This window comes from Dreissena polymorpha, chromosome 1 (assembly GCF_020536995.1).
Source record: "Dreissena polymorpha isolate Duluth1 chromosome 1, UMN_Dpol_1.0, whole genome shotgun sequence".
Lineage (NCBI taxonomy): Eukaryota > Metazoa > Mollusca > Bivalvia > Myida > Dreissenidae > Dreissena > Dreissena polymorpha.
Genome location: NC_068355.1, coordinates 104,462,896 through 104,607,074, shown reverse-complemented (window position 1 = coordinate 104,607,074; position 144,179 = coordinate 104,462,896). Strand labels below are relative to the sequence as shown.

General features: G+C 35.4%; 2 protein-coding genes across 2 annotated transcripts; one reads left to right on the top strand and one right to left on the bottom strand.

The window, feature by feature from the left end:
* Positions 1–40,881: 40,881 nt before the first annotated feature.
* LOC127865231 (ER membrane protein complex subunit 10-like) lies at positions 40,882–76,313 on the bottom strand. The gene is made up of 7 exons (XM_052405247.1): positions 76,206–76,313; positions 70,450–70,507; positions 69,796–69,911; positions 60,032–60,124; positions 56,359–56,537; positions 55,366–55,462; positions 40,882–42,248 (listed from the first exon to the last, which is right to left on the bottom strand). Exons 1-7 carry the CDS (start codon positions 76,269–76,271, stop codon positions 42,165–42,167), a joined length of 693 nt encoding a protein of 230 aa, XP_052261207.1. The 5' UTR covers positions 76,272–76,313; the 3' UTR covers positions 40,882–42,164.
* Positions 76,314–79,783: 3,470 nt separating this feature from the next.
* Positions 79,784–122,608, top strand: LOC127865204 (retinol dehydrogenase 7-like). The gene is made up of 6 exons (XM_052405196.1): positions 79,784–80,181; positions 99,491–99,617; positions 110,162–110,247; positions 111,883–112,065; positions 113,669–113,806; positions 114,135–122,608. The coding sequence occupies exons 1-6, from the start codon at positions 79,878–79,880 to the stop codon at positions 114,473–114,475; spliced, it is 1,179 nt and encodes a 392-aa protein (XP_052261156.1). The 5' UTR covers positions 79,784–79,877; the 3' UTR covers positions 114,476–122,608.
* Positions 122,609–144,179: the final 21,571 nt, after the last annotated feature.

Sequence of the window (144,179 nt, the reverse complement as noted above, 5' to 3'; positions counted from 1 at the left end):
ACCGTCGTGCAAGAGATTGTGCCGAAGCAGGTATTTTTCGTCGTTTTATACCCTGTATTACTTGTATTTTTTTTTTTATTCCGCTCACTTTCCAGCCAAATTTGGAAGAAAGTTACTGGCTTTTATTTGATAGTAATATTCGCTCTATATCTCGACTTTACTCGGTGCGAAATTTCTTAGCTCGATGACATAATTAGCGCTCCACTAAGAATATTTGCGGGGAGTAAAGTCGAGATATAAAGCGAATTTAAATACGGAATAAACGCTTATCACTTTTTTACTGATATGACTGGAAAGTGAACGTCATTTAAAAAATAAACAGAAGTGATAAAGGGTATAAACGGCGAAAAATAACCGTCTCAGTATGGACGTCGCCATCTTGACTATCACGTGATTACCCCCTCTGAAAGAAAAACTTCCCAAACTTTAAATATAATAGTCATTAAGGCCAACAACTGTCAAAATATAGACGAAATAGTGATGGTTCTTGCACTGCGCTTCGAATAAATAACACCTGTCATTCTAAAAAGTTTTAACTGTATACCTCTTAAAGATCTCCAGATATGCTCTGAAGCTAAAGCACTTTACGGATGTGAACTATGTAATACATACACGAAAACGGACATTAAAAGACTTGAAGTAGCACACAGGTTTTGCGTTAAACACATACAGTCATTAAAATTGTCTACCAGCACTGACTTTTCACTCGCAGTTTTAGATATTCAATCGCTCGAAATACGTGGTGACGCAAGAAAACTTATATTTTTGGACAGTTATGCGGTCTTCCGTGTAGATACTTAGCAAATAATGTGTTCCTGAATAGACTGGCGCGATTTCTTCAAAATGATCTTCAAAGCCAAGGATTTATCCCAGATATACTTTAGTATTTAGGTTACTTCGTAAGTACAATCTAAATGAATATCTAAATATGTACTTAAGCAATGGGACCTTTGTGTCAAAAATGCAGTGGAAGAGCATTCTCCGGTGACATGTGACAAACCCATCCAGAGAAGCAAGGTATTCGGAAATATGCACTTAAATACCTGGCTTGTCCGCCATAATGCCGAAGTACGGTAACCCATATGTGCCTTATGCAATCTCGAAATCCCATCCAGAGTTGCTGCCCATAGTGAACTTAGTGAATAAAGCGACAGGGGGCATGTTATCGAGATTACACGCGGAACAGTGTAACAAGTCAGGGACCTATACAAACAAAGTTGTTTGTATAGGTCCCTGAACAAGTGCTCAAGATGGTGTGTTTTTTCTGCCCTTATAATAATCCCCACATAACACACATGATGGCACTCGTCATTCGATCCACGGAGCGTATATTGACAGGGGTTGAATCGAGTATTTGACCCTTACTATAGTAAATTCAATTTTATGCAAAAATTAATCATCCGATGTTATTGGTTTATACGTTATCTTGTTGCTTATTAATTCCTCTTTTAAAAAAAACACAACTTTTAGTGGTATTTCCGTTGTTATTAATGGATTTAAAGCGCGTCAAACACAAAAAATAAACATTTTATGTTTTACCCCGCGCGTTTAACCGTGTCGTAACTTAGTCACGTGACCAGTGGCTATCGAATAGCGTACATCGAAGCGCCGAGGTTATACATTTTGATGTACCCACTGACTAACGTCTTTTTTTAAATTACACTTTCATTTCTCGGCCTATTTTGACAAATAATATATCATTAGAAATCCTACGTTTTGTAGTGTTCAGATTTATAAATATATATAAAGTTTTTTTCTTCTGATTTGGGCAGCCCGGCGAGTTATAACTTTAACTTTTGCAAATATCATACCGTTTTAGAATCTAGATTTACGGTTAACATGTTTGTACTTTATACCGATTTGTAGCGTTTATATTTCGAGTTCAGTTTTTAAAACTACATCTTGCTTTGGAGAATAGAATTCTGTATACGATAGAAAAAAGGTTTTAAAAATGAAAATAAATAAGGAATAAAGGCGTACGAAAGTAGCGCGCGATCATAATGCCCCGAACGTTTCGAGTTTTAGAATCTAGGTTGACATGTTCGTACTTTATACCGATTTGTAGCGTTTATATTTGGAGTTCAGTTTTTAAAATATCATCTTGATAAGGAGAATAGAATTATGTATACGATAGAAAAAATGGTTTAAAAATGAAAGTAAGTAAGGAATGGAGACGGAAGAAAGTAGTGCGCGGTCTTAACGCACCGAACTGATGCTACGGTCTTGGCGCGTATGCTTTTGCTTAGATTATTATATTTTTTATGGAATAAATTGAAATATTTTGTTCTAGAAACATATCAATTAAGCTAATTATTATTGAAGCATAATAAATTAACGATTACAGCTCTTGTTTATAACACAGACAAGGTGTTAATTTTATGATGAGACAGCGTATACATAGCGGACCCTCTTGGTATTTATGTATTTTGAAAAATAATTGATATTCTTAGTAAATTTTGTGATTAAATTAAATTTGAGCTCAAATTGGTATACCGGTTGACGTGCATTAGTGTACAATAGAGTGAAAAACCTTAACTGCATTATTACCTACAGTGAATCTGATATATTGAACTATTAAAATTGATCAAACTGATTATTGGTTTTGAAACAGTTGAATGAACAATATATTGAAGGGATTAGTAATTGGATAGAATACTGCTCTGAATAAAGAGAAGTTGGGTTGATATAATTGATGAGGTATATTGAAGATAAGAGATTTGATTGATTGTGTATTGTGAACTGAATTTGAAACTGAAAGTATAACTTGAATTAACCAGTACTTGTGAACTTAGAGTGAGTTTACATGCATTTCCTGAAGTAATTGTATGTATATGTGTCATATAGTTAAGGTGCCACTTGAGAGAAAGGTATATTTTACCTATATTGATATGATATAAATAAGAGATGTATATTATACAGCATATAAGTATAAGGTATGCGTATACATGTATCAATTATGTCTATTACATGATTGTAAGGATTGTTCATCTTGCGTGCTTATTGTAAACCGTATTTAATAGTAACAGCAATTGTAACCGTGTTGCTCCATATATCACTAAGGACTAACCAAGAACCCACCCCAACCGATAGGATTTCTTTCCTGACTTATTATAAAAGGACATAATAGAGTAATTACTATCCCGGTTACAAATGTGACCTTGTGAATTGAAATGTGAAACTAAAATGACAACATCCTGAAGGGATTTCTTCAAGCAAAAAACAGCAATCCAATAAAAATATTAATAAAACTGTCTGGAGGAGAAACAACATTTTCAAATACTCGCAAGCCATCACAAAAAGCAGCTGCACCGAAACAGGCTAGCAATAAAATTCCTATTGAAAATACAATTTTGATGATCCAGATAGCCAATTTCGTATACGAAACTAACATTTACAGTGCCTTTACATTAGATATGTATCGCTACATGTACCAGAACATGCCAATTCGAGGTTGTTTAAGACTTATTGGGCGTATAAAACGCTATTCCTTTTCCCGTGCGTGCTCAATATCAGGTTGTTCAACAAATTGTCGGTGTGGACATGTGCGTGCTCAATATCAATCGTCAAAACCAATCGAAACTCAACTTAACCTTGAAAATAACGCCATGAGCAATCGAGCTATCCATTTTCTGTCAACCAAAATGCGTGCACATGAACAACTGGAACTAAAACAGTGCTAATTAGTGTGACAACAGTGATATTATTTTAGCCCGTGTTCAATGTCAATTGACGGTTCAGGAAATCGCGAAATATTCCATGACTTATCTCCATACTGAGACCAACCAGAGGAAAACGGTTGATACTCGCCGAAACCGCTTCCAGCTGGTCCTATGAGAATGTCAGACGTTTCCACCCCAAACCGTTTCCTCTCAAAACGTTTCCCAACGATAATAACTAGTTATTTTGAAAAGCACCCGTAACCTATTCAGCCCCTAGTGTCGTATAAAGTAAGTAAGTAAGTGAGTAAGTTGTTTATTATCGTGACATGTGCAATATAACAAAACATCATATTAATATATATACAAATATGCTTTGCACCCGAACCGATGGGCTTATAAGTCACCAAAACAGAAAAAGTAAGTAAGAATATTTCAAAATATGTACAATAGCACCACATACATTGGTGCATGTGAATAATATATAACAAATATGAATATGAAAGAAAAATTGTGTACAGGAATTAATGACTCATTAGGGACTATTCATAGATAACAGTTCGTCGTTTTAAATATGCTTTTACAATAAATTTAGCCAGTTTTCGTAGAGACATAAGTAAATTAAGTTAACTAGTAGAATTGTGGTTCGTCAGCTCAGGTGCTATATCTGCCAAGTGTATGTGCCGTAAATCATTGTAAGTATCACATTCAAACAGAAAGTGTACTTCATCTTCTATACTATCAGCGTGGCACAATCTACATGTCCTCTGTTCTAAAGGTTCTCCTGCAAATCGTCCAGTTTCAACTCGTAATGGCAGTATACCCATTCTTAATTGGCACAACATTAATCGTTCATTTTTTTTAGGTTGAGTTCAATGTATTCCTCTGTCTTGAATGTACTCTTAAAAAGTCGGTAAGTCCTTAATTTAGGAACATGCTGAATATCCTGGCTTCATTTATTGGCATAATAAAGATGAGTCTGATCTTTTGCTTGTGAGAGATTTACCACTGTTTTATTTTCGAAATTGTTTGCGAGACCGATCGTACTGAGTACCATTTTCAAATCTTTTGTCCAGTTATTTTTTTCCGTGTGACTATTATAGTCAGCAATCAACACTTTCTTGGTTATTCTGTGATCGTCCATTTGTACGAGCTTGTTCCAGTACCGTATCATGGTAAGCCAACGTCGGTATACACTTGGAATCCATCCGGTGTCTCCGATTATTCCGAGAACTGGCGTGAAACGGTGAACACCGAGAAAATACCACATGGCTCTGTACGTGTTGGACGTTGTCAATTGGTTGATACTGTTTATATCCCCAAACTGAAGAGCAGTAATCAAGAATTGGTATGACACAAGAGCTGTATAGTTTATCAAACGTTTTGAAACCTGCAGATGATGCACTTTATTAATAATTCCACCTAATGCGCGTCCAGCTGCTTTACCTATAGTGTCACAATTATGGGTATAGTCATTTTTCTCGTGGAACAGTATACAAAGGTACATGTATCTGTATTTGTCGACTGTTTCAAGAATAGTGTCTCCTATTTTGAAGGTAAACGAAGTTCTTTGTGTTCTACCTTGACGAAAATGCATGCATTTGGATTTGTTGCTGTTTATTAACACTCTCCAACGCTTATACCAATTATGCACTGTGTCAAGCATAGTTTGAAGTTTTTCTTCCGAGTCGCTCATCAGCACTATATCATCTGCATACATCAGAATTGACAGTTTAAGTTCTTCAACCTTCATACATTTGTCAAGGTCATTTACCTCTTTCACAAGGTCGTTCGCGAAAATTGCAAACAAGGTCGGCGACAGGTTGCAGCCTAGTTTTACGCCAGTTGCACAATCAAACCAGTCGGTAAGTTTATTGTTGATGCGTATAGTTGATACGGTGCTTGAGTATATATTCTTTATAGAGTTGTATAGCTTTCCGTCGATTTTGTTCAAAAGAAGTTTATTAAGTAACATATCCCGATCTATGTAATCAAAACAACGGCGGAGATCTATATAGGCTGTGAACACTTGTTTATTGTTCTTTATTATACTGTTCAACGTAAACACATGATCCTCACATGACGTATATATGCGACCAAATAATCTACAGTGGAGTTCCTAGCGTCGTATATTTGCGTTCAATAATCTACAGTGTGAACTCCTATATATAGCGTCGTAAATATACGACAACTTAGATATACCTCTGAATGCCTAATGACTTAAAAATACATCTGTTCAAATTGGTATTTAAACAAGAGCTGTCAGAGGACAGCGCGCTCGACTATTCGAGTGCTTGACAGTATAACGTAAGCCATCATGGGGAAATTGTTAATATTCAATAATATATTAGACGATTTTTCAAAAATAAAAAAAGGGATTTTTGTTTTATTTTTATTTTTTTTTGGGGGGGGGGAAGTTGGGGGTAGGGGGTTATTTAGGGGGTATAATGTAGGGTGTGGTCATTTATTAGACGGTCTTTCAAAAATAAAAAAAGGGGAAAAATTGGGGGGGGGAGGTGGGGGGGGGGGCAGGGATTCTGGGTTGGGGCGTGGGGTATTGTTTGGGTGGAATCCATTGTGGTAATCAGGTAAGTGTTGTTTTGTCAAAGTATTAATAAAATCTGATCATAAATAAAGAAGTTATGGCAATTTAAGCAAAATGTTCAATTATCTAAGTATAAAAGGGCCATAATTCTGTCAAAATCTTTGAAAATGTCTGCTCTTGTTTATAGGTTGGGGTCATGTTGGTTAACAAGTATGCAAAATATGAAAGCAATATGTGAAAGGACATTGAAAATATTTGGGGTAGTACGCAAACTTTAACAATTGCTGCATATTCTATGTGGAAAAGGGACCATAATTATTACAAAATGCTTCATATAGTTGTCTGCTCTTGTTTATAGGTTGGGGTCATGTTGGTAAACAAGTATGCAAAATATGAAAGCAATATGTCAAAGGACATTAAACATATTTGGGGTAGTACGCAAACTGTAACATTTGCACGCAAACGCCAACGGGAACGGGAACGGCAACGCCGACGCCGGGGTGAGTAGGATAGCTCCACTATATATATTTCATATATAATAGTCGAGCTAAAAAGAGCTATTCATTTACAGTAAGTTTTCCAACCTTAGAAAATTATTGTCGTAAATATATTGTACCTCTGAATGCCGAATGACTTAAAAATACGTTTGTTCAAATTGTTATTTAAAAAAGAGCTATTTATTTACAGTAAGTTTTCCAACCTTAGAAAATTGTTGTCGTAAATATAGGACAACTTAGATGTACCTCTGAATGCCGAATGACTTAAAAAAAACGGCTGTATAAATTGGTATTTAAACAAGAGCTATTTATTAACAGTATGTTTTCCAACCTTAGAAAGTTCTTGTAACAAATCCTTTCTGTCTGTCTGTTTGAAAAGTATGATTGAAAAAGTTTTAAATTGCAATAGATACGTATTTTTTTGGTTAAAAGTCCAGTATTGTTTTGGGTTTTTGTCATGCATTTTTCTCAATTCTTGGCATGATTGTGTTTAAATTTCTTAATATAATAATTCATTACACGTTTATACTTTTTACTCTAATTTTGTCCGTGCAATTAATTATCAACGGTTCGCTGGCTACGGTACACATTTTTTTGCGTCATGACAATTTTAATTAAAAGAACATTTAGAAATGCTTTGAATATTGTCTCTTTTATATTTTCATTGTGCCTATTCTTGCGGTTGCCAGATATAAACCCATGTCGTTTTTTGGCATTATATAGATTGACCCTTCCTCTACTGTTTTGGACAAAAATTTGGCATATAGAAACCCATATATCTTACTGAATTCTGCTACACAATATACAAAAATCCAAATAACGTCAACACAACTTTCAATTATACAGAATTAGTTATGACGGTTTGGAGAAGAAACTGCCAATGGTGTTCATCCTAACACGGACTCTAGTTGACACGGATAAGAAACGGGACCGTATCGGCAAATATAGTGTCAAACTAAGTCACGTGACCGTAACTATCGATCTTTTATAATTATTAGCTTACATTGAAGCGCCGGGGTTATACCTTTTGATGTACCCACTAACGTCTTTTTTTAATTATACTTTCATTTCTCGGCCTATTTTGACAAATTATATATCATCAGAAAGCCTACGTTACGTAGTTTTCAGATATATAAATATGTATTAAGTTTTTCTTCTGATTTTGGCAGCCCGGCGAGTTATAACTTTAACTTTTGCAAATATCCAGGGACCTATACAAACAAAAGTTTGAAGTTCAGTTTTAAAAATTACATCTTGCTTTGGAGAATATAATTCTGTATACGATTGAAAAAAAAAACGGTTCAAAAATGAAAGTAAGTAAGGAATGAAGGCGGAAGTAGGGCGCGGTCCTAACGCACCGTACTGATACTACGGTCTTGGCGATTATGCTTTTGTTTAGATACCGGCCATTCAATTTCCTTTGCCATGATTATTATATTCTTTATGGAATATATTGAAATATTTTGTTCCCGAAACATATCAATAAAGCTAATTAGTAATGAGGCTTAATAAATTAACGATTTCAGCTCTTGTTTATAACACAGAAAGGGTATTAATTTTACGATGAGACAGCGTATATAGCGGACCCTCTTGATATTTTTCGGCCGTGATTTTCAAGAATCTTTAAATAATTTTTATTAATTGATAATTTAAGGTAAATAACCTTTCATATAATTATACATAATAATATCTTTGAAAATAAACAACAAACGATGAATGTTTTTGACACCCATTTTATTTGAAGTGTGCAAAGCCGAAAAATATCAAGAGGGTCCGCTATATATGTCATATCCGCCATCTGTCCTAAAACGGGATGCCAGACTACAGAATACCGAGACTAGGAAATCGAGACTGGAGCCTTGTTGGCTGAGTGTGCCAAGTTCTTTGACCCTGTGATTGACACTGTTGCTCCACCTCAGCCAGCAGTTCAAGTCACACGGTTGTAGAGAATCACGGTGCCTAACCAATACGGATAATATCGGAAACATTTGAACGTTTCCGGATAATACCCGAAACGGTACCGGATCATATCAGAAATATATTGACTTTTTTGAGGTAAGTGTGTCATTTTATTTCAATATTTTTTACGTTATCATTTTTCACCAAACCAATATTCCACGGAACAACTAAGACATTCATTCAGTAAAGTGTATACTCGTGCTCAGTAACAAAAACGTCATTATGCAGTGGGAACCTATTTTGTCAACAGTTTATGCACAAAACCTGTGGAAACGGAAGTAAAATGCAGATATTGGTCCATATTAACAACGAAATTCAAATTTAGGAGCTAGTTTCCTGATGAATACGGCAGCATAATTATTGTTAAATCATTGCCATGATGAGTGACAGTTTCGTTTGAAGAAAAACATCTATTTTATGTGTCGATTGCTGGCACCGGATAATGCATGAAGTAGGCACCGCATAATAGCCAAGACTAATGCATTTAAGTACATGTATAGCACGTTGAAAGAATGTATTGGATTCTGCTGATATGGTAATCATTTTAAGAATTTCTTGATTTTATATTGTTAAATAAAATGGGTTTGTTACTTCTCGTCCCTCAGCCCTGACCACTGTCTTAACGCATGAAAGATGTCTTGACTCTACACTGAAAAAGGTTATTAAAACTAGGCATTTAAAGTTACACATGGTATTGGTTCTTAAAAAATCTGATGTAGAATGCGTGCTATTGTTGAACGACCGATTCAGGTATAATATTTATAAGATATAAGAACCCGTTGATTGTTTAAATATAAAATTTATTTACACGATGCGATAACAATTTGAAAAAGAAAGTTTTAAGACCAGTTCAGTAGTGTTAATTGTAAAATATGATTGTTGTATAATTAGTCTTTTTTAACCATTTTTGTTTACTTTTGTGGGATTATAATTATAATTGATTATTACATTTAATATTAGGGGAAATGAGTTGTGTGTAACCTACGGTTTAGATTTAGAGATACTTCCCCAATCGTGATACTTCCCTTGTTTACAATTGCGCTCTTCAAACGCACACAAAGTTAGGTATTTGTCGTTTTTGGATTAATTCATTATCAACATTTATAGCAAGTATGTCTTTTATTTGTCACGATGTATGTTTAACATACACAAGTTTTCATTTCATAATTCAATCATTACTGTTTTTTGTTTGTTTCAGACTTCAGTGCCCTAACATCTTACTTTGAAGTTCGAGATAGAATATGGTAAGTATAGTCTTAGTTGATAAGTTAATTAATGGACTTATGGTTACTGTTCGATATTTCTTGGATTGGATATAGCAGTGGACTGAGTAATTGTACAATTATCTTTAACTTTAAACTTTACTTGAACAATTTATCCTGCTTTGATTAACTGCTATGCCCATGGCAAGTGTAAAGTAACCACGGGGGAAAAGTGTTCCAGTTGATAGGCTCAAACCCATGACGTCGGAACACTAGCACATGTCAATTGCTATAATTATGATAATTTATTTCAGAATGTCAAGACCGACCAATGTTTTTTGGGGTTTGAAACTGCAGAGACTGAAGAGAAGCAAGAGAGTTGTGTATTTTTATCTGTAACTGTTCCCCCTAGTAATGAAGACAGATACAATGTTGAGTCTGGAGTGGATAATTTATTGTTTGAGGTGGACTGCAACAATCATGAAGATGAAAAAGCCACCGAGCAACCATTAGATAGCTGTTAACATGTAGAATGTTCAGTTGAAATTGTTGTCGACAATAATAATTATATGAGTGCAAAATATGTGACAACAAATATAGGACAAAAACTGACTACAAACGATATTTAGTAAGCCACATATTTGGAAGATATTTGTTTTAGCTTGTAAAAACATTTTTTGCATCAAAATTTAAGGTTTGTTGTAGATACCCAAAACATAATTATAATTTGTGTTGTGTATTGTTATTGTCTATAGATTTTGTTGAAGTCTGTGAAGGCCAATGTTACTAAAATTATAGAGATTTACCGGTAGTTCAATAATGTTTGGAAATATGTTATTGATTATGTGCATTTGGGTAGACCGAATCATTTATCACTCTTATGAAAATAGTGAAGCTGTGCCGACAGTGGTATACAGTGAACTACTTATTGGAATCCTGTATTTGTCGAGTTCCATAATTATTTGCTTAAAGCGGGTATATACGATTTAGTCAAATATTTATGAATTCATATAAACTTTGTAAAAGACTTATTATATATATATTTCAATATAAATTAAAATAAAAGTTAAGAAGAACATGTGTCGAAAAATGCGAAATAAGCCAGATATTTAATTCTGAAATTGAAAACGGCTGTACAGCCGAATTCGCCAGCATGTATGCCATACATGTACGATGTGCATCTAAACTTAGTTTAACGGTTTATTTGAAATTCTGCAACGATATCTATTCATACGACACACGAACACTATCTCCGATCCTTATACAAAGACGAATGCTTCGGTTATTGTAGGAAAATATGTACGTCACTATCGGCTCGGGGCGCTAATTTGTCTTTGCTGCATTTTATGAAATTCGGCTTTAATGTATAATTTTTCTGGCCTATTTTGTGTTATTGTAACATATTTTATCAATATATTACAATTAAACACATATAAAAAATCGTATATACCCGCTTTAATACTGTTAGTAGACATTGTTCATATCAATAAAAAATATATCAACATAAATAGATGATATCCCTTATCTTGTCATGTTTACAATGTACATAATTGTTACCATTTCAGACATCTGTTAATGTTAAATTTCATAATTTTAAGATGAATGTTATGAACTCTGAAATATTTTAATAAAAGTGTATTCATTTCTCTATAGATTTAATTAATTTAAGAAAATATTTGAAACAAAGATTTGATTTGATTAAAAAAAAGAGTTTCACTTCGTGGCAAAAGTCTATGATTTGATGTACAGTTTAACATTATGGAATTTGATTTGTACAAAATATATTGAAATTTTGTAGTCATACGTTTAAAACGTGTCTGTCTATTACTTTAAAAGACACATTCTTGAAGTGTTTGTAAAGTAATGAACTTTTGATATAAACCATGCAAGCATGAATGAACCAAAAACATTGTACTGAATACAATTTTTAATTACAGTGTCAAACATAGTTCGTTCTATTCCGTGTTGAACAGTTTGGTCTCCTAATGTGGTAGTTGCAGGTTTGAACACTGACTCAACCTACTTAAGTTAGCTTCAATATCTTTTTAGGTTGACAGAATAAAATTTACACTTTCCTATTGTCATGCAATGTTATGCCTAGACGAGTGGTTGGCGGCAGAATCGTCGATTCATCACATTTGTGATGGCGGCGTATTGGAAAACAGCCCCTTGCGAATTCATTGGGTTTACTTATATCGGACCGTTTATATTTTCGTTGCCGCTTTCCACGCTTCGATGGTGAATCAAATGCATGATTTCTGTAAACAAAGAAATACAGACCCATAGATAGATAGATAGATTTATTTCGGCATAGGAAGCATATACACAGTTCACAACATAACATAGAATAAAATAATAAGCAATTATTAAAAACTATATCATGTACAATAAACTATGACATGCTCACCAAACCAAGGATAACACAAAAAAAGAGCAAGCCCTTATTTCCATCGTGGTCCTTATTATTGGTGGCATGACAAAAAGAGGCAGACCTTAAACATATCTATGTTGACCTTAAACATAACTATGTTCATAGTAAAATAATTATTTAATGAATTAAAAAATATATATCACCGTTCAAAAGAGATCAAACTAATTATCACAGTAGTGCTCAGAAAATATGACAGGAGCTGGAAACTAAGATCAATTGATAATGTTATCAATTATTGCAACACATAGATATTTTGACAGTTGTAATTTGATGATATGAGGTATCATGAATTATCTTAATTAAATATATTGCTAAAATGTATGTTATGAAGTATGAACTAATAATTATTAAAAATAAAAACCTAAGCCGAAGTTAATATCTGCTTATTAAAAGTGAAAAGATACACATATACAAATTTAAATATTATTCATTTAATGACTTTTAATGGCAACCTTAAAGCCTTCTAACCTGTTGACCTCTGTGAGTGACTCAGGTAAAGAGTTCCAGAGTTTAATGCTATTAAAAGAAAAGGATTTGGAACCATGACATTTGACCTTGGGTAAACAATACCCACCCTTTTTACTAAGCCTAGTGCTGTAATTATGCATAGAATCTTGGGAAACAAAGTGTTCACTCAAGTAATCTGGAGAAAGGCCATTTCTTATTTTGAAGACATGACATAACATTATTTGATTTACTCTCATGTGAACTGGTAACCAGTTGTGGGACTTAAAGTGAGATTGGTCAATATGAACTCTAGAATCAAGGTCAAGAACAAACCTAATTAACTTATTTTGACAGGTTTGTAACTTTTTTCTTAAAGACTGAGTTATACTATTATACCAAACAGAACAAGCATAATCATAATGACACTGAATCAGTGACATTACAAGAAGTTTCTTCGTATGCAAAGTAAGGCAATCTTTCTTACGATAAAGGAATTTTAACCTAGAATTGGCCTTTTTCAAAAGAGACTCAGCCATTGAGCAGAAAGAAAGGTTTTGGTCAAGGGTAATTCCAAGATACTTACCCAAACAAATTACATTAATGCAGCCATCTCCTAAAAATCAAAGTAAAATGTAAATAAATCTAGCGGTTATTGGAATTTAAATATACGACAGGTGGTACTAGTGAAATGACATCTCATGGGTGCTTTAATGTCTATTGCGCATTACCTGGAAGTTAAGATCATAAGCATGACTTACAAGAAATAATACGCGTAACAAATATCTGCGTTTCATGATTACGGTACGATTTTTGTCTCTCATAATCTAGAAACCTATATACGCATGTCGTTATGAATATATTTCAGTTACAAGCACATGGCTGGAAATTGCAGCCATACCGGTAATTCAAAATTCGTCATCAACCAGAGCTCCAGATAAGGATTTGTGAAATTAGTAACGGTACTGCCACTGACGGAGAGAAAAGGAGTAACGCTGAAAATCAATTAGTACCTGTGCTACCATATCCAAAAATACAGGTAGTATTGTACTACCCGTGTTCTTGGATATTGAAGGGTGTATAACTGACTTTACAGAAACATTTGCATATATTATAAAAAATATATTTAGCTTCTTAAACAGTTACTTTATTAGGTTTTTCGTTTCTGAATTATGATGCAAATACAACTACACATTAAAACTTATGACTAAATACTATTTCTTCATTTTTCTTGACAAGAAAACAGAAGCCAAATAGTAAGCTAATTAAATGAACACTAATGCCACTGTCTCATCTCAAAAGAATCATTGCTTTAGCAATAAACTGCCAATGTTGGCATAAACTTAAAGCAAACACTTCAACTGGGTTTACAGATTGAATGTCAGGATGGTTAGACGACCGTATGTAGCCATTATAAAATAACAAATAATTTTTTAAACCGCTTTCGGTTAAGTCGGCCTTGACTTGCGCGCAGACATATTGATTTTGACGGGTTTACGAGTAACCGGAAATCACGTGACAGAATAGACAATAATACCGGAACCCAGTCTACAACTTTTCGGTAATTTTAATTAACGAAAAGCGCCGTTAGGTTAGAGACCAACACATCACGCCGCGCTGACTCGGACGTATCAGTACGGCCAGGTATTTTTCGTAAATGCGTAAAAAGGATATTAAAGTCGTAATTGTACGTCCAGTTTATAAAAATAGATGCGTAAACCTTCATGAACAAGCCGTATTTACGGCTGTACGGCCCTTATCTGTAGCTCTGATTCCAACTTCAAGTACTATATTAAACGTTAAACATACGAAGTGAACATGTTGTTTATAAAACATGCTGAAAAGCACGTAATAATCTGTACATTTATCAATCGATTTCGTGTATTATACAGTGTTGTGTTTCCGGACTTTATCCGGTGCTAGTATTTTGTGGTTTCGTGTGTTATCCGGTGCCCGTGAAATCAATATGCGATCCATTAAAACGCAAATACTCACGTTTTTGAAGTTGCCAGTAATTTCCTACAATTTCATTATAATTCTGAATGCTTATAACAACAATGTAAAGTAGTAGTATCGTATGTTTTTTTCCCTCCAGTTACAAAAAAGCAAGTATTTTAAACTATTTCATGACTATGAGGTAGGTATGGTTCATTTGTTTTCGTTCGTTTTGATAAAATGTTTTATTTACATAACGAATTTTGAAGTAAACCATTAGCTGAAATACCATAATGTTCCGTGGGCAATAGTATTTGGCATTTTAACGCGGTTTTGTGGCCAATTTCGCTTCCAATACTAGGTGCATCCTACATTGTTTATTTTCCGATATGATCCGTTGCCGTTTCGCGTATTATCCAGAATAGTACAAATGTTTTCAGTATTATCCGTATTGGTTAGGCACCGTGAATTGTCGAGATGAACCGTCCGTGATGAACTGCGTATGCCTATAATTGTGATCAGTGAGCATACGATGTATATAGTGTATACAGTGTATGTCTTTGTAAATATTTACAACATGTATGTTGATCAACTGTTTTTTTATCCCCCGCCATAGGCGGAGGGATATTGTTTTTGCGTTGTCCGTCCGTCCGTCTTTCCGTCCGTCCTTCCGGAGCCATATCTTGGAAGTGCTTTGGCGGATTTCTTTGAAACTTGGTACGAGTATATATATGGATAACAGGATGATGCACGCCAAATGGCATTGTACACCATCCGTTAATAACGGAGTTATGGCCTTTTTATCTTGAAAAAATGCTTTTTGTGTGTGTCCGGAGCCATTACTTGGAAGTGCTTTGGCAGATTTCATTGAAACTTGTTATGAGTTTATGTTTTATATATATATATATATATATATATATATATATATATATATATATATATATATATATATATATATATATATATATATATATATATATATGTAAGAAGATGATGCACGCCAAATGGCATTTACACCATTTGTTAATAACAGAGTTATGGCCCTTTGTATCTTGAAAAAAAAGCTTTTTTAAGTGTCAAATATAACACTTTTGTGTCCAGAAGCATATTGGCGGGGGATATCAATTCAACGAATTTGCTTGTTTTAATTTCTTTTCAAATTATCTGGATATATTATATAAATTAAATGTCTGATAAGTATGTTGCGTGCCCGGACAAATAAATATTTTGATACAATTATATACTATAATTTAAAATTATCTGGATATATTATATTAATTAAATGTCTGATAAGTGTGTTGCGTGCCCGGACAAATAAATAATACATCTTATGACAATTATATACTATAATTTTTTTATAATTACTTTTGAGTTGCATTAGGATGAATTTAGTTATGACAATATCATAAAAACATATTATAAAAAACGGTTGTAAAGAGTTGTCGAGAGCCTTGTGATGAACTGTGTATGTCTGTGATTGTGACCAGTGACCATATGATGTATATAGTGTATGTCTTTGTAAATATTGATACATGTATGTTGAACAACTGTTTGTTTTTAATTTCTTTTCTGATTATCTGGATATTTTATATTAATTAAATGTCTTATACGTGTGTTGCGTGCCGGGACAAATAAATATTAAATATTATGATACAAGTATATACTATAATTTATAATTACATTTGAGTTGCATTAGGATGCATTTAGTTATGAAAAAATCATAAAAAACATATTCATTATAAGAAACAAATCAAAATGTATCAAAATGTATAATACATTTTACATGATAGTACACACATTAATACGATCATGACAAATATAAATTACATATATTATTGAATAGGTGTTACTGTTAAAAAATGTAAAAGGTGTAAAATCTGGATAAGTCAAATATTCTCTTTTGAAATATTTTAACAGCACACTTGCTTAAGAATATTGATAATAACTAGTTATTTTAAAAAGCACCCTTAATGTTTTTTTGTGTGTTTTTGCCACAATAAATTGATTTTTTTTCACACATTATATATTTTATAAATAATAAGTAATAAGTAAAAAGAGAATAAATGTATGCATCAAATCTAATATTTGTGTTACTTTCATGCTTTTTTGATTGTCCCATTTGTATGGAAAACAAATTAATTTTTCATAACAATTGATAAATATTAACCCATATATTCATGAATAATAAGATCAAATTTAACCAAAACAACACCTAATTATCATTAATTAATCCGTTATAAAACACATCAAACACCTAATTAACAAGGGCTGTTTGTAAAACATGCATGCCCCCCATATGGGCTCTCCGTTGTAGTGACAGCCATTGTGTGAATATGTTTTTTGTCACTGTGACCTTGACCTTTGACCTAGTGACCTGAAAATCAATAGGGGTCATCTGCCAGTCATGATCAATGTACCTATGAAGTTTCATGATCCTAGCCATAAGCGTTCTTGAGTTATCATCCGGACACCATTTTACTATTTCGGGTCATCGTGACCTTGACCTTTGACCTAGTGACCTGAAAATCAATAGGGGTCATCTGCGAGTCATGATCAATCTACCTATCAAGTTTCATGATCCTAGGAATAAGCGTTCTTCAGTTATCATCCGGAAACCATTTTACTATTTCGGGTCATCGTGACCTTGACCTTTGACCTAGTGACCTGAAAATCAAAAGGGGTTATCTGCGAGTCATGATCAATCTACCTATCAAGTTTCATGATCCTAGGCATAAGCGTTCTTGAGTTATCATTCGGAAACCATTATACTATTTCGGGTCACCGTGACCTTGACCTTTGACCTAGTGACCTCAAAATCAATAGGGGTCATCTGTGAGTCATGATCAATGTACCTATGAAGTTTCACAACCACCTGGTGGACGGACCGACAGACCGACCGACCGACAGACCGACCGACATGAGCAAAGCAATATACCCCCTCTTCTTCGAAGGGGGGCATAACTATACTTAATCCAATATCAATTTGTACACATGTAAATTATTTTGGGAAGGAAACGTCTTGGGAGGAAACGGTTTTGGATGGAAACGTCCACAGTGAGCAAATGGTTTGGTATGGAAACATCTGGTAACCCCCTATCATAGTCGTTATCAGATTAAAAACAAGTAATAGGGTAGATGTACTTGTTTGAAAACTCAATTTTTCGAATCGAGGCATCGGCGGCCATTTTTTCTCAAATCTGACCAGGTGATTCCCCGAATTGATGCATTGGAGCCCTTGAAAATGGTATAATAACAAATGTATTGTTTCTTTTTAATAAACAATCAAGGTAACAAAGTAAATGTCTCTACATAAACTGACAGAACTGATATTTTAAAGCATGTTAAGTATTTATTACAACTATTTTATACTCATGTTGTTCTTAGTCGGTCAGATTTAGCAGGGCATAAATCCGCATCGTTTTGGAAGGTATTTGAACGGCATTTTCAAAAGTAGCTAACCGATCGGATACATTTACAAATGTGGACTATTATTGCCGCACAATCTCAAACTCATTTATAGTAATAAGAGAAGTTTGTTGTCGATACAGTGTTGCAGTTATTTAAATAGTCAGAATTTCTGATATCAAGGTGCCTGTTCCACGTGACTTTTTCGGCTATGTGTGGGACAATCGGATGTCAACAAACCATCGCTTCAGGTAACGTTTTTGATAATTTCTTAATTAATTCAAAACCATTTTCAAAAAAATTAAGACGAGAGCCCGGTCATTGTCAAAATACACAACTGTGTTAAGTTTGCGCAAAATTAATTTTGAAAAGACACGAATTGAAATGCTATGTGTGGTATATTTTTTATTCAATCAACAAAAACGTTCATTATAATATTGTCAAAGGTTTAAAAAATAGGGCGGACATTGTAATTCTTCATAGAGAAGCTACATACATTGTATGTTTGCACAAATACTTCTGATTCGGAGTGTGTGCTTAAAAATGCAATAATGCTATGTGTGGGGCACCCAAACAATTGTTTTATTAACATATATACTCAGATTTTATATTCATCTAATCAATTTCATTAATAACGTAGATACAAAACACATAAATATACACAAATATCAATACGCACACTTTGTTTTGATTATGCCAAAATACATATTAAATGGTATGTTTGCATAGTTAGTTGAAATAGCTTTCCGTTAACATAACAGAATGAAGCTGGGTCCGTCTCTGTTACTGTGGTTTTGATAATTAACTTGCCGCATAACACCTTCCGTGTGGTTTGATGGCGTTCATCTAATTTTAAGACAGCTTCGCGCCTTAAAACGTTACAAATCCTTCGACTAATCCTTGTCAAGTCTGAAAAACAACAGAAGTAAAACCTATTTTAAAGCACGTGCTTTTACTTTCTTTGTCATTCATTTATAAAAAAGGACCGAATTTAATAATCAGGCAGAAATATCAATCATGATATTTATTTAAAGACAATTAAGTCAAAAAAAAGAAAATATTATAGTTCAACATAACGTGTTTGTTAAAAAAGACCATTGGTTGGATAACAATTACGCAGTGTATTTTATTTAAAATTTATGTTCAATTAAATTCTATCTTTAATTTTAATATTGCAGTTTCAGTTTGGCTAGTTTAACATATACAATTTTTTTAAAGACAATAGTTGCTGTATTATTCTGTATAAGGAAAAGCAGCATATACCATACAATAGTCTGACCAAACACCATCTATAACATCAGAACAACCAAGTTTCATGTTTGTATACACGTGATCTATCAATGATCCAGATGAATGTGTAGGTTTTTGCACAAGTTGCGTGCAGCCAAACGTGTTAGCATATAGTTTGACATATCTTCATTTGTGTACAAGTTTATATTCAGATCACCTTGTATTATGAGACATTCTTGTTGCCTAAGTGCAAGATTCGTATATAGAAATGTTTTGAGGTGTTCTACTGAAAGGTTGGTGAGTTATATAAAGCAACAATATTGGTACTTTGTTTGTTAAACAGAACAGTTGTGATGACCATTTCTATGTCTTCTGTGGAAACAGAATAAGAGTTTGTGACTAAAATGTCATATTTCACATACACAAGAACACCTCCGTGAGGTCGAGTATTATCAACTTGTACACCATCTGCTCTGAACATTTGATAGCCTGTTTGCTGATAATTGTCTTCTGAATCAGTATGTGTAAGCCATGTTTCTACTAAGCATAGTATAGATGATGCTTGAACATTTGGATCAGCGAAGAACTCATCTTTATGACTTCTAAGAGACCGGATGTTTTGGAACAAACACGTTAAATGTGTTTGATTCAAGCAGTAAACAGGTGTGTAGCACAGCTGCATTTTTTTTGTTTTCGCGCAAACGAGTAATTTCTTTTATACCTTTTTCTGAAACTGAAATTTTACTTTCATTAAGTTCTAAAATATGCAGCCCTTTTAGTGTTTTCGCTCTACTTATAGCAACATAATGTGCATGAGGGAACACTCGATTCCCACTCATGTCAATGACAACTTCACTTAGTGTGTCTCCTTGCGACTTGTAAACAGTCTTCGCTGTTGACTGTCTTAATGGAATTTGTACCCTCATAAATATCTTTCTAAGGTACAGAAAGCTTCTTTTGCAGTCAAATATAGGAGTCCAAGATGGATCAACAGATCTATCATATAAATGATGATACTTGGCACGCCACATTGAACCAATCTCATTACTGTTGAACACAACCCATATTATACTTGGTCTTGTAGTATTTTGTTGTCTGTATTCAATCTTTTTTTCTGTACATGACGATCCGTTGACTAAACCATCGTCTACATCTAGATTAAGACACAGGTCATAAGTTATGCATTCAGCTATCCCTACTGTTTTGCACAACCCAGCAGTGTGTGTTGAATCTTTAGGTATTCTGGAAACAAGTTGCTCTTTTACTGCTGGAGAATCATCATTGATGACTTGATAAAAGGCAGAGGTAGAAACTTTTGAACTGTTTGTACCCTGGTAAATGTTTGCATAAAAAGCATTTACACGTTCATTTGTGTTAAACAAATGCACAGCTTTCTCTGGATATTCAGAATTTGAGGTATTTTTCAGTCTGCTTTTTAGTACATTTGTGTCACATTGTGTATGTTTTCCTTCTCGAAGTCTATTAAGTAGTTCTGCAAATTGTTTATCATTTTTCTGTCGCATAATTTCTTCAAGTTCATGCATGTCAACTGCATCCTTCCATAGATTTGTTGCTAATGGCCCAAAGTTTGCTTTCAAATTCTCAAAAATCCAACCATCCATGACAGGTTTCAACTGGAAAAGGTCACCAATGTAAATCATGTGTACTCCACCAAATGGTAAAACACTACCTTTAATTTGCTTCAGTCTTTCATTAACCAGTTTAAGCATATTGTTTCCTACCATGGAAACCTCATCTATCATGACAATTGCAAGATGCCTGTGTTTAGTTCTCAGAGTGTTTAAGATGTCACTACTCAATGGGGTACAATTATATCCTTGACTTGCTGGAATTCTGAATGAAGAATGCAGAGTTACTCCACTTATGTGAAAAGCAGCTTTTTCAGTTGGAGCACACAGGAGAACTTTACAGTTTTCTGGATCATCGCCTGGGTCTGAAGTCAAACAGCGCTGTAATGCTTCAAACAATGCAGTTACTAGCACAGATTTCCCCACTCCTGCACCACCTGACAAAAACACATGCAACTTGTCCTTATTGATTTTAACAGTCCGAACAACATGTGTAAAGAACTCTCTTTGTTTGACATTTAAGGATATTATAAGTTCTCTGTACTTTAAATCAGGCAAAGTTTTTTTGCGAGTACTAATGTCTACAGAGGCAACTGAAAGCCCAAGATCTTGCGCAATATCAGATTGCTTTTGAGTTTCTGGCCTATCTGGGTTAAAATATATGAAGCATTCACTGTCTCTATTACCAGCTTCTACATCATTTTGATTAATCTGCTCTGTTCCAGGTGTTAAGTTATCAAAATTATTTTCATCGTTTTGGGCCATTTCAAAGGCTTCATCTAGTGCTTCAGCATTTTTTTTCATATTATCTCGCCTTCATCTCTATGAAATGTTTAAGAGACATATATTTTGCTTGAAATGAGCCAAATCCACATATCAAATCTGATTCTTCTTTTCTCCATGGTGTAAACAACATAAGCCTTTCCCTGTAGAAATTTTCACTGTCAACTTTTTGTGAAAAGCGCACATACCTAATGACCTTCTTTCGTTTCCTTTGAACTATGGTAAAACCACCTTTAAGTTCAATTCTACCTCCTGGAAGTGAGTTACTAAGTAAATTCTGGCCATTAGTATCTCCACTGACTTCATTTACGTCTTGCAAATGTGTATCATCATGTTCATTTTGATCAACCCCTGTCTCATTATAGGTTTCAGATTCACATTCAGTACAATTATAGGTTACATTATCCTAAACGGAAGTGGAATTTGGGGGGTTACATGCAGTCGGTTTGCTACTAAGAACATATGATGCAGGTCCTGGTGCATAAGATTTTAAAAATGTATCTGAAATGAAGAGTTTAGGTGTCAGTTTAAAGGTACATGTGTAAGTCACAGGGCAAAAGGCCTGATTTGTGCATTTCTTTGCATGTTAGTGGTTGCCAGCCTCAATAGTAGGGCATGGTTTTTGCCTTCAAATGGCAGTGCCGGTAGCTGTCAAAACCGGTTCATATGTTCTAAGGTAATTATTTTGAGTTACACCGTATAGAATTTTTTCAAATGCAGTTTTTTTGTAAGCTTATGAAACCACCTTTCCAGTCATGTATAGTTATTAGTTATATATTGGCTTATCGCTCGGTCATGGTGAAATTTGAGATCAAAGATTGCGAATTCTATATATAACAAAGAAGGAGATTAATTGGGCATGTGTAACCTACAAGTACTTTTAATATCTGTATGTTTAATTTCAAGTTGGGAAACATAATCTGCTAGACACCAATTTTCAAGAGACTTTGGTCTTTTGCAATACCTTTTAATGATATTGTCTGCCTCAATGTCTGTAGAGCTGCCAGGTAGGTTTTCTAAAGCTTCCTTTGATTTCAACAAAAATGTTCTATCTGTAGGTGGTGATGTATTTATAAATGCAACTTACCTCGTTGCTTTTGCAAGAGGCAATTGTAAAAGCAAATAACAAGCTTCAACACTGTTAAGGAATTTGTTTCCAATGTGTCTTACTTGCTGTCTGAGTTCCATATTTCCGTCAGCCCGCCTGGCTTCTTTACATGCTTCATCCATCAGTATGCTCATACCTCTTTGAGCTTTGCTTATGTAAGAAACAATGTAAACTGCACATGCATAAGGATCCAAGACAAATTGCAAGTCATGATTTGCTCCCCATGCATTTAAAATAGGTTTCATGTATGCATTTACTCTGGCTTCTTGTACACTCCTCTTGAGGAAAACCTTGGGAGATTTCAAAGAACTTCGTACCGCTTCAAGGTATTTCTGTTCATCCACTCCAACAAGAGATAAGAACTCTTCATAGGTAAGATTGTCTTTCACTTCATCTAATTCTTTCTGAATTTTACCAAATATGTCATTCGGCTGTTTCATGCCAGATGACTCATCCAAAGGCTCGAGAATAGTAGTTTGTTTCATGGGTGGAATAGGGAAACCAAATCTGCAAGTAGCTTTTTGTTGTTTCCTACATGATTTAGAATGTTTGTGGATCTGTAAGTTCACAAGTTCTTCATTGTCATCTTTTTGACAAGATACATATGTATCAATAAATGTTGTCACTTCTTCGGCTGAATTTGTCTTGTATTGAAGAGCATGCTCAATCCATACCAGCATATGTATATGAGGTGATCCTCTCTATTGGAATTCAACCCGATAAAAGAAGTCAGCAATTTTTCCAAGAGGCTCATGATGGCTTTTTAGAACTCTATTGATAAATTGTTGAACTCTATTATCAAAATATCGTACACAAGTAACTGGGTCTTTTTGTACAAGTTTAGTTTTGTCAGTCCAAGGCATAGCCTCAATATCATCATGAGATATTGTTTTCCCGTTGTTAAGTTTTGACAGTATATTCAGTAAATCATGCCACCGGGTATCTGCTGAAGAAAGAGACATAAACCATGTTGGTAGTCCCAGTTGCCTTATCATTGCAAAAACTTCTCTTTTTTAAGCATCAAAATATGGTGGGGAGTTCCTTAAGCTTCGGAAAATGTAGTAACCCTCATCCAGTCTTACAATTTTGTTAGTAGAATCATTATCAAGCATTTCTGAAGCTGTTAATTGCTTTCTCTTTGTTTTACATCTCCTCAGAGCAAGGTGAACCTTATCAGAAACCTGTTTTAACTGAACCTTTTTCAACTTGAAAAATATATTTGGAACATTCGATGATACTCTTCGGTCCATATGCCTTAGTTCAAGTTTGCAAATGTCACTGTAATGTATAGGAACGTCTCTTTCTTCATTTGCTGCTCTTGACTTTCCACAAAATATTGTATGAAATGACATATACTCGGCATCCTTATCTTGATACAAGCTCAAAGGTGTCTGACCTTCTCCAGGTGTAAATGTATACACATGATCATTTGAGGGATCTGCAGAATCAAGCAATGTATCACTATTACCAACAATATATTCAGTTTCATCAATTTCACTTAAATGATCGGAATCATAATTCAAGCCTTCATTTTCTTGAGTTCCTGATGCCATTTCTTCACTGAACTCTGTTCCAAGGAACTCCCTGACAGTCTCACTGCAATCTGATGTTATGGTGTTTGCCCAACCGTCATCAATTGAAACACCAGAATTTTTATACATATCACTATGTCTAATCAACCAATGCAGTGCTGTGATAACATGTAAGGGTCTTACGTTTTCAGTGAAATCACATTTTTTGTAACATATTTTTTTCTTCAATATCACAGGAATTGTTAAATCAGAGTCAAAAGTTCTTGGTAAGCTTTGTATCACAGGTTGGATATCCACTGGTACATTTACAACATTTCCTTTAATAGACAATTGGCCTCCTCTTGGCAACTCTCTGATCTGCATTAATGGAATCCTTAAAGAAACTAATCTTTCTTCAAGCTGATTCAGTTCAAGTTTCTTTGGTTTTAACGGGAATGCATTCTTATTCTTGACAGACACATGGAACTTTGTTCTTTTTTACATATTTAATACAAGTATTGCAGACCCATTCACAATAGTCAAATGATAAATGACCTGTAAAGAATTCTTTCATTACCGATGCAGATATTTTCCCATTGAGTGTGTTTGTTTTTATTACAAGTTTGATGACAGCATGTGCACACAAAAACAGGACCTTCAGCAATAATGCTTTTAAATTTGTTAATACAACTGCTTATGTTATTCCCAAGAGATCCAGCTTTTCTGTTATATTTCTCTTTCAAGTGAACATTTAACGACGTTCTTTTGCTTCTCCGAGAATTGTTATGCCCCCCTTCGAAGAAGAGGGGGTATATTGCTTTGCTCATGTCGGTCTGTCGGTCGGTCTGTCGGTCCGTCCACCAGGTGGTTGTCAGACGATAACTCAAGAACGCTTGGGCCTAGTATCATGAAACTTCATAGGTACATTGATCATGACTCGCAGATGACCCCTATTGATTTTGAGGTCACTAGGTCAAAGGTCAAGGTCACGGTGACCCAAAATAGTAAAATGGTTTCCGGATGATAATTCAAGAACGCTTAGGCCTAAGATCATGAAACTTGATAGGTAGATTGATCATGACTCGCAGATGACCCCTATTATAATAATAATAAAATCTTTATTTAAAGAAGATAGACTTGTTAAGAAATACATCAGATGAAATTACATAATATGCAATTTATATAATACATTTCTTATTTTCAACAAGGTCTTCTAACAAGATACAATTTACAACAAATACATCATATTTCATCTTGAGCAATAAGAACAAAACATACAGAATCATATATGCATGCACATATAATGATAAATATTATAATTTAAAACAAATGACAGACATAAAACTACAATAACCATCTATGCAAGAACAGTATTTAAACATTAAACTAATGTTATTTACTAAAACAACATGAAGCATGTTCAGTTTATTTCATAAAGTGTGGTAGAAAGATAAGCTTTTAATTTTTTCTTAAATGTAATTAAATTTTTTGTTTGACGTATATATTGGGGTAACGAATTCCAAATTGTTTTGCTAGAAAATTCAAACGATTGTTTGAAATAGTTTGTTTTGGGTATTCGCACTAGCTTTAAATCCCCCTTTTCGCAAGATCGCAAGTTATAGTGATTATTTTGTGAAGGTGTCAAAAGGTCACGTATGTATGTTGGGGTTTGATTGTGAAATGCTTTAAATACAATAACTGACGTGAAATAGTGATTACGCTGTTCGAAAGTCAACCATTTTAGATCTTTAAATAGTGTTTTTGAATTAGTGTTGTACTTTTTATTTAAAATATGTGCACCACAACGCTTTTGTATTTTGACTATTCTATTAATTTCCGTTTTGGCCGCTGAACTCCAGGTAACGCATTTTGATTTTTTAGGTCACTAGGTCAAAGGTCAAGGTCACAGTGACCTGAAATAGTAAAATGGTTTCCGGATGATAACTCAAGAACGCTTAGGACCTAGGATCATGAAACTTGATAGGTAGATTGATCATGACTCGCAGATGACCCCTATTGATTTTCAGGTCACTAGGTCAAAGGTCAAGGTCACGATGACCCGAAATAGTAAAATGGTTTCCGGATGATAACTGAAGAACGCTTATTCCCAGGATCATGAAACTTGATAGGTAGAATGATCATGACTCGCAGATGACCCCTATTGATTTTCAGGTCACTAGGTCAAAGGTCAAGGTCACGGTGACCCGAAATAGTAAAATGGTGTCCGGATGATAACTCAAGAATGCTTATGGCTAGGATCATGAAACTTCATAGGTACATTGATCATGACTGGCAGATGACCCTTATTGATTTTCAGGTCACTAGGTCAAAGGTCAAGGTCACAGTGACAAAAAACATATTCACACAATGGCTCTCACTACAACGGAGAGCCCATATGGGGGGCATGCATGTTTTACAAACAGCCCTTGTTATTATGAAGCTTTTCTCGAGATTTATAAGCTAAATCTACACGTCTGGACTGTTTTTTCAGTCTTTCTCCAACACGATACAATTCATTTTTTTCGACAATTCTTCATTGATAACAGGTTTTTTTGTTTATCTTTATCTCTATATTTGGGAATAAGCCTACATTTCCTCATTGATTCTTTGGTCATAGAGCGCTCTTTCTCTGGTCTTCCAGGCACCTGCCTTGCTTTTCTCATTGATTCTTTAGTCATAAGCCGCTCTTTCTCAAGTCTTTTAGGATTCTGTCTTGCTTTCCTCATTGAGTTTTTGGTCATATTTCGCTCTTTCTCTGGTCTTCCGGGCACCTGCCTTGCTTTTCTCTTTGATTCTTTAGTCATAAGCCGCTCTTTCTCTGGTCTTTCAGGCTTCTGCCTTGCTTTTCTCATTGATTCTTTGGTCATAGAGCGCTCTTTCTCTGGTCTTTCAGGCACCTGCCTTGCTTATCTCATTGATTCGTTAGTCATAAGCCGCTCTTTCTCTGGTCTTTCAGGCTTCTGCCTTGCTTTTTTCATTGATTCGTTGGTCATAGAGTGCTCTTTCTCTGGTCTTTCAGGCACCTGCCTTGCTTTTCTCTTTGATTCTTTAGTCATAAGCCGCACTTTCTCTGGTCTTTCAGGCTCCTGCCTTGCTTTTCTCATCGATTTTTTGGTCATAAGCCGCTCTTTCTCTTGTCTTACAGGCTCCTGTCTTAATTTTGTCATACACTTTTTGTCAACAATCTATCTGTCAACTGCTGTTGATGACTTAATCGTCGTGACTGCATATAGGTTTTCATATAATCATTTTTTTTTCGTATTTTGCATGCAACTGTTTCTATAGGTTCCATCATTTGTTGTTGGCAGAAGTCCCGTTTCCTTCTCTGTTTTGAAAACTGATCATGGAAATATCTTTGTAATCGTATAGATGAATAATCTTGACATGTTGATGTGTCGGCAGCATCAGGAAATGAATAACTAGTACATTGATTCATTTGTTTACAAGAAAATGTAACAGGCAATAAATCAAATTGTCCATTTAAGTCAATAAGCATACTTTTGTATAAGGCATACATGAATGTTATCAGATCAGTAAAGGAACTAAAATAAATTAACACTGACTTTCCATCAATATCTGACAATCCAGATGGACTATGTGAATGTGAGTCAAATAAGTAATATAGATTTTCACTTTTAAATACAGAAGAACAAACTGAACCAATCATTACAAGTAAGTATGGTGATTTCTGAAATCCTGATTGAAGAGACTGATGCAATGATGGCAATTCTGCAGTAGCTTGTTGAATACAAACTCCAGACAATACTTCACATTTTTCAATATGAACATTTTTGTTTAAAATTTTCACAACAGTTGGTATCTCATCAAAATTCAAGAGGGCACTTTTGAACTCTCCCTTCTCTTTCAGTCCTGTTAAAATTGTCTTATACAAACAATCACCATCTATAAGAACGTCATCCAAATTTTGTTTTGAAGAGAGTTGTGCAATATTTGCATAAATCAAAGAACAAAGGGCGTTGGCAGTACACTGATTTCCTCGAGACTCAATACTAAAATTGTGATCGGCCTGATGAAATGATCCAAAGATGACTGTATGTTTCTTAAATGTTTCTAAAACATTTCTATTGTGCATGTAGTTCTGTTTTTTTGCTCCATATGATTCCGTTTCTCCATGAGTTAAATAACTTTCAGAAAAATCTAATTCAGTTAAAAACTCAACACCTGTTTGCGTGACTGTATTGATAGATGGATGTGATACCTCTGGGATAAAATTCTCATTTTCCTCTTCTGTAATAAAATCTGCTTTTGTTTCTTTGTTGCATTGATCAGACAAATTCATTTTCAAATCAATTAAAGAGTTCAGACACATCTCAGAAACGCTCAAAACATCAAAAGCATCAGACGGCTTATGGGGCCGGGCAAGCCCGCCGTCTGATTTCAAAGATACGCCCTGAGCATCAGATGGTTTGTGTGAGTGGGCAAGCCCGCCATCTGATATATGAGATACGCCCTCTGAATCAGCGGCTATCAACTGAGAGTCTGAATGGTCCACTTGAGCCTGCCTCCGGAGAACATCCTGCCTTGCTTGTGAAACTTTCCAGGTCTTCTTCCGAGGCATATCAAGGAAACTGCAAAAAAAAGCACATTTCATAAATAATTTGGAAGTAATTAAAATTTATTTTTCCTTCAGCAATTTAGCAAACATATTTGGAAAGGATGAAAATAAGAAAGAGTAATTCCTCCTTTTTCAAAAATGCTTCCTTTCTTCCAGAAAACTGCAATATATGGCTTTGGTTTGTTAATGTTTCACATTGTTTTCAACTATCTATTAGTTATATCATGGTGTCAATTTACATATATCCATGAATTCTGGGTTGCAAACCATTGCTAGACAAGGGAGCATTAGTGATTTATTGCAAGCAGCTTTACAAATTATTTTTTTTGTAAAAAAGATTCAATTTGGAAAAGTCTTACAAATTATTGTTAGACTGAAGTAAATAGTTATTAAAATCCCAAAATGAGAAATGCACCGAAGTCAGGTGCCAAACTGTCAGTAAATTTGCCATTGATTTTTGTAAAGACTGCCAAAGAACGAACTCAAACTGTACTATTAATACAGTACCAGTATTAAAGAGGCTTCTTCACAGATTTTGAAATGTTTTGAAGTTTGTCATTTAATGCATTATTTTGATAAATGTAAACATCGGATTTTCAAAGATCCAGTAAAAAATCAAAAATAAAATTTAAAAAAGGAAAAACAAGATGTGTTTGTGAAACCCAAGTTCCCCCGATATGACCTTTGAACTTGAAGGATGACCTTGACCCTTTACCACTCAAAATGTGCAGCTCCATGAGATACACATGCATTTCAAAAATAAAATTGCTGGTTTCAATATTGCAGAAGTGACATTGCACGAGCAATTTTGACCCATATATTTGACCTTGAAGGATGACCTTGACCTTGACCTTTCACCACTCAAAATGTGCAGCTCCGTGAGATACACATGCATGCCAAATATCATGTTGCTATCTTCAATATTGCAAAAGTATTCATAAAATAAGCGATTTTGGCCACATATATTTGACCTCTGACCTTGAAGGATGACCTTGACCTTGACCTTTCACCACTCAAAATGTGCAGCTTCATGAGATACACATGCATGCCAAATATCAATTTGCTATCTTCAATATTGCAAAAGTACTCATAAAATGAGCGATTTTGGCCACATATATTTGACATTTGACCTTGAAGGATGACCTTGACCTTTCACCACTCAAAATGTGCAGCTCCATGAGATACACATGCATGTCAAATATCAAGTTGCTATCTTGAATATTAAAATACTGCAAAAGTGTACATTAAATGAGCGATTTTGACCCATATATTTGACCTTTGACCTTGAAGGATAACCTTGACCTTTCACCACTCAAAATGTGCAGCTCCATGAGATACATATACATGCCAAATATCAAGTTGCTATCTTCAATATTGCAAAAGTTATTGCAAATGTTAAAGTTGGCGCAAACCAACCAACCAACAGACCAACCAACCAACAGACCAACAGACAGGGCAAAAACAATATGTCCCCCACTACTATAATGGGGGACATAAAAAGTAGCCCGCAGCAGGGCTCAAACCAGTGAACCCCGGAATACTGGAGTAAAAGCTCATTAGCCTACTGAGCCATTCTGCCAAAGCATACATGAGAAGCGTATTGTATGCCTTATATAAGCAATCTTTGTAGTTTCACAAATTTAAACGATAACAACAGAACTCTCCAAATTATTCATTTGTCTCGTGTTTCAACGTTTTATAATTTTTAGGTTTTTAAATCGTCAAAAGATGAATATAATGGCTATATTAGATCATGATAAATGTTCCGTAATACTGTTTCCTCACAAATATGACAAGTAAAACGAAAAGTTGCAAATCTGAAACAACTTTTTTCAATTTTGTCAATTTACCAAACCGTGAAAAGGTCCCTTTAAGGTAAAAGTTTCCACAAATGCTTTTATGAAGCCTGGTGAAAAATTCATTGAAACTACCTAGCTTCAACAGTTGTCAAATAAGTGTCCAGTGTAGACTGAACATAAACTTTATTTATTCAAAATTGAAGGATATGGCATCAAATTGTTGGTCATCATCATATGAAATAAATATTTGAACAAGAAATGTTTCCACACAACTCGGATGCCTCCAACTGTAACTTTGTCACTACATAAAAGTATAACTGTGTAAATGTTTTTGTGACCTAGTTTTTGGCCCGTCATGGCCCATGTTCAAACTTGGCCTAGAGATTATCAAGATAAAACATGTAACCAAGTTTGGTGAAGATCAGATAAAAACTACTTGAAATAGAGAGCAGACGCCATTCTGAATGTTTAAAATGAACTAAGTAACCCTGTGACCTAGTTTTTGACCAGGCTTGACCCATATTCAAAACTGACCTAGATATTCTCTAGATGCAACTTCTGACCAAGTTTGGTGAAGATCTGATGAGAACTATTTGAATAAGAGAGCAGAAAACATGCTAAATCGTTGAAATGCACTAAGTGACCCTGTAACCTAGTTTTTGACCCAGCATGTACCATATTTGAACTTGACCTAGATATCATTGAGACCGCGACCTTGACTTTTGACCTAATGACCTGAAAATCAATAGGGGTCATTTACGAGTCATGATCAATGTACCTATGAAGTTTCGTAATACTAGGCATAAGCGTTCTTGAGTTATCACCCATAAACTATTTTACTATTTCGGGTCACTGTGACCTTGACCTTCGACCTAGTGACCTGAAAATCAAAAGGGGTCATCTGCAAATCATGCTCAATGTACCTACATAGTTTCATGATCCTAGGCATAAGTGTTCTTGAGTCATCATTTAGAAACCATTTTAGTATTTTGGGTCACCGTGACCTTGACCTTTGACCTAGTGACCTAAAGATAAATAGGGGTCATCTGTGAATCATGATAAATGTACCTTTATAGTGTTAGATCCTAGGCATAAGCGTTATTGAGTTATCATCCATAAACAATTTTACTATTTCGGGTCACTGTGACCTTGACCTTTGACCTAGTGACCTGAAAATCAAAAGGGGTCATCTGCGAGTCATGATCAAAGTACTTATGAAGTTTTATGATCCTAGGCATAAGCGTTCTTGAGTAATCATCGGGAAACCATTTTACTATTTCGGGTCATTGTGACCTTTGACCTAGTGACCTACAAATCAATAGGGGTCATCTGAGAGTCATGATCAATGTACCTGTGAAGTTTCATGATCCTAGGGCATAAGCGTTCTTGAGTGATCATCTGCAAACCATTTTACTATTTCGGGTCACCGTGACCTTGACCTAGTGACCTGATAGGGGTCATTTGCGAGTCATGATCAATGTACCAATGAAGTTTCATGATCGTAGCATTCTTGAGTTATCATCTGGAAACCATCTGGTGGACGGACGTACGGGCATACGGACAGACATGAGCAAAACAATATACCCCCTCTTCTTCAAAGGGGGGCATAAAAATGGTTAATCCACTTCAAAATGAAACCATGCTTTTATATTTCTCAAGCACATGGATTTGAAAACATTGTGTGGGAAAAGGAAAAAAAATCAGAATAAGCCATTCCCCTTTCCACATCATGTTTTCTTATCTATTAAAGAACTGCGAGTCATTAGAATCAGTATGCATTTACGCTTTCAATACATGAAGCCTAAAATATGTTGTTTGATAAAGTGGTTAAAATGAACTTAATCAAAATAACAAATGTGTACAGTTACTGTGAAAAGAACTTCAATTCTTTGTAAGGAAATATATGATATCACATTTATAATTATATAAATTACTTCCCTTGAAAAGATTTGTGTCTAACAAATCTCTATTTTTAGTAGCAAATAACTAAAAGCCACTACCGTGACTGTAGATTCGCCACTCAAAATGTGCAGCTCCATGAGATACACATGCATGCCAAATGTATTAAGTTGCTATGTTCAATATTGAATAAATATCTCCCTTTAAAGCTTAAGACTTTCCTTGGATTTGTATTTTTTACAGTAGACCTTGAAGGATGACCTTGACCTTGACCATTTTCCACGATATGTTTGTCAGAAACAAAATGCCGCCTACTGCGCCGCTTCGATTTATTTAACAAAAATATATACAAATACATTCAAATGTGCAGCTCCATGAGATACAAATGCATGGCAAATACCAAGTTGCTATCTTCAATATTTAAAAAGTTATGGCCAATGCTCAAGTTTTTTTTCGGACACACTGCTATATGCAGTATAGACACAACTGCTATATGCTACCCTACCGGGGGCATAAAAAGATTTTCTAAGTTTTCTATAATATTATTGACATAAACGGAAAATAAGCCCCACCCCTGGCCACCATTTTATTTGAGATACCAACACAATTTAACAAACTTGATTTATGGTCACCTAAGGACTCTTCCTGCCAAATGTTGCTGAAAAAATGTCCGGTGGTTTCGGAAAAAATTTGTTAAGATTTTCCTATGAATGCATATGTAGAACAAAAACGTAAACATATTGGTTCAACGATGTTCTGCAACCAAGTCGTTAGAGGAATCAGATTTCCTTCTTTTTTCTTTTCACCTCAAGGAACAGACCTAAATTCAAAGTTTATAGACTAGGTGTTTTTTTTAAGTTTTCACAAAACAGGCCCTATTTTGGCCTATTTTCAATTTTGCTATGCCTGGGGCAGGGTCAATTTTGACCCCAGATGCATTATTTGAACAAATTTTAAACAGGTTGACTCCAGAAACATTCATGTGAAGTTGCATCCAAATTGAAACAGTAGATTATGAGACTTTTGTAGGAAAAGTTAACGCACGGATGCAGGACACAGGGCCATGACATAAGCCCCGCTGGCTTTCAGCCAGTGGAGCGTAAAACAATCGTATAGTATTGGAGATCTAGTGCACACAAACTATGCACTCAATATTAGGACTGTAACGACACATTTGAATATTCGAAAAAATCGAATACGGCTGTGGATGAATCATATTCATAATTCGCCACCTCTGCAATTGAATATTTGGCGAATACAAACAACATGGTCTTGAGTTTGAAAGTTTAACCATCTTAACTTAACTTACAAATGAAGGTTCATACAATGAATTTTTTTATGTAAATGTTCTTCTCCTTATTCCGGTGTAATTCATCATGTTTACCACACCCACTAAGTTACACAGTGAGATTATCAACAATAATGGCGGGCACCGGTTGAATATTTACGACAATGAATTGAAAAATCTTTCGATGGATGGTTGTTTACTGTAATGTTTATTTAGGCAAATATGAGTAATTTGATGCTCAAACATACACACAAAGGATTAGCAGATGGAATTCCTTTTTTGTTTATCTTTACTACTAATACTAGCGAAGATATTTCGTCAGTTGCAGTTCATGTCCGTGCCATCTGCAAACAAATCGGAAATAAACAAATGAAATACCGGGGAAAATCGGTACCGAGCGAAAATTCCCGTAGTGCCGACTATTTTATTATCATGAAAATAAAATAGCGAAAACGATGAGTACAAAATCAGGGTACGAAACATTCTTGGCTAAAACGTTTACTTATACGGGTTACTTAGAAATTTCTATACGAACATGGTAATAACGAGATCATATTTCAACAAGACAAATGTTAAATAACTTACAACGCGAGGGGATAAGGGTTGAGACAATATTTTCAGTAATTGCGGGAAAAATGCAACCGCTTCAAGTAGGTACGTGCGTATTCTTTTCAAACGGCGCATGCACATACAATGACAAGTATTTTTAGCATTGTAAAACTTTTATATCCACAATAAAATACTATTTCAGTATTTAACCACCTGGAAATCGCCTTTGTTTGCATATTTACTATTTTTTTCAACTCGTGAAGGTGAAGGCCAACGATCTGCATCATCCCGAGATTATTCTCATTAGATTATTGCTCATCGCTTGACCGCGTTCTAAATGGGGCTCCAAGTGGGGAAGTTATTTTTAAGAACAGATTGCAATATCCTCTGAGACACCATTGAGTGTGTATTTAGTGATGGTAACGATTTATTTCAAAATAAGAGCAGGGCTGTAAATAATTTTAACCATGGTTACTTTCAACGAAACCATGCAAACGTGTTAATTGAAATATAATTACCCCGTAGACACATACCAAAAGCACAGGTGGTTAGCGTGTGGCTATGATATTAATTAGTGAAAACATCATTTTGAATGATAAATAATCATATTATAACGAAAAATTAACTTTTCTGAAAAAAAAAATTTCACTATCAAATATATATATAACAAGGTATGCAACTCAAAATCACCCCAAAACGGGGTGCATCGCTTTGAACAGCCATATCTTCATCAATTGTGCAGCGATTTTCACGATCTCGGTCTTATTCAACGCAGAAATGAATTTCCTTTCTGGAAATGTAGATGTCTTGCAATATTTTTACAAATGCTGGGTCAACTTTTAAGAAATAACACGATACACAACACGCATGACCCAGTTGACAGTGATAATGCTGTCTTTAAGACTGAAATCTTCACGGAGTAAAGGGCAACTTCCCTACAAAGTTCATGTAGTTCGATACCATAATTCAATAAAACGTATGAAAAAACATTATTACCGTTTTTGTCGTTACATTCTGCATCAAGACTAACTGTCCAGCGCCGTTTGAAACCTTTGTTTACATACATTTCAACTAACTGACATTTTAAACATACGAGTGATTTCATTGGTCCAATGCGGAGGTGTGTCTTTACGACTGGAGATTTCATTCATAAAGAATACATGATCACTGTCAACTGGGTCATGCGTGTTGTGTATCGTGTTATTTCTTAAAAGTTGACCCAGCATTTGTAAAAATATTGCAAGACATCTACATTTCCAGAAAGGAAATTCATTTCTGCGTTGAATAAGACCGAGATCGTGAAAATCGCTGCACAATTGATGAAGATATGGCTGTTCAAAGCGATGCACCCCGTTTTGGGGTGATTTTGAGTTGCATACCTTGTTATATATATATTTGATAGTGAAATTTTTTTTCTTCAGAAAAGTTAATTTTTCGTTATAATATGATTATTTATCATTCAAAATGATGTTTTCACTAATTAATATCATAGCCACACGCTAACCACCTGTGACCAAAAGTGGTCCTTCTACGAGTCTACGTACTTGAACAGATACAGAATTGTCTCGCGCGTCCTGTATATTGAGTTACAATACCCTGCCGGGTACCTCTCAGTGCTCTGAATTAAATAGAGCGTGGCCTTCCAAAGAAATACTTTTGCCACTTGCAACAGTTTCTAAACTTTTTTGTTTTAAGTGCTGGCGATCTATAATGCAATAATACTCGGTGCAATGATATTTTTGCCACAATTAAAGCAATATCTACATCTGTGTGGGACATTTCTTGTTTAAATCGCCTTTTCTCGACAAAATAGTCAGCAATTGTAAACGCTCGATCTACTTGAATAGAATCACGTGAAATATTTGGCGAGAGCGAAAATGACATTTAATTGAGCACGAATCCAATCAGGAGACACAACAGTATGAGAACGAGGCATTTACCTTTCAATATCTTGCATTTCACATCTTCAGTTTAATGCTATTTCAGTTAACTGAACAGCGTGACAAACATAATAAAGCAGAATATGCACATGAATCTGATTAAACACAGATCCACTAACATATAAATCAAATCATGTTTGTCTATTTCCAAGTTCGAAAGATACTCTTCTAAATTATTTATCTTCGCGAGTAGAGTGAACTCCAATTTGCAAACACCGACTTCCGTGACGCAAATTCACTTTGCACATTTCTAAACACAATATGTGTATCTTGTATCTAAAACATAATCTTTTTCGTTGACAAAAAACTCATTTCATCATTCCTATCAAACTATATGATGTCAGTCGTTAATTCCGTTGCTATTTGTCATTCAGTAATCTTAATTTTCGCTTCGCAACGTGCAAACGAATCAGCTCAGAAATACCAAACACATTTTAAGAAACCGATCATAATTGGAAGATTGGAAGAAACTACAGCCAATTATATCGCTCGTTTTAACCAGGGGCTTAATTTGAACAAACTTGGTAGAGGACAATAAGATGTCACTACATACCAAATTTGGAAGCCCTTGGCCCAATGGTTATGGACAAGAAGATTTTTAAAGTTTTCACAAAATAGGCCTTATATACGCAAATGTTCAATTTTTTTACCCCCCCCCCCCCCGGGACAGGGTCAAATGTGACCACAGGAGCATAATTTGAACAAACTTGGTAGAAGACTATAAGATGTCACTACATACCAAATTTGGTAGCCCTAGGCCCAATGGTTATGGACAAGAAGATTTTTAAAGTTTGCACAAAATAGGCCTTATGTAAGCAAATGTTCAATTTTTAACCCCCCGGGGCAGGTTCAAATTTGACCCCAGGGGCATAGTTTGAACAAACTGAGTAGAAAACTATAAGATGTCACTACATAGCAAATTTGGTAGCCCTAGGCCCAATGGTTATGGACAAGAAGATTTTTAATGTTTGCACAAAATAGGCCTTATATAGCAAATTTTCTATTTTTTAATCCCCCGGGGCAGGGTCAAATTTGACCCCAGGGGCATAATTTGAACAAACTTGGTAGAGGACTATAAGATGTCACTACATACCAAATTTGGTAGCCCTACGCCATACAGTTATGGACAAGAAGATTTTTAAAGTTTGCACAAAATAGGCCTTATATAAGCAAATTTTCAATTTTTTGACCCCCCGGGGCAGGGTAAAATTTGACCCCAGGGGCATAATTTGAACAAACTTGGTAGAGGACTATAAGATGTCACTACATACCAAGTTTGGTAGCCCTAGGCCCAAAGGTTCTTGACAAGAAGATTTATAAAGTTTGCACAAAATAGGCCTTATATAAGCAAATTTTCAATTATTTTACCCCCAGGGGCAAAGTCAAATTTGACCCCAGGGGCATAATTTGAACAAATTTGAAAGAGGTTCACCACAGGAACATTCCTGAGAAATTTCATCAGAATTGGACCAGTAGTTTAGGAGAAGCAGATGTTTAAAGAAAAAGTTAACGCACGCACGGACGCACGCACGCACACACGACGGACACAGGACCATGACATAAACCCCGCTGGCCTTTGGCCAGTGGAGCTAATAATCAAAAGTGCAATACCACAACGCCTAAGACGCACACACGCACGCACAAGACATTGTGAATTTTCAAATCGGGAGCTTAAGTTTTGCGGCCCTGGTTCCATACTCAACGACAGGGTATTCGATTGCCCAGGTTAACATTTGTACATAATTCATTATTTGAGGCGGCTGTCCATGAATTGGATCCGAATAACGTGTAAGGTCATCTTAATTATTAAAACACGACATAGACAAGATATCATATTAAATGTGTTGTCCATTTATTAACTGAAATACACGTACACATATTCATGGAATGAACACAGACACTCAAACGAAAAATACAATATATTTGAAGGGACCTTTTTACAGATTTTGACATGTATTAAAGGGGCCTTTTCACAGTTTTTGGCATGTTTTGAAATACGTCATTAAATGCTTTATATTGATAAATGTAAACATTGTACCTTAAAAGCTCCAGTAAAAAATCAAGAATAAAATTTAAAATAGGAAAAAAAAGTAGCCGCAGCTGGACTCGAACCAGTGACCCCCGGAGTCCTGGAGTAACCTGGAGTAAAAACGCATTAGCCCGCTCGGCTATTCTGCAAAGCATAATTGGTTAAAGTTTTTTATGCATTATATGAGCAATCTTCGTAGTTTCACAAAATTTAACGACAACACCAGAACTCTCTAATTATTCAATCGATTCGCGTTGCAACGCTTTATAAGTTTTAGGTTTGTAAATCGTCAAAAGATGCATATATTGGCTATATTAGACCATGATAAATGTTCAGTTATACCATTTCCTCACAAATATCATAACTAAAACGAAAATTTGCGAATCTGAAACAACTTTTTTCAATTTTGTCAATTTACCAAACCGTGAAAAGATCCCTTTAAAGTTTGTCATTAAATGCTTTATATTGATTAATGTAGACATAGGATCTAAATTCCTCCAGTAACAAAAACAAGAGCACCGCCTTGCGGGTGCAGACCGCTCATCTATTTTCTTTTTAAAGGTGAAGGGACTCTCATTTTCAATCACAAAGGAGGGAGGAGTGGAGTGAAGAGGGGTGTATAGTGTGGGGTTGTGGACATTTATTACATTATCTTCCAAAAAAGCGAAAAAAAAAAAAAAATCGGGGGGGGGGGGGGGGGGGGGGTTTTGGGTGCGATGGTTGGACGGTATTTTAAACATAACCGTTTTAAAAAAAAATGGGGGGGGGTATAGTGTGAGGGTGTGGTGATAATTTGTGAGATGATCTTAAAAAAAAAAAAAAAAAAAAAATCAAAAAAAAAAATTGGGGGGGGGGGGGGTGGGGTGGGGGGTGGGGTGGGGGTATAGTGTGAGGGTGTGGTGGTCATTTGTGAGATGATCTTAAAAAAAAAAAAAAAAAAAAAAAAAATTAGGGGGGGGGGAGGGGGGAGGGCACGGGGGAGGGGGGAGGGCACGGGGGATGGTTTGGGTGAAGTCTATTGTGGTATGTCAGGTAAGAGTAGTTTCATCAAAGTATCAATCAAATCTAATCATAAATAAAGAAGTTATGGCAATTTTAGCAAAATTTAATAATTTGACCTTGAGAGTCAAGGTCATTCAAAGGTCAAAGTAAAATTCAAGTTGCCAGGTACAGTAACCTCATGATAGCATGTAAGTATTTGAAGTTTGAAAGCAATAGCCTTGATACTTCGAGTGGATCGAAACACAAAACTTAACCATATATTAAAAGTTACTAAGTCAAAAAAGGGCCATAATTCCGTAACAATGACAACCAGAGTTATGCAACTTGTCCTTTTACTGTACCCTTATGATAGTTTGTGAGTGTTCCAAGTATGAAAGCAATATCTATGATACTTTAGGGGTAAAGTGGACCAAAACATAAATCTTAACCAAATTTTCCATTTTCTAAGTATAAATGGCCCATAATTCCGTCCAAATGCCAGTCAGAGTTACATAACTTTGCCTGCACCGTCCCCTTATGATAGTTCATAAATCTTGCAAGTATGAAAGCAATAGCTTTGATACTGTAGGAATAAAGTGGACCTAAACACAAAACTTAATCAAATTTTCAATTTTCTAAGTATAAAAAGGGCACATAATTCTGTCAAAATGCCAGTCAGAGTTACATTACTTTGCCTGCACAGTCCCCTTATGATAGTTAGTAAGTGTTGCAAGTATGAAAGCAATAGCTTTGATGCTTAAGGAATAAAATGGACCTAAACACAAAACTTAACCAAAATTGTCATTTTTCTAAGTATAAAAAGGGCACATAATTCTGTCAAAATGCATGCCAGAGTTATCTAACTTTGCCTGCCCAGTCCCCTCATGATAGTTAGTAAGTGTACCAAGTTTGAATGCAATAGCATTGATACTTACTGAGAAAAGTGGAACTAAACGCAAAACTTAACCAAAATTTTCAATTTTTTAAGTATAAAAAGGGCACATAATTCTGTCAAAATGCACGCCAGAGTTATCTAACTTTGCCTGCCCAGTCCCCTCATGATAGTAAGTAAGTGTACCAAGTTTGAATGCAATAGCATTGATACTTTCTGAGAAAAGTGGACCTAAACGCAAAACTTAACCGGACGCCGACGCCAACGCCAACGCCGACGCCGACGCCAAGGTGATGACAATAGCTCATAATTTTTTTTCAAAAAATAGATGAGCTAACAAGGATAAAATTAAAGAAAGAAAATAAAGAGACCCTCAACTGGGCTCGAACCACTAACCCCTGGAGTAAAGGTCTAACGCTTAGACAACTTGGCCATCCGTGCTCATAGAGAAATTTATGTATTTTATACTTATGTAAGCAATCGTCGTTGTGTCGCAAACTATAACGACAACAACATAACTCTCCAAAGTATTCAACTGTTTTGCGTTGCAATGCTTTATAAAGTTCAGGTTTTTAAATAGTCAAAATAAAAATGTGCATAAAATGGACATTTCAGAGCATGGTAAATGTTCAGTATTACTACAACAAAAATTTGCAAATCTGAAACTCTTTTTTTTTTCGATTTTGTCAATTTATCAAAACGTGATAAGGTCCCTTTTACAAAGGAAATATACATTAAATGTAAGCACTATACAACGCATTACATGATTACAGTATTCTTTATGGAAAAAACAACATAAATGCCTTCAGAAAACAAGGGCTGTTTGTAAAACATGCATGCCCCCCTACATGGGCTATAAGTTGTAGCAGCAGCCATTGTGTGAATAAGTTTTTTGTCACTGTGAACAACGGTGGTGGTGGTGGTGATGGTGGTGGCGGCGGTGGTGGTGGCGGTGGTGGCGGCGGTGGTGGCGGTGGTGGAAGTGGTGGTGGCGTTGGTGGCGGTGGCGGTGGTGGTGGTTATTGATACAATGCATTACAAAAATGCAGGTGGTGGTTATTGATACAATGCATAACAAAAATGCAGTTAGCCTTACATTTGGTAAAATTTAAATATATTACAAGGGAGGCAAATGCTGTAACAAAAAGAACATGCATAAACGGTAGTTGTTTCCCTTGTTTGAACCATGCCAAATCCTTATAATGCCTATTTCCAGTAACTGTGACCTTCACCTGTGACCTTGACCTTTGACCTAGTGACCTCAAAATCAATAGGGGTCATCTGCGAGTCATGATCAATGTACCTATGAAGTTTCATGATCCTAGGCCCAAGCGTTCTTGAGTTATCTTCTGACAACCACCTGGTGGACGGACCGACCGACAGACAGACAGACAAACCGACATGAGCAAAGCAATATACCCCCTCTTCTTCGAAGGGGGGGGCATAATAAAGCAAATACCTGCTCATGTCCACTTGCATTTGTTTTAAAACAAACAATTAGGTCTTTGTGTGCATATTACATGTCGTCTGTACATTAATGAGCTTCCGATATTATTTGAAATGGCAAAAATCTCTGAACTTGTTGACTTTCTGGTACTTGGAGATTTTCTCAAACAACCGTGGCTGAGCTTTTATTATAGTTCTTCAATCAACAATGTTTTCTGTTTTCAAAACAATGTAACAATATACTTGCTTTCAATAAATTACATTGGTAACAATGTGTTGTATGAAAACATAAGAACGTTGTTGCATGTTTTATGCAGTGCGCAAATTGGAGCAGACCATTGCCAATATAGGTCAGCAAAATAATGTTCTACTCAACGTTATGCATGTTAAATTAATACAATACTTTAAATGATCATTAGTCATATGTTTAATCATGACCATTGTGGACTTAATCTATTGATGTTGCTGTGTTATCTGCCCCCTCCTCCAGCCTGGTTTGGATCAACATTCTGCATCACGAACATGAACAGAACGAATGGAACTATATACATCCACTGCAAAGAAAGAACACAATAAAATAAATATGTATCATGGAAGCTATATCCCTTACCAAGATTTGTTTACCTTGGCCTTGATTTTGAGCCAGCATGACTCACTAATGCATTCTGCAAATAGTCTAAATGCCCTCAATATCTGAGGAAAGTTTAAGGAAAGTCAGTCTTGACAGACTGACAAAGGGCATTCCAATAATCAACATAAAATTTGCAGCAGAAGATAAATGACTCATTCCAATTGTAAATAAACTCTAGATCAAATTTGTATCATGCAATCGAATAAAAAGCCTGTTCAACAAGGGCTGTTCGTAAAACATGCATTCCCCCCATATGGGCTGTCTGTTGTAGTGGCTGCCATTGTGTGAATACGATTTTTGTCACTGTGACCTTGACCTTTGACCTAGTGACCTGAAAATCAATAGGGGTCATCTGCGAGTCACGATCAATGTACCTATGAAGTGTCATGATCCTAGGCAAAAGCGTTCTTGAGTTATCATCCGAAAATCATTTTACTATTTCGGGTCACCGTGACCTTGACCTTTGACCTTGTGACCTCAAAATCAATAGGGGTCATCTGAAAGTCATGATCAATCTACCTATGAAGTTTCATGATCCTAGGCGTATGCGTTCTTGAGTTATCATCTGAAAACCATTTTACTATTTCGGGTCACCGTGACCTTGACCTTTGACCTAGTGACCTCAAAATCAATAGGGGTCATCTGCGTGTCATGATCAATCTACCCATGAAGTTTCATGATCCTAGGCGTATGTGTTCTTGAGTTATCATCCGGAAACCATTTTACTATTTCGGGTCACCGTGACCTTGACCTTTGACCTAGTGACCTCAAAATCAATAGGGGTCATCTGCAAGTCATGATCAATCTACCCATGAAGTTTCATGATCCTAGGCGTATGCGTTCTTGAGTTATCATCCGGAAACCATTTTACTATTTCGGGTCACCGTGACCTTGACCTTTGACCTAGTGACCTCAAAATCAATAGGGGTCATCTGCAAGTCATGATCAATCTACCCATGAAGTTTCATGATCCTAGGCGTATGCGTTCTTGAGTTATCATTCAAAAACCATTTTACTATTTCTGGTCACCGTGACCTTGACCTTTGACCTAGTGACCTCAAAATCAATAGGGGTCATCTGCGAGTCATGATCAATGTTCCTATGAAGTTTCATGATCCTAGGCCCAAGCGTTCTTGAGTTATCGTCTGACAACCACCTGGTGGACGGACTGACAGACCGACCGACAGACAGACCGACCGACCGACATGAGCAAAGCAATATAACCCCTCTTCTTCGAAGGGGGGCATAATTACAGTACATAATTCAGGTGTGGATTGGTAAACAAGGAATTACAAGTTGTATTTTTTACCCACAAGTTCTCATATTTATGCGTCACTAATTGAGTCATTTATAGAATCCTCGTTATTGTCATGAAAACAACTAGACTAGTGCATGACCAGGGCATGATCACGATCATATAAGTAAAAACAATTGCTGAAAATTAAGACTAATATTAATAATTGTCAAGGGATATCTATCCATTGCTAGAACAAGGCCTAACTGAAATGGTGCATCAGCAATTTTCCACTAGGTCCCACCCTGTCCCCTTCGATCAACGCCATGCCCTAGTAAGAACAAGAGATGTGTTTGTCAGAAACACAATGCCCCCGTCTGCGTGGCTTTGAAGCCCTAAATTTGACCTTGAAGGATGACCGTGACCTTTCACCACTCAAAATGTGCAGCTCCATGAGATACACATGCATGCCAAATATCAAGTTGCTATCTTCAATATTGCAAAAGTTATGACCAATGTTAAAGTTTTCAGACGGACGGACAGACTGACTGACGGACAGACAGACAGACGGATGGATTGATGGACAGTTCAAAAACTATATGCTACCCTTCAAGGGCATAACAACACATGTAATACTAAAATCATGCTACAGGGATAGTATGATTGTGTATGCTAGTGCCTTTTTGACTAACTGAGCATCCTGCCCTTCACAAATCCTGGATGGAGCACTGTCTTTCAAAATGTGCATCATCTAATCCAATAAAATGTCAGTAAGGCCAGAGTATTTTGATCTTCTGTTTAACGGGAGCGCCGCATCCAATTTTCCGAAAAGTGAAATAAAAATAATGCATAAAAAATTTATTTTATTTTTATTTTTTCCTCCGCATCCAACAAAAAGTGCTCTTCCAAAAAAAGTTAATAGTGTACTTTAGCCTTGGCTGTTTTACAAAACAAATAACTTTGCAAACACCCCGAGTTTTTATCGGCGAAAAATTATGTCCGGATATAGTACACATCCGCAAAATCGGTTGACATTACATCATGTTTTTTTTGTTTTAAAACATGAGCTATAACACGATAAGATTGGTTGCTGTTTTTGCATTATGTCGTTTATCGGATGGGCACACATCGCTCTGTGTTATTTACGCATGTTCCCCCTCGAGATTTAGTCGAAAAGTGTCAACATATTACCGCAAACTCGTGAATCGGGTCCGACTTTTAATAGAATGGAATGGATATGTAAAATAGCAATGAACAGAACGCGTATTTATTTTACATATGCATATGCCATGGTCAGCTAATTTTAACGAAACACGTGCTTGGACTTACAAATTCAATGAGGTGGTGTATTTTAAACAACAACGAATGACAAAAAAGGAAAAGTTCTAAAATACCGTTTTTTTTACAATTATTAGTTTACATTGATTTAAATATCACGACTGGTATATAACATTACTTGAAAAAAGTTCATATTTTTAGTATATTCGGTTATAAAATTTCGCAATGGGAAATCGCGAAATTAGATGAAATAACGATATAAGCACCATAAATAACGCAAGTAGATTGATCATTTTATGAATATAATATATAGAATTCACTACGCATGCACAATTTGCATTCCTGGGCTTACCACGTGACGATGATGATCAATCTACTTGCGTTATTTATAGTTTTTTTTAACTGGTAGTTACCTGGTAGACATACCCAGTAAAATTTATTACCGAATATACTGAAAATATGAAAACATAAAAACTTTTTTCAAGTAATGTATATACCAGTCGTGATATTTTAATCAATATAAACTAATAATTGTAAAAAAATGCGGTATTTTACAACTTTTCTTTTCTTCGTCGTCGTCGTTGACAGTCCCTTTAACTCACGCGCTGTGACGTTATTTGATGTAAACATAATAAAGATAATTGACCAGTCGCCAAAGTATCGATCGCTCCGCCCACATTCTTCGATCAGCCAATCAGAAATAGATTTTTCACACACCCCTCAGCAACGCTTATCTGGCCGCCATTTTGTCCGACAAACAAAGCGTATCGTGCATATGGAATGGACGTAATTTTTAAAGTTTACACAGATTTTATATAAAATGCATGATCATTACTGTTCGATCATTATTCAAAATTGTAGGTGCTATACATACTTTATAAAAGGTTATTATTTTATCTTTATTTCTTGAACATATGAACGAGTAATGAGAAAACAAACACAATAAATAGTGTAACCACACCAGTTGTGTGTTCTATAAAACGTGTTATACCGTTTGATGAACAATATTATTAAGCAATTTGGGCAACATAATAATTGCCACACGTGCTTATAAATCTCAGCGTAATTGTCGATGATTAATAAATGACAGTATGTTGCGTGGATCTCAGAATGAATGAACATTAAGGCATTGTTAGGTACTGTACACAAGAAAAGAAATATTTAATTACTTAAATGATCTCCAATTATATATTTATTTTCTGTGGATCATAAACAATGGAAATCATTATAAATTGTTAACTTAAATATTGTTTTAACTAAAGTTAAAACAACAAAAAGGTGATTTCAACGCGGCTTAGCTAGCTTAAAGCGACTTCAAGTGTAAAATGTAAGGCTTATAATACAACAACAACAACATTTCTAATACAACATATATTGATACGGGGAGAAATGTGAAAATTGCAATTAACATATAAGGGCCATCTTGCTATAAATAAACAAATGCATAATATGCTAAATGTATTCAATTCGAATGTTCGTGAACAGCACCGTAATACCAAAATTTCATTTTTCGATAGTGAAATGTACCAGGTTCCCATTAAACATAAATGAAAAAAAATGCATATTAGATCTGTTAATGAAACCACGAAATTAGGCCTGTGTTGTATTATGGTTACAATCAAAATTTAATTTATATCTAAATTTAAAAAATCGGTGTCTTTTTAAAAATAACACAATAAAACAAAGATCTAAACATTTTTAATAAACAAAAAACCCATCATGATATGGATGTGTCATTTGCATTTAATAAAAATATTTTCAAAATTATATATGAATAGCAACCGGATTCACTGCCAGACGGTTTTAATACAAGTTCAAAATTAATATGAAATAAATGCTCATTTTTACCACTGATTTTTCATCAACTTCCTATAATATGTATACGAAACGTTTCTGATAGTTAACTCATTTATTTTGATTACGCCATTTTTCTCTAAAGCATTTATGATTGTATTAAAGTTGTACAAAGCAGTTTAGTTTAGTGTGCGGCTTTAATAAAAAGAGCATGATACATCGTTACAAGTATAGTATTTCACTCACGTAATGCGCTATAATTGCGATCTGCTTGTCGGAGTTTTCTAATCACTAGACCACGTGACTATTAGGGCGGAGCGATCGATAATTTGGCGACTGGTCAATTGACATGACGCCTTATCTATGATCGCTCCGCCCACTAGAATTGATCCACCAATCAGCGATCGATTAATCGGGCGCACTCGTTAGCAACGACCTGTCCGCCATTTTCTAGACAAGCTACATGTTTATGTTCACTTTTATTCCAACGAGTTTCTTTTGTTTTCCTCTTTAAAAAAACGATTAAAAATGGTTAAACGGTGTCAATGGGGATTATGTAACTCGGACAATCGATATCCTGAAAGATTAGTTGGTGACATTGAATTTATATCGTTTCCAAAGCCGAAAAGATATCTTGAGAAGTGTAAGAGATGTATAAATGCATGCGGTTGTCACCACGAACAACTGAACGTCAACACTGTCAAAGACAATTATAATATATTTTTATCGGATATACTAGCAGGTTTAAATAGTTTATGTTATCGATCTGATTATCACATAATATTTCACGTTTTTTAAAAATAGTTTTATCAGTTACTAGGTCATTAATATACAGAAGCGAGGTTCATCTGCATTACTTAAAGAGAAATAAAACCCAGCATGAAGCCTAATTTGTGCTGTGTTTTATTACTCTGATAGTAATGCACTTAATTGACATCATACATGTTATTTGAAGGTGACATGTGATATATTATCTTATTAACGGTATCTACACATTTGCAGTCATGTGGTGTCACCAATAAACGCTTTTAATCCACACTAGGAGCTCAAATGCCTAGATCTCATTTTTTAAACGAGTTTCGTTTATTTTGTTCGGATTAAAAAACGGAAATGAAATATGGTAAAAACGGTGTAAAAAGGGTTAATGCAACTCTGACATTTGGTATCCAGAAAGATAAGTTAGATGAATTAAATTTATACCATTTCCAACGCGGCAATGCGGTCTTGACAAGAGCGAGTGGAAGCTTCAAGAATTACCGAGATCCCCTTTATAGAAAATTAATTTATTTCACAAACTTGAAATGTCATATAAGCAATAACTAAGCATTATTAAGTATGTATTATGTCACGTGTGCATGTAAAATAATTGAGAATTTTGGTACCCAATTCGTGTAACTTTACGAAATCCCCGGTAAAAATCGCGTTTCTGTATGTGTCAGAAACAAGTGAAAACCATTTTGTTATTATTTTAATAAAGACGTATCGATAAATGCTATTGTAAAAGAGTTATTATTACTGATATTGGTTAACCAATAAATGCGGTAACTTCAAGGAAGTCGGTACCTGCGCGAGCGTCTGATATTGGTAGCCTTATTAATTTATAATAGCCTGACCGTATTCCATTTCGTACAACGCTAATTTATATCAGACAATGTCCAAACTTACTGTGTTGTTTTTGCGCTTTAAATTATAGTGATTGATAAATGTCCCATAAGCAATGTTTAATATGATTAATATCACTTTTTTACGCAATAACATGTGGGATTGAGGTACCCACCCGGCGTCAGAAAGCGCGTAAAACTGCACCGAATTCCCAGTTATAAAGCGCTATTTCGTACAAGTGTAATATGGTGTAAAAAAAACTCCATAAAATCATCCGGAATATCGCGTAAATCTATATGCAGTATATAGGCAAAGAAGCCATTTTGGTGTTAGCTTGTCTAGGTTTTCTTCCCGCTGAGCCACGTGATTAAGTGGGCGGAGCGATCACTGATACGGCGTCATGTCAATTGTCGGCATTGCGAAAGTGTTATATCATTTGAAGTTGACATTGGCGTCAGCCTACAATATAGCGGCCGATGGCAAAAGTCGTATTACAAGATAAACAAATTAAAATATTAACAATAAATAAATTATTTCTAAGCTGATCACTTTACACCTTTCTACCGACTATCGCTCTGAATTAAAATTTAAAGATGATAATTAATAAGTGCAATGTCGATGATGTTACACCTTTCTTCCGATTATCGATTGAAATTACAATGTGATAATTAATTTGTTGTTTATTTAACTCGCAAACTGCTAATGTAAAGCAAAATGTCAACCAAATTGTATATTTATTACGTATTTCCTGGGTTACTAGTTTTCATTTTCTGCAGTCGAACGAGTACAATTTTTCGGACTGTCGTTTTCGGATACTGTATTTTTCCTCGATTATAATTTATTTTCGAAGTTATTGATAGAAAAAATAGAATGACGAATACACATGCGGTGATACGGAAGGTGTGGTTTATAATATTTCGCATTGTATTCACCAGAAATTGCAATTGGAAAAAATAAAAAAGGATAATTATATTTGGTTTAAAGTTAAAACTTTTAACATTTTAACTATCTAGTCATATGAATTTTGTGTATTATATAATATGTCTAGTCATTATAGAATCTTGACTGCGGATCACGATGTTTAAAATGTTCATGTATGGGATAAATAAGAAGAGACTAGAATTAGAACTGCAACGATTCTGTCGATTAACTGATCAATCGATTGCAAGTGGGCCGAACAACAAACTGTCTCAATGTTGAAAATCGAATCGAATTGTTTTGTTTATAATGTTTTTATTTTATGTTTAAATAATATCGAGATAAAATGTTCCTCAAAATAACTGTTAATTAGCTGTAATTGTTCTTACTATTAGCTCACCTGAGCAGGAGTGCTCATGCTACATTTGTATCCTGTTGTGATCGCCACCATCTGCTTTTTCCACAGTTTGTGTGCCCTCAAAAGTTTGCTTAAACGTTTAACTTCTTTTCTTCTTTATAAAACATTTTTGAGATCCCTCACACTTTATACTGACTGGGGACAGTCTGGCAATACCAGGCAAGTTTACAGGTAGTTTTTTTTACTGTTTTTAGTAACTTCCAAAAATAAAATATATTTTTTTTATTATGTTTTATTTTTATTTATTTTTCCTACGAAACTTTTTTGAGTTTTTTTTCCCTCCTCCTACTCGAACTTTAAAAAAACAAGGGCTGTTTGTAAAACATGCATGCCCCCCATATGGGTTGTCCGTTGTAGTGGCAGCCATTGTGTGAATACGTTTTTTGTCACTGTGACCTTGACCTTTGACCTAGTGACCTGAAAATCAATAGGGGTCATCAGCGAGTCATGATCAATGTACCTATGAAGTGTCATGATCCTAGGCAAAAGCGTTCTTGAGTTACCATCCGGAAACAATTTTACTGTTTCGGGTCACCGTGACCTTGACTTTTGACCTATTGACTTGACAATCAATATGGGTCATCTGCGAGTCATGATCAATGTACCTATGAAGTTTTATGATCCTAGGCGAAAGCGTTCTTGAGTTATCATCCGAAAACCATTTAAATATTTCGGGTCACCGTGACCTTGACCTTTGACCTAGTGACCTCAAAATCAATAGGGGTCATCTGCGAGTCATGATCAATCTACCCATGAAGTTTCATGATCCTAGGCATATGCGTTCTTGAGTTATCATCCGAAAACCATTTTACTATTTCAGGTCACCGTGACCTTGACTTTTGACCTAGTGACCTCAAAATCAATAGGGGTCATGTGCGAGTCATGATCAATCTACCTATGAAGTTTCATGATCCTAGGAGTATGCGTTCTTAAGTTATCATCCAAAATCATTTTACTATTTCGGGTCACCGTGACCTTAACCTTTGACCTAGTGACCTCAAAATCAATAGAGGTCATCTGCGAGTAATGATCAATGTACCTATGAAGTTTCATGATCCTAGGCCTAAGTGTTCTTGAGTTATCATCCGGAAACCATCTGGTGGATGTACATACATACATACAGACAGACAGACAGACATGTGCAAAACAATATACCCCCTCTTCTTTGAAGGGGGGCATAAAAATCCCGTTTAACAGAAAATAATAAAACTCTGGCCTAACATTCATATTTGGTATGCATGTGCATATGGACATGGCCTTTTCATATGCACAAAATTGTTGACCTTGACCTTGAACTTAGGGTCTGCTTTTAGGTTTCGAAAAATGCTCATAATTTATATCAACGCATTTATCGGGGGCATATGTCATCCTATGGAGACAGCAATTGGGAAATGTGTAAAGTGCCGTTATCGGGTACTTTATTAAGAAGGAAAAAAAATCGCTGTAATACTTTGCTGTCAAATTGCAATATCCACCTTCCAATTTTGATCTGTATTTGTTGATGTTGCTGACAACTATTCATGATCAAATGTAACATGACAACTAACTGTTGAAAATAAATCATTACAAAATAATAATTAGTCTGGACATTTACATTAAATGTGTTTGTGCTTAGCCAAGTGATAAAGTATTGGCCCCATTCCGATTGGAAACAAGGGCTGTTTGTGAAACATGCATGCCCCCCATATGGGCTGTCCGTTGTAGTGGCAGCCATTGTGTGAATAGGATTTTTGTCACTGTGACCTTGACCTTTGACCTAGTAACCTGAAAATCAATAGGGGTCATCTGCGGGTCACGATCAATGTACCTATGAAGTGTCATGATCCTAGGTAAAAGCGTTCTTAAGTTATCATCCGAAAATCTTTTTACTATTTCGGGTCACCGTGACCTTGACCTTTGACCTTGTGACCTCAAAATCAATAGGGGTAATCTGCAAGTCATGATCAATCTACCTATGAAGTTTCATGATCCTAGGCGTATGCGTTCTTGAGTTATCATCCGAAAACCATTTTACTATTTCGGGTCACCGTGACCTTGACCTTTGACCTAGTGACCTCAAAATCAATAGGGGTCATCTGCGAGTCATGATCAATCTACCTATGAAGTTTCATGATCCTAGGCCCAAGCGTTCTTGAGTTATCGTCTGACAACCACCTGGTGGACGGACCGACCGACATGAGCAAAGCAATATACCCCCTCTTCTTCAAAGGGGGGCATAAAAAGTATATATTTTACTTGAATAAGACCTAAAAATTCCCTATTTAAGATTTCCAAAATAAAATATATTTTAGCTTGATGTTTCTATATGAAATATATATAGTGGAGCTATCCTACTCACCCCGGCGTCGGCGTTAGGGTGAGCATGCAAATGTTTAAGTTTGTGTACCACGTCAAATATTTTCTATGTCCCTTGACATATTGCTTTCATATTTTGCATACTTCTTTACCAACATGACCCCAATCTATAAATTAGAGCAGACAACTGTATCAAGCATTTTGTAAGAATAATGGCCCTTTTTTCACTTAGAAAATTGAAAATTTTGTTAAGTTTTGTGTTTAGGTCCACTTTATTCCTAAAGTAGCAAAGCTATTGCTTTCATACTTGCAACACAATAAGGGGACTTTGCAGGCAAAGTTATGTTACTCTGACTGGCATTTTGACAGAATTATTTAGTTAAGTTTTGTGTTTTGGTCCATTTTACTCCTAAAGTATCATAGCTATTGCTTTCAGACTTGGAAAACTCGCTATCATAAGGGGACTGTACTATTGTTGACATTTTAACGGAATTATGGCCCTTTTTCACTTAGTAACTTTGAATATTTTGTTAAATTTGTGTTTACATCCACTTTACTTCTAAAGTATCAAGGCCATTGCTTTCAAACTTCAAATACTTATTATCATGAGGGTACTGTACCTGGCAAGTTGAATTTAACCTTGACCTTTGAACGACCTTGACTCTCAGTTTCAATTATGGTCCTCTTCCACACAGAATATGACTATATTACCTTGACCTTATTGAATATGAACAATTTCCCCATGATGGCTTACATTATACTGTCAAGCACTCGAATAGTCGAGCGCGCTGTCTTCTGACAGCTCTTGTTTTAGATCCTAAATAATGCAATATTGAGTTCATCTCCCATCGAGCTATTTCAGTTAAACCTAAGTGAATATAATACTGAAAACACTTTTATTCTGAATTTTGAAGCAAAACAATTTATGCAGTTAGTTGCTCATCAGTATCTAAGGATTGGAATTGAAGCCTTTAAAACTTGAATCTAGTAAGAAATGTCTTTAATTAATTTAACTTTAAGGGACTACAAATGGGTAGAAATACTTATCTTAGTGGTAAAGGTTTAAAGGGATGTTTTCACGCTTTGGTAAATTGACAAAATTGAAAAAAGTTGTTTCAGATTCGCATATTTTTGTTTTAGTTATGATATTTGTGAGGAAACACTAATAATGAACATTTACCATGGTCTAATATAGCCATTATATGCATCTTTTGACGATTTTAAAACCTAAAAATTATAAAGCGTTGCAACGCGAAACGATTGAATAATTTGGAGAGTTCTGTTTTTGTCGTTAAATTTTGTGAAACTACGAAGATTGCTTATATAAGGTATAAAATACTTCATGTATATGTATTCGGCGGAATAGCTCAGTAGGCTAAAGCGTTTTACTTCAGGACTCTGGCAGGACTCCAGGGGTCACTGGTTCGAAACCTGGTCCGGGCAATGTTCTTTTCCTTTTTTTAATTTTATTCTTGATTTTTTACTGGAGCTTTTACGATCCAATGTTTACATTTATCGATATAAAGCATTTAATGAATAAGTTAAAAAATGCCAAAATCTGTGAAAAGGCCCCTTTAACAAAGGTCAGTAACCTACTTAAACTTGTCCTGGGTAACCTGGTTTATCATTACAAAAGCTGTCAAAGCTCCGGAGAATTAATCCTATAAATGACTTTTTCAATTTTAGGTGGCCTATTTTGACACAGGATTTTTATACAGGATTGTATCAGTGTTTACTTTTTAATTGACAAAATAGGGCTTTTAGTTGATATAACAAAAGATCACCATTTAACAAAATAAAATGTTCAAATGGATTTGGTGATTGGTGGAAATTTAATTATGTAACTCATGCCTATTTGTCAGGTCTTAATTTCTTAAAGGGCAAATTAACTGCAATAAAACTAATGTAAATCCCTTTTAGCATCCGTATGTGAGAGGAGGATGAGACCAAGTACTTATGAAAAAATGAGTGTTTAGAGAATTGTTTTTCAAATATGTTAGAACTTTAAAACACAGTTATAAAAATAAATTCAACAAGAGCTGTCAGAAGACAGCGCACTCAACTATTTGAGTGCTTGACAGTATAACGTAAGCCATCATGGGGAAAGTGTTGATATTCAATAAGGTCAATAAAATATAGTCATATTCTAAGTGGAAGAGGACCATAATTGAAACATATTGATCACTTACGCTTTGAAGAAGTTGTACTTTTTTTTGGGGGGGGGGGGGGATTCTGGGGTGGGGGGTGGGGGATGGTTTGTTTGAATCAAATCTGATCATAAATAAAGAAGTTATGACAATTTAAGCAAAATTTATTAATTTGACCTTGAGAGTCAAGGTCATTCAAAGGTCAAGGTCAAATTCAACTTGCCAGGTACAGTACACTCATGATAGTAAGAAAGTATTTGAAGTTTGAAAGCAATAACCTTGATACTTTAGAAGTCAAGTGGATCTAAACACAAAATTTAACAAAAAATTCAAAGTTACTTAGACAAAAAAGGGCCATAATTCCGTTTAAATGCCAACCAGAGTTATACAACTTGCCCTGTACAGTCCCCGTACGATAGTTAGAGAGTTTTCCAAGTCTGAAAGCAATAGCTATGATACTTTAGGAGTAAAATGGACCAAAACAAAAAACTTACCAAAATGTTAAATTATCTAAGTATAAAGGGGGCCATAATTCTGTCAAAATGCCAGTCAGAGTTACAAAACTTTGCTTGCACAGTCCCCTTATGATAGTTAGTAAGTGTTGCAAGTATGAAAGCAATAGGTTTGATACCTAAGGAATAAAGTGAACCTTAACACAAAACTTAACAAAATTTTCAATTTTCTAAGCATAAAAAGGAACACGATTTTACAAAATGCTTGATACAGTTGTTTGCTCTTGTTTATAGATTGGGATCATGTTGGTAAAGAAGTATGCAAAATCTAAAAGCAATATGTCAAGGGACATAGAAAATATTTGAGGTGGTACGCAAACTTAAACATAGATTTATCAATAATATGCATATTATAATTGAAAAAAGGGCAATAATTCTTACAAAATGCTTGATACAGTTGTCTGCTCTTGTTTATAGGTTGGGGTAATGTTGGTAAAGAAGTGTGCAAAATATAAAAGCAATATCTCAAGGGACATAGAAAATATTTGAGGTAGTACACAAACTTTAATATTCCAATGCTCACGCTCACGCCAACGCCAGGGTGAGTAGGATAGCTCCACTATATATATTTCATATATAATAGTCGAGCTAAAAATAGGTTTTGATACAGTTTTGGTTATTTTGATGAGCATAAAAAAGTATTCCATACATGTTACATACTAATCATTATGTGTTTTTTCTCATGTCCTCAGTTGGATTGTGGCGCTCATTGCAGTTACAAACTTGAATATCTTAACATTCAACTTTATCAAAACAAAGCTTGATTCAAACATAACAACATACAAATCTTCACCACTTTTAATTTGATTTAACTTAAATTTAGGATAAAAATTGAGACTTACATATTTGGCCAAAAATGATCTATCATCTGTTTTTGCACCTTTGGCCTTTTCTTGCTCTTCCCTCTTGATTTTCTCTATGTAACTCTGTGTATCAGGCCTGTCACAGAAAGTTTTGTATGTAAGGTTTATTGTTTGGTGACAAGGCGTACATAGGCTTTTCAAATATTTGGGAAACATGTACTTTACAATTAATGCTTATCATTCTGGATCCAAAGGAAATGTAAAGCCGCTAATATTTATAAAGCGCATATTTCTAACCATTTTTGAATGTGAATAAAATCTTTGCCACAAAATTTTCCGATCAGTTGGATAATTTAGGCCTAATATAAGTTTGTTTCTGGGTATATGTCCAATCCATTTGATTAATGAGAAGAAAATGTGACTAGCTGAATAAAATAGGATTGAAACATTTGTATAATATGCTTGGTAATTAAAAACAGGCATTGATAAATTCATTTATGCCTTATCATAACCAAATAACGCTATAACAACAGTAACAACTTTGCAATAAAACGCAAAGCTTGTAATAATTGTTCAATTCATCAATAGAAGTATTGTTTTCCACAACACAAAGTTTCATGTCACACATTGTGACATTTATATATCAATTACATCATGGTGAAATCTTCGCAATATGGCAATATCTTCGCTTATAAAGTTACCAGTTACTAAATTATTGAACACATTTAAAAAAAAAATAAAAAAAAATTATTAAGACATATTCCGCTAGGAAAAGCATGAGCCACAATGTACCAAAAATTACATTTAATAACACTGCAGACAACTTAATAGCAACACAACTTAAACCATAGATAGATAAAGATGTATCCTGAAAATGTGTTTAAAAATTACACATGTCCCTAGTTGGTGCTTGAAAGCCCATTTCGGTGATGCACCACACCATCTAATAATTCACTTACTAGAATGTAAGATGTACATCAAGAGATTCTAACAGGGAAAATTGAATAAGGAATACAGCTGAACTGCACGTACATTGGACCCGACACAGTAACTGAGAGCTCGACAGTGGTTTTCCAGTCAGTGAGGTTTGACTTGGGGACCTCAAGACCAGTGCAGCTCTTTGCGGTTCCCATGGAGACCCCAAGGACCTCGCCTGATTGGTCGACTGATACAATTACAACATCCGACAATGATGACTCATATATGGCACACTGAAATACGTATAATCCAGAATGGACCAGTCACACTAGGCAATCAAGTACTAAGTAATTCGATCAATAACATCATATAACAAGGCTATTGTCAAGCAATATGGTCCCCTACCGGCTCCACTATTGTCAGAAATTCCACAATTTTCAGAATTATTTTTTTGTTGCCATAGCTACCACAATTTTTGACATAGGAACAAAATGAAATGACGTGCATAATGTACATATTGCCATCTATCCATGTTGCAAGTTTCATAAAAAAATATTAAGAACTTTTAAAGTAATCGCAGGATCCAGAAAACCACCATTTTCAGCAGTATTTCTAGTCTATTTGTTGCCATAGCAATCAGAATTTTTGACGTACGAACAAAATGAAATGACGTGCATAATGTCCATATTGCCATCTATCCATGTTTCAAGTATCATGAAAACATATGAAGAACTTTTAAAGTTATCGCAGGATGTAGAAAAGTGTGACAGACAGACAGACAGGCAGACAGACTCACAGAGCACAAACCATAGGTCCCCTCTGGTGAAACCGGTAGGGGACAACAAGACTATTGCCAAGCAATATAGTCCCCTACCGGCTCCACCATTGTCAGAAATTCCACTTTTGTCAAAAAAAATATTAAGAAGTTTTAAAGTTATCATAGGATCCAGAAAATTGTGACTGACAGACTGACAGACAGACAGACAGAGCGCAAACCATAAGTCCCCTCCGGTGAAACCGGTAGGGGACAATAACATAATCAAATCCATCAGCTTAGAACAATTTTAACAAACCATATTAAAAAAAGAGAAAGGTGGTGTTAAACATGTTTATGTAACTGGTAAATAGCATGTATGTTTGCAAAAAGATATTGTTAATAGTCTGATAATAACTTCAATATTTTAGAATAAAGACCTGGCTGTGTACTTATATTTTAGAATGTACTGGATAGTTTATTTTAAGCAAATGATGATTTTAAATACTCAAAACGTGTGATCTGCCCCCTGTGTACACTTATATGCAATAATGATTGTGCTGTAAATACAAACACATGTACAAACTTAAGTACTTTAGCGCAACTTCTTTTAACTGTGATAACTCTAAGCTTATCAGGATTTGACATCATTTCTAAATCTGAACTATTTTTGTGTGCAACCTTTGTTGTTATATTGCTATTTAATGTTTAATTTCAACATGGTATCACTTGTGTTCTTTAAACAAACTGTCAAATTAAATATAAGTCAGTGCAAAATGATAAAATCATCAATTTTCCACTAAAATAGTTTTGATGTTTTCTATGTTCTGTTAACTGTGTGTTAAAAAACATTTACTTGAGAACCGACCAATATCCAACATATGCTCAAAGTATCATTGTCAAATTAAAACTACATTTATCAATGTGTGGTCCAATGAATCTTTCAAAATTAAAACTGCATTTATCAATGTGTAGTCAATTGAATCTTTAATGTCTGTAAAAAGCATAGAAACATATCTACTGTTCATTAATTTTAGGTCTCAATGAGTGTATGCTTTAAATAAACGTATTATTTGTGAATGTAGAAACATCAAGTCTTACAGATAAAATCAATGTGGTTTAGAGATTTTGAAACAAGCATCATTTATGTGTTTTGTTAATATTTGATGGATAAAGACTTGAAAATTACAAGCAGTACAAAAATAAAAATACTCACTCAGAAGGAACTTGTCGATCAAGACTTGCATAATTGATTATAATATTTTCAATTTCTTGGACAAACAATGTTAGACAAACAGAAGGGTGCACCTATGCTTGTACTCTAAAGAAAATATTTAGGTATTTATTGAAACAGTTTTCAAAATCCACTATTAAACAGTACCATTAAAATCAATCATTACCATCATTTACCATCAAGAACAATGATAACAAGAGGCCCAGGAGGGCCTGAATCGCTCTACTGCTATAAACACTGTGCAAGTTTGGAAAGAATAAGATGGAAACTGTGTACTTAATTGCGCAAACAAAAAGAATTTTCTCAAATTCAAGGGGAGATTATTGTGTACTTATTTCTATGATACTGCTCATATTCAATAGGATTCAAGTCCTCATTGATATAAAGATACTGTGCAGATTTGGAAATAATTGGATGAAAACTGTGGAATTAATTGCGTAAACAAGCGGGATTTCAAAATTTTCTCATATTCAAGGGGAAGTCATTCTGGACTTATTGCTTCGATATTGCTCTTTTTACAAAAGGGTTTGAGTCCTCATTGATACAAAGACACTGTGCAAGTTTGCCAAGAATTGGATGAAAATTATGGACTTTATCACATAAAAAAACTGAATTTTCATTTTTTTTCTCAACTTCAAGGGGAGATAATTCTGGACTTATAACTCCGATATTGCTCATTTTCAATAGGGTTTTACTCATCATTCAGATAAAGACACTGTGCATTTTGGGAAATAATTGGATGAAAACTGTGGACTTAATTGCGTAAACAAGCCTTATTTCACAATTTTCTCAAATTCAAGGGGAGATAATTCTGGACTTTTTACTCTGATGTAACCCATTTTCAATAGGGTTCAAGTCCTCATTAATATAAAGACACTGAACCAGTTTGAAAAGAATCGGATGAAAACTGTGGCCTTCGGCCAGTAGAGCTAAAAACTGCTGATGAAAGTCTTCATTGACCTACAAAAAAACATGTAAATACATACAATATTAAAATAGAGCTTTGTCACAAAAACGACTTAAATCCACACAACTCTTTTTCATACCATGCCCAAGGGAAAGTTGAAGAGCACATAACTCAGGAATAAATAGATCACTGCAGGTGAAGATTGCCTCATGCACATCTTAACTTCCTGGTGATGACATTGAAATTAAATCACTTCAGAGATGTGTAAGTAGTTATTACATGGTTAATGAAAACCATGCCGATGGCTAACTTCAAAGAAACATAATTCATGATTGGGTGTATCACAGTGTATCACTCTGCATGAAATTGTGTCTTGCACAGATACACTTCATGATGATGAAATGTCTTATTGACTATTAATGTTTGTGAAGTGTAAAAGTTCCATAAACTTGGAACATATAACTCTTCTGCCATAAAAAATGCTTACTTCAAGAGCACATAACTAATGATGAAATCGGATCAACATAAACCAAAAATTGTGTCTTAAACATCTACACTTCACGCTCATTAAATATTTCTAGTTTGAATTCAATCACGTGAGAAATATAGAAGTATTTTGCTACACAAACTTGGTAAATTGTACACTGTCCAACTACAAACCAACAGAGGAACTCCAATACAGCCCTGTCAAACTTTATATGTGGGGGTTAATTAGCTTGTGGAAGTATAACTTTGTTTTGAATAACAACATTCCTTGAAAGTCACTATTAGAGAAAAAAAATAATTTAAGAATAGAAGAAGCATTATTTACCATAACTACAGATTACCCATTGACAGAATGAGAACTGGCAAGACAATAATTTACAGAGATATTATAGGGGAGATTACTTACTGCCTTTGTAAATGAGCTGATATACACAGTTCCCTCTCCTGATTCTCTCACTGGAATACGTATCCTGTAGATACCATCCACACTGACTGTTTCCTGGAAGAACACAAACAGTAACAAAATATGATTAGTATAAATTATACAAATGTCTTCATATTGGTTTGTCAACGTGTTTTTTTCAGAGCAGTTAAATGTAAATCTGTCAGTTTTAGTCAACATCAAATTATAAATCCAGACGGCAAACACATATTCAGAAACTGAGACAAAACTCCGACAGTTAAAGAGATGATACAAAGAGAGTTCATCACTGGAACGTCTCACTATATTTCAAATAAGAACATCAACACCTCTGTTCAGAAGGGAAACGTTCCCGGTTTCTAAGACTGTGTAGAGCACAAGATACAAGAAGCAAAGATTAGTAAGAAGGACCACATAGTCGTCTGGCTTTACCTCACCAATGCATATGGTTCCATCCCACACCAGTTGATTTACACAGCTCTCTGACACTACCATGTTCCAATCAGTACCCAGAAAATCATCACAAGCTACCTGGATGGTATCAAACTCCGGTTCCCCTTTGGTGACTGCTGATGGACTGGCAGAAGTTGGAGAAAGGAATTGTCACCGGATGTACAGTTTCTGTGGTACTCTTCATCATGGGAATGAATCTTCTGATTAATGCAGCCCTCAGAGTGACACGCAGACCAAAGGTGGAAACAGTGATTACCAGCCATTCAGTAAAGGCTTCATGGATGACCTCACTCTCACTACTGCTGCCCATGTACAGGCGACAGGGTTGCCACCAACCTGATGAAATAAAATTCCCTGACTTTTCACTGACTTTTCCTCGACAAAATCTTGGTTTTCACTGACTAATTTTGCGACATATTCGGCCTCCTCCTCCCCATACAGCCGACCAAATCCACCCATTAAATGTTTATTTCATTTTTTAACATAAAATATTTAACAAATAACAAAGCAGTACTACTTGTACACTAAACTATGCATGATGCAAGGCTATATAGTAAATACCACTAAACCAAATATAAACAAGCGATGTGCTTGTGAAACACTATGTCCCCATATATTTGACCGACCTTGAAGGATGACCTTGACCTTTCACCACTCAAAATGTGAAGCTCCATGAGATACACATGCATGCTAAATATCAAGTTGCTATCTTGCATAATGCAAAAGTGTACATGAAATGAGCAATTTTGACCCATATATTTGACCTTTGAACTTGAAGGATGACCTTGACATTGACTTTTCACCACTCAAAATGTGCAGCTCCATGAGATACACATGCATGCCAAATATGAAGTTGCTATCTTCAATATTGCGAAAGTTATGGCAAATGTTAAAGTTGGAGCAAACAAACACAAAAACCAACCAACTAACAAACAGGGCAAAAACAATATGTCCCCCACTATAGGCATAAAGGAAACACCACCACATATAAAACAGCATGCTTTGTTTTCATTTTCAGAGTTTTTCGCCAACCCATGATGGAAACTCAGGGTCTTTGAGTCAACACTCATTTAATAATGTCTGTTTACTTATGCTGGTAATATGTCTATCTATGTGTACATTATATTAAATCTAAAATTAGAAGAGAAAATCAATTTCTGTGATATATGGTGGGTTAATACATGAAAATCATGCAGTTAAGAGCAGAAGCAGGTCTTCTTGATAACTGATATAAATAAGCAAAGTTAGTATAGCTCTTTCATGTTGTCATCTCTGCTGATCCTGCAAAGCATAAAATATAGAATGAATCAGCTCTGAGGGCAAGGGTTGCAAAGCCTTCCAGCCATCAAGGATACAAAAAAAATTAATTAAAGATAAAAAAATAGATAAATTTACATTTTTGAACATGCTTCACACATGTAAATGTTTTATGTTCATAGTCGAAAACATTTCAAATAAAAAATATACTGTTGAATCTACTAGAACAAATGATACCTGAAGACTGCCATAGCAACTAAATAACATATGTATCGACCCAAAATTTTATTTTTCCCTGACTTTTCACTGACTTTTCTGAAATTTCATTTTCACTGACCATTTTTTTAAATTCCCTGACATTTCACTGACCTTGAAAAAAAAATCAAATTTCCCTGACTTTTCAAGTTAAGTGGCAACCCTGGGCGAGATGGATGTTGACTGCCCTGAAAGACGTCACTTCATGGGCCAGGATGAAATCCAAGGCAGCAAAGTCCAGATCTCTGATCATCAAGAAGGGCAAACCAACAGATAGATTCACCCTCAAAGTACAGATACCTTTGATAATGAAGAGCCCTATCAAATGTCTTGGGAAATGGTTTGACAAAAGCGAAGCGGACAGCGACAGGCTTGAAACTACTAAGGCTAATCTGGCCAATGATGCTGCTAATCTGGCCAATGATGCTGCTTATCTGGCCAATGATGCTGCTAATCTGGCCAATGATGCTGCTTATCTGGCCAATGGTGCTGTATGAGTTATCGAGCTCAGTAAAAGAAGCCTTAGAGGGGACCACCGGCTAACAACTTAGTAAGTGGTTTCTCCAGCTTGGACTGTACGGAAAGATCAATATATTCCAAATCCCACTGTCCTCACTGGTGGAGGAATTCAAGACAGCAAAGACGAGACTGCTACTCACCCTAAGAGACTCCACAGATGAGAAGATCTGAGAAGCATTGTTACCCGCACCAGAAGGAATAGGTCGGCCGCAGAGACTGTCAGACAAGCTGAGAATTCACTGCTTTTGGACGTCAGGGGATTTGAGCGACAAAAACACTTCTGTGGAGCGGAACAGACCAGAAAGAGAGGCACACCATGATCCTGGCAGAAGTCAGGACTCAGGAGGGCAAAACAAATAAGAAACAAGCTACAACGGTTAAAAGGGGAACACATGAAGCATGGACAACATGGAATACACAAGACAGGATATTGACCCGGGACGACATCAGGAAGTATGACTCCATCAGACTTTCCTTCCTCCTTAGGTAAGTCCATGACCTCCTACCAACCCCCCCCCCCCCCCCCCCAATCCTCTGCCAGTCGGGACTCATACAAAATCCTAAATGAAAACTTTGTGATTGTCCCGGCACTCTAGAACATGTTTTTTCTTGCTGCCCTACAGCTGTGTCACAAGAAAGATACAGATGGTGTCACGACAACGGCCTCAGAAAGCTGGCTTCTAAAATCTAGCGGGAAGCGCCTAAAAAATACCAGCTATAAAGACAATTTAATCATATTTGATTGTATTAAGTACATATGAAGAAATCGCAATCCAGATAACTAACTCCGTTTGTTGAACAATTATTACATGTTTTCTGTTCTCTTTAAGTACATCATTGCATCTCTCCAGTTCGACTTGTAATTTGCGATTGAGGCTCGGAATTTCGAAAACGCAACCTTATATTTTGGTAATAAATCAATTGATAAGTACTTTTCCGTGTTAAGTAGGCTTTTGCAATGTTTATTATGATGACATCAACTCAGTAAAGTTTGAAACGTTATCGAGCCATTTTTGTGTGCAGCAATCAATAACAAGTTGCTTAAAAGATGATATCAATATGTTTTTATCAAAAACATCTTTGACTTATCGAAGCATAACCAAATCAATATGTGAACAATAAAAATCTTATTTTCTTCGCCCCTGAGAAAAATTGTTGGGGAAGGTCTGTGTATTTCAAAAATGAAAAATTTGTTTGAATAAAGAAGGTTATATTTCTTACTAGAGCAACACAATTTGGCTGACGAGCTAAGTAGGTTGACTGCTGAACTACAAATTCTCTTTAGTTTTTGAGACATTAATTTTCAGCCCCCATGTGTTGCAATAGTTTTCTACATCTTTTAACATAATTCTTAGTGTTTCTGGTGATTTGGCGAACAATACCATATCATCTGCATATAATAAAAGAAATAATTTCAGAGTATCAATACATACAATTCCTTGGAGGTTGTTATGGGAAACATTATTTATAATATAATTTATAAAAAAACATGGCTAACAGTGGAGAGCTGGGGTCTCCCTGTTTGACACCGATTGAACAGTCAAAAAATGCAGAAAGTGAATTTTTATAACGTACACATGATTTTACAAAGTTGTACATAGCTTTTAATGCGTTCACAAAGTGACCGCTTACATTTTCTGTTAAAAGCTTTTACCATAGCATGTTATGATCAATACGGTCAAAAAATTGTTGGTAATCTACAAATACACATTACAATTTTCTTTTTCGCTCAGAACTTTTGTAATAATTGAATGTAATATGAATATACAATCAGAAATTGATCTTCCTTTTTGAAATCCAAATTGATTAGGTATTAATGTATCATGTTGTGTAGACCAGTTTTTTAATCGATTCAAGAGTATTTGAGAGTATATTTTTCCAAGTATGTTAATTAATGTGATACCTCTGTAATTTTTGGGGTCATTTGCATCACCTTTCTTAAAAATAGGTGTAATGATTCCTTTACCCCATGACTCTGGATACTCGTGAGTAAAGAATATACGGTTGTATAACCTTTTTAGAAACGGGATTATAATATCAATACTTGATTTAAACATTTCTGCTGTAAGTTCATCTATACCAGGACTCTTATTGTTGTTTTGAGCGTTTACCGCAAAACGTATTTCTAACTACGTCCAATAAATTATCAAATATATCGTTTATATTCTGATATTCACGATTGTTATCGGATGGTAAAAGCTCACCGAGCATTTCCCTAAAATGATTATAGAGATCGTCGGTTGTAAGCGAATCAGCCGAATCAACCTTTTTTGTTGAACAATTTCTAATTGATTTCCAGAAGGAGCGCGGATTAGTTTTGGCGAGATTGTTAATGTTGAAACCTTCTTTTTTCTTAAATGTAGTGCGAACTTTCTTTTTTGTTTTATTGTATTTTGACCTCGCAAGTACTAAATTTTCTCTATTTTCTATCGTTTTATCCCTGAAGTAAATATTGCGCAGCCTTTTAAAATTATTTCTTTCATCATAACATTCCTTATTGAACCATTTTTGCTTTTTTGGTTTCGCTGTGCTAGAATTCACGCAGTTTATCGGCTTTCCGAATATGGGTTTTACCGTAGCTATAAATAACTCGGTGAATTCCTGAACGACGTCATCGATAGGCCATATGTTTAGTGAAGCGGTAAGGTTATTTAATAGATCAGTTTCGCGGATCAGTCTATTTTGAAAAACGGGGATTTTATCGGTGTCAAAAACTAGTTTTGTTTTCATTTCTTTTCTATTAGATTCATGCCTAACATTTTTAACATCACCTATATTCGTTTTTATGTTGAACGATAAACATGCATGATCAGAGAACTCGTTAAAGTCGTGAACACAAAAATCGTGAATTAAGGGGTGTTGCGGCAGTTTATTTAACTGAGAATATATTTATAGCAACACTGATGATGCTATTATCACAACTCAATATTTTTGTTATCAGTATCATCAGAAATGACCGAGTTGGTTCATAATTCAATTGTCAGTGGTTCGATCCCAGGTGGGGTAAACTTTCTTTTTTACTTTTTTTTATCTCTTTAATTTCATTATTGTTTTATACTGGAGCTTTTTAGTTATGTCGTTTAAATGTATCAATTTAAAGCATTTAATCACAGACTTCAAAACAAGCTGAAATCTGTGAACAAGTACATGTAAGTTATTAATGATTAAGGTCGAGTTTGATACTGTATGGTATTATGTTTGTGATTACATATTGTTTTTTATTAATGTCTTTTGGTAAGCTGTTGTGATCCCAGTTAAGATTGTAAACAGTTTCTAATGTTTATGCATATTTCTTACAATCTATGTACCGTTACATGGGTTTTGCCTAATTGATGTATTTTTTTATAAAATTTGACGTAGACGGTAGGGATAGTTAAAACAAAAAATCTCTGTTAAAAGTGCGGTGACCCCCTTTTTTTATTTTTGTTTCATGATAACAAAACATAGATGAACATATTTGAGAAGTTTCGCAAAAAGTAATTAGATAGAACTTTTTTAAATTCCATTTTTGTGGTAAAAACAGTAAAAAAATGACGTTTTTTGGGTGACATAAAAATTATAAAAATTAAATTTCTTAAAATTTAACTAGTGTTCTCCATTTTTTTGGTTGTTTGTGGTTTACTTAAATGGTATATGATATATATTAGCTTATATAATCTCTACATGTTTCCAATTTCATAGGTTATTAATCATTATTATGCAATTAGAGATTTTTCAGTTTTAATGAAAAAGTACATATTATATAATGGTGAATAAAATCCAAACAAAGCCGGTGACCCTATGTTTTTATTGCATTTTTCATTTAGTATTTGTATGTAGTACTTGAATAAAAAATTTGAGCAAAAGTTATTAGATGGAAAAAAATCATCAAAACTGCAGCAACACCCCTTAAATTAAAATTTTCGTGTTTTAGTAGAAGATAGTCAACGACGCTTACTCTCCTACAAGAGCAAAAAGTGTATTCGCCCACTTTATCGTCAGTCCCCAATCTTCCGTTTGCTATTAAAAAACCTGTTGCTTGACATAGTTGTAAGCGAATTCTACCAGCAGCATCAATGACTGTATCCTTACTGTTTCGTTGTAAATTATTATCATTAACTTGGGTTATCATCAGTTGAAAATCGTCTAAATACTTGTCAAAAATTATTAAGTCATATTCATTAGATGTTCTACAATTTAGGTCTCCTGTAATGAATGTAAATCCTAAATTATCAAATTTTAACATTTCAGATTCAATTTCTCTAAAAAAGTCAAAGTCATCTGCACATTTTGAATTACTTGGTAATCGATAAGCATGACAAATGTAAACGTCAGTATTGTGTGGAAAAACTGATTTGTCTATCTTTATCCATACAACACCATGTTTGTCTTTACTAACAACGGTTAAGTGATTTTTTAAATATGTTTTGAAATAAACAGATATTCCACCACTACATCGTCCTGACTTAGGTTTAAGTTTCTGTCCATATAAATGTTCACTGTCGAAATTTTTTACAGAGTGGGTCCGTTGAATTTAGCGCTTTTTCCATTTTCCTGTGCGCGAAGCATTACATCATATAGTGGTTTGCGGGCATCTCTGATCTCCTTTGGAAGCTGTACGCCTATGCTGATTTGTTTGTCTTTAAGTCGGTTCTTTGTAGCTGCTTCGAACGAGGCCGCGCGGATTCGATCGCGATCCTTGCTATAGTGGAAACCAACGATGATCGGGCGTGGTCGGTTTCCATTGACGCTTCCCCTACTGACTGGGCGATATGCGAAATCCAGCTTTATTTCTTCCTGTATCTCCAGCACTGTTTGGATGACGTTTGCTATAATTTTAGAACATTCCTCAGTTCCATCTGATGTGACTTCCGGAATGCCATAGAAGACAAGATTGTCGCGCATAGACTTTGTCTCCAGGTCGAGAAGTTTTGCCTCTGTCTTCTTCTCCAGTGCCTCTAGGGTGCGGTACTGTTCTTTTAAATGCGTGCACGATTTATTAAGCTGTTTAATATTTGAGCTCACATTTGAGAGACCCTCGGAATTCTCATCAAGTTTTGAGCCCAGAAATTGAGCACAAGTCTCTGTATGTTGCACTCGGCAGTCAATGTCTTTTACTTTCGTTTCCAGATAAGATACTTTGGCGGAAATGGAATTAATTGTTTGTTCGATACGATCTATTGACTTCATTTTGTCTTTGATATACTTAATTTCGGACAAGATTTCAGTTGCCCATGGCGGTTGCATCATTGGCCCAAATCCAAACGGGGAATGTGGGGACGGGGGGCTCGGATCGTACCCAGGGTATGGTTGCGAAAATGCCATATATGGCCAGTGTCCGCCAAAGTCCGTTACAATAGATTGAGATGGGTTGCACTGACCAGTGTCCACTTGTGTGCTGGTTTGTTTACTTCTTTTGTCGCCGTGTTCGTTTTCGACAATGCCCGGCTGCTCGATTTCCTCGTGCTATCCTCTAATATTGGCGAAATTGTTTTCCTCTTCGGTTTTCTACTACCAGTATTGCTAGGAGTCTTATTTTTGGCAGGCATTAACAGTTCGATGCTAGTATCAACCTTATATCCAACAATTTAGGGCACACCTCATTGGGAAACACTTTAAATCCATAAAAAAACTGAGCTCGAAATGTGTGTACTCCTCCATTGAAAGTCACATGTCAGAAAACACGGGGAGATAAAATAAATTTTTAATGTATCACTTCTGTTGGACACTGATTGAGAAAAACGCTCTAGGCCACGATGTTGCACAAGTTAATTGACGCGTGTTTGACAATACACAGGGTCGAGTGTGTACACAGTAATCTCGATACCGATTTTTCCTGTTTGATGGCCCGATTGGCACGTGTTTTGCACTCTCCGGAAAACTTGTAGAGGCAAACTTTTGTTCATGTCGTTGGAAATAATAATCGCCATTTTTTCTTGTCAATTTTAAGAAATGTTAATGCAACATCAACATACTAACAGAATATCGCGTAAAGAGAAAAATAATGCATATAATGTCAACCATACTTTCGTTTGACAACGGATCATTTTAATTTCCTGCAACGATATCTATTCATACGACGCACGAACACTAAATCCGATCTTAATAAAAAAGACAGTTCCGCTCGGTAAAATATCGTGTATATGTTTTTATAAACAACTGGTAACAAGATGACCTGTAGTTCTGTTCAGCTCAGTTCTGTTCAGCTCAATTATCTTGATATTTGTAAATTGTTTAGAGGTGTTCAGCTCAATTATCTTGATATTTGTAAATTGTTTAGAGGTGTTTTTAAACCAATTAGCAGATAACGTTAATCAATCCACACTTATATTATGTCACTATTATTTATTGTGCTGTAACATTGTATTATGTTTATGCAATAAAATTTTTGACTTCGACTTGGTTTGATAACACAGTTTGTTTTCGGGATTTACTAATCATCTCTTTCACCAAAGCAATTAGCGGATTAGACCAATTAGTTCAACAAGGTGCTTTAGTTCAACAAGGTGCTGACGGGCTTTATCGATCGCATTTAATCAGGTGCTGTTTGTACGGGTATACAATTAAATCGGGTGCCGATTGTCAGGGTCGACAAATTTACAGGGTGCCGACTGTCCGCGTATGCAAAAAAACACTGGGTGCCGATTGGCCGGGTGCCGTTTGTCCGAATACCGCAAGCTATACGTGCACAAAGGAGAAAGCATTTCCGAAATTTTAACAAAAACAAACAATTCTTTAAATAAACAACAAATAAATCTTCACGGAGAAACTGTAGAAACAAAATATAAAGTACATCACGCTCGATGTACGACATGCCAAATTATTCTGGAACGAGGGTAAACAATAGAAAATAATGACGATTGTTAACAATCAAGTTACAATCTATACAAATGTACATACAAATGTAACAAAACATTTTAGAACTTTGCACAAATTATACGGTCTGCAATATCGAAATATACATGTTCATTCACATTTATCTGTATTTCACAGCGAACTACCGAGGCCGCGGTGTTCCACCGCGATCATGGTGGTCCACCGTGAGATCAATTTCCCAATAACGCAGAGACTGACACCGCAATTCACCACGGCGAAATCACCGTGTTCAACGGTGTATCGTGGTGAGATAGTACATTTAATTGTTCACTCTGGGCTGAATCACGGTGATGCGAAGTAGATGGCAGAAATCGCGCTATACGTAGTGTACCCGGTAGGAGGTTAACTTACCAGCATTCTATATTGTGAAATACTGTTGAACATTCCATACAACTCCAAACAAAGCAAACCTTAAGACGCAGCCTGTCCTCAGATGACAGTGTTGCACCCTGTGAGAACGTGGCCTTCTTGGATTGGACGGACTTCACAACAATAGTGCCTCTCCTTGTGAACACAGGGTCAGGACCTGCAGCCATAGTTATTTGGCTTCATCATTTTAATTAGAGCTAGTATTCTGTGGTACTTTATTAAATAATTTCTCTTGAAGCATTTGGCGTATAACATTAGCATATTGAAATAAACAATTTAACATTTAACCAAGCAACTTTTAACGGTAAGCATGGAATACAAAACCCAACTGACAAAAATGTTAAAAAGTAAATTGTTACAAAAACACATTAGCAATACCAACAATTACCTTTGCTATTAAAGTCGAGTAAAAAGATGTAAAAAGTAACAAAGTAAGTAAAATTTAAATAACATTTTGACCTAGGTAATTCTTGACATTTTATTAACATTCCAAAATAATAACATACAGGGTCTAGATCATTTCTATTTTCTGAAGTATAATGTTGAATAATGAAACAAGTAAAATACTTACATCCTGAATTACTTAAAATTGTTAATCCTAGATTGTTCTTATTAAATTCATCTCTGTAAAAAAACGAAACCCATATGCCATAACTTTTGACAAGCATTACAATCATTACAAATAATGAACTCACCTTGATCAAAGGAATGCTCCAAACTTAAGGTCCTTGAACCTTCAAATTCTTCATCAAACTACAAATATAATACAATTATCATTTATTAGCAATAGACATGGGCCTGTAAAAAGATGTGCAATTACAACAAGAGTGTCAAGATGGCCCTAGATATCTCAACTGAGATTGTTTTTTTGCATGAATAAAAAGAACATCTATTTTTCATGAACAAACAGTTTATACCAAAAGGCTGACATATGAACAAGCTTTGAAGTTCAAGACCACTTTACCATGTAACATCAAATATATAACATGATGCTGTGTTCAATAAACCCATATGTCCCTGTGAAAGCCTTGTCAATATTCATTATCTGGCCCATTTGAATGAGTCTAAGTCCATATAGGTCATTTCAAGGTCAAAGCGACGTAAGGTGATGAGGGTGTGTTGCTACTATTCATAGATTACATCCATGCAAAAATGAATGCTTTGCAGAAAGCAGTATTTATTATTTAGACAAAGCGCATCCTTTAAGTTTAACCAAGAATTTTAAATAAGTCCAAAATGAGGCAAATTTCAAGGTCAAAATAAATTCAGGTGATGTGGATATGTACATGTATACAGTTCTAAAAATACCCACACAAGTATCAAATCTTTGTAGGAAGCATTATTGATAAAAGACAAAACCCGTAATTTAAGGTAAATCCAGAATTCCTACCTCCTTTGATAGTAAAAGTCCAAAAGAGGTCAATGTCAAGGTCAAAATGAGTTGTTATGATGTGGGTGTATTGATAAAGTTCAAACACATCATCAGTCTGTGCAGGTATCAAAGCTTTGAAGGAAGAATTATTGATGTAAGACAAACATGTCCTTTTGGGTTAGCCTTGACAATCAGAAGGCAAAAACTAACAGACCCATCATGATATGCCTCCTGACATCTGTAGATGCTGGGGAGGAGGGGGGCAAAACCCCACGGCCTAATAATTTCAGAGAAGAATATTTATTAAGTTATTGTGCGATATAAAAAAATTGAGAACAGCAAATTTTGACAAACATTGTGAAGTTTAGAATATTTATTTAAGGCCTCTAACCACATTATAAAGCTCTTGGCATTATAAATGGTTTCAAACAAAAAGATTTTCAAAACTGGTATGCTTATAAGGTCTTCAAAAAAGAACCCCTGGGGCTTGAAAAGTTAAGACCCTAGCAGTATGATTTTTGATGTACCAACTATGGGCACTTGAAAGAAATTTTGTTGTAAAGGCTTAGAAATCTGACATGTGAAACCATTTGGCAAGTTTTAACCCCAAGGGAATGATATGAACAAGGACAACCACTGTATAATAATATGTGGATTAAAGCCACACACCTTGAAATGAACTGCATGGCATAATAAATTTATGTATAAATAAGAAGCATATTTTATCTATGCCAATTAGAATATATCTGGTGGTTACAAGGTAGAAATTCCGTCTTTTTGCGCTTTAAAACTTAAAAATAATCGCGTTTGTCGAAATGGATGTATACATCTAGAAATCCTACTTACAGTTTTAAAAGCGGTACCGTTTGAAAAATAATAAATTACTTGCTAACTAGTCTATAGATTTAATTTTATCTATGCCATTTAGAATATATCTGTTGGTTACAAGGTAGAAATCTGTCTATTTGGCGCTTTAAAACTTAAAAATAATCACGTTTGTCGAAATATACGTATGCATATAGACATCCTATTTTCGGTTTTAAAATTACAAAAATAAATAAATTACTTGCTCACTAGGCCAAAGATTTAATGACAATTTTGCACACTTTCAGATTGCATTATACCAATCAATTGTTACTGTTTTCATTCAGGATTTTCATGAGTATTGACAATTGCTACATTAACGTCAAACATATGCATACTGGCAAAAGTTTAGTCAATTAATTGATAAGTTGTTATAAAATAAACATTCTATCCCCTAAATAATAATAAAACAACATCACATTTAGTACCCTTAATATTTTATACATGTAATTTCATCTTTTTAACAAAACAAGTTACCCAGTGTACAAGGTGCCTGTACCACGTGACTTTTTCGGCTATGTGTGGGGCAATCGGTTGTCAACAAAACATCTCTTCAGGTAATGTTTTTCGATAATTTCTTCATTAATTTAAAACCATTTACAAAAAAACAAAGACAAGTGCCCGGTCATTGTCAAAATACACAACTTTGTAAAGTTTGTAAACAAGATGTGTTTGTGAAACACAATGTCCCCCTATATGATGTTTGACCTTGTAGGATGACCTTGACCTTGTGAAGGATGACCTTGACCTTGACCTTTCACCACTCAAAATGTGCAGCTCCATGAGATACACATGCATGCCAAATATCAAGTTGCTATCTTCAATATTGCAAAAGTATTCATAAAATAAGCGATTTGGGCCACATATATTTGACCTCTGACCTTGAAGGATGACCTTGACCTTGACCTTTCACCACTCAAAATGTGCAGCTCCATGAGATGCACATGCATGACAAATATCAAGTTGCTATCTTCAATATTGCAAAAGTATTTATAAAATAAGCGATTTGGGCCACATATATTTGACCTCTGACCTTGAAGGATGACCTTGACCTTTCACCACTCAAAATGTGCAGCTCCATGAGATGCACATGCATGCCAAATATCAAGTTGCTATCTTCAATATTGCAAAAGTATTTATAAAATAAGCGATTTGGGCCACATATATTTGACCTCTGACCTTGAAGGATGACCTTGACCTTGACCTTTCACCACTCAAAATGTGCAGCTCCATGAGATACACATGCATGCCAAATATCAAGTTGCTATCTTCAATATTGCAAAAGTATTCATAAAATGAGCGATTTTGGCCACATATATTTGACCTCTGACCTTGAAGGATGACCTTGACCTTTCACCACTCAAAATGTGCAGCTTCATGAGATACACATGCATGCCAGATATGAAGTTGCTATCTTCAATATAGCAAAAGTTATTGCAAAATGTTAAAGTTGGCGCAAACAGACCAACAGACAGGGCAAAAACAATATGTCCCCCACTACTATAGTGGGGGACATAAAAATGTAAAATGTAACTTCTGTAATTGATCATAATCACAAACTTATAAAACTCAAAGATTTGCTTTGCGAATTGACTTATTTTGATCTCTGCATGATTTTTTAATAGCAAACATAGAAAAAAAAGAACCATTGAATCAGTAAGAGCTTGCAGATAACATGTTTGGTTAAATGTTCTGTTCTTTCAGTTTGTCAGTTTCACTTAATATTTGTACATGTATGCAGTGTAATACATGTATTATATATCAGCAGGATTTACGTTACTTTCAAAAAGTACACAAGCTCTTAATTAATAGATCTACAATTATTTAATTAAATCTTGGAAGTTGTTTAAAGATATTGAGCTGTTACATACATTAGCATATTTTGAGTTCTAAACTTCTTACTTTAATTATTTTTATATTATTTTATTATATGTTTATCTGTTGTTTTTTTAAAAGGTGTGTGTTTTACAATTCTAACATATAGGGTTGTATCGTCATTGTGTTTCTGTTTCAATTCTTTCAAAAGTTATTATATAATATTTAATATAGCAATGCAATGTCTATTTTTCAGATTTCCTGGTCATGCTGCCATTCTTAGTTTCACCCACATATCAGAATTCTGGATAAGAATTCAGATAACTGGCTGCATATTCAACTATTTTTTTTACAGTTCAATTTAACCACTAGTTCATAACTAACATTTTGTTTAAGAGAGAAATAATATTACTTTGAAAGTTATCTTAAATACCAGGTTGTATCATGGTTGTATTGGGTGGGCGGGGCAGTTGTACATGTTTTGGATAATGTTTTTTTTTAAATACTAACCAAATAAGTGTTGTTTTTTATACATATATTCATGTTTTGTTGTACATTATTGCAAATGTGATATTGATTCACGTTCAACTTTGCAACTTGAAAAAATCAACTTTTTATTGTCTATTTCAGGAAATTGTGTGGGTCCTGCATTTGTGGGGGGTAACGTGTTCCGGACCAGAATCCTGCTGGACCATCCACAGGGGTTCCGCTGTCGATCGCCATTGGCGCCAAATGGCGCTAAATTTTTAAATGTGGCTCCAATTTTATTAAAGTGGCGAATTTCAAAAAATCGGTAAAATCCTATCCGAAAATGTACTGCCGAGTCGAAAGAACGCGACCGAGCATTAGCGGCCAGCGTCTGTCAGTTGTAAATATTGATTTACGACTATGTAAGCAACCTACAGTGCAGAGTGCAATAGAAATCACCGAAGCGTGTAAGTGTTACAAACGGTGTTTTTACTGCTATTGTCAAGTTTTATGGGGGTTATTATCGGATTAACGGCTCCTTTATGATATTGAGCAATAAGTTAAGTAACACGGGGACAAACTGTCACGACGATCAATAATTACAATGATTATTAGGGCCGCTATTTCTTTGTTAAAATTAAAACCATGGGGCTGGCAAAAGCATTTAATTTCTCCACATCAACAAATAAAAACTTGTTTCAACAGGTATTTGTGAGCATTTCTGTTTAATAGATTCATTATTGTAATGTTCTGGGAAGGATATAAATTGATTAAGATAACAACAATTTCTGAATTAAATATAAAACATTCACTCGATGTACTATATTTCGGATATGTTAAATTCGGACATTTAAAGATAGGGACATTTATGTGTTGGTTTGATGTTGATAGTTTGTAAAAATATGTTTTATGTCATTTCAGGCAACTAGAATGGATTGTGGCAATTATCTTGGCCTTTCTGTCAGGAAAAAGGCGTGAACAACAGTCATTTAATTGAACCTGGAAATCATCCACCACTAACAGAAAACTTGTTAACAACAGAAGCTGAACATGCCCAAATGACCAAATATAACTGTTAAACAATTTGAAGTGAGATGCTTTATTTTCTGATTCCCTTTCAAATGATGAACATTGGTGTGATTTTATGTTTCAATAATTAATTTCGAAACATTTATGCAGCATACTGTTTAATACATTGATGTTAACATTATTATATTATTTTGGTTATCTGTGTTGTTTATCAAGTTGAAAAAAATGTTATTTATATACAAATAAAGCTTATTAAGACTTATGAAGGTATGACTTATGAAGGTATGATTGTTCTTATTAATAAGGTGGAATAACCGACAGTATTCACGCCGCGAAAAAGTGGCGACAACTTTTTTTGGGCCAGTGGAACCCCTGATCCAATTGCAAGAACATCTTACATAGCTGAAATGTATCGGTGATGAACTATTAAAGTTTGGATGAAAAATGTGTGCTTTAATCATTATTTGAAACAAATCATACACCCAGGTTGACTTTTTTTAAACTGTAAAATGACAATTTTTAAACAAGGGTTTTTTCAATGTTTCCGCATTCACTAACAATACATAATAGACATTGTAAGATAATCAAATATTTGGAAATGATTTACTAATATCTATCAGAAAATGTATAATTTTACTGGGTTTATTATAGTTCTGGCAACCATAACTTTAAATGTCGCATTTTATGATTTTTGACTGGCGCGTACAGGTCTGTCAGAACTATATAAACTGTACGCTGAAGTTTCTTTAGCTAGGTTTATTACTATTTTCAAAATCAGTGGTTATTGCCAATAAAAAACAATAGTTTTACATCAAAATCATCATAACAGATTACTAATAAAATGTGTAATTAATGAAAAACTGAATGTAGGAACTCAAATTTAAGTGAAATTGTGATTCTTACACAAGTAATAACGCTTATAAATGACAAAATGCCTATCGACAGATACAACATCATGGGCGCAGCCATTTTTTCTTCATCCAATAAATGATATCCTTGTGAAAATCACGAATTTGGCACGTACTAAAAGGCGGCTAAATGAGCGGGTGACATGGGGTATATAGTAAAGAGCGGATAATATAGACAAAGAAGGATTATCGGAGAGAGCGGATGATATGAACAAAGAAGGAAACAGCGGATAATATGATAAACAAAGACGGCAATATACCATAGTACACTGAATGGTGTGACTGGCTAACAAGAATTAGTATCTAAAATATGTTTGACTATGATTCAATGAAAAAGGATGATAAGATTATTAATTAATTTTTTGTAAAACCAAGTTTTATTGCACATCCAATTTTAATAGAAGACATTACTTTATCGATAATAAACACATCAGTAATGTTAGATTGATAAAATGAATTACATTTTTATCCACAAAAGCATCATAATATACATATGATCAAAGACACTCTATTATAGGTCTTTGATATGATATAGGGTATATGACATAGGGTATATAGTAAAGAGCGGATAATATAGACAAAGAAGGATTATCGGAAAGAGCGGATGATATGAACAAAGAAGGAAACTGCGGATGATATATACAAAGAAGGAATCTGCGGATGATATATTTGATATAGGGTATATATTAAAGGGCAGATAATATAGTCAAAGAAGGATTATCGGAGAGAGCGGATGATATGAACAAAGAAGGAAACAGCGGACGATATATACAAAGAAGGGATTTGCGGATATATGAATAATTTTTAAATTTGCGGACATTATGAATCTGCGGATGATATGAACAAATAAGGAAACTGTGGACATGATAATGGACAGACAATATACTATATTACACTGAATCACGGACTCTAGATTGTCAATATACACTCCGTGACTGAATGGTGTGACTGGCTAACAAGAATTAGTATTTAAAATATGTTTGGGTACGATTTAATGAAAAAGGATGATAAGATTATTAATTTTTTGTAAAACCAAGTTTTATTGCACATCCAATTTTAATAGAAGACATTACTTTATTGGTAATAAACACATCAGTAATGTTAGATTTATAAAATGAATTACATTTTTATCCACAAAAGCATCATAATATATATATCTTTTTTCTGGAAAAAGTAAACAACAACTGTTAAGACTCCCTATTGTTATCATTAATACGCACTCTTAAGTGTCCTTACTGAAGCTATTTAGCGCATTATCGATTATCGATTGCCTTTAGTGCACAAGAAATTGGCATGTTATTTTAAACTAATTGTTGATAAGCTGATAATAATCTTGAGAACAAGTCACCCAGATCATTAAAGCGTAGCATAACGGTTTTACCAATATATGAATGAGATAACGTAAATATTAAACTTAACAAATTTCAAAGGAAATATTTTTTAATGACATCTTCACTAATTGCACATGCAAGTAAAAGTACATAAATGCTGAATGTATTATGTGCAGCAAATATGAATATGTAAACTTCATGAAATAAAAAAAGTATAATATATTTGTCGTTGTTTTAATTTTTGTTTGTTTCCGTTCTAATTAAGTCAAAAAACCGACATTCACAATATGTCGATGTAATCGCAATTCATATGCTCACTTATGAATGAATTAATTAATTCGATGTTTTTCTCACATTTCCACCAAAATGCATGGCTTACTGATAATTTTGTTTGATCATCCAAGTCTTACAACTTACCAGTTAATAAGTAAGGAACAATTAATTTGTTTAGAAGCAACTGTAGACAAATACTCAACATATCAACTTTTATTATGTTGTTAAGGTACCATATCTGTTAAACGTTTGTAATTATTCACAGATTGATACTTGGATTTGTTGTGATCTGCTATAATGATGACAGTTTTGCCTTTAATTTTCATTAACAATTTTATGATTAAAGCCGCATATCACACCTTTAACAAACAGTAATGATTGTCAGTAAGTTGTACCGTTTAAGTTCCACTAACAAGTATATGATCAAAGCCACAGGTCACACCTTTATCAAACTGTAATGATCGTCAGTCAGTTGTACCTTTAATTTACATTAACAAGTATATGATCAAAGCCACATGTCACACCTTTTACTAGCTGTAATGATATAGTAAATGTCGACTGCGTATATATATTTCAAAATCATCCAGCTTTTACAAACCTTTACAGCATATCTATAGTATAGTGAGCTTTACACAGTGTTTTTACGTAATAAATATTTATTATTAAAGCGTGTGTTTGTGTGTGTGTGTGTGCGTGCGTGCGTGCGTGCGTGCGTGCGTGTGTGTGTGTGTGTGTGTGTGTGTGTGTGTGTGTGTGTGTGTGTGTGTGTGTGTGTGTGTGTGTGTGTGTGTGTGTGTGTGTGTGTGTGTGTGTGTGTGTGTGTGTGTGTGTGTGTGTGTGTGTGTGTGTGCGCGCAGAAATAGCGTCATTATGGCCATGATAATTGGACATTCACAGACTAAGTATCTTAAGTCGAGCACTTTGTGCCCAGTGTTCCCATACCCTGGATTTAAAGTGAAAGATTTCATGCGCGGTCACCTTGCTTTTACAAGCAATTGTGCCAGAAATCGGTAAGTTCCTTTTATAGTAAAAGTTTTGTACACATTATCCGCAGCCTCATTCCTTATTTGCATCAGATCATTATTATTTATTTAAAGTGCATTTCTATACTGATAGTTTTGTTCACATTATCCACAGCTTACTTCTTTATTTGCATCAGATCATTATTATTTATTTAATGGTCCTTATTTATATATATTATCCGCAGTTTCCTTCTTTGTACATATCATCCGCAGTTTCGTTATTTGTATATATTCTCCGCAAATCCCTTCTTTGTATATATTATCCGCAGATTTATTAATTATTCATATTGTCCGCAGTTTCCTTCTTTGTATATTTCATCCGCTGTTTCCTTCTTTGTTCATATCATCCGCTCTTTCCGATAATCCTTCTTTGTCTATATTATCAAAGACCTATAGATAACACGTGACCCGCGTCCGCCGATAGATATTATCGCATATCGCTATAGCGGAGACGAGCGATTCCAATCTGTGTTATCTATAGGTCTTTGATATTATCCGCTCTTTACAGATTTTTTTGGCGGCTGATCGTCATAGATAATTATCTAATTTTTGCAACATGTAATAATTTCTATTATATAAAAATATAATACGGGATAAATAGCAATGTATGACTCATTTTTTATTATATGTATTTATATTATGTACCATATATTTAATTACACTTGCTTCAAAATTTAATTTATTGTTTATATAATTTACGATTTCTGCCTATTTTTTTTTCAAAATTTGGCTCTTACCAAATCATAACGCGAAAACAATTACAATCCATATCGTCTCCTATTTCCTTCTTTGTTCATATCATCCGCTCTTTCCGATAATCCTTCTTTGTCTATATTATCCGCTCTTTACTATATACGCTATATCATCCGCTCTTTTATCCGCCTTTTAGCACGACCTTCACGAATTTCTAAACCAATCAAAAAATGTTTTACACAAGAAATGTCAATAAAAATATGGCGGACGACATGCTGATAATCCAAGCAAAGCTCTCATTTTTTCGTAAAATCAAGCAGTTAGAAGATATATTGCCATTTGACAGCCATGAGCTTTATAATTGATGATACTGATATTCCGGAGGACGATGTCATTCTGTTTTCTATCTTGTATTCGTGTGTCACGGTTGTGTTTGCCATGGCAGTTCTTTCAAAATTCTTGACGAATGAATTCCGTTTCGGTTTTAGATCAGCTTTAAGCTTAGCAGTTCTGTTCTTAGGAGAACCATTATGTCAATTTTTCGTGAAGGGGCCAATTGGAGTCGTTTGCTTTGCTGTTGGATGCTTATTGGTGTATTCTATACTCCCTGCCAGCCACTTACCGGTTGGAAATAAAGCTGTTCTTATCACAGGTAATGTCTTTTGTTTATCGTCCGATTATCGTGTATCTATCTGTTAATGAACAAAGTAAAACAATTTCTGCACTAATGCAAATGATGCTGCAATAAACGATTTACCATTAGAGATCAATGTAATTTCCCTAACATCACATTCAAAAAGCCAGTCTCAGTACTCTATTGCAATAGGAATTAAGCCAACAAAACTGAAAATTAGATGCACTGAAGTAAACATATTTATACAAACTGAAGCCTGAAGCAATAATTTATTTATTTTTGAACTTCTGTTTACAATTTAACGAGTTCGGTTTTACCAGTATTGGTCAATTTTCTTTTAAAGGGGCCATTTCACAGATTTTGGCATGTTTTGAAGTTTGACATTAAATGCTTTATATTGATAAATGTAAACATTGGATCTAAAAAGCTCTAGTAAAAAATCAAGAATAAAATTTAAAAAAAGAAAAAAAGGTAACCCTCAGCAGGACTCGAACCACTGACCCCTGGAGTCCTGGAGTAAAAAGTCTGCGCATTAGACCACTCGGCCATCCTTCCTTTGACAATGAATGATGTATTTTATACTTCATATAAGCAATCCTCGTAGTTTCACAAAATAAAACAACAACAACAGAACTCTCCAAATTATTAAATCGTTCCGCGTTGCAACGCTTTATAATTTTCAGGTTTTTAAATCATCAAAAGATGCATGTAAAGGCTATTTTAGAGCATGGTAAATGTTCAGTATTACGGTTTCCTCACAAATATCATAACTAAAACAAAAAATTGCGAATATATGGAACAACTTTTTTCCATTTTTTCAATTTACCAAAACGTGAAAAGGCCTCTTTAAGCAACATTGACATGTACAAGTGCTAAAGAATTGATAAACACAAACGTTCGCAATATGTTTAAATAAAATTAAGGCATATATGTTAGTATTACAAGATTTGATAAATGTATCATCCAATAGGGACGGGATATACCCACCGAACATATATATATATATATATATATATATATATATTATATCAATATATATAACATCTGATCATGTCACCTGTTTAGCTCACCTAATTGCTCAGGTGAGCTTTTAGGATCGGTCTTTGTCTGTCATCCGTCTGTCCATCGTTTGAATGTCCACATTTGGTTTGTAAACACTCTAGAGGCCACATTTCTTGTCTGATCTTCATGAAACTTATTCAGAAGATTTGTCTTAATGATACCTTGATGAGTTTCGAAACTGGGTCTGTCATGCTGGGTCAAAAACTAGGTCACTAGGTCAAAAAAAACAAAAAACTTGAAAACACTGTAGAAGCCACATTTCATGCCCAATCTTTATATAATTTTGTCGAAATGTCTGTCTTAATGATATGTTGGTTGAGTTCATAAGTGGTTCCGTTCCGTTGAAAAACATGGCGGCCAGTGGGCAGGGCAGTTTTCTCCTTACTTGGCTTTAGACAAACTTTATGAACACTCTAGAAGTCGCAATTTTTTGCCCAATCATCATGAAATATGGTCAAAAACTTGGTTTTATTGATATCTCGGATGAGTTCGAAAATTGTCCATATCGGTGAAAAAACATGGCCACCAGGAGGCGGGGCAGTTTTCTCAATAATATATGTATATAGTGAAAACATGTGAACACTCTAGAAGTCATATTTTTGGTCCAATCTTCATGAAATTTGGTCAGAATATTTGTTTCCTAGATACGTGAGTAAATGCTGCCAGGGGGACAGGGCAGTTTTCCTTATATTCATATAGTAAAAAGGCTTGTGAACAGTTAAGAAGTCACATTTTTTGCCCAATCATCATGAAACTTGGTCAAAACATTGGTTTTATTGAAATCTCGGATGAGTTAAAAAATGATCCAGATCAGTGAAAAAACATGGCCGTCAGTGGGCCGAGCAGTTTTCTCTATATGTATATAGTGGAAACATGTGAACACTCTAGAAGTCACATTTCGGGCCCAATTTTCATAAAATATGGTCAGAACATTTTTTTCCTGGATACAAGAGTTTAGTTCGAAAATGGTTCCAGTTCGTTGAAAAACATGGCTGCCAGGGGGGGGGTGGCGCATTTTCTTTATATTTATATAGTAAAAAAAGCTTGTGTACACTCTAGAAGTCACATATTTTGCCCAATCATCATGAAACTTTATGAAAACATTGGTTTGATTTATATTTCAGAGGAGTTCAAAAATGGTATCGATCGGTCAAAAAACATGGCGGGGAGGGGTGGGGCAGTTTTCCTTATATGACTATAAAGAAACCTTTTGAACACTCTAGAAGTCACAATTTGCCTAATCATCGTGAAACTTAGTCAAGACATTGGTTTGATTGATATCTCGCACAAGTTGGAAAATGGCTCAGATCGGTGAAAAAAAACACACTTTTTAGCTCACCTGATTGCTCAGGTGAGGTTTAAGGATCAGTCTTTGTCCATATGGTTTGTAAACACTCTAGCATTCACATTTCTCAAGCTTTAGCATTGTTTATCAAAGTTGCTGAGAAGCTATATGGCCACTAGATCTCAGTCAAGTTTGATAATGAGCAAAAATCGCATAATAAATGCCAAAATTATTGCCCTTAGATTGTCAAAATTATTGTAATATTATTCAAAATCCTTGTAAACACTAAAGGTCACAATTTTGTTTCAGATTTTATGAATCTGTGTCATAATATTTTTGTAAGCAAAGTTTGATGTTATTCAAAATCCTTGTAAACACTAAAGGTCACAATTTTGTTTCAGATTTTATGAATCTGTGTCATAATATTTTTGAAAGCAAAGTTTGATGTTTGGTCATGAGTAGTGCTGCAACAATACGCCAAAAACCAGATTGCAATATATTGTCAGTTCAAAAACCCGCATTTGGATTTGCAATATATTGCAATATATTGCTAACTTGTGCCAGAATTATAACTCGCCAGCTTATCACCAAAACCAACTTAATTACATGAACATAACTTTTGTATTGTATGTTTAGGATCTACAGGCTTTTTCCGCCCTATGCCACGGGTCCGAAATTCGGCCCCATTCCCAATGCAAATCTGGTTGTTTTTTTCCCAATTGAAACAAAAATTCCCAATTAAAAAAAAAAAAAAAAAAAAAATTTTTTTTTTTTTTTTTTTTTTTTTTTTACCCTTTTAATATATAAGTTGACCTGATCTGGTGTAGAAAATAGAAAGTATTGCATAAGTAAATTATCTGTTGCCTTGAATTTGTTTTAAGAACTGTAAAATATGTTAATGATTATTTAAGATTTTCCTTTTTTCCTCAAAATCCGGCGCTTCCCGCGATTTTTTTCACCTCGGAAAGGCCAAGCCTTTTTCCCAAATTCAGATTAAAAAACCTGCACTAATCACACATGTTCATAATATTTTGTAAAATTTTAATAATAAGTTATCAAAATAGTCGTTATTTACCAGTTAACGGCTTCTTTGAAATATAAGAAACACTGTTTTAAATAATTGACATGCGATAATTTTTCCCAATTGAGCCAATTTTGCGATTAATTTTTTTCCCAAAATGGGGGTTTTCACGACGCGAAATTCCCAAAATTCCAGTGTGGCGTTTTCCCAAAATGGAGCGGAAAAAGCCTGATCTAGTTACCGTAGGTTTCCACGTATAGCGGGCTCCCTTGTATAGCGCGCAGGCTGTTTTTTTAAATGCAAAAATGGAGAAAAAAATATTTAAAGACAATAAACCCACCAAATCGGACCGAAAATGGCCGCCATTTTACTATTGCACAATCCAATAATCCGGTGCATTGGAAAGCTTAAATAAGCATTCAAAATAGGAAGCATCATTATTATAAGGAGCATGGGTTGCATAGCACTATACTTTTCTGACAATTTTGTAATTTTCTAGCAAAAGATTAACAGTCCACGTGCATTTTGTGAAAAACGTGAGAAAATAAGAAAATAAGAATTAGTGTACATTGTGTGTTTTTTCTTCGGGGAAAGCATGGGCATTTCCGGTACATTTGAATGTCGCATAGGAGACAGGGATACAGTTGTTGAGGTACACCAGTGTCAAACGTTCAATATTTATACACACAAAATGCAATTGCATTTCTTCATGTTCTCAAGTGTCAATTAGTGTCTCAAATGTCAATTAGCGTCTTAACAAGTCGTGGCACATATTACTCAATAACATCTGCCAATTACGAAGTGCAAAATGACCCCCTTTCACACCTACCGTTACCCGCAAAAAAGACCTCGTTCGCATCTCCCCTTGCCTGCTCTCCTGAATGTCGACAACAATCCCCATCGGAATTCATCAATAAAGAAGTGTAATAACACAAACAAAGAAATGTCCGCAAGTTTATTCAAACAAATTTTTTTTTGACCAAAACTTCTTCTACCGCATTCATAACTACCAGTAGCGACTTCTTGTTGTTTCGACAATGGTCCCTCTGTCTGTACGATTATAGGGTGGTAGTTTTCTGGTTACCAATTTAGCAGCCAGGATAGCGTTGTATCAATGTATAGCGCGCACCAGCTTTTTAATTTGAATTTTGGAGGTAAAACACCGCGCACTATACGTGGAAACCTACGGTATATTCTATTGGCATTTCTAGCCTTTTTTAGCTCACCTGAGCACAACGTGCTCATGGTGAGCTTTTGTGATCGCCTTTTGTCCATCGTCAACATTTTGCCTTGTGAACACTCTAGAGGCCACATTTATTGTCTGATCTTCATGAAATTTGGTCAGAACATTTGTCCCATTGATACCTCGACTGAGTTTGAAACCCATTTGATGCCCAATCTTCATGTAACTTTGTCAAAATGTTTGTCTAAATGATATGTTGGTTGAGTTAAAAAATGGTTCCGGTCTGTTTAAAAACATGGCCGCCAGGGCGCAGGGCAGTATTCCTTATATGGCTATAGAGAAACCTTGTGAACACTCTAGAAGTCACAATTTTTGCCCAATCATCATGAAATTTGGTCAGAAGATTGGTCTCTATGATATCTTGGATGAATTCGAAAATGGTTACGTTTGCTTGTAAAACATGGCTGGTCAAAACATTGATTTTATTGATATCTCGGACAAGTTTGAAAATGGTCCAGATAGGTGAAAAAACATGGCCGCCAGGGGGCGGGGCAGTTTTCCTTATATGGCTGTAGTAAAACCTTGTTAACACTCTAGAGGCCACATTTATTGTCAAATCTTTATGAAATTTGGTCAGAAGATTGGTCTCTATGATATCTTGGATGAATTCGAAAATGGTTACGTTTGCTTGTAAAACATGGCTGCCAAGGGGCGGGGCATTTTTCCTTATATGGCTTTATATGGCTATAGTAAAACCTTGTGAACCTTCTAGAGGCCACATTTATAGTCCAATCTTCATGAAATTTGGTCAGAAGATTGGTCTCAATGATATCTTGGATGAATTCGAAAATGGTTACGTTTGCTTAAAAAACATGGCTGCCAAGGGGCGGGGCATTTTTCCTTATATGGCTATATAGGGCTATAGTAAAATCTTGTTAACACTCTAGAGGACACATAAATTGTCTGATCTTCATGAAACTTGGTCAGAAGATTCATCCCAATAATATTGTGGACGAGTTAAAAAATGATGCTGGTTGGTTGAAAAACATGGCCGCCAGGGGGCGGGGCATTTTTCCGGCTATATGGCTATAGTAAACCTTGTTAACACTGTAGAGGTCACATTTATTTTCCGATCATCATGAAACTTGCTCAGAAGATTTGTCCCAATGATATCTTGGATGAGTTAAAAAATGGTAACCTTTGCTTGAAAAACATGGCTGCCAAGGGGCGGGGCATTTTTCCTTATATGGCTAAAGTAAAATCTTGTTAACACTCTAGAGGCCACATTTATTGTCCGATCTTTATGAAACTTGGTCAGAAGATTCATCCCATTAATATCTTGAACGAGTTAGAAAATGATGCTGGTTGGTTGAAAAACATGGCCGCCAGGGGGCGGGGCATTTTTTCTTAAATGACTATAGTAAAACCTTGTCAACACTCTAGTTATGTTATAAAGTGCTGCTTTAATGTATTCTTACAATGAAGACAATGTTAAGTTAATATCCTTCCTATTTTGCATATTAAACTTGCAATAATGTATAGATTCTTAAAATAAAATATCACCATTTATTCATAACGTCTTAAATTTTTTAGCTCACCTGATTGCTCAGGTGAGCTTTTATGACCGGTCTTTGTCCGTCGTCTGTCCGTCCGTCCACATTTGTTCGTAAACACTCTAGAGGCCACATTTATTGTCTGATCTTCATGAAATTTGATCAAAAGCTTCGTCCCAATGAAATCTCGGTCGAGTTCGAAACTGGGTCTTGCAGGGTCAAAAACTAGGTAAAAAAAAAGAAAAAACTTATAAACACTTTAGAAATCACATTTCATGCCCAATCTTCATGTAACTTTGTCAAAATGTTTGTCTTAATGATATGTTGGTTGAGTTCAAAAGTGGTTCCGGTCCGTTGAAAAACATGGCCGCCAGTGGGCGGGGCAGTTTTCCTTATTTGGCTATAGAGAAACCTTGTAAACACTCTAAAAGTCACAATTTTTGCCCAATCATCATGAAAGTTGGTCAAAACATTGGTTTTATTGATTTCTTGGACGAGTTCGAAAATGGTCCAGATCGGTGTAAAAACATGGCCGCCAGTGCGCGGGGCATTTTTCTCTATATGTATATAGTGAAAACATGTGTACACTCTAGAAGTCACATTTTTGACCCAATTTTCATGAAATTTGGTCAGAACATTTGTTTCCTTGATATGAGTGTTGAGTTTGAAAATGGTTCCGTTCAGTTGAATAACATGGCTGCCTGGGGGGGGGCAGTTTTCCTTATTTGCTTTAAAGAAACCATGTAAACACTCTAGAAGTCACAATTTTTGCCCAATCATCATGAAAGCTTGTCAAAACATTGGTTTTATTGATATCTCGGATGAGTTCGAAAATGGTCCAGATCGGTAGAAAAACATGGCCGCCAGTGGGCGGGGCATTTTTAACCAGGTTTTCCGAAGGAAAAAACTGGTTATTAGATTGGCGAATGCCGGCTGGCTGGCTGGCTGGCTGGCTGGCGGGCTGGCGGGCGGGCGGAACAAGCTTGTTCGGGCCATAACTATGTCATTCATTATGAGATTTTAAAATCATTTGGCACATTTGTTCACCATCATGGGACGGTGTGTCGCACGAAAGAATCACGTCAATATCTCCAATGTCAAGGTCGCCACGACTAAAAATAGATTTAAAAAAAAACAAACTTACAAAGGGGGTTAATTTTGTTTGTTCATTTCAAAAGTTCAGTTTGAGTTTTCTCCCTTTATCAGATTTTTTTTTCACAATGAAAACCTGGTTTTGTGACAATTTTGTCCCTTGTTCTATATATGTATATAGTGAAAACTAGACTGTTATCAGCCCTGCATTATCATTTTATAGAGATAACTCTCTCCTACTTCTTGTACTGTACTTATACTATACAGAGTTACTTTTTCTTATCTGCTTAAAATGCAGGACTGTTAAACCCTGCGAGAGAGGTGGGCAGAATCCTGGAAAGATTGTAATCTGATATGGACACCTGATGGGCCAGAGTTCTGCTGCAGTGATTTATTATATCTCTGGCCATCTAATGTTTATATAATTACTGAATGATAATGGGCCTTGATTTGCACAGTACCGTAAATCCGCAAATATAATACGCCCTCGTGTATAATACGCACCCCAGAGTTTGGTCAAACTTTATCAGTAAAAATTGAAAATCCGAGTAAAATACGCACTAAAAAATCAGTGTCCGAAATCAGCCATTTCCGAATAAAATTGTCAATATATTTTTGTGTTGTGAAAATAGCAAATCAATTTGGTGTTGTCAACCATCTGTTTCACAGTAATACCCCGGTATATTGATCGCGATGTGTTATAGTGCTGTTGTCATGACAGTTGCATAATAAATATATCTGTCTATTGTTTATAATTACATGTACCATTGATTGTTACCGATAACACACGGGCCCCTTGCTGACATCCGGGTCAAGCAGTCATAATTGCAAAAGAAAGAAGCTTTCACATTTAATTCAAGTTGACAATATTCAGGACGATAATAATTATAATAATAATAAAATAATAAGGCAAAGTGGTTACTTCCGTTTTTATAGTAGTCTAGATGAATTGCTCTTCCGAAGTGTAACAAACTCGATACTTTAATTAAACTCAAAATACAATTGAACCGCTCGTGTTTTCATGATCTCTAAAATTAAAATACGCTGCTGTCATTAAGGGTAGTTTGGGAGTAAAAAACATATTATTAATTACTGTGAAACCATTATTATTCGTCAGACATTAATTTTCGTCTTTTTCGTCCTTCGACCGATGGAGGAATTCAAGATCCTAACGAACAATCATGTCCCATATTTGAAACAAATAAGACTGAATTACCGTAGGCATGACGCATTTAAATTCAGCCTAATCCACGCATATACACAGGGTTCGAAATTAACACTGGCACACTCGCAAAATGCGAGAAAAAAAAGCTTGCAAGGAAAGTTATAAGCCGCTAGTATTTTTTTGCAAGTAAAGAAATAGTGAAAAAAAGAACGAGTTATATTGCTAAATGCGTTCGACAGCGTGAACGCTAAACCGTAGGTAAATTTTTTGAACATCCGATTACCCATATGCGGAAGCGCGCACCTTGTTTGTAGACTGGTATACTTATAGTACAGATACCCGGATGGTATTGATACAAAGAACATGAAACAGTCGACTATTCACACTCAAGTAAAATCCGGTTTTGACACAAAGGGGTGTACATTATACAGTGTACTGACAACTGACATTTCCTGTAAAACGCGAATGCAATAACACTGTATCGAATGCGTCGACATCGTTTAGGTATTGTTGATTAGCGCTAATTGTTAACAACTTTATTACCCATTGTGTGTATTGTGTTTTTCAGGGGTGTTGCAGATTATACAGCCAACACGCAGCGAATCCGGATTAAAGACAATACTATTAAACGCAATTAAAATATGACGATGTGTGATCAACACCTGACTAAAATATATTCTGCGCTTTTATTACATATTAATAAAGAACATATTGATTTGTGTTTGGTTGTCCGTGATTGTAATGGAAAAAGACTAATTGGCAATTGGCTTCGTTGTTTAAAACACTCTTCAACGGTTATTCAGTCCAACTTATCCGCTTATCATAACAAAGAAAGTGTCAATGACATAAAATAATAAGGGACAGTTACTATCACCTGAAATAACAGACTTGTTAATTGGCATATGCCAAACAAGGCCCACCTCCTGCAAGTGACTACCAAGTGTCACCCCTCTTTTCCCAGCACGATTTTTTCGCAACCGCGTATTACATGTATTACAAACATTACAAACAAACCGGACGCTTTTTTTTTCTAAACCAGAAATGGATGAATTTAAGTGCTGACGAAATAGTCATTTTTTTAAAAAGGACGAAATTTCGTGCTGACGAAAATAAATGGTTTCACAGTATCACCTTTCAATTTAATTCGGCAATTGGCAGAAAGGTGTAATAGACTCTATTAGCGTCATAGAACTAATTATTTAATTACCACTCTTTACTTCAGATATGGTAAATATACAGTAGAAAGATAAATAGTGGTCAGCTAAGAAATATTTATTTACTGGTATTGTCACGTTTTTTTTTAGTCCCCTACCGGTTTCACCGGAGGGGACTTATGGTTTTGTCTCCGTCCGTCCGTCACACTTTTCTGGATCCTGCGATAACTTAAAAAGTTCTTTATATTTTTTCATGAAACTTGAAACATGGATAGATGGCAATATGGACATTATGCACGTCATTTCATTTTGTTCCTAAATAAAAAAAATTGGTTGCTACGGCAAAAAATCTGGAATTTCTGACAATGGTGGAGCCAGTAGGGGACTTATATTGCTTGACAATAGTCTTGTTTCATTTGCTAATCTCTTTATACGACTTAGCGTCCAGTCGCTATTTTGTAGGCAGACGACGATATTAACTGTGTATTTAAAGTATACAGTGTTTGCGCATGAATGACCCAATATTATCCGATAGCTCCTCCCGTTCTCACGTTTCATTCGACAATGTAATTTCATGTGTAAGCGAGCTCAATGTTGATTGGCCAGCTACCATGTGCACTTCAATAACAATAAGGTCAAGCGACAGGCTTTTTCCGCCCTATGCCACGGGTCCGAAATTCGGCCCCATTCCCAATGCAAGTCTGGTTGTTTTTTTCCCAATTGAAAAAAAAATTCCCAATTTTTTTTTTTTTTTTACCCTTTAAATATATAAGTTGACCTGATCTGGTGTAGAAAATAGAAAGTATTGCATAATTAAATTATCTGTTGCCTTGAATTTGTTTTAAGAACTGTAAAATATGTTAATGATTATTTAAGACTTTCCTTTTTTTCCTCAAAATCCAGATTTTTTTCACCTCAAAAAGGCCAAGCCTTTAACCCAAATTCAGATTAAAAAACCTGCACTAATCACACATGTTCATAATATTTTGTAAAATTTTAATAATAAGTTATCAAAATAGTCGTTATTTACCAGTTAACGGCTTCTTTGAAATATAAGAAACACTGTTTTAAATAATTTACATGCGATAATTTTTCCCAATTGAGCCAATTTTGCGATTAATTTTTTTCCCAAAATGGGGGTTTTCACGACGCGAAATCCCCAAAATTCCAGTGTGGCATTTTCCCAAAATGGAGCGGAAAAAGCCTGAGCGATGTCTCATAATCGGGTACAGACCGGGTTTCGTTTACTGCGAACACTTTCATTAAAACAAAGAGACAAATATAGAAAACCAGTCCGATATAAATGGCAGATGTTTTCAATGAAATTTTACTAGATTTTCACATTTTCGCAAATAAGATTTTTATTGAGCCAAATTCTCAATATTTTTGCAAATGGCTCAAATGGCCAACGACAGCGTGAGCCCTGTTGCACCCCTTTAATGTAATGATGTAGTTCAAAATGGCTGCCACGAAGCGAATAACAACGATTAAGTTGAAAATTTGCACAGGAAAAATTTTGTTCTGCTCTAAACTAGTATATATTAAGCACCCCCTACTTGAAGAAAAAATCGGCAGGTAAAAAAGTGCGTATTATATTCGTGGATTAACAGTATTTAGAACATTGTGTAAACATGGAACATTCTTTAGTTATGATCTCTTTGAGGGAAAATAGACTTAAGGATTTTAAATATTTTTTATGTTTGAGGATTTTAAGACAAACCGTGAACTATCTTTAATGGTCATTGGGCAATATGTTTTATTGATATGTCTTATAGCTGAAATTTCACCCATGATATAAATATAAAATAAATCATATAATATATGACAATGAAGTAAAATCATAATATGGCAGAATCTATACCTCAAAAAGAATTTACACAGATAGAGTTAACTACGACTACAAAGAAAATCACTTGCTTACTGTGTGTAGATTAAAAGATAGAGGCAAAAGACAGGCGGAAAGTGTTTGTTGGTGGTGAAAAAACTGAAATATGTTACCTAATATAAAGGGCCTCAAAATTATGGAAAAAGATTAAATTCAATTTTGTGCGAGATCTTTACGTAGTTGTAAGAGTATTCAACATGTTCAATAAACAATTCATGCTCAACAAAAAGTGCAAGTGCAAATTTTGGTAAAGTGCCATTCATTTGAGGTTATCAAATTTTTAGGGTATAAAATTGTACCATGTTGTATTATCCATATAAGTGTACTTTAATTTCAAACAGTACAGTCTAATATCTTCCTAACTTGATACATGGTATAGACATTTGGACATTATGGAACAGGGTATTGATTAGGATACAGTTAATTTTATATTATACAGTATTATTGTGTCTCTACCAAGTTACTCACTGTCTTAAGAATTCCTGTCATGAGTTATTATATCTAATAAATTATGATATCTCTTGCAAATAAATGATCGTAACCTTTTTAAATGGTGTCTCATTTTATTGTTTAAAAGATGTAAACAGGGAAAAGGTAATATCAAATATATTCATGGCTAAATTTGATGTTTGTACATGTATACAAATTAGACTTTTAAAAAGATGACATTGGTCCACATTGGTGTTTCGCCATAACGCAGCATCGTGTTATTTGTCTATTTTTTTGTATCAGGATACCTTAAAAAGTTTCCTGGATGTACTGCACATAAATTAATTGAAATTTGAAAGAATTATTTCTCATTTGTATTTTAGGAAAATATTAAATAGTTTTCATATGCTATCCAGGCAGATGCTATCCATCAGGGACCCCAATGGAAATAAGTACTTGTACTTTATTGGGTTATCCCAGGTCTGCAAGATCAATATATATTTGTTCACTGTTATCTCTTAACCATTTTTATTTATTATAATGTTCTTATCTATATTGTTGTTATAATGTACCTTGATCTTGTACCTGAATAAATTTGAACTTGAGTAGTGCCTTTAAATAAGACCAGACTATAAGATAAGACTTTTTACATAAATGTATTTATTTATTGATATGCACGTGCATACAAGAAATGTAATTACAATCTCAAAAACAAAATGTATTATACGACAATCAAAATTGAGTTATTGTAATAACTGGAAATTTGATTTGGTCTCATCTCTGAATAATTTAATTGTTCAAACGACCTATGAATCACACTTTCCATTTTCTTAAAATAAAAACAATAATATTATACTGTCAACATTGTAAAACAGAAAGGAATGTTAAAACTATGTTCCATATTTTCTTGTGATAAGAAATGTTCAGTTAAAAAATATGTGAGCTATGACCAGGCAGATGCTATCTAATTGACATGACGCCTTATCTAAGATCGCTCCGCCCACTAGAATTGATCCACCAATCAGCGATCGATTAATCGGGCGCACTCGTTAGCAACGACCTGTCCGCCATTTTCTAGACAAGCTACATGTTAAGGTTCACTTTTATTCCAACGAGTTTCTTTTGTTTTCCTCTTTAAAAAAAAACGATTAAAAATGGTTAAACGGTGTCAATGGGGATTATGTAACTCGGACAATTGATATCCTGAAAGATTAGTTGGTGACATTTAATTTATATCGTTTCCAAAGCCGAAAAGAGATCTTGAGAAGTGTAAGAGATGTATAAATACATGCGGTCGTCACCACGAACAACTGAACGTCAACAATGTCAAAGACAATTATTATATATTTTTATCGGATATACTAGCAGATTGAAATAGTTTATGTTATCGATCTGATTATCACATAATATTTCACTTTTTAAATAGTTTTATCAGTTACTATGTCAAAAGCGAGGTTCATCTGCATTACTTTAAGAGAAATAAAACCCAGCATGAAGCCTAATTCATGCTGTGTTTTATTACTCTGATAGTAATGCACTTAATTGACATACATGTTATTTGAAGGTGACATGTGATATATTATCTTATTAACGGTATCTACACATGTACACTCATGTGGTGTCACCAATAAACGCTTTTAATCCACACTAGGAGCCCGAATGCCTAGATCTCATTTTTTAAACGAGTTTCCTTTATTTTGTTCGGATTAAAAAACGGAAATGAAATATGGCAAAAACGGTGTAAAAAGGGTTAAGGCAACTCTGACATTTGGTATCCAGAAAGATAAGTTAGATGAATTAAATTTATACCATTTCCAACGCGGCAATGCGGTCTTGACAAGAGCGAGTGGAAGCTTCAAGAATTACCGAGATCCCCTTTATAGAACATTAATTTATTTCACAAACTTGAAATGTCATATAAGCAATAACTAAGCATTATTAAGTATGTATTATGTCACGTGTGCATGTAAAATAATTGAGAATTTTGGTACCCAATTCGTGTAACTTAACGAAATCCCTGTTAAAAATCGCGTTTCTGTGTGTGTCAGAAACAAGTGAAAACCATTTTGTTAGTATTTTAATAAAGACGTATCGATAAATGCTATTGTAAAAGAGTTATTATTACTGATATTAGTTAACCAATAAATGCGGTAACTTCGGGGAAGTCGGTACCTGCGCGAGCGTCTGATATTGGTAGCCTTATTAATTTATAATAGCCTGACCGTATTCCATTTCGTACAATTCTAATTTTATATCAGACAATGTCCAAACTTACTGTGTTGTTTTTGCGCTTTAAATTATAGTGCTTGATAAATGTCCCATAAGCAATGTTTAATATGATTAATATCACTTTTATATGCAATAACATGTGGGATTGAGGTAACCACCCGGCGTCAGAAAGCGCGTAAAACTTCACCGAATTCCCAGTTATAAAGCGCTATTTCGTGTCAAATACACGGGAAGGGGGGAATGTTTCGGTAATAATTTTTTTAATAACACGGGTAAATACCGGTGAAGTGTTAATTTATTGCAAATACCACCATTGCATGTAATAACGGGTTCGATTTCGGTAAGCGCGCAAGCGTTTGAGAGCGTGTTTAATGTACCGATTTACCCGTTACAAATAGCTGATGTTCTCTTTAATCGTATATTTTTTGCATTTGCAGAATAACTAAATGGTATCAACCCCTTTACAAGTGTAATATGGTGTTAAAAAAGTCCATAAAATCATCCGGAATATCGCATAAATCTATATGCAGTCTATAGGCAAAGAAGCCATTTTGGTGTTAGCTTGTCTAGGTTTTCTTCCCGCTGAGCCACGTGATTAAGTGGGCGGAGCGATCACTGATAAGGCGTCATGTCAATTGGTAGTATTGACCATGGCTGATAAGCATACTGCATACTGTCAAGTTGTGATATTAATGAGAGATTTATGATCTCCTGCTGGGGGCCAAGTATATTGGATTACATCCTGCTATAAATTGACTTGCAGGGTTTAACAGACTGATAACTGTCAGGTCGGGCTACTATAACCTTCTGAAGAGGCCAGTAGGACCTGTAAATAAACTCTGAAACACACACACAACAGACTGATAACCAGGTCCAGCTAAAATGACTCCGTGAAGGGGCGTGGGACCTGTAAATAGACTCAGAACAACAACAGACTGATAATTCAGCCATAAGAGAAAAGGAGCTTTGATATTGTATTGCAATTTTATTGAGATAATAAGTAATTGTGAAATTAGAAAAAAAAATTATCAGTCTGTTGACAGACTAAGTGAAAACATGTGAACACTCTAGAAGTCACATTATTGGCCCAATTTTCATGAAATTTGGTCAGAACATTTGTTTCCTTGATATGAGAGTTGAGTTTAAAAATGGTTCCGGTCAGTTGAATAACATGGCTGCCGGGGGGTGGGGGGCAGTTTTCTTATATTTATACATAGTAAAAAAAGCTTGTGAACACTCTAGAAGGCACATTTTTGCCCAATATTCATGAAACTTGGTGAAAAGATTGGATTTATATATATCATATAACTAATGCCATAATTATTGCCCTTAGATTGTCCAAATTTTCATTATATCATACAAAATCCTTGTAAACACTCTAGAGGTCACAATTTTGTTTCAGATTTTATGAATCTTGGTCATAATATTTATTTTTGTAAGCAAAGTTTGATGTTTGGTAAGGGGGATCAACTCAAAATATAGGTCACCAGGTCAAATCTTACAAAAACAAAAACACTCCATATGCCAGAGTTTTGGTTCTATAATGATGAAACTTGTTTGGATGTTTGTCTGGACAATTTCTAGGTCAAGTTTGACGTTTGGTAAAGATTGAATGAACCGACTCCTCTCAGGTGAGCGAACTAGGGCCATCTTGGCCCTCTTGTTTTATTTAATTCAGTTGCCCAATCTCCATGAAATTTGGTCAGATTATTTATTTCCTGTGTAGTAAAGTTTGGTTTTATTATGTCATTATTATGTACCATTAACTGTTTTATTTAATTTTTCATAACACAGAATTTTCATAATTAACAACTGTTTTAGTCATTATTACTTATCGTTAGGGTATCAACTAAGAGATAGCTGAAAGAAAGACAACATGTACACAATTTTGCAGTATCTATCTCTCTTGTTTAACCTGCTGAGTCATATTCCCCAATCTATTTTTATGCCCCCTTTCGAAGAAAAGGGGGCATATAGTGATCGGACTGTCCGTCTGTCTGTCCCTCTTTCCGTCACACTTTCCGCTTAGGTTTCGAAAAATGCTCATAACTTCTATGTCCCTTGAGATATAACCTTCATATTTGGTATGCATGTGTATATGGACAAGGCCTTTCCTTACGAACAATTTTTTTTACCCCTGTGACCTTGACCTTGAACTTAGGGTCCGTGTTTAGGTTTCGAAATCTGCGTTTAGGTTTCAAAAATTCTCATAACTTCTATGTCCCTTGAGATATAATCTCATATTTGATATGCATGTGTATATGGACAAGGCCTTTCCATACACACACACATTTTTACCTCTGTGACCTTGACCTTGAACTTAGGGTCCGCCTTAAGGTTTCGAAATCTGTGTTTAGGTTTCGAAAAATGCTCATAACTTCTATGTCCCTTGAGATATAACCTTCATATTTGGTATGCATGTGTATATGGACAAGGCATTTCCATGCGCACACAAATTTTGACCCCTGTGACCTTGAACTTAGGGTCCGCGTTTAGGTTTCAAAATCTGCGGTTAGGTTTCGAAAAATGCTCATAACTTCTATGTCCCTTGAGATATAACCTTCATATTTGGTATGCATGTGTATATGGACATGGCCTTTCCATACCCACAAAAATTTTGACCCCTGTGACCTTGACCTTGAAGATAGGGTCCGCGTTAAGGTTTCAAAATCTGCGTTTAGGTTTTGAAAAATGCACATAACTTCTATGTCCCTTCAGATATAACCTTCATATTTGGTATGCATGTGTATATGGACAAGGCCTTTCCATACGCACACAAATTTTGACCCCTGTGACATTGACCTTGAACTTAGGGTCTGCGTTTAGGTTTGGAAATCTGCCTTTAGGTTTCGAAAAAAGTTCATAACTTCTATCAAGCGTTTATAGGGGGCATAAGTCATCCTATGGTGACAGCTCTTGTTAGTTCTGCTCTAGAATTTGTTAGACCCCAGATATTGATAATTGCAGTGTGTAACTATTTACCACTCAGCTTACTGACCCTCTCACTGTGCTGTATGCCAGATGTTAATATCAGTGGTCAGTAAAAAAGCTGGTTGAACTGTTTGATATATATATCACAGTGGGAGTATTTAATGCATGTTTTTAACAATTAACAAAAAAATATGTTATTTAAATGGGAACTTCATTTCAAAACAAGATTCCATAATGATTCACTCTATATAATCGTATTTAAGATATGTTAACAAATATCAAATGGATACTCTATGAAAACAATAAAGAAATAATTTCAATTATAAGTTTCTGGAGATAAAAAAACAGAATCAGAATAACCTTCAAAATCAAGATTTACGTTTCTTATTTGCCGAGTTCATTTATCAAGATTAATCATTTTCAGGCTTTATGTATTTAAATGATGTCAGAAAATTGAAAATAAAACAGTAATGAATGATACACAATATTAATGAGATGAAATATAAAATTGATACATTTTCATATTTCTAAATTGTTTAGTGTAAAACAGCCTACTGTTGAATAATATGTTTATAAAATGATTCATGTAAACAGCAATACCTTTACTTAATTGAATTACAACCAGTCAGCAGTGTCATCCTGACCGGAAATAAGCGATTGTGGAATAAATATTTCCGCATTACATAAGTGCTCACAAAGTTACATAACTCGTAACCATCCCGTGACCAGTTCACTTGTGTAAGAAAACGAGACTGCACTACCACACCTGGATACGAAAATCACTCATTCTATGAATACTTTTGCAAAATTGAAGATAGCAACTTGATATTTGGCATGCATGTGTATCTCGTGGAGCCGCACATTTTGAGTGGTGAAAGGTCAAGGTCATCCTTCAAGGTCAAAGGTAAAAAAAAAATCAAAGCGGCGCAGAAGGGGACATAGTGTTTCTGACCAACACATTTCTTGTTTTTATTATGTAATTGTTTTGTTTTTTCGTATTACCATAAGCTTCATCTTAAATTTAACAGTATGACATGCAAAAGCAGATATTGCAGACTCCCATGTAACAACGCTACTCTGTATAATAGACTTTTTAGAATGCTATTTTTATGTAACAGTTTATTTTTACTAAACACCGATTTGTAATCATTATCATTATTTCGGATGGCTTTTCTGGACGAAATGTGGATGATTTTTTTTTTTTTTCGTTTCGGTATGATGAACATCGTATCGCAACACAATATGCGGATTGCGTATTGCGATATGTACCTATATAATGGCATATTATTGCAGCACTAGTCATGAGGGGTCAAAATATAGGTCACCAGGTCAAATCTTACAAAAACCTTGTAAACAGTATACCAGGGTTTTGGTTCAATAATGTTGAAACTTGACCAGGATGTTTGTCTGGACAATCTTGATGCAAATCAAAGTAATAATCGTGTCTGACTCATCTGGCTCAAACACTTGATCACTAGTTCATATTATTGACAAAGATTGAATGAACATACTCCTCTCAGGTGAGCGAACTAGGGCCATCTTGGCCCTCTTGTTTTGCATTGTGTGCGTACAGATTGTTCCATGCAACATTTTCTGAGCATGGGGGAAAGGAAAATTATTTTCTTTAAAATAAATCGAATACACGAAAGTGTTGTGTTTACACTAGCAGTCTAGCAGTGGTCTGCGTTACTGTGCAATTTATGTGAAAATTTAATGAAGAAGACTAAACAAATTGAATTGAATAGGGATAAATTTGGATTGTTTCACTTTAAGTAAGATTTTTAAATGCAATTTTACTTGTTTTTTCCTCAATTTAGGCACTTCTTAATTTATTTTCATGCAAAGTAATGTTAGTGAAACAAAACACTTGGAGTGCATGTGTGCAATGTTATCAAGAGAGCCGCGTTCTTAATGCAAACAAAATGATTTAAATTTGGATGCACTCGAAAGAAGAGAATTGTACAATATGATTGGTTTTTGTTGAGTTGTGGGTTCTTGTTGAGTTGTGGTCGCATGTGCTGCAGTTCGTTCTTGTAAAAGTTTGGCATAGTTGGCATTTGTTTTACAAACGGAAAATGCAACAAAAAGTGGTAAAAAACAATTTACCGTAACCTGATGCATTCTTATAAAACACAAACACTATTTCTTTCACAAATGATGGTCTTCACATGTGCACAGCTGTAAATATGCAAACATTTTCCTAGGTAACACTCTAGTAAGGTAAAGTGTTTCCTCATTGTTTTCTAACTGTTAAGAAAAACATCTCTTCTAGCTGTCAGAGCATTTAACTTTTAAGAGTTATGCAGCGCATTGGTATGACACATAGGTTTTTTTGCAGGGTGTGATTCTGGCTTTGGTAATGCGTTGGTGGCAAAACTTGATTCTATTGGAATGCAAGTGTTCGCGGGCTGCCTCGATAAGGATGGTCCTGGAGCCGTGTCCCTAAGACATTCGTGCTCTGACAGGTAAGGTAGAGGATGCACAACTGAAAATCAAGGTTGATTGTGTTGGACTTACACATGCAGCGATTTTTTTCCTTCTTTATAAAGTACCGGAAAACGTCACTTTCCAATTCGAAAAAAACCTACAAATTTCCCAATTGATCAGATTTAAAGTATTTGGGATAAAAAATTCAAATACATGAATTTCCCAATGTGAAGATTTCACGACGCAAATGTTCAAAAAAAAAATTTCTTTTTTTGTGCGCAAATTTTCCACCATTTGGCTGGTACGGGTACTTTGCCCAATTGGGCATACGAAATCGCTGACATGTACAGATTTTGTCCTTTAATTACCAAATTTGAGGTGATAATATTCTTCCTGCATGCCACCTTGTGAGCTTTTTACGATAAGCCATCCATATAGATTTGCATTTTTAATCATTAATAAATGAATGTGTATGGGTATAAAGTTATACTATGTTGCTAATAAAAGCAAAAATTATATTAATTTGAATAAGAATTAAAATAGGAATTTAATTGGTTTTTGTTTTTAGCTCCATTTATTCCCTTAAAATAGAAAGTATTGGTACATTGTATTTGATGTTGATGACTTTTTATGTCCCCCAGTCTATACTTCGGGACATATTGTTTTTGCCCTGTCTGTTGGTTTGTTCGTTTGGATCAAACTCTAACATTTGCCATAACTTTTGCAATATTGAAGATAGCAATTCATATTCGGCATGCATGTGTAACTCATGGAGGTGCACATTTTGAGTGGTGAAAGGTCAAGGTCATCCTTCAAGGTCAAAGGTCAAATATATTGGTCAAAATCGCTCATTTAATTTACTCGCCATAACTTTTGCAATATTGAAGATAGCAACTTGATATTTGACATGCATGTGTATGTCATGGAGCTGCACATTTTTAGTGGTGAAAGGTCAAAGGTCAAAAATGTGGGGGGACATAGTGTTTCACAAACACATCTTGTTTTTAATTGTATACAACGTCCTCTAAGTCAAGTTGTTTATGAAAACTGGCGTTGTTTATATACTTGAATGGGGATTTTCACAAGTCCCATGCTTTTCATGAAAAGTTATATTTCTTTTTATTAACATTGGCATTAGTAGGGCCGTCAATAAAGCCTTTATGTAACAAATGTTTAATTTTGAGATATTTCATTTATTTAACATTTTTCAGTAAAACTCACACAATAAGTTCCTACTCTCTAATAAGTCATTCTGAGTAAAAAATGTTTTGAATATATTAATCTTTGATTTTGTATAAACACATTTTTAATCAGTTTGTTATTGAAGTTGAGGTTCATTAAACAACCCCTGCATTGAAACGTTTTATCAAAAACAGTGAAGAGACTTCTCCATTCAGACATCATGCTTGAAATGTACATTTTCCTTTTCTTGAGATATTACACAGAATTCTAAAAAGTAACATGAAAACAACTGTAGATGACATTTATTTAAAAAAAAAATTACAAGTTTCATTTTGAGAAAATACAGTACTTAGCATATTATTTGTTTAAGAGGTTATTGAAATGATGGTTTATTTTCATTGCAACAGCCTTTGTGAAACTTTAAATAACATACTTTAACTGTTACTAAACTTTAATATTTTAAGTTATTATGTCCCCCACTATAGTAGTGGGGGACATATTGTTTTTGCCCTGTCTGTTGGTCTGTCTGTTGGTCTGTTGGTCTGTCTGTTTGCGCCAACTTTAACATTTTGCAATAACTTTTGCTATATTGAAGATAGCAACTTCATATTTGGCATGCATGTGTATCTCATGAAGCTGCACATTTTGAGTGGTGAAAGGTCAAGGTCATCCTTCAAGGTCAGAGGTCAAATATATGTGGCCAAAATCGCTCATTTTATGAATATTTATGAATACTTTTGCAATATTGAAGATAGCAACTTGATATTTGGCATGCATGTGTATCTCATGGAGCTGCTCATTTTGAGTGGTGAAAGGTCAAGGTCATCCTTCAAGGTCAGAGGTCAATTATATGTGGCCAAAATCGCTCATTTTATGAATACTTTTGCAATATTGAAGATAGCAACTTGATATTTGGCATGCATGTGCATCTCATGGAGCTGCTCATTTTGAGTGGTGAAAGGTCAAGGTCATCCTTCAAGGTCAGAGGTCAAATATATGTGGCCCAAATCGCTTATTTTATGAATACTTTTGCAATATTGAAGATAGCAACTTGATATTTGGCATGCATGTGTATCTCATGGAGCTGCACATTTTGAGTGGTGAAAGGTCAAGGTCAAGGTCATCCTTCACATGGTCAAGGTCATCCTACAATGTCAAACATCATATAGGGGGACATTGTGTTTCACAAACACATCTTGTTAATTAATTTAATTTATGAAATGTTTGCAAATAAATCCAAAATAAATCCTGATGATGATTACAGTAGTTCATTATTATTTCTTTATTTCTACCGGACAAAATTATAAAGTGTGATACATGTAGCATTTAAAGTTTTGTAATAAAATGGCTCCACATTAACTAGTTGGACTAGTGCTTTAAAATTTCACATTTGTCCTAACCTAAAAATCTTAATATACTATGTAGATTTTTCGATTATTTAAAAACCTAATAAAGTAGCATAGCAGGACTAGAAAAGTGCATCTGTATGATGTATTTAAAATTCATGCTAACAATAAGCCCATCAGCCTGGGGCTGATAATAAGCTACTAGCAATTAATAATTTACACATGTATTCAGCCTGGCTATTAATATGTTAAAAATCTGTGTTTATGAAAGCATAATTATTCAGACTAATGTTTTAAATAAACATGTATAACTGTGGCGACTAATGAAAGGGAGCTAACCAAAACTTGTTAATTATGGGATTACCCTGCGCTTAAACGTTTTAATGTCAATATAAAGTTTTTAAAGTAAATGCCAGCCAAATTAATATTTTCTAAACCAATTTTCTTGTTGTCGACACAAACAATCGTTCTACTGTTATTTCAAGCCCCTAAATAACAAATTGCAAAAATTAAAACAAAATGTACACAGCTGTTGTAAGGGTCTTACAAGACTATGAGTTTATTAAGGTCAAAAGTTTATGTCAAATGTGTAATGCCTTTGAAACTGATGGTAAACTATTCAACTATTAATTTGTTATGGATCCCTGCTAGTACAGGAGTGTAATGTTAAGTAAGAGCTGCTGTGAAAAGAAGGACAATATGGGTCTACTAAGTCTGCTTAGATATTTCAAATGGGATCAGTACAAAATAGACACAGTATTGTGGCAGATTTGTAGATAATTATTCGCTTTCATTTACTGGAAAACAAGAAAATAACAGTTTTTAAAGATGGTATTATAGTAGATTTATTGCGCCTATGGTTTGATTCCTGTTGTTTAATATGGGAAAAAATGTTTTAGGTGATGTTGTATGAAAGCCGTTGGGTTAAAATAAAAATGTTACATGCAAGTGGAATGATGAGATAGTGTTGTATAATTTATACCAGGTTTTCAGAAGGAAAAAACTGGTTATTAGGATGGCGAATGTTGGCGGGCTGGTGGGTGGAACAAGCTCGTCAGGGCCATTACTATGTAGTTCATTGTGAGATTTTAAAATCATTTGGCACATTTGTTCACCATCATTGGACGGTGTGTTGCGCCAAAGAATAACGTCGATATCTCCAAGGTTTTAAAATCATTTGGCACATTTGTTCACCATCATTGGACGGTGTGTTGCGCGAAAGAATTACGTCTATATCTCCAAGGTTAAGGTCAAATTTTGAGTTCAAATGTAAAAAAAGGCCATAAATGAGCTTGTCCGGGCCATAACTATGTCATTCATTGTGTGATTTTAAAAGCATTTGGCACATTTGTTAACCATCATTGGACGGTGTGTCGCGCGAAAGAATTACGTCCATATCTCCAAGGACAAGGTCACGCTTTGAGTTCAAAGGTCAAATATGGCCATAAATGAGCTTGTCCGGGCCATAACTATGTCATTCATTGTGAGATTTTAAAATCATTTGGCACATTTGTTCACCATCATTGGACGGTGTGTCTTGCGAAAGAATTACGTCAATATCTCCAAGGTCAAGGTCACACTTTAGTTCAAAGGTAAAAAATGGCCATAAATAAGCTTGTCTGGGCCATAACTATGATGTTCATAGTGAGCTTAAAAATCATTTGGCACATTTGTTCACCATCATTGGACGGTGTGTCATGCGAAAGAATTACGTCGATATCTGCAACATCAAGGTCACACTGTGAGTTCAAAGGTCAAAAATGGCCATAAATGAGCTTGTCTGGTCCATAACTGTGTTGTTGATTGTGAGATTTAAAATCATCTGCACATTTGTTCATCATCATTAGACGGTGTGTCATGCAAAGGACTAACGTCGATATCTTCAAGGTCAAGGTCACACTTGGAGTTCAAAAGTCAACAATGGCCATAAATGAGCTTGTCCCGGCCATAACTATGTCATTCATTGTGAGATTTTAAAATGACTCTGTACATTAATTTTGTTCACAGTCATTGGACGGCGTGTCATGCGAAAGAATTCTAGAGTTCAAAGGTCAAAATGGCCAGAAATGAAATTGGCATAATAACTCTTAAAAATCGCCATAAATTTGCTTCTCTTCTTGTGAAGACATAATGCAAAATATTCTGTGTCAATGCAGCATGTGGGGTATACATGTACGTCACGTCTGTGACAAAGCTCTAGTTATAAATATATTGTTTTGAAAACCTGGTTTTGTGACAATTTTGTCCCTCGTTTACACATGCATTGCCATCTATTGCACGCACATAGTACATGTATACTACTCAAAATTTGCTAAGAATCACTTTTTAATTTAAATTGAACAATTGCTTTAGACATATTTCTCTTTTTTTCATAGGATGAAAGATAATTCTTTTATCTACAATTTAAGTCCTGTTTGAGTGATATAATGTGTGTTTTTTATTTTATTTTTATGTATTGATTTATCATTGATGCGTGACGCTGGCTGAATCTAGCTCAGGGCTTTTTTTCCTGACTTTGTGAAGCGGCCCTGGCCCCTCACTTTGTGAAAAAATGAGTCGCGAACTTGTCAAAATTGTGAAAAATTGAGTCGCGAACTTTTCAAAATTGTGAAAAATTGAGTCGCGAACTTCTTAAAATTGTGAAAAAACGAGTCGCGAACTTCTTAAATTTGTGAAATTCAAAGTTCAATGCATTAGCATAGTTAAAGCATGTTAAACACTTGAATATTATCAAAATTTCCTTAAATAATGCAATAAAGGCATATTTTCCTTCTATGAATACTGTATTTGATACAACAACAACACATATACATATATCTGATTTGCAAAACATTATGCATGTACCAAATGCAACTAAAATACCTGGTCCCAACACTTCTTAACTACAGGAATAACATTTATAAACATAGAACATTTCAAGGGTACATCACTCAGACATGTTCTGGACTTTACAGCTTTAGAACTCTGTTCTTTTTACTCTTGAAAATGTCAATAATTCTCTTGATATCTGAAGAGGAAAATTCCTTCTTCGTGATAATTTTCATGTTCTGTGAGCCTGACCCTCGCCAGTGCATGATGATCTCCCTGGGAGGTTGTCATTTGATCTGAAACATTAGGTATACATTGAAAAACAGTACTTTTGTAAGTAATGTAAACGAGTTATTTTATTTTTTCACAAAGCATAAATAGACTACATACAAAGTTTGAATCATGAATATGCGTCATGAATATGCATTTAAATTAAAAAAATATATATGAAGGGACAACATTATTACTTTTTCCAAGATTTACAATCGTAAACAGGTACGAATAACAAGTCTCGGTCATCAATACTAGGGGACGTTTTGACTAGGGGCCGTTTTGACTAGCGTCCATCAATACATAAGCCGCGGCAGATGCTTTCACTTTATCAAATGACTTTCCTTATAATGTTATCAATGTGCATGTTTCAAAACTTACCCTTCTGTATAAAGCTTTTTTTTCTTCACTGTTATCCCAAATTTAAATAAATCGGGATTATTTTGCGTTTTTTTAATTTTCTTCGTGTAGTAACGAGCGTTCGGCGTCGCCATTTTTTTCGGCGTAAGCTGCATAAGCCAGCTTTTCACCTTAGCCTGACCTTTGTAAGTGTCCAATAAAATTCCAATAAAATTTCCCGCGGCTAGGTACGAATGAATACACTTCATTTATTCCATTGGCTGATTTGAGTTTACCACCAGAACATTGGAAACATATCCGCGTCTTTGTAACACTGTTTTACTGTATGAAACAATTTTATCTCGAATGAAAAGGCTTAATAGATAGAACAGTTTTACACTCAATTCTCGACATCAATACAGTTTGTGCGTACACCTTTTATTTTCAGAGTATTACCAGCGCAAGAGCGTTTATACTTAAAAGGCTATGTTCTCATATTTAGTTCTTACTTCCTTATTCCTGTCAACATGTTAACATGTAAAAGTATAAAGAGCAATGGAAGCGAGGCCTCACTTTAAAGCATTGCATTTCAACCCGCGAGTTCAGAGTTTATATACAGGTCATCAGGGCCGTACCCAGGAAATTTTGACTGGGGGGGGCCAAACGGGGAGGGTGCGGGAGAGGTTGCCCCTCCCGATTATATTTTTTTATTAGGCACTGTTCAAGGTGAATTTTAATGCATATATAACATTATTTTGTGCTATAAATGTATGGAAATAATTATAACAAGTAAATCAGCACCTTTCTGAAGTCTACAGCTTTAACCATTAGGGGCCGTCTATAAAGTATGTTACGCTCCAGGTGGGGGGAGGGTGAGTAAGAAAGTGTGACCGTTTGTGACATGGGGGAGGTGGGTCAGGCCATGTGTGATGTCACAAAAATATGTCTAATTTATTTATTATTTCTTTAGTAGAATTTACAATAATTTTCAAAAATGTGTGAAACATCCGAATTAGTTTTATGTCAAAATAAGACGAATTGCGTATCTCCTGAATGTGTTGTTCGAATGTTTAATAGGCAACTTGGCTGGGCCTGCATATTCAATGGGCACAACCTCCACACATATTTCAATGACAAAATAATTTATTGGACTGTTGCATTTTAAGTAAGTAAATGGTTGAAAGAAAATCTAAATTATAATTTAGTTTTTATTAGAGGTTAACACGTGGATAAGTATTCATACTGCCCATCGTAACAACCCTACAGTCATGAAAGCCTGTAATGTGAAAGTTCTTTTACCGGTAAGTGAAATTTTAATACTGTTTAATAGTGAATTGTGTTTTAAATTAAATTTGAATTAGGTATTAATTTTAAAAAATGTTCGAAAGAGTGAGTTTGTGACGTACTTTACGGGAGGGGGGGGGGGTCCAAGATTTTGTAACAGTTTGTGAAATGGTGGGGGTAAAAATGGTAAAAAAAGCGTGACATGCTTTATCGACGGCCCCTTGGTATGAAATTCACACACATGTTTAAAGCTTTAGATTTCAGAAATGTATGACACTTTATGAAGAAAGAAAAGCAACCTTTGAAACTAAAAATCTTTGTTATGAAATGTAACATAACGTATGACTGTAGAGAAGGTTTGATTTCAAAGAGAAAATACTACTATGGTTATATGTCAGTCACTGACATATAACCTACTAGTATTTTCTCTTTGAAATCAAACCTCCTCTAAAGTTTCAAAGTAAATCCATAATAAAATGTTTATCATCTACAACGCAGTTTTCACAGAAATATATAACAATGTATGACTCTAGAGGAGGTTTGAATTCAAAAGAGAAAACACTATTATCGTTCAGACCTACGACCTTCTGTATCAGTTCCATCCATTCGCTGTTTCTCTTTCCTTGTCCAATCAAAAGACGTGTTAAACCAACCATCAAAAGATGAAGCATTGAGCACAATGGGTAATTGACAGATCGGGGATGTGTGTACAAAATGCTAAGAAAACATAGCCTAGGGGCTTATCTCCACTGGCGAGTAAATTAGCGCTAATCCCCTTGTGTATCAGGGGCAATAAAACACATCTGCGCATTTGTATTGCGGGGAAGTGTACTGTGGGCCCTTTCATGTGAGAACAATTTGCAGTAGGCCCATTATTAAAAAATCATAAATAGACAGCCAGCTGGGGGGGCCCGGGCCCCTGGGCCCAGTGCCTGGGTACGGGCCTGGGTCATCACCGGAGTTGGCGGCCAGTAAAATAATCGTTATATAATAAAGACGCTATCCGTGAACTAGGTGACCTGGAATTTTCTTTAGACCAGAAATATGTTAAATGAAGATATTCAGCAATATAATTATGGTATGTAAATAATAGATTCTTAATGTGTTTTCAACAATACAATGATAAATATTATTGTTGATAAATTTAACAATAATTATTCGTCCATATTGCCTAATGTACTAAAGTGATATTATGAGCATGTAACAGTTTATAGGTGTCTATCGCAACCGTTGATTATTTTTGATGTTTCTACTTCATATACACTTATATTAATTAATGCAGCATCATCATACTAAAACAATATACAAGAAAGAGAAAAATAATGCATTTGAATATCAACCGTACTTTCGTTTGACAACTGATCATGCGTTTACGAGTTGAACCTAAATTTAGTTTTAGTGCAGATTTGTTCATACGACACAAAGACACGAAATTGTTTTACGGATCATTTCAGCTTACAGGACTGGGTGGGTCACGTAAGAATATCGAATATAAAATATATTTTTATAAACAACTGGTAGCAAGGTGAGTTGCAGATAATTAATCAGTAACCACATTTTAACTAACTATTTTGACCTGTTAATTCTTTTCAGCTCAATTCAACAGTGCAAAATGCCCATAATATCACTTTTAAGCATTAGCACGATGATAATTGATACTGTTATTAATCGAATCAAATAGCAATGCCCGACAAACCACTAAAACAGGTTTGTTCGAAGAACGCGCCTATAAATACGGATACTTCTCGTGTGGTCGGTTGACTCATATGTTTAAATTTCACTTCCATTCTTCTTGTGGTTTTCTGTTTTGTATCTATAGGTTTATGACCAGCAATATGTTATAATGTAAAATAAGCCGCGAAAACTCCCCGTAACATCCCGTACTGCGTGTGATGCAGCTAAGAACTGCACAGAAAAAGACATTCGCTATCCTTGATCTCATTCATTAAACTATTTACGCCGTATATCTTTTTTAAAGATATTTCTTGTTTATAGTGACGTCGCTAGGCAGAGCTTTTACTATTTACGCCGGTTTCACCGGTTACACAACACTTTAAAATCGATTAAAACAAGCAAACATCGGTAACGTGAGTCGACAATTTTTCGCGAATTCGGAATTAAAAACGAGGTTATGAAACTTATATTTCTGTTCCGAAATGGCCGTTTTTGACAGTTTTGAGCACGAAAAGTCCGTTTTTCACGATTTAAATCGGCCGTTTTTGTAAATATTCACGGACATGTCAGGTTTGTGAATTGGCCGTGTCAAAATTGTGAAATGTCCGTCCACGGCCAATCGCAAAGAAGGAAAAAAAGCCCTGATCTAGCTAGAGGTGAACTTTAAATTACATATGTATACTATAAAAACTTATCCTTAGCAAATTTTGAGTAGTTGGTTACTGACAGAGTATTGATTTTTATATGTGTTATGTATTGCTTACAGAAGAGAACACAGTTTATCTCCAATCATTAGTTTGACAAATATCAGATGGTGAACACAATCACAGGACCTGGTCCCTTTGTTTTTATGCCCCCGGATCGAATGATCGGGGGCATATTGTTTTTGGCCTGTCTGTCTGTCTGTCATTCTGTCCCAAAACTTTAACCTATGTTAAAGTTTTGCGATAACTTTTGCAATATTGAAGATAGCAACTTGATATTTCACATGCATGTGTATCTCATGGAGCTGCGTGGTAAAAGGTCAAGGTCATCCTTCAAGGTCAAAGGTCAAATATATGGCTTCAAAGCGGCGCATTAGGGGGCATTGTGTTTCTGACAAACACATCTCTTGTTGTTTCATGAACTTAATACATTAAACTTTTTTTTCATGACAAAAGCAAGTTAAATCAATGACTTTGTGTTTTGTGAGAATGCAGTTTTTAGGGTCCATAGAGAATATCATTATAACCAATGACCTTGTGATTAGTTTTCAATAAGAATGAAAGTTTAACCAAAGACTTGGTTTTCAGGGTCTATTTATAATACCAATTTAACCAATGACTGTGTGTATACATTTTTTTCCCCTTCTTTGAGACCAGCCAAATATCGGCCCTTTCCCCCAAGATGTATTTTTTCCCTCTTACAAAAAGGAGGGAGAACCTTTAATTATATAAATTAACCTGATCCAGTGTAGAAAAAAAGAAACAAATTGAATAATTTAATAATCTTTTGCCTTGAATTTGTTTTAAAAACATTAAAATATGTTAAATTGATGATTGAAGACATCTTTATTTTTCCCCCAAATCTGGCGTTTTTTTCCCCTCAAAAAAGGCCAGGCCCTTTCCCCAAAATCAGATAAAAAAAACTGTTATAGTATTCATTTACAATGCCATTTAAACCAAAGACTTTGTGTTCAGGGTCCACTTGCTGCAGCTGGATGTTACCAAAGATGAAGACATTCAGGCAGCTGTCAGCATTGTACAAGCCCATGTTGGCAGTGAAGGTAAACTATTCTATAAATCGCTTTGCTTATTTGTCATTTAAATATAAAACATTTTGGGATGATATTGCATATCTTTTTCTCTTTAATGAAATATGTTTACTATTAAGATTAAGGTCATCAAGAGGCATGGAATTTAATTAACTGAAGTTAAGCTTTATAGGGGAATTTGCAAAAGTTTAAAAACAATTGTTACTGATTCAGAAAAGGAATTTACGCAATATATTCAAACAAGCAAACTATTGCGTCTAATTAAGAATTTTTTTTTCCCCAAATATGTGTTTAGATAATCATCCTTCATAATGTAAAATATTAAACTGTTTTAAAGATTTTTCATTGATAATATAACTACAAAAATGTAATACTGATATAGCATTTTAACTAGCTTCTGAATTCCAAAGCCTGCCTGGTTTAGTGGTAGTGTGTAATCTGTTGCTGGTAGAGGTTTTGGGTTCAAACTCTTTGGCTGGCAAATGTTTAAGCTCACAAAAGCACAACACACTCATAGTGAGCTTTTGCGATCTCCTTTTGTCAAAAGTTCTTTGTTCTTACTGAAACCTTATTAATTCATTTATTTATCAACATGCTCATGGTGAGCTTTTGTGATTGCCTTTTGTCCGTCGTGCGCCGTCAACATTTGCCTTGTTAACTCTCTAGAGGCCACATTTATTGTCCAATCTTCATGAAATATGGTCAGAAGATTTGTCTTATTGATATCTTGGATGAGTTCGAAAATAATTATGTTTGCCTGAAAAACATGGCTGCCAAGGGGCGGGGCATTTTTCCTTATATGGCTATAGTAAAATCTTGTTAACACTCTAGAGGCCACATTTATTTCCAATCTTCATGAAATTTGGTCAGAAGATTGGTCTCAATGATATCTTGGAAGAGTTCAAAAATGATGACGGTTGGTTAAAAAAACATGGCTGCCAGAGGGCGGGGCATATGGCTTTAGTAAAACCTTGTTAACACTCTAGAGGCCACATTTATTTTCCGATCTTCATGAAACTTGGTCAGAAGATTTGTCCCAATATTATCTTGTTATCTCAGGTGAGCGACTTTGGGCCTTTCAGGCCATCTTGTTTATTTTTGGTATAAACATGATAAATCTAGCAGAGAACATTTTATTCTAATTCTCAATTGAAAATGGCTCTGGTCCTTTGAAAACCATGGCGGTCTGGGAGGAGGGCCTTTTCAATATACACATGTATGGATTTAGTGAAGCATTGTTTACTAAATTCACATTTTGAGTTGAAACTTGGTCAGATAATTTTATCTTTTGATATCTCAGCTGAATTCCAAAATGGTTATAATCCATTGAGAATCATTAAAATTAACGCTGCATGAGGTAATGCAGGTTTTCCTGGTATGACATGACATTATGTGCACCAGACTTTTCATTCTTGGTTATCAAATCTGGGCAGAACATTTGTTCCAATAATGTCACAGCCTACATAATATTTGTGTCATGGGTAAAAAACATGACAAAAGCAGATCACATCAATGCCTTTTTAACGTGTTTCAGGTGAGCAAAATAGGAATTTGGCCCCTCTTGTTCTTTGAACTAAGCATACAAAGTTACAGGTTTTAAAAGAAGCTTTGAAAAACAAGCTTTATAGTTGTTTATTATGTTTACAGGTCTGTGGGGACTTGTCAGCAATGCAGGGGTGTGCTACATTGGGGAGCTTGAAATGATATCTGAGTGGATCACACGGAAAGTCATGGACATAAACCTGTTCGGTGCAATAAAAGTTACCAAGTCTTTCTTGCCCTTGATGAGACCAGCCAAGGGCAGAATCATCATTGTTTCAAGTGTTTTAGGTGGGTTTTAACAGAAAAAATCGGAGTGATGTTAAGGCAGTGAGATTACAGTGTTTTGGCCCTTTAAACTGGTTGTGACTTATACATTTATTTAAGATAGATGTCACTTAGTGGTTTGCTTTTTGTACAAATATATTAAGTATAGAATGTAGATTGTATATTAAGCTGAGTTTGTGATTTCATAATGTAAAATCGTCATTATTAAAGTCTATGGCAATTTAAGTCTTTTTATTTATTTAAGGCTTTTTGTGTTCTATGAATTTGTCTGTTGATTAAAGCATTCTTTAATCTATTATACATACTTTAATTGACAAGGAAGTTTCAGAGACAGTAAATAATAATTATAAACCTTATACAAAGTAATTTGGGTTATACATGAATGTCTCTCTTTGTCAGTCTGTCCATCTACATGCCTAAAAGCTTACTTGATGGAAGGCTTTTACAATGTTCAATGTCCAACATTAAAATTTGAAGGCTTCATTTCATAAGATAAGAAATTGTGCATGCTTTTTATTGTCCAATATTAAAAATTACAATAGTTATGCTCCTTTTTTCTACTAACACTTCAATTACATCATGCCACATTAATATTACAACATTGGCATGTGGGAGTATTCTTTGTTTCAAAGTCTAGTTCCTAATAAGTTTTACTTCATGGCCAAATAACAATAACATTTTGAAGAGTATTTTTATGCCCCCCCTTCGAAGAAGAGGGGGTATATTGCTTTGCTCATGTCGGTTGGTCTGTCGGTCGGTCCGTCCACCAGGTGGTTGTCAGACGATAACTCAATAACGCTTGGGCCTAGGATCATGAAACTTCATAGGTACATTGATCATGACTCGCAGATGACCCCTATTGATTTTGAGGTCACTAGGTCAAAGGTCAAGGTCACGATGACCAGAAATAGTAAAATGGTTTTTGAATGATAACTCAAGAACGCATTCACCTAGGATCATGAAACTTCATGGGTAGATTGATCATGACTTGCAGATGACCCCTATTGATTTTGAGGTCACTAGGTCAAAGGTCAAGGTCACGGTGACCCGAAATAGTAAAATGGTTTCCGGATGATAACTCAAGAACACATACGCCTAGGATCATGAAACTTCATGGGTAGATTGATCATGACTCGCAGATGACCCCTTTAGATTTTGAGGTCACTAGGTCAAAGGTCAAGGTCACGGCCACCCGAAATAGTAAAATGGTTTTCGGATGATAACTCAAGAACGCATACGCCTAGGATCATGAAACTTCATAGGTAGATTGATCATGACTTGCAGATAATACCCCTATTGATTTTGAGGTCACAAGGTCAAAGGTCAAGGTCACGGTGACCCGAAATAGTAAAATGATTTTCGGATGATAACTCAAGAACGCTTTTGCCTAGGATCATGACACTTCATAGGTACATTGATCGTGACCCGCAGATGACCCCTATTGTTTTTCAGGTCACTAGGTCAAAGGTCAAGGTCACTGTGACAAAAATCGTATTCACACAATGGCTGCCACTACAACGGACAGCCCATATGGGGGGCATGCATGTTTTACAAACAGCCCTTGTTTATTCTTTAATGTGCCATGATTGTACTGGTGCGTTTCCAGGTAGAATCTCATTTGAGGGTTACGGTATCTACGGCATATCCAAGCACGGGCTAATTGCTTATGCTGATACGCTGAGGCAGGAGATGAGGAAATGGGACATCAAGGTCTCTCTGATTGAGCCCACTGGATACGCTACTGGTAACTTTATGGCACCCACACAGGCAGTGTCACTGACTTTAAATTTGCTAGTAAAGTTTAGAGAAAAGGCCTCCCATTTAAATATATGTAGGTTTTCAGTTTATTGGCCTGTTCATCTTTAAAAACATTCATAGTTATTTTTATCACATAAAAATATTTAATGTAATTAAACAGTAATCTTTCATGCCTCAAGGTTTAGCAATAAAAAAAAAAGATTAAATATCCAGAGGTTTTAGAGCACATTTGTATGCATCGGTGATACTACTTAAATAATATAACTCTATATTCACCTTCAAATAATTGTTCTTGTTTGTATTTTTTTGGTCAGAAAACACTTCTGATTCATCGATGCGGCTTAAACGGGAGGAAATCTGGGACACAATGGACGAACAGACCAAGGCCACATATGGGCGAGAATATTTAGATGAAATTTACAACAATTTACTTGGAATTTTCAAAATGCTTCCAGATGATTTGACCCCAGTCATTCGTGCCATGAGGAGTGGCCTGCTGTCAAAGCGACCCCGAGAACGCTACCCCTGTGGAGCAGGGGCTGACTTTGTCACCTACATATTTGGATTGCTTCCCATCTGGATATCAGATAAAGTTACCATGTCCATGTCTGCCATGCCTAAAACTGCCAAGCCACGGATACAGATGATTCAGTAGTGCAGAAATCAGTAGTAAAGTTAACTGACTATTTATTCTAAAGATATTGTAGATATTATGCTCTTGCAGAATAACTTTGGCATGCAAACAGTAGCTGCTGTGCCAGTATGTCTGTAGGTCTTTCATTGCATCCGTAATCATACTTTCTTTTCCACAGTACTTCTTAATAATGAGTGGCTTCAAGGACATTTTGTTTTATAGCAACTATTGTGCATTATACTGTAATGTTTTATTCGTTCTATTTAGCTCACCTGAGCTCACCTGAGCACAACATGTGCTTTTGTGATCGCCTTTTGTCCGTCGTCCGTTGTGCATTTTGCGACGTCAACATTTGCCTTGTTAACTCTCTAGACGCCACATTTATTGTCCAATCTTCATGGTCAGAAGATTGGTCTTAATGATATCTTGGATGAGTTTGAAAATGGTTACGTTGGCTTGAAAAACATGGCTGCCAAGGGGCGGGGCATTTTTCCTTATATGGCTATATATGGCTATAGTAAAATCTTGTTAACACTCTACACGCTGCATTTATTGTCTGATCTTTATGAAACTTGGTCAGAAGATTCATCCCAATAATATCTTGGACGAGTTTGAAAATGATGCCGGTTGGTTGAAAAACATGGCCGCCAGGGGGCGGGGCATTTTCCTTATAAGGCTTTAGTAAAACCTTGTTAACACTCTAGAGGCCACATTTATTGTCCAATCTTCATGAAATTTGGTCAGAAGATTTTTCTTATTGATATCTTGGATGAGTTCGAAAATGATTACGTTTGCTTGAAAAACATGGCTGCAAAGGGGCGGGGTATTTTTCCTTATGTGGCTATATATGGCTATAGTAAAATCTTGTTAACACTCTAGAGGCCACATTTATAGTCTGATGGTCATGAAACTCAAGTCAGAAGATTCATCCCAATAATATCTTGGACGAGTTCAAAAATGATGCCGGTTGGTTGAAAAATATGGCCACCACGGGGGCAGGGCATTTTTCCTTACATGGCTATAGTTAAACCTTGTTAACACTAGAGGTCACATATTTTTTTCGATCATCATGAAACTTGGTCAGAAGATTTGTCCCAATGATATCTTGGATGAGTTTGAAAATGGTTTTGGTTGCTTTAAAAACATGGCCACCAGGGGGCGGGGCATTTTTCCTTATATGGCTATATATGGCTATAGTAAAATCTTGTTAATACTTTAGAGGCCACATTTACTGTCCGATCTTCATGAAACTTGGTCAGAAGATTCATCCCGATAATATCTTGGATGAGTTCAAAGATGATGCCGGTTGGTTGAAAAACATGGCTGCCAGGGGGTGGGGCATTTTTCCTTATATGGCTATAGTAAAATCTTGTTAACACGAGGCCACATTTATTTTCCGATCTTCATGAAACTTGGTCAGAACATTTGCCCCAATAATATCTTGTTATCTCAGGTGAGCGACATTGGGCCTTTCAGGCCCTCTTGTTTAAAAATTAGTTCCACCCTTCACATTGCATTTATATTGCTTTACAAAGCACATGACACTATATTTATTCCATAATTTCCGCATATTTCTGTGTTTTGAAAATGAAATTAAGACCATGGCTGAAAACAACTCTAGAACATAAATGACTTTATGAAAATGAACAAAAGAAAAACGTCACACTGCGCATGTGGCTGTAATCAACAATGTTGAATACACACAAACATTTCAGATGGGGTGTTATTTCATAAAGAAATATATAATTATAGAATAAAATTTGTTAAACATTATACAAATGTATAATTTAATATTAATGATTCAATGTGAACAAGGTTAAAGCTAAACCTTTGCTTAATTGTTTAGATATTCATCATTTTTAGCGAGGCTGTTTTCGGAGAAAACCCAAGCTTTTGTCATAGCCAGCTCGTCGTCCGTCGTGCTAAAACTTTAACATTGGCCATAACTTTTTAAATATTCAAGATAGCACCTTGATATTTGGCATGCATGTGTATCTCATGGAGCTGCACATTTTGAGTGGTACAATTTCAAGGTGAACATCATCCTTCAAGGTCTAGGGTCGAAAAAACAAAGTCAAGGGAAGTTATAAGCTTTAAATGGACATAGTTATCTGACCTGCCCACATATATATTTTTGTTAAATAAATCAAAGAGGCGCAGTAGGCGGCATTGTGTTTCTGAGAAACACATTGTGGTAAAAGGTCAAGGTCATTCTTTACGGTCTATGGTAAAAAATACAGATTTAAGGGAAGTAATAAGCTTTAAAAAGGGAGAAAATTATTCAATATTAAACATAGCCACTTTATATATTTGGCATGCATGTGCATCTCATGGAGCTGCACATTTTAAGTGGTGAATCTACAGTCACAGTATAGTGGCTTTAAAATATTTGCTACTAAAAATAGATATTTGTTACAGACAATTATTTTCAAGGGAAGTTATTTATATAATTATAAATCTCATATTATATATTTCCTTACCAAGAATTGAAGTTCTTTTCACAGTTACTGTACAGATTTATTATTTTGATTATTTATAACCCAAATTATTGATTTTTCAAAGTTTTTTTTTAAATGATATAATTATAATTTCTTTGATGTTCACCTGTGGACTTATGTCCATAGATACATGATCAACTCTGGGTTATGATCTCTTTTAAACCACAGGCCTTGGTTGTCAGTGATGTCTGACATGGTCATAATTGACTGTGAGACCCTCCCCCCCCACCCCTCCCCCCCCCGGTTGGATTGGACAAAATTCAAGGGAAGTAATAACCTTTAAAGGGAGATGATTTCTATACCTGCCAAATGATAGACATTTTATTTCAATGCGGCGCAGTAGGGGGCATTGTGTTTCTGACAAACACATCTCTTGTTGGGTCACGAGGTCAAAGGTCAAGGTCACTGTGACCTCTAAAAAAAAAAAAATTATTCTGACAAGCTTTCGCAGCCGAGCGTGGCACCCGTTATGCGGTGCTCTTGTTATAAAGAATTATCAATATCCACTCAATTTTATGCTTCATTCATTTTAATTTCTGTGTTTTTGTGTAACTTGCTTCATTCATTTTAATTTCTGTGCTTTTGTGTAACTTAACACAACCTTTTATGTAGCATATTGAAAGTATGTTTTGCTTAATTAAGTTTTTCAATCCCCCTGTTCAGAGTGGTAGGAAGGATTATAGGAATGTCATGTGTGGATCTTTCTGTCAATCAGTCTGCTGTATACCTCCTATACACTTTTAATGATTTTCATGAAATGTGGCTAGAATGATAAGGTCATTAAAGGCATGAGGTATGCACATTGTCTAAAGGCCAAGGTCATACTTCAAAATAAACAAATAGAGCTCAGATTTACATGTCTGATCTTGCAACCTGTTCCCAAAAGATTTACATAAAACGTGGCCACCATATTTCGGTTCTAAAGACGACGCTCAGACAGCATAAGTCCTGCTCGAGGTCGTCTTTAATATTCAAAAGTTTGAGTATCTCATGTTGTCGATCCATACTGCTTTATCCATTGATAGATTTTCTGGAAACTTTGTGAAAATATTTTTGTCATTGAGATGAAGTGTAGGAGGCATAATCACACAGCCTCATGGTCAAGGTCAAACTTTAATGTAAACAGTGTGAAGCTTTATTGTTTGTCTATTGTCCATTGATGGATTTTATCACATTTGGCCACTATTTTGTAGGTCTTTAGGACAGTAAGGTATGAGTCTGTCACGCTGGAATAAAATTTAAAAAATGTATTGCTGTCTCTTCGACTGTCCAGTAATATTTTTTAAAGAAGTAGACAGCTGTATGTTTTTATGCCCCCCTTCGAAGAAGAGGGGGTATATTGCTTTGCACATGTCGGTCGGTCGGTCTGTCGGTCGGTCCGTCCACCAGGTGGTTTCCAGATGATAACTCAAGAACGCTTAGGCCTAGGATCATGAAACTTCATAGGTACATTGATCATGACTCGCAGATGACCCCTATTGATTTTGAGGTCACTAGGTCAAAGGTCAAAGTCACTGTGACCCGAAATAGTAAAATGGTTTCCGGATGATAATTCAAGAACACTTATGCCTAGGATCATGAAACTTGATAGGTAGATTGATCATGACTCGCAGATGACCCCTATTGATTTTCAGGTCACTAGGTCAAAGGTCAAGGTCACAGTGACCCGAAGTAGTAAAATGGTTTCCGGGTGATAACTCAAGAACGCTTATGCCTAGGATCATGTAACTTGATAGGTATATTGATCATGACTCGCAGATGACCCCTATTGATTTTGAGGTCACTAGGTCAAAGGTCAAGGTCACGGTGACCCGAAATAGTAAAATGGTTTCCGGATGATAAGTCAAGAACGCTTATGCCTAGGATCATGAAACTTCATAGGTACATTGATCATGACTCGCAGATGACCCCTATTGATTTAAAGGTTACTAGGTCAAAGGTCAAGGTCACAGTGACAAAAAACATATTTACAAAATGGCTAATGGCTGTCACTATAACTGAGAGCCCATATGGGGGGCATGCATGTTTTATAAACAGCCCTTGTTAAATAACTTGTTCAAAAACGTTATTATGCTTTCAATTTTTTGTTATGGTATGATACTCTTACAATGTTGATTATTTGTTAATATTTATGTTCATTATAATGTGCATTGTGTAATCCTAGTCTGAATTAGTAAATTTACATGTATGTTAATCTCTTAAAATCCTTTTTTGCATTGTTTGTTTAAAAGCAAGCCACTACTCTTGTTGTATTGTAATATTGTATGTTTGAAACTTCAAACTGCTATATTTGAATAGTGCTGAACAATTATAAATCGATCAATACAAAAGAGCAATACAGAACAACTAAATATCTACTATTGCTTTGTAATGTCATAGTTTTAAGCTTTACTATTTAACTGGATTGTTCAAGTGGTAGTACATGCACATTATTTAGCATTTACATAGTGCTCTGTTAAGGGTCATTGAGTCTGTAAGTGTGTGTTGTACGGAAACAGCTCTTTATTATGTCCCCATGAAGTGATTTAAATGATTTTAATGTGAAAGTGATTGTAATAAAGGCTTGTATTTTCTACTATCTAAAATTGAAGATAATATTGAACCAAACAATTTTGTGCAGAAAATGGCCATTTATCTGATTTTCCACTAAATAATTTCCACTATTGTTCCAAAATAATTTGTGTTTTACTCCTGTGACTGCTTGATTATTTTTCTTTAACTTTCACAGCTAAATGTGTAGGTGATCGTTAAAGGAGGAATTTTACTGCAATCAGTTTTGGCCCTTTTTTCCATTTGAGATTATATGGTGGATTTGTTTATGTCCAAATATAAGATGTGTGCATCAGTGTCTGTGACATATTTTCTATTATGCTAAATTTGTTCTTTGCTTTGGAATTATATTCATATATATGTGTGTTATTTTTTTAAATCAATGCAATTTTTCACTGTGTTCCAGTTAGATATATATCTGTTTTATATTTTTGTCATATTCACTTTTCATTTGGCCATTATTTGCTATGTAGATGTCTCATGTCGTACCTTTTTATGCCCCCGGATCGAATGATCAGGGGTATATTGTTAATATTGTTTTGGCCTGTCTGTCTGTATGTGTCACAAACTTTAGCCTTGGTCATAACATTTGCAATATTGAAGATAGCAACTTGATATTTGGCGTGCATGTGTATCTCATGGAGCTGCACATTTTGAGTGGTGAAAGGTCAAGGTCGTCCATCAAGGTCAAAGGTCACATATATTGCTTCAAAACGGCGCATTAGGGGGCATTGTGTTTCTGACAAACACATCTCTTGTTAATTCCGGATTTACAACAAGTTTTTTTTTTTTTAATTAATACATAATAGGAAGACTATCTATGTTATGAGTATTGGTAATTTATGTAAATATATAGAAACTTATGTTTCAAAATTGCGGGAACATCCTTTATTACCAAACTTGCATGAAGATGCTTGCAGTTAAAATTGTTATGTACATGACAAGTGCTATAAATATTTCTTTAATAATTGTTATATGCTGTGTGTCATTTGGCAATGATTTATTTCTGCTGTTATTTTATAGAGAAATGCATTGTATTGGAAGAACCTAAATATACAACTTAATGAAAAAAGTATAAATGCAGAGGTTTCATTTTTTGTTTCAGTTTCATATTGCATTTGCTTAAGTTGTGTCAAAAACTGTTGCTCTAAAACTGTATTTTCAGAATACCTGTATATATTTCAATGAAATAATGAACTGAGTGTTGGAAATTGTATATGTTATTATGCCCCCCTTCGAAGAAGAGGGGGTATATTGCTTTGCACATGTCGGTCGGTCGGTCTGTCGGTCGGTCCGTCCACCAGGTGGTTTCCGGATGATAACTCAAGAACGCTTGTTTATCAATTGTTTTCACATATTTAATAATGTGTCTCATTGTAACAAGTGCTTATTTGTAAGTTATACTATATGTCCTTAATTATTTTGAATACAGTCTTGATGTTTAATTTATTACTTTAAATCAAAGTGTTGCATTTACAATTTTCTGAGTACATTAAGCACTATTAAGTGTATGTTGGAATCTTCTCCATCTTCTTTGTTCAGAGCCTTTTGTTACTATTCTTACATCTGTCAAGTAACTGTTAAAAACATACCAAAATATGTGATAAAGTCCCTTACAAAAGTTAATATTCAGATTTGACAAACTTCAGATATCTTGAACTCATTTAGAATTCCATACCACTAGATGACAGCAAAGCTAAATAGACCCTTTTAACAATAAGCCAAAATCAATAAAAGCGCAGAGTCTGTTGACTTGCAGAGTTTAGGAATGAGACTGAAAGTGTAGCCATTTCACATCTTACTTCAACCCTTCACTCTTTTGAACATTTGGTGATGTAATGTTTTTGTTCAACACAAGATGACATTTTCAGAATAAGCAGTAATATGTACTTCCCATTTTAAGTGTTAATACATTAAAAAAAATCTTCTTGATTTAAGTACTTGCTTTTATTAAATATTTGCACACATTTATACACTCTTTGTTTAAGCATTTTTATGCCACCCTTCGAAGAAGAGGGGGTATATTGTTTTGCACCTGTCAGTCTGTCTGTATGTATGTATGTCCGTCCACCAGATGGTTTCCGGATGATAACTCAAGAACACTTAGGCCTAGGATCATGAAACTTCATAGGTAGATCGATCATGACTTGCAGATGACCCCTATTGATTATGAGGTCAAAGGTCAAGGTCACGGTGACCCGAAATAGTAAAATGGTTTCCGGATGAAAACTCAAGAACGCATACGCCTAGGATCATGAAACTTCATAGGTAGATTGATCATGACTCGCAGATGACCCCTATTGATTTTGAGGTCACTAGGTCAAAGGTCAAGGTCACGGTGACCCGAAATAGTAAAATGGTTTTCCGATGATAACTCAAGAACGCATACGCCTAGGATCATGAAACTTCATTGGAAGATCGATCATGACTCGCAGATGACCCCTATTGATTTTGAGGTTACTAGGTCAAAGGTCAAGGTCAAAGTGACCCGAAATAGTAAAATGGTTTTCGGATGATAACTCAAGAACGCATACTCCTAGGATAATGAAACTTCATAGGTAGATTGATCATGACTCGCAGATAACCCCTATTGATTTTGATGTCACTAGGTCAAAGGTCAAGGTCACCCAAATAGTAAAATGGTTTTCGGATGATAACTCATAAACCTATGCCTAGGATCATGAAACTTCATGGGTAGATTGATCATGACTCGCAGATGACCCCTATTGATTTTCAGGTCACAAGGTCAAAGGTCAAGGTCACGGTGACCCGAAACAATAAACTTGTTTCCGGATGATAACTCAAGAATGCTTTTGCCTAGGATCATGAAACTTCATTGGTACATTGATCATGACTCGCAGATGACCCCTATTGATTTTCGGGTCACTAGGTCAAAGGTCAAGGTCACAGTGACAAAAAACGTATTCACACAATGGCTGCCACTACAACGGACAGCCCATATGGGGGGCATGCATGTTTTACAAACAGCCCTTGTCATCATGGTCTTTAATCTATCAAGATTTATCAATAATCTTGTTTATTGATAGATCTGTGGTCTAATTGACTGATTTGCTTGATACTTCACATGTGCATTGGCCTTTGACAGTAGATGACCCCTATTGAAATCACTAGGTAAAAGGTAAAGGTCACTATCTTACTAAGTGGTTTCTGATCAATAACTAGTCAACGAATTGACCAATTGTCTTTATACTTCACATGTGCATTAGCCTTGGACAGTAGATGACTCCTATTGAAATTGGGGTCACTAGGTCAAGGTCAATCTCACACTAAGTGTGAAAATCGTTTCCGATCAAAAACACGTCAACTAATTGACCAATTGGCTTGATTCTAAATATGTGCATTGGCCTTGGACCGTAGATGACCCTTATTGAAATTGAGGTCAATGGTCCAGGTCACTATCACACTAAATGTGAAAATAGTTTCCAATCAATAACTCATCAACCAATTGACTGATTGGCTTTATACTTCACATATTGGCCTTGGACAGAAGATGAACCCTATTGAAATTTAGGTCATAAGGTCAAGGTCACTATTACAATAAGTGTGAAAATCGTTTCTGATCAATAACTCGTCAACCAATTGACAGATTGGCATGATACTTCACACTTGACACTTGGACAGTAGATGACCCCTATTTGTATTGATGTCACTAGGTCAAAGATCAAGGTCACTATCACACTAACTGTGGAAGTCGTTTCTGATCAATAACTTGTAAAGCAATTGACTGATTGGCTTAATATTTCACGTGTATTGGCCTTGGACAGTAGATTAATCCTATGGAAATTGGGGTCACTAGGTCAAAGGTCAAGGTCACTATCACACTAAGTGTGAAAATCGTTTCCGATCACTAATTGGTCAACTAATTGACTGATTGGCTTGATACTTTACATGTGCATTGGCCTTAGACAGTAGATGACCCCTTTTGAAATTGAGGTCAAAGGTCATGGTCACTATCACCCTAAGTGAAAATCGTTTCCAAACAATAACTTCTCAACCAATTGACATGGCTTCATACTTCACATTTGCATTGGCCTTGGACAGTAGATGACCCCTATTTGAAATTGATGTCAATAGTTCAAAGGTCAAGGTCACTATCACACTAACTGTGGAAGTTGTTTCTGGTCAATAACTTGTCAACCGATTGACTGATACGCTTAATATTTCACATGTGTATTGGCCTTGGATAGTAGATTTACCTTATTGAAATTGGGGTCACTACGACAAAGGTCAAGGTCACTATCATACTAAGTGTGAAAATCGTTTCCGAACAATAACGGGTCAACAAATTGACTGATTGGCTTGATTCTTTACATGTGCATTGGCCTTGTATAGTAGATGACCTGTATCTAAATTGGGATCACTAGGTAAAAGGTCAAGGTCACTATTACACTAAGTGTGAAAATTGTTTCCAATCAATAACTCGTCAACGAATTGACTGATTGGCTTGATACTTCACATGTGCATTGGCCTTGGACAGTAGATGACCCCTATTGAAATTTAGGTCAAAGGTAAAGGTCACTATCACACTAAGTGGTTTCCAATCAATAACTGGTCAACCAATGGACCGATTGGCTTGATACTTCACATTTGCATTGGCCTTAGACAGTAAATGACCCCTGTCAAAATTGAGGTCACTAGGTCAAAGGTCAAGGTCACTATCACAATAAGTTTGAGAATCGTTTCTGATCAATAAATTGTCAACCTATGGACCGATTGGCTTGATACTTCACGTGTGCATTAGCCTCAGGCAGTAGATGACCCCTGAAATTGGGGTTACTAGTTAAAGCCCTGTTGGGGGGGGCATATATCTCCAACTGAGGAACACTTGTTGCCCCTGTGTTGAGCACAAACCCATAATATTGTTTTGATCAGATACTGTGCGAAAAATGACTCAATAACAACTAGGGCTGTAACGATTCATTCGAATATTCGAATTACTCGAATATGGCTGCGGACGAATCGTATTCGTTATTCGCCACCTCCCAACCGAATATTTGACGAATGCAAACAACGTGGTCTCGAGTCTGAAAGTTTAATCATCTTATCTTACCTTACAAATGAAGGTTCATACAATTAACACCTATATTTAAATGTTCTTCTCCTTATTCCGGCGTTTTCATCATGTTTACTCCACCCACTATGTTACACAGTGAGATTATCAACAAAAATGGCGGGCACCGGTTATTAAAATATTTACGACATTGAATTGAAAAATCTTTCGATGGTTGTTTAATGTTTATTCAGGTAAATACGAGTGATTTGATGCTCAAACATACACACAAAGGATTAGCAGATGGAATTTATTTTTTGTCTATCTTTAGGACATTGATTGTGCAACTTATCAACAAACATGGAACCTAGCATGTCAAGTTCCTTAATTGTTCTACTCAAGGATTTTATTGGTACTAGTAATGATGTTTTTTTTTAAACTGTGTTAAAAGTTTAGACAGTTCTAGTCAGTGTTTTGTTATTTCAAAGTGTTATATTTCATATTTTCAGTATACAATGATAATCAATTAATCAAATTGACAAATACTCATAGTTTCATACTATATAAATTAATGTCATGTCAAGTTGTCAGTATTACTTTCGTTCATTGAAATTTATATTTGCTAATAAATATTCGAATTCGCCACCCTGTATTCGTGATACGTATCGTATTCGTCACCTAGTGTATTCGTTACAGCCCTAACAAGGTGTCATGAACAACAGGTTGCAGATGTCTGGTCATTTCAAAACAATTAAGGATATATTTATGATCCATGTCTTCTCTTGGTAGTAGTATTGCGTATTAATGTCTAAGACTAATTGTATGCCAATTACTCAAATTTAAAATAATATTTCCAAACAGTTATTCAGGAAATGAAAACTTTATATATATGTGCCAGTTTCATCTTTATAAATAAATTAATACCTGGCTTTTGTTTCAACCGACAATCGTTCATGTGTTTGCCTTATATTGACTCGAGTTGAAATTAATTCCTATGACAGAGATTTTATCCTACATAATAATTCCTAAATAATATTGGCACCCGGACATGGGTTCTTACATTATTGCTATCCTGGTCATTATAATAACATTTATCCAAATTTATTTTATAAGAATGAATATCTGGTCTGTCAATATAATGTTGGAACAATTGTCTTGGTTGTCGAAATAACAGGAACAAATGTCCGCGTTGTCAAAACAAAGTGGGAACAAATGTCCCCCATGTCAAAATTAGCATAGGAACAATTGTTTGTGGGAACCAATGACCGGAGATCTAATATAAGACTTAATGCCTGTACATGTTAAATATTTGTTAAAATTTAATGCTAAACATTATACGTTTTAGCGGGTACAGGTACAATAACATTCTGTCAATCCGTAGTCCATTAAATTGTGTATGTAAGTGTATGGAACAACATCATAAAAACGAGCATTTTCATTTATCAAAATGGAGTTAAATAATGTTTCTGCCAAATACAAACAATAGAGATTTATGATTAAAATATATATTTCTGACTCATAATCACGTATAAATATATATAAATATGCGGCTAAAGTATATCTTCAGACCACCTTTACTCTGATGTTAATGGGTAACTTGTATATTTATAAAGATGAAATAAAATTTATAAGTAGACAATAATTGTGCTAAATTTTTATGATGTTTAATTATTATGAAGGTTTTATACTGTTTATTTTATAATAACTTATCAATTTATTTACTAAACACATGCCTGTATGAATATGTTTAACATTATTGTAACCAGTGTTAGTGCTCATGAAAATCCCGAATGTGAATAATAACAATCAACTGGTATATAATCATAGATATTTCCTGTCACTAACACGTTCTTCTTTTCTCTGAAAATTTTCCCATCCTGTATACAGTATATAATATCTAAAAATAGCAACAGTGGTATTATTGTGAAACTAATCTCTTGTAAAGTGTAAACATATTTCAGTTAAGACCAAAGAAGCATCACACAATGTTTGGCCTCATTCTTTTAAAGGTTTATCATTGCCAATTAACTCAAGTTTAGTTTTGTTGCAACTTTTGTTTTGGGTGATAATTTTCAAATGTATTAAGCTTGTTATTGTGTTTAGAAATCACTTGCTATAATCTTTTATTTAAAGATCTGGTTATTATGGCTTAAGTAATTCTCAATACTTGCTTGTTGAGATTGTAATTTTATAATGAATAGATGCTTAAATGATTTACTCTTGATTTAAATAGTTGAAGGTCAGTTCTTATGCTTTTTGTGTATTGTGCTTATAAAATTAAAAAAATAAAGTGCTGAAACTCTTTTTCTTTTTTAGCTCTCCTGAGCACATCATGCTCATGGTGAGCTTTTGTGATCACCTTTTGTCCGTCATGCGTCGTCTGTCGTCAACATTTTACCTTGTGAACACTCCAGAGGCCACATTTATTGTCTGATCTTCATGAAACTTGGTCAGAATATTTGTCCTATTGATACCTCGACTGAGTTCGAAACTGGGTCATGCTGGGTCAAAAACTAGGTCAAAAAAAAGAAATACATTGTGAACACTGTAGAAGTCACATTTGATGCCCAATCTTCATGTAACTTTGTCAAAATGTTTGTCTAAATGATATGTTGATTGAGTTCAAAAATGGTTCCGGTCCATTGAAAAACATGGCCGCCAGGGGGCGGGGCAGTATTCCTTATATGGCTATAGAGAAACCTTGTGAACACTCTAGAAGTCACAATTATTGCCCAATCATCATGAAACTTGGTCAAAACATTGGTTTCATTGATATCTCGGACGAGTTCGAAAATGGTCCAGATCGGTGAAAAAAACATGGCCGTCAGGGGGCGAGTAGTTTTCTCTATATGTATATAGTGAACATATGTGAACACTCTAGAAGTCACATTTTTGGTCCAATCTTCATGAAATTTGGTCAGAACATGTGTTTTCTGGATATGACGGTTGAGTTCGAAAATGGTTCGGATCGGTAAAAAAACATGGCCGCCAGAGGGGGGGGGGTCATTTTCCTTATATTTATATAGTAAAAAATCTTGTGAACACTCTAGAAGTCACATTATTTACCTAATCATCATAAAATAATTTCTAAACATCGATTTTATAGATATCTCAGACGAGTTCGAAAATGGTCATGATGGGTGGGGCAGTTTTCTCTATATGTATATAGTGAAAACATGTGAACAGTCTATAAGACACATTTTTTGCCCAATCTGCATGAAATATTTGGTCAGAACATTTGTTTCCTGTGTAGTAAATTTTGGTTTTATTATGTCATTATTATGTTACATTAACTGTATTATGTAATTTTTCTTAACACAGAATTTTTATAATTAACATAACTGTTTTAGTCGTTAACACTTATGATATCAACTAAGAGATAGCTGAAAGAAAGACAACATGTACATAATTTTGCAGTATTTATCGCCCTTGTTTAACCTGGTTCAGTTATCTACTTTTAGTTCTGCTCTGGAATTTGGGAAGATATTGATCATTGATAAATGGACTGTTCTGAGGGAAAATAGACTCTTCTGCCAGTGCTCTCAGAACTGTATAAAATAAGCTGTTTTGGCTGATTTAATCACCTCTTGATGCTTTCTTGAAAAGGTAACAGCGCTTGAAAAAGGTTGGAATTTGAAATAATTAAACTCTAATTTATTGTAACACCAGCATCCACAGGTGATTAGCGTGTTGCTATGATATTAATCAGTGAAACATCATTTTGAATGATAAATAATCATATTATAACGAAAAATCAACTTTTCTGGATAATAAATTCACTATCAAATATATATATAACAAGGTATTCAACTCGAATTCACCCGAAAACAGGGTGCATCGCTTTGAACAGCCATTACTTCATCAATTTTCGAGCAGTCTTATTCAACGCAGAAATGAATTTCCTTTCTGGAAATGTATATATCTTGTTATATTTCTTCACATGCTGGGTCAAATTTTAAGAAATAAAACGATACACAATTCGCTTGACCTACATGAAGGCGATCAGACAGTATTCATGAATGAAATCTCCAGTTGTAAAGACACACCTTCGCATTGGACCAATGAAATAAACTCGTATGTTTAAAATGTTAGTTAGTTGAAATGTATGTTAACAAAGGTTTGAAACGGCGCTGGACAGTTAGTTTTGATGCATAATGCAACGGCAAGCACGGTAAGAATGTTTTTTTTATACGATTTATTAGCTCATCTCTTTTTTGAAAAAAAATTATGAGCTATTGTCATCACCTTGGCGTTGGTGTCGGCGTCCGGTTAAGTTTTGCGTTTAGGTCCACTTTTCTCATAAAGTATCAATGCTATTGCATTCAAACTTTGTACACTTACTTACTATCATGAGGGGACTGGGCAGGCAAAGTTAGATAACTCTGGCTTGCATTTTGACAGAATTATGTGCCCTTTTTATACTTAGAAAATTGAAAATTTTCGTTAAGTTTTGTGTTTAGGTCCATTTTATTCCTTAAGTATCAAAGCTATTGCTTTCATACTTGCAACACTTACTAACTATCATAGGACTGTGCAGGCAAAGTTATGTAACTCTGACTGGCATTTTGACAGAATTATGTGCCCTTTTTATACTTAGAAAATTGAAAATTTGGTTAAGTTTTGTGTTTAGGTCCACTTTTTTCCTAAAGTATCAAAGCTATTGCTTTCATACTTGCAACACTTACTAACTATCGTAAGGGGACTGTGCAGGTAAAGTTATGTAACTCTGAGTGGCATTTAGACGGAATTATGGGCCCTTTATACTTGAAAATTTGGTTAAGTTTTATGTTTTGGTCAACTTTACCCCTAAAGTATCATAGATATTGCTTTTATACTTGGAACACTCGCAAACTATCTTAAGGGGACAGTAAAGGACAAGTTGCATAACTCTGGTTGTTATTTTTACGGAATTATGGGCCTTTTTTTACTTAGTTACTTTAAATATATGGTTACATTTTGTGTTTAGATCCACTTTACTTCTAAAGTATCAAGGCTATTGCTTTTAAACTTCAAATACTTTCATGCTATCATGAGGGTACTGTACCTGGCAAGTTGAATTTTACTTTGACCTTTGAATGACCTTGACTCTCCGGGTCAAATTATTAAATTTTGCTAAAATTGCCATAAAGTCTTTATTTATGATTAGATTCGATTGATACTTTGACAAAACAACTCTTACCTAACATACCACAATAGACTCCACCCAAACCATCCCCCTAGCCCCCCCGAATCCCCCCTTAATCCCACTGATTATTATTTTTTTAAATTAAAGATCATCTAATAAATGACCACCACACCCTCACACTATACCCCACCCCGCGTCCCAAAAAAATCATTTTTATGCCCCCGGTAGGGTGGCATATAGCAGTTGAACTGTCCGTCAGTATGTCAGTCAGTCTGTCTGTCCGTCCGAAAAAACTTTAACATTGGCCATAACTTTTTCACTTTTGAAGATAGCAACTTGATATTTGGCATGCATGTGTATTTCATGTAGCTGCACATTTTGAGTGGTGAAAGGTCAAGGTCATCCTTCAAGGTCAAATGTCAAATTTATGGTGTCTGTCCGTCCGAAAACTTTAACATTGGCCATAACTTTTTTCAATATTGAAGATAGCAACTTGTTATTTGGCATGCATGTGTATCTCATGAAGCTGAACATATTGAGTGATGAAAGGTGAAGGTCAAGGTCATTCTTCAATGTCAAATGTCAAATATATGGCGTCTGTCCGTCCGAAAACTTTAACATTGGCCATAACTTTTTTAATATTGACGATAGCAACTTGATATTTGGCATGCATTTGTATCTCATGAAGCTGCACATTTTGAGTGGTGAAAGTTCAAGGTCATCCGTCAAGGTCATCCTTCAAGGTCAAAGGTCAAAAAAAAATATTTCAAAGCGGCGTTCTCATGAAGCTGCACATTTTGAGTGGTGGAAGTTCAAAGTCAAGGTCATCCTTCAAGATCAAAAGTAAAAAATTAAAAAAAAGCGGCACAATAGGGGGCATTGTGTTTCTGACAAACACATCTCTTGTTTTTTTCAAACACGGTTAAAAAACACTAATATTTATTTTTATTATTTTACTTTTGAAATGCCGTACAACCATCCCACCCAAGAATCCCACACACCCCCCCCCCCCCTAAAAAAAAAAAAAAAAAAATGCATTTTTGGAAGATAATGTTATAAATGACCACACCCCCACACTATACACCCCTCTCCACTCCACCCCTCCCTCCTTTGTGATTGAAATTGAGATAGGTCCCTACACCTTTAAAAAGAAAAATAGATGAGCGGTCTGCACCCGCAAGGCGGAGCTCTGGTTGAATTATGGTATTGAGGTCCGTGAACTCGTACATTTTTTGTTTAGATCCACTTTACTAAAGTATCAAGGCTATTTTTTTAAACTTCAAATACTTTCATGCTATCATGAGGGTACTGTACCTGGCAAGTTGAATTTTACCTTGACCATTGAATGACCTTGACTCTCAAGGTCAAATTATTAAATTTTGCTAAAATTGCGATAACGTCTTTATTTATGATTAGATTTGATTGATACTTTGACAAAACAACTCTTACCAAACATACCACAATAGACTCCACCAAAACCATCCCCCCCCCCCCCCCCCGAATCCCCCCCCCCCCCCCGAATCCCCCCCCCCCCCCCCCGAATCCCCCCTTAATCCCACCCATTATTTTTTTTTAATTAAAGATCATCTTATAAATGAGCACCACACCCTCACACTATACCCCACCCCCCACCCCAAAAAAATCATTTTTATGCCCCCGGTAGGGTAGCATATAGCAGTTGAACTGTCCGTCAGTATGTCAGTCAGTCTGTCTGTCCGCCCGAAAAAAACTTTAACATTGGCCATAACTTTTTCACTTTTGAAGATAGCAACTTGATATTTGGCATGCATGTGTATCTCATGGAGCTACACATTTTGAGTGGTGAAAGGTCAAGGTCATCCTTCAAGGTCAAATGTCAAATTTATGGTGTCTGTCCGTCCGAAAACTTTAACATTGGCCATAACTTTTTCAATATTGAAGATAGCAACTTGATATTTGACATGCATGTGCATCTCATGGAGCTGAACATTTTGAGTGTTGAAAGGTGAAGGTCAAGATCATCCTTCAAGGTCAAATGTCAAATATATGGCGTCTGTCCGTCCGAAAACTTTAACATTGGCCATAACTTTTTTAATATTGAAGATAGCAACTTGATATTTGGCATGCATGTGTATCTCATGGAGCTGAACATTTTGAGTGGTGAAAGGTGAAGGTCAAGGTCATCCACCAAGGTCAAATGTCAAATATATGGCGTCTGTCCGTCCGAAAACTTTAACATTGGCCATAACTTTTTTAATATTGAAGATAGCAACTTGATATTTAGCATGCATGTGTATCTCATGAAGCTGCACATTTTGAGTGGTGAAAGTTCAAGGTCAAGGTCATCCATCAAGGTCGTCCTTCAAGGTCAAAGGTAAAAAAAAAGTAAAAAATAAAAAAAAGCGGCGCAATAGGGGGCATTGTGTTTCTGACAAACACATCTCTTGTTTTTTTCAAACATGGTTAAAAAACACTAACATTTATTTTTATTATTTTATTTTTGAAATACCGTACAACCATCTCACCAAAGAATCCCCCCCCCCACACAAATAAAATTTTTTTTTTTGCATTTTTTTTGCATTTTTGGAAGATAATGTAATAAATGACCACACCCCCACACTATACACCCCTCTCCAATTCACCCCTCCCTCCTTTGTGATTGAAATTGAGAAAGGTCCCTACACCTTTAAAAAGAAAAATAGATGAGGGGTCTGCACCCACAAGGCGGAGCTCTGGTTGAATTATGGTATTGAGGTCCGTGAACTTTGCAGGGAAAATGCCCTTTACTCTGTGAAGATTTCAGTCAGAAATCCTGTAATCAGGGTCAAGTTATGAAAGTAGATTTAAATATGTTTTATGATGCACATTAGTTTATATCTCATGTATGTTGGTAAATATGTAAGTTGTCTTTAATTATATTGATGTGCTATACCAGAGACCCTTAGATAATGATCAAAGGGGATTCAGGGACACCTATACAGAAATAGTTCCACCAGTTTAAGAGGTAGACGGTTACAACATGTGTGAAATAGTAGGGGGTAAAGGTGTTGTAAAATGCTGTGAGTGACAGTTGAATTTGCAGATGATATGAATATGACCAATGACTGAAAGATGCTTATTAAGACAATTAGATTTGATTGGAAGAAAAGAACTAGGGGTGTGTCAGAATGCTGTGAGAAGGGAGTTAGGGATGGAGATGATAGTCAGTGAGGGTTAAGGAAGGTTGAAAATAGGATGACTAAAAGCGAGTAGCAACTATTAGAATTTAAGTAATGTGGACATGTTGAGTAGAATGAAAATAAAATGTAGAAATAGAACTTGAGATTAATTATTCTTACACCCACTTGAACAATAGTGAAAATAGCGTCCTGTGACATAATGGTGGAGAACACGGGTATCGTTTCGATGGTGAAGTGGGTAGAATTTCGAAGTATTAATTAATCAAGACTGGATTATTTGTACAATTGGAAACTTAGATTTCAAAATGTCTCGAGGAAATATGAATGATAATGTTCCTAAATTTGAAATTGGCGAAAGTGCCAAATTTTACATACAACAACTAGAAGCGTTAGCAAAAATGAATAAGTGGAATGACGAACAAAAATGTGTACACATGTGCATGTCCATGCCTAAAGATGCTGAAAATTGGTACTTGAACTTATCCGAGGAGACTTAAAATGATTATGAACAAATTAAACAGGCATTTTTAACAAGATTTGACACAAGTGCCAACAGGACAAAGACATTTGAGAAATTTGTTGGATTGACACAAGGGTGTCAAAATGTTGAACAATGCATAGAAGAAGTGCAAACGTGTGGGCGCACATTAGGGAAGACAGACACTGAAATCATGGACCAGGCGATTCATGGTCTGGACAAACAAATCAAGAGCCATGTGTTGATGAAGGAGCCAAAATCAATGGATGAGCTTATTAACATTGCGAAGATGGCAGAGAGTGCGCACTCTGGAGACAAACGGGAGACAAGCCAGGATCACCAAATTAAGACTCAAAACAAACTTAGTTATAGTGACAGACAATATGATGGAAATAATTCTAGGAGGAATTTTGATTACCAGAATGATAGAGAGTCCATGCAGAATTTGTGGTAAGTACAATCATGTTACCTCTGATTGTTATTATAAGAATGCAAGAAATTCAAGATACGCAAACAAGGGTAGAGTTGGCCGAGGGTCGTTTGGTAGAGGATCATATGGTAGAGGCAAGAGGCATTCTGAGTATAATAGATAGGGGTACGGGCCTGTCCCGCAAAAACAGGGGGATGGGCAAAACATGGGTAAAGATAAAAATGTTAAAAATGGGAAAACTTATCAACTGGGAAAGGAAAATAATTTGGTGGATATTAGGCTTGGGAAGTTTTCTACTGCTGCAATGATAGACAGTGGGGCATCTATGTCATGGATTACATATGACCTATTTAAGAAGAGTGGGTTATGTAAGGAAATCAATTTAGAAGCATCAAGTATACCTTTTGCACAGACTGTTGATGGAAAAAAAATGAAAATTATGGGCAAAGTTGTACTTCCTATGGATGTTAGTAGGTTAACATTGACACAAGAATTTCAAGTGTTCAAGAAATTGAATACTCCTATTCACTCCCCTAAAGTCAACAACAAATCTGTAATCATCAACTTCCTTTTTCTTAACAAGGACAACTGGACTTTGCCATAAGGTAGTAGACTTACTAATGATCCATGCTTTTCATACTCTTCTGTCATTTGCTCAACTTTAAGTCTTTGCTCAGGTGTATACCTATATGGACGTCTACGGACAGGTTGTGCATCACCCGTGTCAATTTTGTGGGGAAACAATGTAGTGTGTCCAAGTTCTGATGTGTCAGTGGCAAAAACATCTCGGTTCTTACCCAAAAACACCATTAATTTGACCTTTTGATCCTCACTTAAATTTGCATTTGTCACGTCCATACCTATCGACCTAGCAATTTCAGTGTATTCCTCATCAGACTTACTACACTCTTCTGTCTTACTGCTATCACACCTTTCATCCATTTCTCTCACAATATGGTCAGGAGGTATACTCTCTACCCTAGCTGCAGGCTCATTTTTATTTAAATGAACCCACTCATCTGTTGGATTCATGATCTGCATGCAACTATTGTCTACCCTAACGATTGCCCTAGCTCCTATAACATGACTTTTGTTCGGAAGAGTTCTGATTGGTTCAATCATTGACAAGCCACCACTATTTTGCCCTTTAACTTTTACCTTGGCTACGACTACAGATTGGGGTGGAATACTTATTCTGTTTACTAATCGTGCCAGACTAGACTTGCGAGGGAAGGAAAACATCTGTGTAGTAACTAGACCCTTCAGTATCTGAAGTATACCATTCCCAAAGTCTATTGATGCCTTCTGCTCCATTAAGAAGTCATTCCCTAAAATGGAGTATTTATGGAGTATAAACTACAAATACGCACTTGTTTATGTTGATGACTGTTTGATTTACAGTCATGACTTTAACGAGCACTTACGACACCTGTCTGAAGTTTTTGACAGATTTCGTCAAGCAAATTTGCGTCTGAAGCCCAGCAAGTGTACCTTTGCAGCAAAAGAAGTAAAATTCTTAGGGCACGTTTTCAATGAACAAGGGTTAAGTGTAGATCCTGAGAAGGTATCGGCAGTCAAAAATTATCCTCGTCCCAAGAATCAAACTCAAGTAAGGTCATATTAAGGTTTGGCAAATTACTACCGAAAGTTAATCAAAAAGTTTGCGCATGTAGCTAAGCCTTTGAACGATCTGTTACGCAAGGATGTTGTGTTTGAGTGAACAGAATCATGTGATAAAGCATTCAAAATGCTAAATCATACCTTGACTGAAGCACCGATATTAGTGTTCCCAGATTTTGAGAAAGAATTCATCCTGTACACGGATGCTAGTCAGCAAGCAATTTCGTATATTTTGAGTCAGAAGGCTGAGCAAGGTAGAGAAAGAGTGATAGCGTTTGGAGGGCGTGCTTTGAGACCGGCAGAGAGAAACTGGGGAATTAGTGAACTAGAAGGGATTAGACACTATCATGTGAACGTTAGTAGCAGAAAGTTTACAGTAGTTACGGACCATGTAGCGTTGAGTACACTAAAAGAAAACAAGATGAATGGTAGATTAGGTAGATGGGCCGTGTTTCTACAGGGTTATCAGTATGAGGTAGTATACAAGGCAGGTAAGCTGCATTCAAATGCAGATTCATTGTCAAGAAGAGAGTACAAGTCCGAACCCTCAGTTGAGACTGATATGGATGATTTACCCATTGACCCCCAAGTATGTTCAGTTATGTCAGAACCATCGGTTGTGATGGAATACACTTTAGAGTACACAGAAAATGAGACACCTGTAGTTAACTCGTTGTCAGGTAGGGGTGAAAATGATAAGTTGTCTGAGATGATATGTGCTATGGAAGCCTATGAACAATTAGATCCTGCTAGGAATATAAATGATGTATGTAATTTGATCCTGAAAAGTTAAGGGAAGCACAAATGTCTGATTAGGAATTGGCTCCAATGTTTGAGTATAAGGAACAGGGAATCTTACCGGAGGACCGAAATAGGGCAAATACAATCATGCATGAGGCACAATATTATGAGGTTGATGACGGTATTTTATATCATTTGTATCAGCCTAGGTCGAAAAGTCACAGATGGAATGACGTTAAGAAGCAGTTAGAAGTTCCCTTTAAATTTAAGGATGCTGTCCTGAAATCATATCAGGATGCATTGAGTGGTGGTCACTATGATATTGAAAAGACCTATGACGCTATAAGAACTAAGTTCTTTTGGCCGTCAATGTACAAGGATATCAAGATTTATTGTCAGTCTTGTGAGCCATGTTAAGAAACAAAAAGGTACATTCATCATAAAAAGGCATTACTTCAGCCTTTACCAGTAGGGGACATTCTTTCCAGAATTCATGTCGACATATTAGGCCCATTACCTCGTACAGATGATGGTTATCGTTATGTGTTGTTGGTAGTAGACTCATTTTCAAAATGGTGTGAAGCTTTACCGTTAGTTACGATGGAGAGGTAGCATGAAAGTTGTACGATGAGATAATATGTAGGTACGGTTGTCCTGTATCCATATTGACTGATAGGGGTGCCAACTTTATGTCAAACTTGATGAAGGAATTGTGGAATATCTTCAAAATCAGTAAAATCAATACAAGCAGTTATCATCCTGCTACAAATGATGCAGCCGAGCGGATGAACAGTGTCATTTTGCAAAAATTGAGAATCTTCTGTAACAACAAGCAAACCAATTGGGCTCAATTGTTACCCAGTATCATGCTTAGCTACCGTGTCAGCCCGAATGATTCTACTGGTTACTGTCCTTACTATGTCATGTTTGGCCGCGAGCGTCGGATGCCACTTGACACCGCATTGATTCCGACAGCTACAGCTGGTACTAGTCAAGAAGAGCATTTAAGGCGTATCATAGAGAATCAAACAGTATGTAGGGAGTTGGTTAAAGAGAATATTGCAAAAGCCCAACAAACGTACAAGAAAACCTTTTTCAGGAATGCCGAAACGCCCAATTATCAAGTACGTGACAATGTTTGATTATATTCAATCCTAGAACTGAACCAGGGTTATCTCCCAAACTCACGAAAAGATGCATTGGTCCATTTTACGTGTCAGAGAAGTTAGGTCAGGTCAACTACAGGCTCCTAGATTTAAAACTCACAAAGCCATTAAGAATGTATTACATGCAAACAGGTTAAAGCGATGATACTATAATCCCAATCTGAGACCTACAAACGTTCCTGCAGCATTAGTTAATAGACATGTTGTTGAGTTGCAGTTTGAGAGAAATGATGGTGAATGTGAGCAAGATGAAGTTCCAAGTAGCTCAGAGGGCAGAAACAGTATAAAACCTGTAGAGCATAGTGTAGATATTGAAGGGTTGGAGTTAGAGAAAGTAGTAGAGGCGGCGCATTATAGAGGGCGCATAGTTTACAAGGCGAGGTACAGAGATGAGAATGGAAAAAGTAGGACAATATGGGTAGGGGGTGACGATTTACCTAAAGATGTGAAAAAGGATTTTCACATAAAGTACACCTTCAAAGGTAGGGTCCGTAAGCGACCACAGGTATAGCCAGACAGATAAGGCGGCTGGATATAAAGTTGTAAATAGTCAGTTGTTTTCGTGTTATGTGTTATTGAAGGGTATGTTATCAGTAGTAGAATAGTATTGGGCAACACATATAGTATAAGACATATAGATAAGTTGTCACGCTGAGGTAGGCGACAAACAGAAACATAGTAGCCTTCCACTGCAATAACGTATAGAAGGGTGTTAATATGGGAGGCGGAAAACTACAACGGGCGAGGCATGATCAGGGGTGATAACCCCAAAAAAAGGGTTAGGGTAAGGGTTAGGATTAGGGGTCGGGTTAGGGTTAGGGTTGGGTTTAGGCTAACCCAAACCCTAACCCGATCCCTAACACTAACCCAAACCCTAACCCTCTAACCCCCCCTTGCGCAATACCATACCATGCCTCGCCCGTTGTAGTTTTCCGCCTCCCGTGTTAAATGGTCAAGTTGGCACATAATCATTGAAATGTATCTGTATCCTATATTTTAAATTGACGTCTCCGGAGCAGCTTTTGATTCATTATAGGGGGTGGGAAAAGATGCATCCATTTACAATTACTTATATTCCACCTTATTATTTTCAACTTTATTTTCTATGTTATGAGCGTTAATGTGGGATTCAAGTAATTATAGCACATCTACAAAAAGTTTAAGAATGCATATTATAAACTGTTCAATAAGTGATCGATCACAAGGGTATAGCACATGTAAAGTAATGTATCCATGTGCTTGGTAGAACATAATAATATTGGCATTAGTGCAAGTCGCAGGTTTTAGCGGCAATTACTTTATATTAATGTTCTAAAATAAAATTTGTAGATTTATTCTTGAGTAAATGGGCTGTGCTAAGGATTAATCAGAAATATGTATAAATATGTAATAAAAAGGAACTGTTTCTATGACAAAATCATTAAATGTGTTCTTGTCTCGATGAAGTGATCAATGAAGCGATTTCTGGGTTTGTAAATAGATACATGTATATAATGAGCATTCTTAGAATAACAAAAGGAATAATATGGTTGTACTTAAATATAAAAAAAAAAAAAAAAAAAAAACAACATATTATTATGAACAATACATGTATGACATGAAATAAGAAATGACAGTGAAAAACACAAAAATCTGAAGATGCAGAGACTGTGTTTTATAAAGATAGACATATATACAGAGCATGGAATTTATTCAATCACATCACAAACTGTTATTTAGATATTGAGATTATGATTAATCATGATGTGAAACAAATCGTGACAATGTAAGAACTAAATGCAAAAATATTGGTGAAAAAGTGACAAACATTAAAAATGTGCTGTTTATAAAGTTTGAACTTTGTTGAGTGTGTATACATGAACTAAATAAATACTAAGTCTTAATTAAAGTTGCACGGAATATATGAAACTGATTCTGTATTTTGCAATATATAATGATTATAGTATGATAATGGATAAGTAAGACTTTAACACGCAATCTAAACTGTTATTGACATTGATAATATTGATATATTTTGAGTATTTTGGCATGATATTTTTTGTGTTTGTTTTTTTTGCATGATATGCTGTTGTCCACATTGCTCTTGTTTATTCATTGTGCATTGATATTGTTAATTTGCGGAGCAAATTTAGTGAGAGAGGGAGAATGTGCAACCAGGGTCAAGTTATGCAAGTATGTTTACTTTAATATGTTTTATGATGCACATTAGTTTATATCTCATGTATGTTGGTAAATATGTAAGTTGTCTTTAATTATATTGATGTGCTATGCCAGAGACCCTTAGATAATGATCAAAGGGGATTCAGGGACACCTATAGAGAAATAGTTCCACCAGGTTAAGAGGTAGACGGTTACAACATGTGTGAAATAGTAGGGGGTAAAGGTGTTGTAAAATGCTGTGAGTGACAGTTGGATTTGCAGATGATATGAATATGACCAATGACTGAAATATGCTTATTAAGACAATTAGATTTGATTGGAAGAAAAAAACTAGGGGTGTGTCAGAATGCTGGAGGAGGAGGAGCAGTAACAGCAGTAGCAGTAGCGATAGTAGTAGTAGTAGTAATAGTAGTAGAAGAAGTAGTAGTAGTAGTAGTAGTAGTAGCAGCAGCAGAAGCAGCAACAACAGGAGCAGCAGTAGTAGTAGTAGTAGTAATAGTGGTAGTAGTAGAAGTAGTAGTAGTAGTAGTAGTAGTAGTAGTAGTAGTAGTAGTAGTAGTAGAAGTAGTAGTAGTAGTAGTTGTAGTAGTAGAAGTAGTAGTAGTAGTAGTAGTTGTAGTAGAGGTAGTAGTAGTAGTAGTAACAGCAGCAGCAACAACAGCAGCAGCAGTATTAGTTGTAGTAGTAGTAGTAGTAGTAGTAGTAGTAGTAGTCGTAGTAGTAGTAGTAGTAATAGTAGTAGTAGTATGTTTTGTTATATCAGAACTTGCCTTTAGGACGTTTTCAAATGTTCCCTCCATATAATCCGCGTCTGTGATTGGCCGATTATCTTATGCGCACAATATAGCGATTGTGTTTTCAAGTCTCAAAAAAAAAGAGACGGGAAAACAGAACTTGTGTTTTCCGCTCCAAAAAAAAAGACGTGAAAACAGAACTTTTGTTTTCCCGTCGCCAAAAAAAAAAATAACTCCTGAAAACAGACTTATTTTGTGTTTCCCCGAGTTAATTTTTTTTTGGCGACGGGAAAACATAACTTGTGTTTTCCCGACTTTTTTTTGGAGCGGTGATGTCACCTTAGTGCCACCGTACATATAGCATGTGTTCCATAATCAAATGAATAGTTAAAGGGACATCACTGTATTATACTTAACTATTATATGTAAGATTTGTCTTTATATATGAATATGCTATACAGTTTGTTGTACACTTGCAGCTTAGACCAAACAGAATAAACATGTATATAGCCGCATACGCCTTGAGTTGTATAAATTACACCGGCAAGACTACAACCAGGTGTCAGAAGTTAAAAAACTTCAGATACAAACAATGGAATTTTGATTTTAATACAATCATATATTTCCAGGATTTTATTCATTTTTGCTAATTGTGACATTCTGCTCATTTTAAACAGATGGAAAGCGGACACAATATAGGTCAAACTCCGAGGATGGACTGGGACAATGCGGACTTACACCAAGCATTTAAATCGTTCAAATCGCACTGTGATTTCATGTTCAAAGGTCCATTAAAAGGAAAAGACGAAGAAACCAAATGTAATTATCTAATGTTATGGGTTGGCGAAAAAGGGCGTTCAATTTATAGTACATGGACATTAACTAATGACCAGAAGAAAGACTTGCAGCATCATTTTGATCAATTTGAACAATATTGCAAACCCAAATCTAACAAAATTTACTCAAGATATGTTTTCAAGACCAGAATACAAAAGGATGGAGAAACATTCGAACAGTTTGCTACAGATTTGAGATTATTAATCAAGGATTGTGATTACCCTGATGGAATCATAGATGAAATGATACGGGACCATATCATATTTGGAATACGTACACAGAAATAACGCGAAAGAATGATCAGTGAAGGTGATGATCTAACACTTCAGAAATGTCTCGACATTGCCAGAACAAACAAGCTGACGAAAAGCCAGATGAAGTTCATGGACAACAGCGGCATACATGCTGTCGCCAGTGGATCAAAACGAATCCAAGCCAAAATGGAAGGGACGGGATAAATCTCACTACGCAAACAGGGGAAAATGTACAAACTGTGGTGGTAGTTGTCATCATACACGAGAACTTTGCCCGGCAAAGGGAAAGACATGCAATTATTGCCACAAGATGAACCATTTTGCATCAGTGTGTTTCCAGAAAAGCAAGGACAGCAGCACCAGACCTAAACATAGAGCCAAAATTAATGAGGTAAATGACTTTTCTGACTCAGATCAAAGTGACACCAATGATCAATATTTTATCAGTTCGGTTGTTTATGATAAGCAAAAGAATCAAGCTCATGTTAAACTCAATGTTGGTCCACAAGAAACAAAAATAATGTTCAAAATTGACTCCGGTGCACAGGTAAATATCATTCCATTACATTAATTTGCAGCGTTAGGGATTAAAGGTCCACTCAAAAACACTAACATCAAACTATCAGCTTACAATGGAACATCACTTAAGGTTCATGGCATGATTCTTCTCCAGTGTTGCTACGACGGTAAACAGTTATATCAGGACTTTTACGTTGTAGACAGCCCCTCCAGTCCCATATTAGGTTTAGACACATGCATGTCTATGAATCTAATCAAATTTGTGCCAGAAATTTAACCTAAGCATTTTTACACAAAGGACACAGTTGTATCTAAATACTCTGATGTATTTACTGGTCTAGGAACTCTTCCAGGGGAATCTGACATTTGCATAAAACCGAATGCTGTCCCAGTTATTCACCCACCTAGACGTGTTCCTGTAGCAATCAACGACAGACTCAATAAAGAGTTAAATAGAATGGTTAAGGATGGTGTAATAACCAAAGTTACTAAACCGTCCGAATGGGTCAACAGTATGGTCACTGTTGAAAAGCCCAGCGGTTCTTTGCGGGTGTGTATTGACCCAAAAGACCTCAATGACGCTATAATGAGACCGCAATATCCATCAAGATCAATTGACGACATTTTGCCTGACCTGACTGGCGCTAAACTATTCTAAAAATTTGATGCACGTACAGGCTACTGGTCTGTCAAATTGAACAAAAAGTCATCTTGCTTGACAGTGTTCAATACTCAATTTAGGAGATAAAGGTATCTGAGACTACCATATGGGATAAACTGCGCACGTACAGGACATTTTTCTTCGGAAAATGGACGAATGTCTTGAAGGTCTACAGGGCATCACGGTCATTGTAGATGATATTGTTTGTTTTGGACGTAAAAGACTAGAACATGACAAGAATCTCGAACTATTGATAGACAGGTGTCGACAGATTGGTCTAAAGCTCAATGCCGACAAAACTGAAGTCGGACAGACAGAAATTCCATTGTTTGGTCATGGCCTGACAGAAAATGGACTGAAAATTGATCCTTCAAAAGTAAGGACAATTCAGGAAATGTTATCTCCAAAGTCAAAGTCTGAACTTGAGACAATACTTGGAATGGTAAACTATTTGCAAAGATTTGCACCAAATTCTGCTGAAATTACTAGTCCACTGAGACAATTGTTGAAAAAGGAAAGTATTTTCCGGTGGGACCCGGAGCATGAAACTGCCTTAAATAAAATAAAAGGGGTTATCACCCAAAACCCATGACAAATACTCTCGTATTTTGATCCAAACGTTGATGTTGTGTTGCAAGTTGATGCATCACAAAATGGACTTGGTTGCGTTTTACTTCAAAACGACAAACCCGTTTGCTTTGCCTCAAAAGCATTGACGGAGACAGAACGAAACTATGCGAAAATCATAAAAGAGCTCTACGCTGTTTTATTTGGCATGACAAAGTTTCATCAAGTGACATACGGACAACACGTAATTGTCCAAAGTGACCATAAACCACTTGTTAGCATTACACGGAAAAGTTTGCTAGCAGCTCCGCCAAGATTGCAGAAAATGCTATTACAATTGACCAAATATGACTATGAAATTGTGCATATACCTGGAAAACAGATTCCAGTAAGACACGCTAAGTCGCAATTTCTTGCCGGACGATCAGACTGACGTTTGTCAAGACATGGACTCATATGTATACGTATGATTATGAAAAATATTGCTATGAATGATAAGAAAATCCAACTGATTAAAAGCAAAATTGAATCTGACTCTGAAATGCAGTCACTAAAACACACCATTCTAAATGGATGGCCTGAAAAACGACAGGAATGTTCAAAATGTTTGCTACCATATTGGAATTTTAGAGATGAATTGGCATTCATTGATGGTTTATTGCTCAAGGGAAGCAATGTTATTATTCCGACGGAACTCAGACAGTTGATTTCGGACAAAATACATGACTCACACCTAGGAGTTGAGAAATGCACACAACGGGCACGAAGTGTTATCTTTTGGCCCAATATGACACAAGACATTAAAGACAAAGTTTTCAATTGTCCTATTTGTCTAGAGCACCGAAACAGTAACACAAATAAATTCATTAAGGAACCTATGATTCCAAATCAAATTCCTGAAGGACCATGGCAGGTTGTTGCTACTGACATATTTCACTGGAATGATTGCAACTATGTTGTAATAGTCGATCTCTACAGCAGATATTTTGAATGAATGTAGTTTGCTGAACAATATGAGAAGTGAGACAGTGATACACAAACTAAATGGTCATTTTGCCACACATGGTATTCCTTTAAAAGTGATATGTGACAATGCAGGTCAATATACTAGCCAGGACTTTGACAAATTTCGTAAAGATTGGGATTTTGAAAATGTCACATCATCTCCATTACACTCCCAGGGCAACGCTGTTGCTGAGAGATGTATTTAGACACT

Excerpts from the sequence above, each read along its gene's own strand:
- LOC127865231 (XM_052405247.1), bottom strand. The coding sequence starts at position 76,271 with ATGGCTGCGCCCATGATGTTGTATCTGTCGATAGGCATTTTGTCATTT. Across the intron at positions 70,508-76,205 it reads TTATAAGCGTTATTACTTGT|TTTGATGAAGAATTTGAAGG; the intron begins GTAAGAATCACA and ends TTATATTTGTAG. Across the intron at positions 42,249-55,365 it reads GATCATTTTTGGCCAAATAT|TGGATGTATATAGTTCCATT; the intron begins GTAAGTCTCAAT and ends CTTTCTTTGCAG.
- LOC127865204 (XM_052405196.1), top strand. The coding sequence starts at position 79,878 with ATGAGCTTTATAATTGATGATACTGATATTCCGGAGGACGATGTCATT. Across the intron at positions 99,618-110,161 it reads AGACATTCGTGCTCTGACAG|GGTCCACTTGCTGCAGCTGG; the intron begins GTAAGGTAGAGG and ends CTTTGTGTTCAG. Across the intron at positions 112,066-113,668 it reads CATTGTTTCAAGTGTTTTAG|GTAGAATCTCATTTGAGGGT; the intron begins GTGGGTTTTAAC and ends GTGCGTTTCCAG.